General features: G+C 39.5%; 2 protein-coding genes and 1 long non-coding RNA gene across 3 annotated transcripts; 2 read left to right on the top strand and 1 right to left on the bottom strand.

The window, feature by feature from the left end:
• Nucleotides 1–31,537: 31,537 nt before the first annotated feature.
• On the top strand, nt 31,538–78,228 carry LOC145778886 (uncharacterized). Its single transcript, XM_082590477.1, has 20 exons — nt 31,538–31,659; nt 56,893–57,014; nt 64,227–64,360; nt 66,697–66,812; nt 66,948–67,079; nt 67,575–67,735; nt 69,660–69,758; nt 70,095–70,202; nt 70,893–71,004; nt 71,259–71,343; nt 71,933–71,994; nt 72,178–72,328; nt 72,426–72,534; nt 72,751–72,851; nt 73,142–73,295; nt 74,124–74,181; nt 75,909–76,006; nt 76,383–76,493; nt 76,850–77,001; nt 77,168–78,228. Exons 1-20 carry the CDS (start codon nt 31,590–31,592, stop codon nt 77,256–77,258), a joined length of 2,226 nt encoding a protein of 741 aa, XP_082446603.1. The 5' UTR covers nt 31,538–31,589; the 3' UTR covers nt 77,259–78,228.
• A 20,299-nt stretch (nt 78,229–98,527) lies between these two features.
• LOC145778887 (serine/threonine-protein phosphatase 2A 55 kDa regulatory subunit B delta isoform-like) lies at nt 98,528–120,285 on the bottom strand. Its single transcript, XM_082590478.1, has 11 exons — nt 120,157–120,285; nt 106,223–106,306; nt 105,582–105,679; nt 105,194–105,359; nt 104,553–104,843; nt 102,365–102,529; nt 101,693–101,862; nt 101,149–101,240; nt 100,789–100,912; nt 100,314–100,483; nt 98,528–98,915 (listed from the first exon to the last, which is right to left on the bottom strand). Exons 1-11 carry the CDS (start codon nt 120,161–120,163, stop codon nt 98,888–98,890), a joined length of 1,395 nt encoding a protein of 464 aa, XP_082446604.1. The 5' UTR covers nt 120,164–120,285; the 3' UTR covers nt 98,528–98,887.
• Nucleotides 120,286–121,875: 1,590 nt separating this feature from the next.
• On the top strand, nt 121,876–124,138 carry LOC145778888 (uncharacterized). Its single transcript, XR_014290486.1, has 3 exons — nt 121,876–122,044; nt 123,328–123,467; nt 124,114–124,138. It is a non-coding gene; the product is annotated as an uncharacterized LOC145778888 (long non-coding RNA).
• The last annotated feature ends 14,418 nt before the right edge of the window (nt 124,139–138,556 follow it).

Below are 138,556 nucleotides of genomic sequence, written 5' to 3'. Positions count from 1 at the left end.
AACTTTGGGAAAGAAACAATTCTTCTTTACCTAAGCCTTTAAGCTCAGGACTTCATTTTGTTCGGCAACCAAGCATAGCCTACGAGAGATTTTTCTTGGTGCCAAGTTGTTGCGCCCAGCAGTCAAAATAAAAAATCTGTTAAATATTTGTGTTTTAAAGAATCCGTTAATATCGTGTGTTTGCGTTCACTCAGGTGAGACTATGTACTGTAGACAAGGCCCTAAAAAATAATTGCAGTTGTGTTTAAATGCACTGCTTTCCAAGTAGGTGTTGAGTTAGTCTTCAAGTTTTTGTAGTTAGTCTTCAGACTTTTCTAGTCGGCGGGTGAGAGTGGTACACGACACTTGGGCAAACCCATCTGGGCGCAACCCTATTGGGCGAGACCATGCGGCAACAGTAGCAAAAGTTTAGCAGTTTGGAACGGTGGTGACCTATATAATTTACTAACTGCTTTGCTTAAAATCTAGTTGCGTTGGTAAAATCCAATGTCTCACAGAGACTTGCTACTAACTTATGTTTACAATGTTGTATGTGAAAGTACCAATAAAACTTTTAATCAGACTATGACAGAACAAACAACCATGCTGAAGCGGCTCATCGGAGACTACAGACAGAACTGGGGATTGATCCTCCTCATCATTAGTTCTGTCTGTAGAATCATCAGTTTTGTCTGTGGAAGTTCATCGACGCTCTTCATAAATCCAAAAGTTATGGGATTACAAACAAATGATCGCTAGATATGAACCGCCAGCAAAACGAAGAAAACACAAAGAAGCCGATAACCGCATTATGCGCCTCGTTGACCGTTTTGTTGGCTATGGATAGGTTCTACCCTGGTTCTACCACAAACTATGTACGGGACTTCTTAAGAGGCATAACTAAGTCATAATTTTAACGTGTGCACTTAAAATAAAATCATTTACTGCAGTAATAGCTACTGATTTGCATGTGGTTAGTACAACAAGCTGTGTCCTCTGTTACTGAACGTCAACTGATATTTTTTAATCCGAATGCTCTAGACGCCGCGTCAGCACTTTGCGCATCAGCACTACAGCAGTTTACAGAACACATTGTGACTGACAGTTATTACATTTTAAGACTTGAAGTCACACGAAATCAAAACTTTGCAGTGGTTGCCAGATGATTCTGCTGCCTGTCGCTTATACCAAAATTGTTTCAACAGAATGCACCATCAATGTCGGTATTTTGACTGACAAGTTTTGATAATGGTTAGGGAGCGTTCATAACTGATATCAAACACTTTTTGGCCATTCCTCTTGGGAGGTCTTGGTTTGTTTCTTCTCTGAGGGGTTTCTCTTATGCTTCACGATAAACCGCACGGCGCAAAGCAACTAGATAAATTATATAGATGATCATCGTTTCGAACGGCTAAACTTTCGCTACTGTCGCCCACGTGGTCTCACCCAAGAGGGTTTCGCCGAGATGTCGTGTACCGTGTGAGAGACATTGAATTGTTCTTGAAAAGAAGTTGCAAATGCAAGTAAAGAGAAAAAAGTTTCACATACAAACACAAGCAGAAAAAAATTAAAATACAAACACCAGTGGGGAAAAATGTTTTAATACTATGGGAGTGGGCGGTGGAGAAATGTTGGTTTGCGAAAGTAGGTGACCAAACATGGCGAGTGCCAACGCTGTAGTTTCGGAGACCATTTAATGATTCCTCGACAGCCATGGACGGCTGGACGCCAGGAGCTCAGACTTTGCAGGAGGTCTCAAACTCAAATTGTTCTGAGACCAAATGAATACTAGTAACTTATAAATAAAACACACAGAGAGAACGTAATAAAAGAGGTAAGACCACACCAAAATGTAAAATGGCAATAAGACATAGCAAAAATAATAATAACAATAAAGATAAAAAAAAACACTGTACACACACAAAAAACGCAAAAGCAACGGCTTGGACCTTGAGAAATTGTAGAGCGAATTTTGTCATTTTAAATTTACAGAAAAAATATGCGGCACTTGAACAGTTATTGAAAAGTCTGTTAATTATTTGAAAGTTCAAAAGTACATCGCAGGCCACATGCACTCATGCAGCCTGCGGAATGGCCTGTTTCGGCGAGTTTGATTTGCGAGTCCGATTTGGCGAGTCCGACTCGGCGACAGCCGACAGACATTAAAATGAAATTTAGCGAAATTAAATTAAAATGTTTGCTGGTACATAAAATTGACATGTATATATCCTACGTCATCCACCTTCTTTGCGTCATGTCATTCATTTTTTAAATAAGCTATTTGTTGATTTTATACCAACACAACCTTTTTCACAAAACGATGCTGTAACTCAAAACAGTCAAAGAATTTTTGATGTCAACAAAACTTTTGAATGTAATGTAAAGGCAATCACATCATTTTAACATCGCCAAACGTTGAAATCGTGTACAAAAGAGAACTTTTGCTGACCAGGTATAGGCTGATACAGTCTGAGAAATTGATTGAGTTTCGCTTTTAGCAGCATGATTGTAGCTTACTTCACTAGGTAGATTTAAACGATCTGTCTTAGCCTGATGCTGCGAGTTTGCTGTGGCAATAGTAAGTTGCGCAAGCTTTCGGAACACAGTTCCCTAGTCATGTGCTATGATGAATGGTGTTGAAGTCAGTGAGTGGTTCTTTCGTTTAGCTTGAGGCTGCTGGTTGTTGAGTTTCTGTGTTGTTAGGCGTTTTATGTTGCAAAATTTGTTTTCAGTTGATTAGTAGATTAGATGACGTAGTTCTTCCCTTTCGGCACAGTTGTTGATTTTAGGATTTTGTCTGCTGATGAATATGGCCTCTTTGAAACGTAATTTTACTGCGTCATTTTCTCGGGCAATTATTGTAAATTCAAAGTCAATTATTGTAAATTCAAAGTCGGTACATCACACCGACTTTGAATTTACAATCTTCACTTGGTTGATGTTCACTACTGCCGCTACTTTGTTTAGCAAAAAATGAAAGCATTGATGTTTGTTTGCGTCTATCTGCCATTGCATATCGTCAAGCTTTATAATGTAGGCTACTTCGAATTATAGGCTCGTCACTTTGAACTTTAGCTCTTAATACGCGTAGATACCAAACTGAGCAAACCGCACCTCGTTATTGACACTCCCAAGAAAAAACAAAGCAGAAGAAATCAAGAAAAACGTTTTTCAATCATTGTTACTATGCTTCAATGGCACCATGCTGGCATTTATTAGCTACCGTACTTCTGTTTCTTTTTTTATCTTAGGAGCAGCGCTCTTGTGGCAATGTTGCAACAAGTAGATCTTTTCATTGAGATCGATTCGCAATGAAGGTCAAACTAACGCAAATCTGAACTTGGAAACATTTAATTTAGGATTTTTTTTAAATAATTCGCGGGGGCAGCCACCCCAAGCTGAATTCATGGGGGGGCGCTGCCCCCCGGAGTCGGTGTCTATGCTCAAGGGTAAGAGTTCGACACTACCCAGAAGCGTTTCATTTTAAACTAAAATTGCCTGCTGAAAAACATTGCCTAAAAGTTAACTGAACAAAGTGAACATTGATGAAACCATTTTTTTATAGTATTGTCACTTTACAGCCGCCAAGCTAACTTGTTGAGAGCAAAAATGTAATGTGTCGTTCGGCAAACACGGTCACATCCTCTTATGACGAACGGAAACTTACCCAGAGAAATTCTCAAATTAAAAACACTCTAACTTTATTACTTATATTTGAAAATACATAAAAAAGCTACTCGAATTAAAAATTGACCACAAAAATGCAGCAGCCTAACGATTGAGTCACTTCGGGTCAATTTTAATTTAAAAAAAAAACATTTCCGGGTAATGTCGAACTTTTTCCCTCTGGAACACCAGTCCGAGAAATATCGTACGCGCCACTGACTCAGTTGAATAAAATTATAGGCACTTTTTTCCTCTCCTCTCGTCTTCTGCTTTGAAAGAGAAAAAGAAATACTGTACGTCATGACCGATCAAATAGTGTTTCAGATTAAAATAAAAGACCGGAGCCGGTCAAATAGCCACTGCCTTAATTAGTACCCGTCAACCGGGGTGACTTTGTTCAGCGGGGTGACTTTGTTCACTTTTATTTTTATGCAAGGTTTCGGGGAATAACTTTGTTTCGCTTTCGTTTTATCTGTGTCATCAACCCACTACAAGTAATTTAGTCCTTCCGATCTTTGCTATTATTGTATTACCCATAATGCAAATGTTATTTTACCCATAATTCCTGGGAAATTAAAAGTTGTTCATTCATTTTATTTTAGGTCATCCACCATCATGGAATCATTGTGGCCTCAATAAAAACACGGAAGGAGGTTCCCGACGGTGAGGAAAAAAGATCATTCCAGGGAAGGTTATCACCCCAGAATCTTTAGTTGCAAACCAACTGTCTTCCTCTAATCATTCTAATGTTTCCTCCACAGCATTTGCGAATCCGACTATGAATTGGGTGTGCTCCGAATGCCACAAACTATGGGAAGAGGATGGAGACGATCACTGGATTGTGTGCGACAAACAATATCACCTTCAATGTGCAGGAGTGACCCATTAACGCAAAGACTATTATCGTTTTTTATTGAAAATTTGTCGTTTCATTACACGCAGTGCACAGTGGATCAAGTGGCTTAAACGTGTTGGTTGTTCGTTAATGGCTCTGTTTTTATGTTTTTACTGTTTCATTACAAAATGGTAGTGTTGTTTGTGAAGGTTTTGATGTTACATTCAGTGCTGTTATTACACATACACAACTATTCAACATTCGAAATTGAATGCTTTCGATTTGCTTTTTGTCCATGCGTCAGAAGAGACTTTCTCAGGCCAAGACAAAGATTTCCATCTTTTTCGTGTGAACCTTCTTTCCGCCAGTTGAGGGGCTCTACCTTTTACCACCTTGGAGACAGTGACGGTGATCGGGGCTAGATGTTTGAGCAAACATCGAGCAGCCATTGTAATCTCTCGTCATTCAAATTGCGCAGACCGCAGATCCCATTTGGGCCATGGTAGACGGCGCAATTGATCATGTGGTCTGCCGTTTGTTCCTCCATGCCACACTCATGGAAGATACCATTCCCCGTTCGTCCATATTGGAGCGAAACAGTCCAGAAAAGATTTCCATGTTTAATCAATATCTTGTTTTGTCCCCTACAATTTTTTTAAAAATTTAAAAACTGAACAAAGTCATCTCATTTGCGTGCAAATTTGTTCAGAGATTGTTGTTCACATACTAACCAAAGGATAGCGCGTTTCGGTTAGCAGCTATGGAAATAAGCAATATGTGATTGGATAGGTGAGACCACAAGTGTTATAGTGAGGAAGGTTTGGAATTTCAATCAGTTGCAATTTTTAATTTATAGAACAAAAAGTGTCGATTTTGAACAAAGTCACCCCGGTTGACGTACCGTATTTCTCTAAAATAAAATAACCTACTGCTATGGCCTAGGGCAGTAGTTTTCAACCTTTTTGGTGGAACGGAACCCAATGAAACATTCCAAAAGCTCGAGGAACCCCTGTTCAATAATTTAATTGCCTTATGCAAAAAACATCGTTTGATTAATTAAAATTAAATCAAAATACTCATGTTCAGATTTATTTATGTACAATAAAAGTACGGTACAAACTGTAAAAAATTACATTTATTCTCATAAAAAATTCAATGAGAAACTTGAGCCTGGTGTTTGAAAACAATGAAAATTCAGGATCGCAGTGAACGTATTAAAGTGTACCAAATTTATTAATAGTGGCAAAGCTAATCAATATTTGATTATATTTAAACAATATGCATACGGTATAATACTAAAATAGACTCTCGGATTTGAATGTAAACTTGCGGAACCCCTAGACTTACTGGCGAAACCTTAGGGTTCCACGGAACCCTGGTTGAAAACCACTGGCCTAGGGGAATGAAATGGTAAAAATGTGGCTCGTAATTCTGTTCACTTCCGTTTAATTGTTTGTCTGAAAATACGTTAAATGGAAAATCATACCGTAATCGCAGAAATGAAGAGCAAATTCTTCTTTAAAGTTATTTTGCATTCATTATGTGTTAATCTTGACCTTGTTGAAATTCTGGCAACACTGCTTTCAAGGGACGATATCGGGGGGGGGGCATGTTCTGGGGACGACATCGGTGACATCCGCGCCGCTTGACCTTGAAGCTTCTTCATTCACGAAATCACACAGTGTCACGCTAACCAACTGAGCTATCGAGGCAGACTTATACAAATATTCCATGCACGTCTAGGTAGAATAGTCTATTTGTTAATCTTACTAATCGGATTAACACTTCCGTATCAGAGCATGCTTGTGGCTTGTTTGATTTGAACCTAGGACATCTGTATTAACCACGGTACGGTACCGTACCATTATCAAATACATACAGTAATATCATTTTCTTTGTATTTCTTTCAAACAGAAAAATGCATGATAATAGTTTAAATGGTAACATCAGCAGCTCAAATGCATAGATACATACAATACAAAAGATAAAATACAGTGGATGAATAACCACCTAAAATACAAATGATACCGGTACGGTACTTGGTCCCATAGTATAAAATCAAAATTAGAAAATTAAACATTTTTTTTTGCTTCTATAATTACAAAATATTATTGTAAAGTTAAATTGCACTGATTATAAACATTTGTTTACTCATCTGCAGCAGCTGCCACGCCAAGCAAACATTCTTCTCATAGAAAAACATAAAAAACTTCGTGATTAGAACAATGCTAACTGCAATTCTGACATTTTTGTTAGGAAGAAAAGACAAGGTGTTGCCAGATAAAAAAATCAATTCAGTGATTTCGATTTTAGAAAATAAAATATCTTCCGACGTTGTGCATCGTTGATAATTAATTACTCGGTTATTTAGTGTGCAATTTGAATTCAATTTTATTGTTAGAGCGAACATGTAGAAAATTGCGTTGAAAGTTATAAGTTAAAATGCAGTGACCAGTGGGCACTAGCAGTCACTTCCACAACAAAACATTAAGAGGTAACTTATCATGATACCAAAAGCTAAAGTGAGTGGTCCTGAGAATTGCAGAACATAAACAAAAAAAAGAAAATGAAAAGGAAAATTTACGCAAAACTTGGGGATAGATCCAAAGAATTTTTCACGGAAAGCAAGCAAAGGTTGGTTAGTTATTTTGAATTATTATCCTCGGACTGACCAGGTCTTTGATTGGTTATTTTGGCAGTTTTGTATACTTGGATAAATGTAGCGGAGCATCGAATTATCTGGAGCATCTGCCCATACCTAGCTGTAGGCCTAACTGCTACAGCAACATCCCGAGTACCAGCATGGTAATGGGGATGATCTGAGAATGATATCTTTGCTTTTCTGCGAGTAGGCCTATGAGTTTATTGCAAAGAAAAGACCAAGCTTCCAGATCGAAAACGTTGCAGCCAAATAATGCCTAACTTGAATGTAAAGCAAATGCACAACACCAGTTTATACAATTTTTGAAGCAATATCTTATCCAAGCTCATGAAAACACACAAATGCCATGTTAACATATATTACGGTACCTAACAAGAAAGCGAGGATATACACTTACCGGTACTTCAAAGCTGGAAGAGCAAATAAAAGCAGAACAGCAATACTGGTGGCATGTAGGCTAATGGAAAAAATCACTGCTCTAATTTGTAGCCTACCGGTACTCTTAAACATTTGTCAGATAGGCTACTAGGTGGGATGCAAAAACCACGGAAGCAATTTTGGAAAGTTACAGTGCCATCACCAATGCTCTCAGTCATTTGCACTCCAATGTAAGTGAGAAGGGTGATATAGGCCTACCAGACTTCATGCTAACAACCTTTTGCAAATAATGGGAAAATTGGAATTTGTGTTTATGTTGCATTTTTGGTCCAGAGTGCTAGGTCGTTTTCACAGGGTTAGCAAAGCCCTTCAGAAGTCTGAAATGTTTTTTCAGTACTTGTGCCAAATTGTACAGTTTACTTGTAGACTTTCTAAGCGAAATTAGAGGTGAGTTTGACGAGTTTGATCAGCAAGCAAAATCAACTTTGCCGAATATTAACTACAGAGTTGTCACTAGGAGACAAAGAAATGCACCTGACGCTTTAAGTGACCTCTCTTCAAAGTAAAAGGTTTAAAATAAATTCCTTTATCACTATGCTCGAAGCACTTGAAGCCAATTTAAGAAGAACAGCTAATGTGTACGTACACTGTACAGCAGTGGCGCGGGAACTATTTTTCTCTAGGGGGGGCCGAAGCTTCCGTAGTGTTGTCAGCTTCTGGAGGGCTTCGCCCCCCAGACCACCCTTGTGTAGGTGAACTTTAAGAGCGGGTTGTAAGAATTCGGTCCCCTCCTGTGCAAAAAACGACGCCAAATCACACACTTTGTTATTGTAACAAATGAAGAACGGTAACAACAAAGCAGCTGTTCAGGAAATCAATATGAAATAGGCTACGCTTCCGAAGAGTGCTTTTCGCTCAAGTGTTTTTTCTATAAACTGTGTCATGAGTTCTTTGACATCGACAGTGTTTTGGTGGACATAATCATGTTTTTATTTGCGCCCATTGCGATAACGTACAGTAGCCTACACTGCGATCACAGATGCGACACGACAGGAAGCAGCGAAGTGACATATAGTTTTCGAGTCAGCTGCTCCCCTTATTTTGGCTTGCCTTTAAGTGTCTTTCGCCGAGACACAGCCGCGTGCTCTAGAACGGTGTCGAACCCACGTCCTTTCGAACGTCGCGCAGACGTTCTCACCACTCGGCTACGCAGCCGACGAATGCCGACGACTACGCAGCCAGACATGCATCAACGCAAGATGAGTAAGTCTTTTTTGTGTCATTGAGCTTCTCAAGCATGTTTTCAGGCGTTTAGAGCAGAAAAAGAACGTTCTGATGATGCAACTGAAATCGGGAGGCAAAGACAGAGCTCCACGAATTTCCGCTTTTCTTTGAAAAGATCTAGTGCTTGGAGGTTTAGTTGCGATAGTATCTCAGCAACCTTTTTAACGGAGTTTGCGATTTTTCCACTTACAACATCGCTGAGCAAGGTAAGTTGCGTTTTTAGGAGATTATTCTGATGGCATCGGCCATCGGGTAAGCGGATCTCAGTATCAAACCTTTCGTCACCGTTTGCACAGCTCAGAAGCGTCTTCTCTCTGTTGGCTGCTGTAAGCAGATCCGCCTGGTTGAATCTTCAATCAAGCTCAGCTTGAACCAAATTAAGGGCTTTAGTGTATTGCCGTTTTCACGCTCCTTCTCCAGCAGACGACAAAGCATCCGATTCCTCTGTGTTTCGAAATCTTACTGGAGTTTTGCTCACTCCGGGATCTTTTGGCGTCTTTAGGTTATTAGCAGACGTAAAGACGTTCGCTGCTTCCATAGGCTTGTAAACGGATTCATATTTTCTGAGATTTTTGATCCGTTTGTGGAGAATGGTGATGGATTCTAAAGCTGTAGAAGCAGAGATCTTCTTGTTTTGGAGCTATTGCGAAAGCTTAGCGACGGCTTTGCGACGGCTTCTGCAGGCTGAAAAACTTTACCGCCGCAGGTAATCGCAAAATAAGGTCGCATCGTGCGTGCTTGTTTTACCAAGCCGAATATCTTTATACGTGCGTCTCCTCTCATTGCACTATCTTCTGTCATGTCTGTCAGACATTGCAACAGGGTAGGGTAGCACTTAACAACACGAGCGAGGGCAGAAGCACGAACGCACCAACGAGTAGAACGAACGCGAACGAACGCACCAACGCATTTCAGGACTGCTCTCCATTCAGCGGCACCTAGTGAATGGAATAATTTCTCGGCAACAAGACTTCAACAATCGGAAAACTTCACTCTGCCAATCTCGGTAACCTGCCCTGCGTCAAGTGCCTCTACAAGTATGCGAACAAGTACCAGGAATAACCTATCAAGGCTTTGTCAGTCCGAGGATAAAAATTCAAAACCAAACCAAACCAAACCCAGCAAATTGCAGGCAACTTCATCGGTACCAAAAAGCGACATGAATAAATATTTACGTTTAGAATAGACGATTCACGAATTACAACTGCAACTGTTTAAACGAAGTGGGCATCGGCAACAAGCCTCACCTTCTTTACAACGTTATGTACCTTAAATTGTCAGAATTTTCTAGGGGGGGGTGAAGAAATTATCGAAAATTCCAGGGGGGGTTGAATTAGCTCTAGGGGGAGCTGCAGCCCCTTGAGCACCCCTACTTCACGCGCCCTTGCTGTACAGTGAGCCCGCGAGATATTGAGATATTGCAATACTGTGGCACATTCTTTATTTTGACTTTAACCGCTATAGTGCGGAATTTATTTATTTATTTTAATTCTGATTCGCAGTAGGCCTCAGCCTTTGTTTTCTCGCACAGGAAAAACAGCATGAAAGAGATTTTGACTCGTTGCTGTTCTTTTCATAAAAACGTTTGAAACGCATCATTATTGTCAGGTTTCATGATTTTATTTTGTGTTTTACGGCGCACTAAGTCAAATTGTAGTGATGCATTACACTGGTCTACAAAAATAAAAATTTTTGTTGCTTGATAAACTTTAAAGACTGATTTAGAGTAATTTTGGGTTCCGAATCTGAACTCAGATTTATCCTATCACGTCAGATTTGTGAGATATGATAACAACAAATTGTTACTTTTGTCAAAAGTGGAAGATTTGGACTTTGTGCGTTTACCACCAGCATATGCAGTGCTATAACAAAAGGTTAGCGTTAGACAGGCCAAAACAACCTAAAGTAAATAAGGTCACTGGACAAGCATTACCATAAGCCTGCTTAAATCTTTGTAGTTTCATGCACAACATTGAAGGAGAGGGGTCAGTTATACTTTTGGCCTCCCTTTTAGCTTGTTATTAATGTTGTACACTGCCTTGTAATGCATTAACACTGTAACACTGTAATGTATTAACACTACCTTGTTAATAATGTTGCTTAGAAAACAAATTGGTATCAAAATTATAGTTGGTGAGTGTATTTCAGCTACCTATGCACCACATGGCCTGGATTTCTGGATATAGCAAAATGTGTATGTGCAATAAACGCAACGTCAAATCTTTCACTTTTGACAATTTGCTGTTATCATATCTCACAAACCTGACGTGATAGGATAAATTTGAGGTCAGATTCGGATTCAGCACCCCAAAAGTACTCTAAATCAGTTTTCAAAGTTCATGAAGCAAAAATCGTGTAGACCAGTGTTATCGGATTGTGTGACCCGGCACGATCATAAAGTTGCACGATTGTTTGGGAACCATTATAAAATTGGAAACTTTTGTTGGATAAAAATTTGACGAGTTCTGGATAAAAATTCAAAATGAATATCCTTGCGTTGGAAAGAAAGCTATTGTGCTTTTGCTGCAGTTTTCCACGTCATACCTATGCGAGAGTGGATTTTCCGTATTAACGAACATAAAAACTAAAAAAAAAAAAACGAGAATGACTGCTTATAGTCGAGAAAAAAATGCGGGTGGCTTTATCGAATGTGCCCCCAGATATTAAGGGACTTTGTGCAAGAAGTCAAGCCCAAATTTCACACTGATTTTTGAATAAATACATTTATTTACGAGCAGTATAGGCCTACTGTATAACTCATTTTGTGTTATTTCATACAGTTATTTGAAATACGTAAACCTCATAAAATTGATCTAGTTTTGCCAGAGTGCCGCAAACTATTTATCTCTTTGATAGGGTGCCGCAAGGTTAAAAAGATTGGGAATCACTGGGCTAGACCTAGGGACATGATTTTTTCGATTGAGGTTTTTTGATTATTCTTGTAGGGAATAGTATCATGAACAACCCCTATCAACAAAATTGGTTAAAACAAGTTGAAAGTGTGTGTTTTTATTTTTTGAAATCACGAATCCAACACATAAGGTTTTTGTAGCCCCTTTCCGAAAATGTCTTCGGGAAATTCCCTTTCTACGTCACATCGGTGAATTGATGAACGAAGAACGATTGTAGTTTTTCACTGTTCAGTTCAGTTGTTTTTATTTCTGACCTCCACAGCAAAGACAATACACGACAACATAAAAACATATAGGCCTACTGCACGACTTTGCACAGCGCAAGAGCAGAAAAATTGACTTTAGAAGTGACTCATGCACAATCTCACTTATGTTACAGAAACTGCTTTAAAATTTAAAACAATTACAGTTACAACATAGCCTACTATTTGACTCTATAAATAAGCTACTCCACAGTAGGCTAATAACTATTAACCAACGTTTGCGTTTACAAAATATTTTATCAGAAACATTGACCAAAGGATGTAGAATGAATTAATTTTGATATGAGAAAATAAATAAGGCGGCCGTGCATTTTCGTTACAGCTGTAGAGGGAAAACACTTGCAACAAAATGAGCCGAAGAGATATGTAGCTGTTGTTGAATGAATAGGCTAAGTGAATGAAGTTTACTGTACCGGTAATCGCACATTATGTTTATAAAGTTGTCTATTGGTAGCCTAGGCCTAATTGATAATGGAATGTTGCCAACAATTTAGATGAAATCGATTTACTCTAGTAGCCTAATTCAATAAAATATAAAGCTGATTTTGATTATAATCTTGATGTTGCCATTGGTAATTGGGTAGGCTATCACTACTATTAGCTGATAACAGTGGCGTAGCCAGAAAAAAATTGGGGGGGGGGGGCAAATATTTGATGAATTGAAGAGAACGACAAAATGTTTGATTTAAGACATCGCCACCTGATGTGCAGTGGCGTATCCTGGTGGGTTAAGCAAGGGAAGTACTAAAGCTGGTGGGGGTTAGAGCGTGCCGAAGGCACGCGTATTCTAGGGGGGTCCGGGGGCATGCTCCCCCGGAAAATTTTTGCAAAATTACACTTAAATAATGGATTATAACGCTTTCTGGAAACACTTTCAGGGTAATATTTGTATGAACCTTATTAGCAGATAAACAGCTATTAACTTATTAAAGGTAGCCTAGCTCTTATCTACACACAAACGGGAAAAAACTGCGGCTAAAATTAGAGAACACAAAAAACTCAGCTACACAAAAACCCTACAGAGTAAGCGATTCTGAAACTGCTTCCACAGATTAGTTAAAAGAAGCGTAAATCGCATAAACTTTGCGCGATTTACGATTTGCAAAATTTATTGGTGTCTTTCTGTGTGTCTAAAACAAGTGCTGGGGGGTGTTAATAATAGCCAGATGTCTTGGAAAACAATATAAATTTATACAAATTATATTATATTTTCAACAAAGGGTTCAACTTCGGAATCCAAACTTTGAAAATTTGGGGGGGCCATGGCCCCGTTCGCCCCCCCTGGCTACGCCTATGGCTGATAACATTTCTTGATTTTCAGTGAAATAGGGAGTTAGGCTACCTTGTTTTTACACGTCGTTGCTGAATACTGATTAGCCTAACCATAAAGTAATCTACTGCTGCTGCACTATACAATACAAATATTTCAATAAATAATTTTACCGCATAACGCTATAAGGCAGTGTCTATGCAGTCTACAGACGCTTCATGTTTGAAATCGATTTCACACGATCCACGCTTAACCCCCCACAAAAACAAGTCAGAAAATCTTTGAATTCTACTTACGCGAAACTATAATCCTATCGCTGTGTAAGTTAGACTGGTTTTGCAGAGCTCCGCAGTGCATTTTTTCAGATTTAGATTTTTTATTAATTGCTGTAACAACCTACTATAGCCTACTTGTTACTGATGCCATGCCGCACTGGATTTTACTTTTGGCCACATAAACCGGCTTTCGGGCCTTGTATCTTGAATTATATATTATTAATACAGGGAGAGGGGGAGCACAACACTATGTTTAGGCCTATTAACTGTTGTAATAAAAAACTTTGCTACCGTCACTAGAATGTGGCTGTTCGATTGCGAAAAGTGAAAACATTGCGCAGTAGTAGGGGAGACCGGGGCAAGTTGTGCAACGGGGCAAGGTGCAGTGGCTCCGAGAGGGGGGGAAAGTTGGGCCAGTTTCCCCCCTAGTAAAACATTGTAAAGGAAAAACGAGTAGTTTTTTTGTTTTTACACTTTTGAGGGGGGCCCATTTTTAGTACCAAAGTAAAAATGTACCAACTAAATAATCAACAAATTCTTAAAAAGTGCATAGTTTCAAGTATTTCTTAATCATTGTAAATGTCACTCTCGATGCTTCTCATCAAGAACAAATCATTTTCGTGTTAACGTAGGCGATGTTGAATAGCTTCAAGACGTAAAATCTGAAGCTGAAATGATTTCTGTATCACTGAACGGTTTCGATTGTATTGATAGTGTCAATAACTGGTGCTGTTTTAGCTAAGCGGGAACTATTTTTGCTTGACAATTGAACCTTAACTTCAAAATCTGCGTTGGCCAGGCATAGGATGTTGTATCCAACATAAGTTATCTGTGAATTTAACATCACGAGGTAACCTAGTAAATAGTCACCAGAAGAACGCAAATTAATTTTATTACCAAATGCCTGGTGAACAGTCTCTCTCTGTTTTTATCTGTGAAAGTTAAAGGTATCAGTCCAAGCACGATTAAAGAAAGTAAATCCTGTATGCTATATTTTTTGTTTATGGATCATCATCATCATCAGTCATCATCTCTGCCAGCAGCAATTGCGCATCAACATGAGTTATTTGCTTCCAAGAGTGGCGATTTTGAGCCAGCTCGCCCAGTGTCGCCAAGTTGAGTCCGGTCCATGATTGGATGTTGCCTTGCCATCGTTTTGGTTGTCTGCCACGTTTTCTTTTTCCTTCTCATTTTCCTTCTGCGCAAACTTTGCTGGTTCCGAATTGTGATCTTTTAGTGTGGCCGAACAGTTTTAAAACTTTTGATTTTATTAACTTATTGCTGCAATTAGATGTAATTTTGTCATAGTTAAAAGATCTTCTGTTTTCGTGTGGTCAAGTAGCCTCTGTTGGTCATGCTTCTCTTGATGTGATTTTGGAAGGTAGTGAGTTTTTTCTTTATTTGAGTTTTTTTGTTTATGGATGTTGTTGCTTAAATCTAGTTGGAATTCATAATGTTGCCTACAGACAGCGTTGTTCAAATGTCTTATCATTTTTGGAGTAATTGATTATCTGTAAGTTAGTGGCATCTTTAAAGTTATAGCCCAGTCAGAGGAAAAATTCTGAAAAATCTAAAGAAAGCTGTCCTATAATCTTGCAAAGAAAATTGACTTCGAGAGGGTAATCAAGGCGTGGTGCAGTCAAACCCAATGCTTTACATTACCCTTTTGCAATTGAAGCTCTAAAGACGTTTCTTAAATGCATCAAATTGGAACCAACAAGAGCTTGATCGGAAGCTGAGTCAATGCTAAAGTAGCCTACAACTAGCAGTTTTAAATTTGTGACTGCTTTGCATTATGTGGATTACGGTCCTAAACAAGATTTACTGATGAATTTAATGAAATTAAAGGAAGATGTAATCTAAGTAAGAGAAAGCTGAGAAGAGTAGGCTACTACTCGCAAGCTAAAGTTGCAGGGGCAATTATAAATTTAAAAGAAAATGATTTTCTTTTCCTGAGGACTGAACGCTTTTATAACTCCACTTAACTAGCTGAATCATTCGAAGGAAATGTATTCTACCGTACATTGCAAAGGATTCGATAGTTGTTGGAATTGACAAATGTATCAACAAACTCAAACATATCGTCGATGAGTTTGAAGTTCCATGAAAATTTCATCGTATGTCTGTTGTGCAGTTTGCGGGCATGTGGGACAAATTTAAACCATTTGTAGGCTACAACAATGACATTTTTCAAGACATTTTGGATGAGTTGGTACTTTTGACAGAAAGCCACACAGCAAATTTCAGCTGCAAACCAGAACGAGCCACCCCGTAATCTCTACACAAGGAATCATTGATTGCCCTGGTGAGAGCCTAGTGAGAGCCCTGGAACGGCAATCGAAAGAGCGCCGGTTCGACACCGCTCAAGAGCATGCGGCTGTGTCTTTGGCAGGACACTTAAAGGCATGCCTGAAGGTGGACACGAAGATTGGCTTCCTTGCCTTCCCGTCCACTTAATCTAAATCTTCAACTACCAGGTGTAAGCCTGGATACGACAAACAAACAAAAAACATTGATTGCAACTTTCGAAAGGTTTTTCCAAATAGTTTTGTTATGATTTTTTTTGTGTTCCGGTAGCTACCTCCAACGGTTGCGCTTTGAGAACGTGGTTTTAGCAATTACTGAAATTTGTAAAGAATTGTTTGCGCTCCAGAAGGCCTATGACTCAAAACCGATTGAAAAGCCTAACTATACACGCTGTGCATCAATTCAGACGTCTCAAAATTTTATCATTTGATGCTGTGATCCGTAACTTTGCATTGCAAAAAGCCAGAAAGAGTTGAATTAAATCAGGGATGTCCAAAGTCCGGCCCGCGGGCCAACTCCGGCCCACGAGACGTTTTTGTATGGCTCGCGCCTGTTGTTGTACAATGTGTTATTTTTGGCCTGCAGACACACAAAAATCATATAAATTCAACTTGCAGTTTTCAGAAAAATTGTTGTGGCTGTTGGCCTGCAAACATTTATTTTCAAATCTGGCTCGCGTGGGAAAAAGTTTCGACACTCCTGAATTAAATGCTTGGTTGAACTATTTTCATTGCCTGTAGGCCTATTGTTTAGGCCTATCGTGTGTTTACAAAGCTTTCTAGACAAAATAGTTAGCCTCAATGGCATTTTTGCTGCAAGTGTAATCCAGTGATTAATTATTATTGATGATTTTTACATTGAACGAAGTTCTTTTCATGCTGAGGAAAGTAACTTCAGCTTAACACGAACATGCAACGCAATAGCCTATTTGCTAAAAAATATTATGGGGCCCATTTTTCGTATTGTTTCCCGACCAGTGCTGATTTCTCTCGGAAGCCCTGGCAAGGTGTGCAAGTCCCCGATTGAAAGGAAATAAAGAGCGTAATGAATCTTTAACGCCATTATTATATTTTACCTATAATGCCTTTGAAGCACGTGAATTGCAGTTATCAGTTTTTTGGGCAGGTTAGGCTTGATCAACGATGTAAAGTGTGTAGGTCTTAGGATCTAAATTCGGATGCAAACGGAATTTTGATTTTTTGGATGCACAATAGAACTAGTCAAACTTTAGCAGTAGGGGTCAGTAGACATGTGATGTAGTTGTATTTTCGCCGGTAAGATTTTTTTGTACATTTGTTAGTATTCTTGAAATTAAATTTTTTGTTCTTTAAAAAAAGTGTGAATGGGGCAAGTTGTGCAATTGATGACGGGGCAAGTTGTGCAACTGTAATATGGTCGTAATATGTTGCTCAACTTGCCCCTGGCACTAGTGTTGCTCAACTTACCCCATGGTGCTACACAGCTTGCCCACCATGGTGTTGCACAACTTGCCCCGGAAAATAATCCGGGGCAAGTTGCGCAATCGTTACTTAAACTTGAATACAGGTGCAAAATAATAAATAAAACTAACCAGTTTTTGTCTTAAAACTTGGCTTATTAGCATGTTTTTGAAATGCAATACTTGAGTCTTCGAAAAAGTTAGTAAAATAAAAAAAAATTAGATTTAAAAAAAAACCTGCTCAACTTGCCCCGGTCTCCCTTATGGCTAAAGTCTACTTAAAGATGATTTTGCTGCATTTGCAACCTTGTAATTTGTGCGCTTGCTCATTTTGTATTCGTTTTACAGTTGATAGGAATAAGCTTCTATAAGATTCTAAGCTTATATCCATATTTTATTTAAAGTGTTGTAAGTAGGCTATATAAAAATTATTGGAAAAATGATAAAACTTAGGCTACGTTGCGAATAAGTAAAAAAAGTTCAATGAGCAAAAGAAGAAAATGTCTAGCCTATAAGTCACTCTATATCATTACATTGGTAAACAACTATTTGGTCACAGCGGTAAACCATAATCTCTTCGTGGGAAAATTGTAACATAAGATTCTCGGATCCGTTCGTCTGTATGTAATGACCGAAAAAGAAACACTCCTTTGAAACGTCTATTCAAATTTTTATTTCTGTAAAATTACCCTCAAAGCTGTCGAAAATGGGGTGCAACGCGATACACCACTAAAAACTTGTCACTACAATACAGATTACTTGGATAAAAGACGGAAATTTTGTCCAGCTAGCAGCACTAAGCGAAACAGTTAAATTTGCGACCAACTTTCAAGCAACAACCTTACGAATGACTAGAATAATTTGCGATATCTCAAACTCATGTAAACAGTAACTGTGACGCAATAATGAAAGACATTGTCACGCAATTCAAACAGGTGTTCAAAGGTGGTGATGCAATGTTTCATCAGGTCTTACGAACGATGGTGCAATATTTGGACATTTTCTAGCAATTTCCATGACGTAAGATGCCAGCTAGGTTAAGTAGACCATAACGGTTTTTATATTACGTTTGATTTGGTGAAAATTGTCTGTAACACTATTCATATTACACTATATTACACAGTCTAGTGGAAATGAACTAAATTAATTTCTTCTGCCGTTATGTTTTTAATACGTAAAAAATTCCTACTAGCCTTTATTAAGCAGAGGCGGAAACATGCTCTTCAAATTTGGGTAGCCTTGTAAAAAGTTGCAAATTGATTATTTTAATTTTGCAGCAGTTTTTGTGCTTTTGCATTTAGTATATTAATGAATTATAATGGTACGTTCGTCTGACTTTACACCGCAAATTGAAAAAGCATGCTACGTATTGCAGTGCTGATAAAAAAACGCATTTCATTTTCACATGCTTTTTCTTGAAGGGGCGGTAAAATCTGAATCCGCCCCGGGCGGCACTGTCACAATCAATGTGCAAAGCCTCGCGTCGGGCTGCTTTGCGTCTTGACAGAATGTGCTGTTTTCATTATGGAATTCTTGAGCGATGTGTTATTATCGGGTATTGACCTAAAGTAACCTCTGATGACGAAATCTGTATTATGTAACGTGTTTTCTACAACCTTCGGCCCTACGTGACATTCTATAGAGACTTCTGTTGTTTACATTTAAATGCTACGTGACCGACGATGAGTTCGTGTGATGCAACACTACGTTACCTTCTCGAAGTTACTGGACTGAACAACCAACTATATAAATAGTGGTGTAGTTTGTGTAATTATTATTATTATGATTATTATTATGATGATTATTATGAGTTGATTATGAGAGTTGTGCTATGAGTTGTGGATTGGTAGTTGATGCAGAAATTAGAGTTATTTGAGAAGCCGTTCGTTAAAGTTCTTCAAGAAGTCAGATTATCATTTCACTAGTAGAATTATTCGACATTTAATTGACTGCTTTTCGGTTTGACCCATTAAACTACGTCATTGAACCTTTCCAAGTCTTTTTCCTGGTAAGAGATAGAAAGAAAGCGTGACATTCTGGGGGCTCGTCCGGGAATAATCGAAAAAGAATAAACCGAAAAACCGAAGATTTATTGAAAGAATAATAAATTAACAACAAGCTGTCAAAATGGCGGATGCCGTCAAACATGAGATGATTGAAGACTTACGGAGCATGGCTGAACGAATGGGGCTGACTGGTAATAATAAGTCTCAGTTTGTGATGGAAGAGTATCACAAGATAATGGACCAAAAAGCTCAGCGAGAAGCTGACGAAAGAGAAGATGGAAGAGCTGCCCGTGAAATAAGGAAAGCAGAACTTGAAGCTGAAGAAAAACGAGCACAGCGTGAAGCTGAAGCTGAAAAAAAACAAGCACAACTTGAAGCTGAGGAGAAACGGGCGCAGCGCGAAGCAGAAGCTGAAGAAAGAAGAGCGCAATATGAATTGGAAAAGTTAAAACTTGAATTAGAAAGACAAAAGCTGGACATTGGTGAGCAATCTAATTCTACTAATGATAATGCTCGAGATGTTATTGTGGCGCAAGTTAGACGTCCAGATTTGCCATCATTTGTTGAAGAAAAAGATGAGTTGGATAGTTATTTGTTAAGATTTGAAAGATATGCTACAATAGCCAAATTGGAGAAGCCGACGTGGGCTACCCAGCTATAAGCATGTTATTATCGGGACAAGCTCTTGATGTATATTCAAGACTTTCGTAAGAAGAGGCCATGAACTACGACAGATTGAAGTTAGCTCTGTTAAAGCGATACAATTTTACCGAGCATGGATACCGTCAAAGATTCCGTGAGGCAAAGCCTGAAAAACACGAAAGTCCAGGTAAATTTATTGAACGTTTAAGCAACCTTTTGTTAAAATGGTTTGAACTTTTGGGGGCCGATCAATCATTGGACGGATTGGCAAACCTTATAGTTAAGGAACAATTCACAGATTCATGTTCAAAAGATCTGTCTGTTTATCTAATGGAGAGAAGTCCAAAGACTCTAGAAGACATAGCCAGTGTGGCGGAACAGTATTTAGTTGCTCATGATGAGAAGTTGTCGACCGAAGAGACGTTGTCATGCGATAATGACGAGGAGCAAACAAATAATTTTAAAGGAGGTGCGGTTCCAAGAGAAGTACGTTGTTTTCATTGTAATGGCTTAGGTCATAAATCTGTTAACTGCCGGAGAAAAACTAACAGAAATCATCAGGAATCGAGGAAGTGGTGCAATCGTTGCAATAGGCAAGGACACGAAGCGAAGGAATGCAAAGACAAGTCGTTTTCCCTATCCAATCAGTCTGGAAAAGATAAAGACACAGAGGACGTTTATCGATGCGGTTGTGCGTTAATGATTCCTGAACCCACGCTTGGGGAGGAGAAACCGGATGAAGATGTTTGCAAAAAAATAATACCTGAAGATTACCTGCCAGTAGTGGATGGAAAAGTTGGGAACAAAAAGGTAAAAGTTTTACGTGACTCTGGTTCTACGGGTATAATAGTGAGGAGAGATTTGGTTAAAGACAGTCAATTAACGGGAAAAACTGGAATTGTGATGTCGATAAATAACACTTCAATCCAAGGACAGTTAGCGAAGATATATATCGAAACTCCATATTGTAGTGGGACTGTGAAAGCGTTATGTTTACAAAACTCTTTAGTTGATCTTATAATCGGAAATGTTATTGAGAGAAATTCTGAAGTTAAGTTACTTGTTATTCTTGTGGCAAGAATGGTCACTTTGCTCGAGATTGTTCTGCAGATAATCAGCAACGATCTCACGATGACGGATATTACGAGCGCGATGAACCGAGGAGAAGAGGCAGGCGACGACCATTTGGAGTTTGCTATAGATGCGGTAGGCGCGGACATTTCGCCAGGGAGTGCGTTGCTGACGGCGGACATTCGGAAAACAGACGTTGCCGTGACAACCATTGCTATCGATGTGGAGAGAGTGGACACATAGCCAGGAGCTGCCCTTTTGATGAAAAGGCTTGCTACAACTGTCACAGAGAAGGTCATCTCGCCAAGGACTGTCCGGAGAGGAGGTGTTTCCGATGCCAGAAGATTGGTCAACTTGCTCGCCGGTGCACTGAAGATGTTGAGGACGTTGGAGACTTTCGCCGAAAACGTGACTATTGTTTTGAGAAAAGCTATCGTTGGTAGATCATGCAACGATGGACTTATGAGAATTGATTTATTGAGTAATTAATTGTTTTGTGGTGTGTTTTGTATTGATTGTGTTGTTATATTGTTTGCAACAATATTCTAAGGGGGGGCGTATGTCACAATCAATGTGCAAAGCCTCGCGTCGGGCTGCTTTGCGTCTTGACAGAATGTGCTGTTTTCATTATGGAATTCTTGAGCGATGTGTTATTATCGGGTATTGACCTAAAGTAACCTCTGATGACGAAATCTGTATTATGTACCCAGCCAGCAAGCCCATATGGGCCCCATATACTATTTTAATGGGCTTGTGGGCATGTGGGTTCTATGTGGGTTTTTGTGTTTTTGCCATATGTGCCCAATATGGGCTTTCTTGCAGAATGTGTTGCTAAATGACAAGGTGGAATATAAAACTTCCAATCTTCAAATGCGTGATCATATAAATGCATTTTAATGAATTTAGCCACATAAAGTTATTGATCATGGGCTAAGCATGAAATATTGATGGGCTTCCCACTTTGTTTATGGGCAGACCATGGGCTGCCCACTTTGTTTATGGGCAGAACATGGGCTGCCCACATTTTTTATGGGCAGAACATGGGCTGCCTACATTTTTTATGGGCAGACCATGGGCTGCCCACATTTTTCATGGGCAGACCATGGACTGCCCACATTTTTTATGGGCAGACCATGGACTGCCCACATTTTTTATGGGCAGACCATGGGCTGCCCACATTTTTTATGGGCAGACCATAGGCTACCCAAACAGTGATTCAAAGGTTTGTGGGCAACCCATACTAATATGATATACAATTATACATCTCGATCAGCATTTGTCTAGACTATGAGATTTTTTAGTTGTCTCAAACGACTTTTAAACAAACACAAAATGAAATTGAACAACCAAAATTACTCTGGGCACCTTGCTATGCATTGCGCAAAGCTCACTGCTTGCAGTTGAAGCACTTTGGCAAGGTTGGCAGTAGTACTATTTTTGCTGCTTACGTACCACAAATAGGAAAATGTCACATGGAGCTATATACCGTCATGGCCATTCCAGCCGGCGCGGGGTGTGGCAGGCCGGTTTCTGAAAGTCTTCAACCTGGCTATGTTTGTTTGTGCTCTCTCGCCGTGTCAATTATTTGTACCCGTGCGCTGTTGATGCAAATAAAACAGTTTAACACCATAAATAAAACAATGTGCACTGTCTAATTGACGCTCTTGGCTTACGCCGATTGAGCACTTTACTGGGGCACCTTGCTATGCATTGCGCAAAGTTCGCTGCTTGCAGTGACTTTGGCATCTGTCTGCAGTTATATATATACCTGATATACATATGGGCAGCCTGTATTAGATTTATGGGTTACATATGGGCAGCCCATATTAGATTTGTGGGTTGAGTGTGAGCAACCCACATGAAACCCATAAATAAATATGGGCAGCCTATATGGGGGCAATGTGATGCCCGCGGACACAATGTGTATGGGCCCCATATGGGCAGCTCACATGGGGCCCGTACATCAGCCCATATGGGTCCCCATGTGGGGCCCATATGGGCTTGCTGGCTGGGTAACGTGTTTTCTACAACCTTCGGCCCTACGTGACATTCTATAGAGACTTCTGTTGTTTACATTTAAATGCTACGTGACCGACGATGAGTTCGTGTGATGCAACACTACGTTACCTTTTCGAAGTTACTGGACTGAACAACCAACTATATAAATAGTAGTGTAGTTTGTGTAATTATTATTATTATGATTATTATTATGATGATTATTATGAGTTGATTATGAGAGTTGTGCTATGAGTTGTGGATTGGTAGTTGATGCAGAAATTAGAGTTATTTGAGAAGCCGTTCGTTAAAGTTCTTCAAGAAGTCAGATTATCATTTCACTAGTAGAATTATTCGACATTTAATTGACTGCTTTTCGGTTTGACCCATTAAACTACGTCATTGAACCTTTCCAAGTCTTTTTCCTGGTAAGAGATAGAAAGAAATCGTGACAGGCACATTCCCTAGCTACGCCACTGCTAGGCTACCACTTTTTTTTCCAGCTTTCGTCGAAGCAAAATCATGCAAAAGTTCATCAAAATTTATCTGTTTAAGTTTGTCACTCTCAATGCACAAAATGCTCAGTGCGGACAACCTTTCTTGAGACATTGTCGATCTCAGTTCATTTTTGATGCTTTTGAGCCTTGAGAAAGATCTCTCCGAAGCAGTTAGTGACCATTAAGCTTAGAAACAGTCTTAATATTGCTTCCACATTAGGAACATTTCTGCAATGTCACTGTCAGGCCCGGATTTAGGGGGGGGCAGAGGGGGCAGTTGCCCCGGGCCCCCCGATTTTGAAGGGCCCCCCTATGTGGTTAAAATGTGATTTTGTGTTATTTTTTTCCTTTTGGCCTTTAAAGTTTCTGCAAAATGCTGTGCAGTAATAGACTGATGCTACTGTAGACGTAGAGATGGTTTTTGTATGGGGGCTCCCCGATCTAAAAGTGCCCCGGGCCCCCCATCAGCTAAATCCGGCCCTGCTCGCGACACCCTTGAGCATTGCAATTGGCACCCCAGGGTGCCGCGGCACCCCGGTTGGGAACCACTGGTCTAGCCCTTTAAAGTGGAATAATTCTATGTTTTTGAACGTTGCCATTTTGTTTGCTTTTATTTTTCGCTTACTTTTGCATTATCAACAACAAAAAACGTCCTGTCTGAAAGTGCCGCCCCTAGACGTGCCGCCCGGGGCGGTCCACCCCCCGCCCCCTAGCTACGCCACTGTAGCTTAGTCTTACTCTATTTGATGGCTGTAACTATTTCTTATGTCCTCGTAAATAATACAATTTGGGTAGAGAGATAACTTTTTTAAAACATAAACAGACGTAACCCAGCAACAACACTACACTTAACATAATAAAAAAAACAACACGTCGTTTGTTTTTTGTTTTTATCATGTTAAATGTAGTGTTGTTTCTCGTAAATAAACTTTACAATAATTGTAACGGTGGTTTGATCAAAGAAATTAAAATTAAAAGGCAAAACTAAATTTTTATTCTTTTGCCTTAACTAAATTTTTATTCTTTTAATTAAAAATTTGCACTCATGGATGTGGAAAATGAAAGGAACGAAGAGTTTAATGCACTCATATTTTTAACATTAAGCAATTCATGTGATGTTGTTTAGAGAAAAATTCTGAGCTCAAAATAAGAAGGGCCTCACAAATGGAACAGCCTAGGGCCACTCATGGTCTAAATCCGGCCCTACGCTGGGGGTATTCCATGGGGAGCACAAGTTGTAAATGCGGACAGGAGAAAACGATACAACATCTACTCGAATGCCCTGACCTAAAAGCAAGGTGCTCTGCACACGATTTGGCCGAGTTCAACGATAGAGCAAGAGTTGCGTGATGCTCTGGGCTACGGCCGTGTGACACACGATGCCGAAGAAGAATGGCAATATGGCTGGAAATTTAAAAAATATCTGGCAACATTTCTCATCTTGGCAATGAATGTTTATTTGGTGAAATCGCTGGCGTTCAGTGCAGTTGTTTTTGTTTCTGACCATCACAGTGAGAACAGTACACGTCAGTGCAGTCAACCTAGCAAAGGTCTAGAAAAAGGTAGAAGTGACAAAATGCGAACGTTATAACCATTAACCAAAATAAATAATCAAGTTAAATGAAAATTGGCATGGTCGCAACACCTTCAGAATATGAACCATTCTTTATTACAAAATACATAGAAAATCAGCAGAGCCCTATTGGCATATGCATTTCGCTCTAACTGTAGAGCATCTTTAGTGCCTTATTCAAATAGCATCCTTAATGGAAATCAATATATGTACCTTCAGAATATGTGTTTTAAGGTCTTACAGATATTTAGGTGTGCTTTGATGTGAAGTTACGTGGATAGAGTGATAATTTTAAGATGTAGTGGCAGCATGTCACAGACTCACAGTTATATGGGTACCTCTAAATACCCATTGTCAGGCATTGTCGGGCATTGTCAGGCATTGTCAGGCATTGTCGGCTTTTCGGGGGGTTGTGAAGCATTTCTAGGGGTTGTCGAGCATATTCAGGGGTTGTCAGGCATTGTAGAATAGTTACCTTCAGGCATTGTTGGGAATTTCCAGGCATTGTCGAGGATTGCCAGGCATTGTCGATCATTATCAGTGGTTGACGGGTTTGTTGGGCATTATAGAACATTTTCAGGCATTGTCGAACATTTTCAGGGGTTGTCAGGCAATGTAGAGTAGGCTAGCTACTTTCAGGCATTGTTGATAATTTCCAGGCACTGTCTAGGATTTCCAGGCATTGTCGGTGGTTGACAGGTTTGGTAGTCATTATGGAACATTTTCAGGCATTTTCGAACATTTTCAGGGGTTGTCGAGCATTATCAGGGGTTGTCAGCCATTGTAGAGTAGCTACTTTCAGGCATTATCGGTAATTTCAAGGCATTGTCTTGGATTTCCAGGCATTGTCGATCATTATCAATGGTTGACAGGCTTATTATGCATTGTCGGAAATTTTCAAGCATTGTCGAACATATTCAAGGGTTGTCGAGCATTTTCAAGTGTCAGGGGTTCTCAGGGGGTACGTCTAAATTCCCATTGTCAGCTATTGTCGTGCATTGTCGGCTTTTTGGGAGGTTGTGGAGCATTTTCAGGGGTTGTCGAGCATTTCTAGGGGTTGTCAGGCATTGTAGAGTAGCTACTTTCAGGCATTGTCTAGGATTTCCAGGCATTGTCGATCATTATCAGTGGTTGACAGATTTTTTAGTCATTATCGAACATTTTCAGGCATTGTCGAACATTTTCAGGGGTTGTCAAGCATTTTTAGGGGTTGTCAGCCATTGTAGAGAATAGCTACTTTCAGGCATTTACACTACAATGCCTGAAAGTAACTACTCTAGAATGCCTGACAACCCCTGAAACTGCTCGACGACCCCTGAAAATGTTCGACAATGCCTGAAAATATTCTATAATGCCTAACAAACCCGTCAACCACTGATAATGATCGACAATGCCTGGAAATCCTAGACAATGCCTGGAAATTATGGACAATGCCTGGAAAGTAGCTAGGCCTACTCTACCAAGCCTAACAACCCCTGAAAATGCTCGACTACCCCTGAAAATGTTCGGCAATACCTGAAAATGTTTTATAATGACTAACAATCCTGTCAATCACTGATAATGATGGATAATGCCTGGAAATCCTAGACAATGCTTTTAAATTATAGACAATGCTTGAAAGTAGCTACTTTACAATGCCTGACAACACCTGAATATGTTCGACAGTTCCTGAAAATGTTCGACAATGCCTAACAAGCCTGTCAATCACTGATAATGATGGGCAATGCCTGGAAATCCTAGACAATCCTTGGAAATTATCGACAATGCCTGAAAGTAGCTACTCTATCGACAATGCCTGAAAGTAGCTACTCTACAATGGCTGACAACCCCTGAAAATGCTCGACAACCCCTGAAAATATTCGACAATGCCTGAAAACGGCTGACAAAGCTTAACAAGCCTGTCAATCACTGATAATGATCAACAATGCCTGGAAATCCTAGGCAATGCCTGGAAATTATCAACAATGCCTGAAAGTAGCTACTCTACAATGGCTGACAACCCCTGAAAATGCTCGACAACCCCTGAAAATGTTCGACAATGCCTGAAAATGTTCTATAATGCCCAACAAACCTGTCAACCACTGATAATGATCGACAATGCCTGGCAATACTTGACAATGCCTGGAAATTCCCAACAATGCCTGAAGGTAGCTACTCTACAATGCCTGACAGCCCCTGAAAATGCATGACAACCCCTAGAAATGCTCCACAACCCCCCAAAATGCTCCACAACCCCCGAAAAAGCCGACAATGCCTGACAATGCCCGACAATGCCTGACAATGGGTATTTAGAGGTACCGCAGTTATATTGGGTTATGTCTTATGCGTTAGACCAGGGGTGGGGAACCTGCGGCCCGCGGGCCAAATGCGGCCCGCGTGACTGTTCCATGTGGCCCGCGTCAAACTTTCTTTACCGTTGTTAATGTCAAAATTTCTTCAAGTTGCAGGGACCGAGTCAGCTTTTGAACTCCTTGTTTGCAAAAGTGAAATCATTTGAAGCTAAACTACATCTGTGGAAAGTACAACTTGAAAACAATAACACCGCACATTTCCCTACCTTGCAAGAGCAAAAGCCTTCTACAACAGCCAAATATGCCCATGAATGTGTCAATCTTATGGAGACATTTAATGCAAGATTTTTGGACATAAAGTGTAAAGAAATGGAGTTTGATATTTTTGTCTCTCCTTGCAATGTGGTTGCAACTGATGTTCCTAGTAACTTCCAACATGAAATAGTAGAGCTCCAGAGTGACGGTACGTTGAAAGCGATGTAGCCTACCAAAACGTTCCACTGCTCAACTTTTATCAACGCTACATAAATGTTGATGATTTTTCAGTCATGCGGAAACACGCTTTGAAATATGTGTCTGTTTGGAAGCACCTACCGTTGCGAGCAGTTTTTTTCCAAATTGAATCTAACAAAAAGTCGTCTTCGCTCCAGACTGACTGATAAAAACGTGGAGATGCAGTTAAGAGTTGCAACATCTTCTGTGTCAGCAGACATCACACGACTCACCAAAAATAAATACTTTCAGCCATCCCACTAACTGTGAAAGTGAAATAAATCATTGTCTACTTCGCTACATTTTTTATCTGTAAATAACATTTCGAAATTTTTAGTGGCCCGCCTGTGTTATTTCTCATTTTATGTGGCCCGCAATACTAAAAAGGTTCCCCACCCCTGCGTTAGACCAAAGCAAAAAGTAATTTGATTTGGCACATTATGTTGAAAACAAGCATTAATTAGACAAACAATAGTAGGATGATTCAATCCAAGACATTAATAAAAAGAACTGGTTGGGGCATATGGCCACAGCTATTGGCTTTGCAATGATGAGTGCACAAAATGAGTGCCTTGATATATTTGGCATTGTTGAAGAAGTCAAAAGTATTGTCTAACAAGCTTGGACTTGCATTTGCGTTGTTCAATTATTATTTGTATAGCTGCGATAAACTAAGATAAATATTAATCACATGTAGGCCCTAGGGTCTATGTGCTAATTTGCAACCATCCTCATATTTGCGTTCACTTCACAAATTCGCAAATATTTTTCAATTGAAGATAATTTAACAGAATATTTTTTAAATACAATAATGTTATAACAGCTTGTGTACAGGGTTGATCTCTAAGTGGCCACTAAGCGGTTTAAACCTGGTTTTAACCGGTCAAAACTAGGTTTAAACCGGTCAAAACTGGTCAAAATCCAGAAAAATATTTTTATGTAGTGAATGGTCGGCTACCTGGGCTATGTAGGAAATATAAAAGCAGTTGTGAGTTGTGACCATTTTTATATGCAGGTCTCGAAATAGCTGGCGGCCATGGCCGCCTGAACTTTCATTAATGGCCGCCAATACCGACCTGTCAGGCAAAATTTGATGGCAAATGTTTTTCATAAAAAAAAATTTGTTGGAATAAATTCTTGTACTTCAGTTGGCTGTGCAAATTGTTCATCGTTCTACCAAGCATTTTTTGGTTCATCAGAAACTTATTTTTAGAATTTGAACTTTCTCAATAATTAAAATACCCGTATTTTACGGACCATAAGGCGCAATTTAAATCCTTTTTTTCCTCATAAATTGATTGTGCGCCTTATAAGCCGGTGCGCCAAATGTATGGATCAACTAGTGCTTTATTGCCTCCACTCAAAACCAGTACCGATACTATTACTATATAAATAAACCACCGTCTTACACAATAAACGGCCGGAATGGCCCGTTTTGGTGAGTCCGATCCCTTAACGGGGGATTTTTTCAATTTTTTTTTTAAATTATTGGGTACCGTAGCCTAAGTATCATTGCCGTTTTAGGGTTAGGAACTCACCGAATCGGACTCAAAGAATCGAATTCACCGAATTGGACTCACCGAATCGGACTCACCGAATAGTAGCAGACCCATAAACGGCAGTAAAAGCAACTAGCAACTGTGATATTCACTAGGCCCATTTTTTCTTTTGCTCATTGTACTATTGTGACTGGCTTACATTTATTACGCATTTTTGTTTAATGAGCTTTATACGGTAACCCATACTCCTTAAAATAAGTTGCGTTATATAGCCCGGTGCGCCTTATGTCAGAACAAAAAACTAATCAAAGCAATTTATTGACAGTGCGCCTTATACGGATGTGCTTTATGGTCCGTAAAATACAGTAACCAACTGATTGAAATATCAAAAATAAACAGAAAAATTGAATATTTTTTGTTCCAAATCCAGCATTTAGGTTATTGTTGATCAAAACAAAATATAGTTGAACATCATTACTAAACATGGAAGGTAATGTTTTTATTTCAATTGAAAAGCAACTTGATTCATACACTAAAGGGGTTTTGACCAGTAATAGGTGGTCAAAACTGCCCGGTTTAAACCAGGTTTTAACCGGTTTTAACCGGGCGGTTTAAACCGCCCCGGTTAAAACCGATCAACCCTGCTTGTGTACTGGTAAGTTTTATCTTTTTACACCAAATACCGGTATGTGACTTGCTTTTTAGATATGCAATTACGTTTTTAGAAAAACTTTGTATTTCTATCAAGATTTGCATGTTGTTCCTGTTTTAAAGAATTAACTTATCTAAAATCTTATTTATGTGGCTGCCACAGCTTTTCTTGGTGCCAAAGTGGCTTACATATAAATATACATGTATACATATACATATAAATATACAAAACAATGAAAACTATTAATACTACAAAAAGTGCTCAATGCCAAGCAAAAAGGCAAAGCAGAGCGAATTAAATCAAATGTAGTTATTACTATCTGAAGCCTTTACAAATTGTTTCACCTAACGGATCATCAGAAGGTCTTATTCAAATTGAATCTACATATACATATATCGTCGTGAGAGTCGATAACGGCGACAAGGTAGCCTATATGCTGTGCTGTTACACTGGACAGCAAACTATTGGTGTTGGTTTTACTGAGCCTTCATTTTCTTTTTTATTTGCCTCCTTACGTCTGGTCTAAGCAGCTATCTCGGTGGACAAATTAAGTCTCATGACAGACACACCAGTTTTAATGTCGATCGTCATGCTTAATCACTTTATCTTAATAATTCTTCGCCATTTGAGAACTATTATATAGCTACGATTTAGAAGGCTTTTTAAATTTCAGCGAAGGCACTCTGAAAGGCTCTCATCAGACCAACGACGTGCGCTGGAAGAGTCAAGTGCCGTGTGGCGTGTAGCTGCTCAATACGCTGCATAACTGATTAACTTCCACCGAATGAGGCCATGTGGCTTCTTGTATCACAATGCTTTGGGAACGAGTCGGAAAACCTCTACACTAACGCTACTATTTTCTTCTGTACAAAGTTGCACCAGGCTTTTTTCTTAAGGTTTATTTTTGCGTGTCATGTGAGCGAAAGTGAATTTTCCCTGAGTGTTTTCTTTCTTACTGTAATAATAAAAGTTAACAAATTTTGCTGCATCTTGCAGTAATAGCCTTGTCGTATAATCTAATTTTGTAACCAACCTTGCTTTATCAATATTATTAGGCAACTAAAGCCAGACATTGTGACATAAGAGTAAGACTTGAACTAAGTTGCGCGTGTTTAGTGTAGAAGTACTGGTACTCCCATCGATTCTTAGCAAAGAATTCACCTTTGTTACGCTGATTCAATGTCATCAATCATTGAAGCAATGTAAAAATAGAAAGTTTTCCTGCTTGAATGGAAGCTAAGGGATACAGTAATCACATTTTCTAGATGCACGCTAGAATGCGCGGGAAATTATATTCTCTCAACAATTGTTCAATGTTCAATTTGTTCATGCTATGCAATGACGATTTATATCACTAGTTTCTGTGCTATTTCTCGACGGACAAATATGACCGATCTAGATGATCCTTCCCGCGGACATCACATGCTGTGACGGCGGACATTTTGCCGTGAATTTCGAGGCCTGTGTATATATTCCTATATACAATTATACGTATACTGTATATAATTATGTATTGCAGAATTTTAGAAACATGTTTATTGACTGTTAAATTTCAGTCTTGTTTTTTGACCTCATCAATTTTGGGCTATATTTGTATAATCCATGATAACATCTTATAGTCTACACAATACTATGGTCACTTTGAACATATACGAAAGTGCTCGATTTTTTGGTAAGTAATTCTGTCATTGGTGACCATACTGTATACTAGTGATGCAAGCCGCGCCGCGTACGTGGCCTCTTTTGACTTTTTCGCCGCGTGGAAGGTTGAAGTGACAAAGCCGCGCTGCTTGCCGCGTAAACTTTCAAGAAATTAAACTTTCGTAAACTTTCAACTTTTCAAGAAAATCAGGTATGAAACTTCAAATTTAAATTGGAAACACGGATCAGTTTTTTTTTTCGGAAACCCTAAGCTGGAAAGCTATGCAAATTGCAAATGGTTTGCTTTGCAGTTGACAGGGTTTTTGGGGCTGTCTTGTGAGGGAAGCTGTACGAATGTTTTTGGTTAATAGCCTAGCCATAGGCGTCGAAATAGGGTGGGCAGGGTGGGCGAAGCCCACCCTGCCGTGAAACGAGGGTGGGCAAAATATGTTTTGCCCACTCTGTTTTCATGACACTTATGAAGTGTTAGTTACCATTATTTCCGTTTTAGTTAAACGCTGAATTATCCAACCAACTGCAGCGCAACTTCTTGTTTTACGCTATGTCTCTCGCTAGGTATCCGACAGAACAAAGCAATGGCAATTCCTGGTGAGAGAAAACCACGTTTGATATTTTCTCCGAATGGTCTCACCTTCGTTACGTCACAATCAAACTTCAGTTCCCAGTCAGCGTAAGGGAATATGAGTATGACATCATAATGAACATGACAATAACATAACCGACACAAACTAAAGACGTACTGAAACAATCGCTTTTTACAAATCAAAATGCGGCAAATCCGAAGGCGCCACTTTAAAGATAACAGGTCACGCGCTTTTTAGGTCGCAAAGGAAAACATAAAAGAATTTGTTTGGTTTAGCAGCGCTCATAAGATCGCAAGAAAGCAAACATCAAACCTATTAAAGCTTAATTGCTGCAGCGACGCTAAACGCAGTCTTTGTGAGAAAGCAGCCCTCGAAATTAGCTTCTAATCAACAAACCTTGGATTGCGGCGGCAATTGCTGTATGCTTTAATCAAACGAAATTTTATGCGCTTCTTCTTCATCGTGTCACTCGGCAGTAGCCCAGAGCATTACGCAAGCTATTTTATGCGCTCACAATCCTCTTGTGAACTGTAAAAAGTTTGCAACCTTGTAAATACTGACTTAGGCTGATTGTTACGCAAAAGTTATTTTTTCGTTGAATGCTTATTGTTTACCGGTGTAGCATCCCGCTAGGTGGGTGGCTGGTTTTTATCGCTAACCTACCAGTCTAGCCTGACTCTCACCACAAGTAAAAACTACAGTCAACATGAAAATTGTAATTTGACCAGAAAGTAATCAACAAGTGATAAACAGCATAATTTTAACAGTAACTAACCAATAGGAAGCAATTTAAACTAAAGTTTTCTTACCGTCCACCTTGCGACCGAACACCACATGAAAAGAAAACACAAGAAATCAGCAACTTCGTTGTGCTACATTGTCACACAGGTTCAAGTAAGAATAAATTGTAAACAAAAAGGGGCAAACATGAAATGATAGGAATCGTCCTCAACATTCTCCCCACAAAAACGTAAGTTGCTAACGAACGTTTTTTAACTAAGGACGATGCCACACAAGAGATAAATTGACACTGGCACACGAGCAACTGAAACAGTACCGTAGGCGACAGGCAAGCGAAGACAACACAAATAGCAGACCGTGCATGAGTACGAAAGTCGAAATCAAATGCGATCAGACATCGAGTACGAATACAGACTATCCAACGACTAACTTTGAAACTACATAAAACTTGATGTAGCTAAACGTATCAATGAAAGGCTTAAACTCAAGTACGCCTCTACATTATGCTTAAACGTCGTTGTTGCTTCTAAACAACAAAAAAAACAATTCAAAATACACCAGTAAACTAAACAAAACATGCACACGAAATGAGAAACTTACTGTTCGTCAGCAAAACCCTCTAACAAACAAAGTTTACGAATATCTCTTACGAGGGTTGAGTGAGCCATTCGAACTCTCACTCTTCGAACCAAATTATTACTGTCAGGCATTACGGCCTCGACCACACCCTTCGGCCAACAACCACGCTTGACCGATTCGTTCACAACTAAAACAAGATCACCAGGGCGCAAATTACGAGACGTGCCAAACCATTTCTGGCGTGGCTGCAGCAGCGGTAAATAGTCCTGTAACCATCGATCCCAAAATACATCTGCTAAGTATTGTGTCTTTTTCCACGATCTGCGGTACGCATCAGCCTTCATGAACACACCTGGGGCAACTCCTTCGCATAACGATCCAGTAAGGATCATACTGGGGGTCAAGGCTGCTAAATCACCTGGGGTCGCGGCAAGCTTGGTAATTGGTCTGTTGTTTAAAATTCTTTCAACCTCTGTTGCCAAGGTCAGTAAGTCGAATTCTTCTAGTGTAGCTTCTCCGACAACCGAACGAAAGATTTTCCTGACAATACGGAAAAAGGCTTCAGTAAAACCGTTTTGATGTGAGGCCAGAGGAGGCCCGAAATGCCAGTGGATGCCTTCTTGCAACATGGCATCTTGAAAATTCTTGCTTTTCCAAAGCTTGATACATTGGTTCAATTCGCGATTAGCTGCAACGAAATTGCCACCATTATCACTGTAAACATCACGAACCTTGGTTGTTCTTCTGTTGCAAAATCTTCGAAAGGCTTGTATGAACGCAGTCATGTCCAATGATTGAACTATTTCGAGGTGAACAGCTCTGCTGGCTAAACAGTTAAAAAGGCAAACATATCGATTCACATAGCTTCTTCCGATTTTCACATGCAATGGACCCATTAAATCGGTCCCACAAGCGCTGAAGGGGGGGCTCGGCGTCACTCTGTGAGCAGGCAGATGACCCATTTGTTGCTGACCTGCTTTCGCCGCCCAAAACTTGCAATTTAGACACGAACGTAGCACTCTCTTCACGGTGGATCTTCCTTTCAGAATCCAATAGGTTTTGTTTAGCAAAGACAACACATGAGGGGTTCCCATGTGTCCTTCTCGTTGATGACACGTCAAAATTAGGAGAGCGGTAACTGGGTGATCACTTGGGAGCAAAATGGGATGTTTTTCTTCATCTGTCAGCGAAGATCTTTGTAAACGGCCGCCAACGCGAAGCACCCCATCGACAAGATACGGATTGAGCGACTGAACAGTTCTCAAATTGGCACATTTCTTTATTTGAGCTTCTTCTACTGGGACAAACGGGGCATCAAAACTTGGGTGATTGTAAAGCGTCTGCATCACGTCGGAAAAGGCTTCAACTTGAACAGCTTTGATGATCACGGACGTAGCTTTTGTTAATTCTTCCATGCTCAACAGACCACACTTGGGAGCATCACGAGCTGATTTAGCTTTCCACATCAGAAACTTCTTAAAACGTAATAACCAGGCACACGTGCGTCGAAGACGACTGAAGTCTGAATAGTACCGCAGCAATCGATGGATCGAGTCACTTGATGGATCAGACAGTTGAGTGGAACAAACCTTCACTTCAGCATCACATTGTTCGATATTGTTCACAAAATCTGGCTGTCCTGGCCATTCGTTTTCGCGCGCGCGTAGAAATTCGGGACCATAAAACCACATGTCTGCATTGGACACCTTAGAGGGCGCCATACCGCGCGAAGCTATATCAGCGGGATTTTGGTCGGTGGGCACGTAACGCCATTGCTGCACTGACGTAAGAGTATGTAATAATTCCAGTCTGTTAGCTACAAACGTTTGAAAGCGACTGGTAGAATTATGCAAATACCTTAAAACTACGGTGGCGTCAGTCCAAAACACAACACTACTCAAAGAATACTCTAATTCACTACAAATCATTTTACCAAGTTTAGCACCAAGAACAGCAGCAGTAAGCTCCAATCGGGGAACACTAACGGGTTTTAAGGGAGCTATCCTGGACTTCCCCATCACAAAAACACAATCAATGAAATTATCCACATATACTATACGTAAATAAGCACATGCACCATACCCAGTGGTGGAAGCATCAGTGAAAATGTGCAACTCAATGTAGTCAACCACACGATCTTGGAGCTTGAAGCTCCTTGCAAGAGACACCGCCTCTAAACTAGGGAGTGCCTGCACCCATTCTTCCCAACTATCTTTCCCACCCCCCACGACCGGTAAAGGTTCATCCCACGCCAATTTCAAGCGGCAGGCCTCTTGCAACAATTTCCTAGCAGGCAACATGAATGGTTGGAGAAACCCTAGAGGATCGTATGTCTGCGAAATCATTGATAGGAGCCCTCGTCGAGTACACGGTTTTTCTTTTATATTTACCTTCACCTTTAAACTATCGCTTTCAGCATCCCAGTAGACGCCCAAAGCCTTCTGGGTTGGAAGTTCACGTTGCTCCAAATCGAAAACGCCTGAAGCATGGTCCTTGGATGGAATTGAGCTTAAAACCTGCTTGTTATTGGAAAGAAATTTTGTTAATTTAAAACCACCACTACTCAAAAGCTCTTGCAGTTCTTTCACTAGTCTCACTGCCTCTTGCACAGTTGTACAAGATTTACACATATCGTCTACATAAAAATTGTTAAAAACAGTCTTAACTGTGTCTTGACCAGAGTTTGTGAAGTTCTCCTCAGCTGTCCTTCGTAATGGCGATGAAGTCGCTCCGAACAGATGCACCCTCATCCGGTATTCAGCTGGAGGTTGAGTCAGATCATGGCCTGGGAACCAAAGAAACCTCAAGGCATCACGGTCCTTTTCATCTACCAAAACCTGGAAGAACATGCCTTTGACATCTGCCACAACAGCAATGGGTTCCTGCCTGAAACGCATCAAAACACCTACAAGACTATTAGTTAAATCTGGGCCTTGAAGAAGCCCATCATTAAGAGAAGAACCATTCCACTTCGCACTGCAATCAAAAACTACACGAAACTTTGTTAACAATGATGTGCAGTGGTGTGGGACATACGAGATTTTTCCTTCTGGAGGCGAATCAGTCAATGGAACAAGTTCACAATACTCATTTTCTATCATTTCGTTCATTTTTTCACAATATTTTTGACACACTTCTGGATCAGCCTCTAACTTTCTTTTTAAACCAGCTAAACGTTTCTCTGCCAACTTTCTGTTATTTTTGAGATCTACCCTGTCCTTTCTCCATGGTAACGCTACCTGGTAGTGATCTCCCACTTTCTTCACAGACTCTTCCATAATCTTGACCGCACGTTTGTCTTCTCGTGAAAGACAAGCATTCTGGGGAAGGTCAAGGTCCTTGAAATCTTGGTCCATTATCTGCAAGACTTGCTGGCAAGACTCATCTGGCAGGCTTAACTCACTGATAAAACTAACACATACTTGGTCAGAGTAACAACCGGGCATCACTTTGTCAACTCCCCACAAAGCCCAACCTAGGGCCGTATGAAAGCCGAATGGCTGGTCAGTATCACCATAACGCAGTTCAGTGACACGAAATGCGTTTTGCACATCCTGACCAAGCAACAATTCAACTTCATTTACCTCCATCTTAGGGAATGACAAATCTTCTAAGTGTGGAAACATTTTCGCAACTTCATTGGTGGGGATACTAGACCTTACATTCACGATGGAATCCTGCACCAACACTCTGTTCGCTTGAAACACCTCTGACTCGTCAACTCCTCTTATATGCAGGTTATTCATCTGCCACGAAGCTTCTGACACAGCATTAGCCGTGCATATTTTCACCTTGGCCTTGGACAAAGGAGCGCAAAGCTTCTCAGCAAGTGCACGGGTGCACAAAGTTGCTTCCGACCCCTCATCCATATAGGCCCAAGTATGCACAGCCTTTGCTGGATCATGCAGCCACACTCTTACAGGAACCACCTTATGCAATTTCCTGCCCAGTCCATCAACAGAACTTGGACAAGAGTTACACGCCACTAACACATTGTCATTAGTTTCAGGGCTACTGTCACCAACACTCCTCACCTCTCTTTGATGTCTCTGAAAGTGCAGTAAGCTATGGTGTCGCTTGCCACACTCTTGACATCTCTGTTTGGAATAACAATCACCCACACGATGACCTGGTAACAAACAGTTGAAACACAACTTGAGACTTTTGACAATATCATTCCTTTCATTTACCGACTTCTGTTTAAAAACAGCACAGCTTAACAGTTTATGTCCACCATCACATATGTAGCATTTTCCTTCTGCCCTCGGTAAACCTGAGTGGACTTCTTTCACAGCACTTACTGTTACACGTTTATTAAAATGACTACTGGAATGCTGGTCTCTGGAAGTTTTTGCTCTTCCAGCTGGTTTGAGGTCCAGCTGATACAGCTTCTTTCCAAGAGCACACTCAGCGTCCGCAGCAGCACTATCTACCAACTCTCTTAACTGACGAAAACTACCTTGTCCCTTTCTGTACAAGGGAACAAAATCCCTTTGAAGTTGTTCAGGCAAGCGACTGAACAATTTATGGATTACCTCATGACTGTCTAAACTATCTAAACAACCAAGACTGAGATAACTCTGTTCGCACTCAAACATTTTGTCTCTTAGACTATTCAGTGCTGACGAATCATATGCCTTGATGACAGGTCCGTTAAGCATCTCATTACGCACCTGTGCCATCAAAAGGTCATGACTGCCAAACCTTTGGTCTAAGCGATTCCACGCTGTCTGGTAAGCCATACTTCTATTCACATGACCACCAAGGCCACGAATTGCCCTACCTGCCTCTCCAACACACAGAGATTGCAGGTATGACATGCGTACATCATCATCCTGGTAAACATTCTCTACAAATTTTGTAAATTTACGTTTAAACTCTAAGTAGTCCATCACATTACCACTAAACTTATCTAATGTCACTGGAGGAGCAACACCAAGATGTGGAGGCCGCATGTATGGGGCGGCGACACCTGGAAATATGGGGATTTGCTCACTCTCAACTCTCACTGGGGATTGCACTGGTGGAATACTGTATGAAGTACTAGCACTAGGATCTGGCAAATGCACTGTTGCCCTAGGCTCCTCATGATTATTTACGACCGGTTGAGGACTAGTGACAACTTGAACATGGGACTGATTCTCATCTCTCATGTTATTTGAAATTCTAGAATCACTTAACTCCTTCACTTGACTTAAAGTCACATTCAAGCTATTCCAGTATCTCTGGGCTCTAGATTTGGCCGAATCAGAAAAACTAGTACCAGCATTGATTTTCTCATACAAGAACTTGGCATCTATCATTGCCAACTCACATCTTTCGATTAGCTCATTGACCAACTCATCGGCATCTGGTTGACCAATGGCAGTCCACATCTCATGTTTGAACTCACATAATTTTCTCTCGACGCTTAGAAATCCTTTCATCAGCAAGGACAATTCCTTGGATGAAGACACTTGTTTATTCACCACAGTTGTCACTTCAGCACCACTTGGCTCACTGACACTTGAATGACTGGCCACAGAACTCACACCGAGTACGGCCCCATTGTCACTTTCTACAGCTACACTGTTACTTGTATCAGACTGCTCAGACATTTTCTTACAACTGGTAACACGAGATCTAAGATAATAATTATGCTGACTTTGGTGCATTCAACCAAATTCACTTAATGAGGCTACACCACCAGCAAACACAAGTTCAACACTTACTTTATCCTTAACATTAAACAATGTCTCACAACTTCTACACAAGTTTAACAGCACAACACAATTTCTCAACACAGCACAAGAGTTAATCAACACTAAGCAAGTTAAAATGACTAGCTTTTCAACTGATTACACAAAGAAACAAATTCACTAAAGACCAAGTGCAAACAGCACTATGACGACACAATTAGCATTGAAATTTACAATGCATAAACACTAGTGGTTACACAAGACACCATAAATCATTTACTAGGAATAATCCAATTTAACACAACACAAATTAAGAGGTCTTTAGTTTAAATCCAATGTAGCATCCCGCTAGGTGGGTGGCTGGTTTTTATCGCTAACCTACCAGTCTAGCCTGACTCTCACCACAAGTAAAAACTACAGTCAACATGAAAATTGTAATTTGACCAGAAAGTAATCAACAAGTGATAAACAGCATAATTTTAACAGTAACTAACCAATAGGAAGCAATTTAAACTAAAGTTTTCTTACCGTCCACCTTGCGACCGAACACCACATGAAAAGAAAACACAAGAAATCAGCAACTTCGTTGTGCTACATTGTCACACAGGTTCAAGTAAGAATAAATTGTAAACAAAAAGGGGCAAACATGAAATGATAGGAATCGTCCTCAACAACCGGTGTCGTTGCGAATATAAATCATGGTGAAGGGAGATACAGTTAAAAAGTGGAATTTACCTGCTATAGGTTATCAAACAGAAGGAAAAGGTAGGGTGGTATTTTGCAAAATTTGTAAAGAATTTTATGACGGAAACAAATCGGAACTAGAAAAGCTACGGGGTCAAGTTAAAAAAGTAGTACAAAATTGGATAAACGGTTTTTCGGCAGAAAAGAAAAATATTGCTTCTGATCATATGGCATCGCGTTCATGAACGGGCAGTTTTGCGTCTGCAAGTATTCCAGTGACGACGCGACAACCTCATCCTCCGACACAGCATCTGATGATTCCGATTTTGACTAGTTCTTTATCAAACAGACTTTGCGTTGCTCACAGTATCCCAATTGTGCCGAAATTATGTTAGTGTATACGTAAATCGAGGCAATCTTCTCGCAATTCAACGTCGCTAGATGTCGAATTAATGTAAAACAAACGTAAATTTCTAATTAGGCATTGTTGTTACGCATTATAACCCGCCGGAAAAATTAAATCGATTTGTGCTGACTCAAACGTTGAATCAACCCAAAATGAACTTACTTTTTCGCCATGAGTTATTTAACGTAAATTACCGTAACAGCATGTGTATCGCGTTGCTTGCTTTATCGCTACTTTTGTTATTATTACATCACACACAACAAATCAAACAGTGTGGTTGTGATAGACTACTCTAGTATATTTTTCGCTTCTCGTTTTGCATGTTTTGGTACAATTTTTTCATAATAAACGTTCACAACAATTGCCGAGGCAATTTCAACTTTTGCCGTTTAGCCTCGGCAACGTTTTTGACGAAGCAAAAATATGCTAATTTCGAAGACTGCGCGAGTGTTCACAGCAAGTAAAATGGTCCGAGGTGAGGTCTTGGTGCGATGTTTCTGCTGATTAAACCTTCGCTGCGAGTTAATAACACAGGAAGAAATTTTGGACAATTTTTGTCCTAATTAAGTGCTCATTTTGCGGCGGCATTTTTACTGCCGTAGCGGAATGGCCATTATGACGTTTGCGGCGGCATTTACCAGTTACCACGGCAATTGCGGTGTGCCGCCGCTAATTTCGAGGCTGGCAAAGACTAACTTGCGAACATACAAAATACACATTCAATGAAATCTGTTTGAAAACTCTGCCCACCCAGAATTCCTCTTTTCTAAGAAAAAATCGACGTCTATGAGCCTAGCTGATAAGCTCAGCTCCCAGTTACCAGGCTATAGGCCTAGCGCAACTACCACATTAGTTACTATAACAGTTAGCCCAGTGAGTTCAGGTTCAGGCTATAAGTTTTACTCTTGTATGTGTATTCATATAGCCACTAACATTAAAATTGCATTATTGCTTACAAAAAGTGTTCAGAAGTCCTGATACTGGATCCAGGAACATTCTATTTGTCTTAGTTTGGATTATGTCTGAGAACTTAGATGCATTGCTGATAAGAGAATATGATCTGGTTAGCCTAGTCAATTAGTGCACAACTGTACTGGTAGGTTACTAGTTATACAACATGGGTGCTTTTTGTCACAATTGACTTTCTAAAAAATACCTAACGCGTTAAAATTTTTTTTGAAAATTTTGTAATTTGCGGTGTGCGGTGTCAAAGTTCCAGATAAATTGCGGTGTGCGGTGCACGGATAGATGAGTCAGTTGCGGTGCGGTGTGCGGATAAAAATTTTGGGTTTGCTGCATCTCTACTGTATACATACATATGCTATCATATTTATTCATATACTGGATCATTTATCCTTTGAGCATGAGATTCCCCTTTTAGGGTGAAACAGGCTGTAGAGATTTTAAAAAGTATATACAGTCGAAATCGGCTAGTCGCATATCGGTTAAGAGCATAAATCGCTTTAGAGCATAGCATTGCATAATCCCAAACCATTCCCATTCACTTGTGAAGAAAATTCAACGGTTAGTCCAGGGATATCTATAACTACGGGATTGGAAACTCTGTGGAACTGAAAACCATTTTATACACCAGTAGGGTCATTTTTCTTTGTGCGCTGCTGTGATAAATAATCACATAAATTGACCTCAAAGGGTAGCAAGTAGTAGGCTAAACGAACAACCAAAAGTGTAATCATCAACTCACCTGCTGTAAATTGTAAGGTCTATGCTTGCCTGGTTTGTTTATATTCCATTAGTGCAATCATGTTGTATTTTGTTTGCTGCTTAAAGAATTTCCAGAATGACTATTGGTTTTAGTTCTGATGACATTGTAAACGTATTGGTTTCGTACTGGATTGGTCTGTGAACAAGTTGATGATACAACAGCATATTTCACTGATTGCTGAACACTCCTCATTTACTTCTGATCCGATTTGCCGTACGCAAAATGCTAAAGAACAACAGTAGGCGGTTTTTGGACTCGTTGCATTCATTCATTTTTTGGATTCATCGTTTTTTTTTCTAGCAGCTTAAATGTAAGTACATTTAGTAGAGTAGCAATACATCAATTAAATTTCATATGAGTGTACATTTTGTATTATTATTGCAAAATCTAACTTTGTATATCTTTTAGTCGGTATTCTATTTTGTTAATCTTTCTGTAGTCCTAGTAATGTGATGACCCTACTGATGTATAGCACTGGATAGAGTTTCCAATCCCGTAGTTATAGATATCCCTGGGTTAGTCGCATAATGATTAATCGCATAAATCGGCTAAGCGACTAGGAATTCTTGATAGATTTGTAGACATTTATCACTTAACCGCATATTTCCTTTGGCAAAGCAAAGTTGCTCAAGATAACACCTCAAGACAGACAGTTAGCGCCTACATGATTTAAACAATAAAGTAAAACCGTACGAAAAAAGGCCTTCTCTTCTATGATTTGAGTACAGTGCTGTATGAATCACAAGACCACATTTCATTTATGGATTGTTACATCATAAACAAGTATCATTACGTCGCAGTACGAACTGTAGAACCACAAGAGTAGACTAAGGAAAATCTAAATCGCATGATTAGTGAATTTTCTTTCTTGCTCACTGAAGCGAATTCGTTACGGTTGGGTGATCACGGCAGCTACCCGAAAGCCACGAGGAACGCGCGTGAACAGTTGTTGCTGCGTCACACTTCGCTGACCAACAGCCAAACAAAGTAGTACCGTTATTTGGAATTCGGTTGTACAGTACTATTCTAGAATATTCTGTAAATCTCCTAACACTCCAGGTTACGTATTAAGGCTCAATGCCTTCGTTCATCGAAAAAGTCCAGTAAAAGTCTGTTTTCATCAAAAAAGTCTGTTTTCACGCTTTTGCGTTAGATAAACGTTCGGTATTGACGTATAGGATTAGGGTGTGTCATACTTTTGCAAAAATTTATTTTTTATCGGCTATGCTAAAAAAGGTGATATTTTAATGACAATAGCAAGTCCTGATAATTTGAAAGAATTTGAAGAAGGTCTACGTACATCGATTTTCACTTGAAAATCTTCATTTTTGGCCAAAATTTGCATTTTTTAAAAATTTTCTTGATTTTATAATTTGATACCCAACAATTTTTTTCAGCTTTTTTGACTCCAGTATGGCTCAAAATAGTTACACTCTCCCTCCTAAATGTGGTTAAATGGCTTTACCCTCCAAAAACATTCTTGTAAATAATGTCAAAAAACCAGTGAATTTTGAAAAAAAAAGCCAAGAATAGTCTCCATTATTGACTTTCTGATTTGAGGGCAATGAGGATCCTGACATGCTTGTGTTTTGCAGAATATCAAAGGGTATGATTACATTCTAAAACAACATTAACAATAAAGTGATAAACAAAAGTTTACAAGATAAATATGTGATAAAGTGATTAAAACACCTTTTCCAAGTGTATCAAATCATTTGTGATGCAATAATGAACTCTGGTTGCTTGATAATGGTAGCTTGAAGGTTGCTGGTTTTCCAGTTTGTTTGGGAATGAAAAACCAAGGAAATAGTAGGCTTTCAAAGATAATTTAGCAATATCCAACACCAATGTATAGAATCAATGTGAAGATTGCTGATTTAACAAAAGCCAGCTTTAGTTCAGATTGGTTTAACCCAGTGGTTCTTAACCGGGGGGGTGCGCCCCCCCAGGGGGCGTGAAGCATTTCTCAGGGGGGCGCGAGTTCTACATCAATTTTAATTTTTTTTAAATTACTTTAATGTTCTAGGACGTATGCTGTTCGTCATATTTTGTATTTTGTCTTATTTTATATTGTTGCCTATTCAGTAATTCTTGCTTTATTAGTTAGACCAGAACTTCACAAAACTATTTTGCGCTGAACTCCTTCAGATTTATATAATTTTCAACGCCGCTTCATTGTTACTTTTTTGTTCAAATTGCTTTTTTACAGCTTTATTTACTACTTAATGCTTAAACTTCAAGGGAAAAAAATCAACATCATTAAGCATTATGACATCATTCGAACTTTTGGAAGAGTCGAAGTGAACAAGGAAATCCGGCGAGCTTCAGTAACTTGGATTCTGCTCTCAAAGATGGTAACTTTGAGTCTGAGTTATAAAAACAAATATAAACCCACCTTAATGAATTGAAAGCGGAGTTCATTAAATACTTTCCAGATCTGGATGAGAAGCGTGAAACCTGGAAGTTCATCAGAAACCCGTTTCAATGCGAAGTAGTTGATATTTTCGAAGAAGGACAAAAGGAGTTTCTTGAGATGAAGTTCAACTCCACAGCTAAAGAAGATTTCAAACAACTGGAACTTGAGACGTTCTGGGCCAATTACCTTCCTGTTTACCCTCTTATCGCAACTCGGGCTCTTCGAATTCTAACAATGTTTGGATCCACGTATCTTTGTGAAGCTGCATTTTCTGCTCTTGTTGCTATCAAGACCAAGTACAGAAACAGGCTGAGAGTTGAAGGAGACTTACGTTGTTCACTCTCTGGAGTTAAACCTCGCATTAAAAATCTAGTCGCGAAGAAGCAGTGTCAAGTATCTCACTGATGTGTACAATAAACAGACAAAAATGCAATCTTTTTGGTATGATACTTATTTAAAATCTAGGGGGGGCGCGAGGCACATGACTATTGTTGAAGGGGGGCTTGATAGAAAAAGGTTAAGAACCACTGGTTTAACCTGTTCACTGGGTTCAGTGGTCAGTTAGTAGCCTAAGATTGTTAAATTTTGCAGTAGCCTATGTCTGCAATGTCATTCAAAGCTTATCCAGATCGCTTTTTGATTAGATTCATCAGGCATTGTTTTAACCAGATATCCAGTGCTCGTACAATATAAGTTATAACTTAAGCTAAGCATTCAGCTAAGGTTTACCATGCAAAGTAACATACTAAGCACAAGCTATTACAGGTAGGCTACTGCAAAAAGTATAGTCATTGTTTTGTTTTTGTTGTTTCCAGATCATTTTTACTGTTAGTAAAATTTGACTGCAGTTTTAATGAAACAGTCATTATGGCTACTAACACAAGAAGTGCTTCCAGCTGTCATTTAAGTAATATGATAGGATGTGGCAGCAAGATGCTGCCATCAGAACTTCCAACTGTCAGAGATGTGCTGAAGCTGGGTCTCTTTTTGCGAGAAACAAGTGAGACTAATCGCAGAAAATAAAACAGAATGAGCTCATTACAGATATCTACAACCAGGTGTATGCTCAGTGGCTAAAAGCTAATGCCCTATTCAAATTCCCTGTCATTATTGCAGAAAAAAGCATTATGAACCGGTTAAAAAAACTGTGGAAAAGAGCAAATGAGATTGGAAGTGGTAAGGGAAAAACCGAAGCACGCCAAAAGTTTCTAGGAAGCATAGACTCATTGTTTGACATCCTTCATTGTAACTGTGTTATAAAAAAATGTGATGAATGCCAATGTGGTTCGGGTTGTGAAAAAGTGGTTCATATTTTCTGTACCTGCACCCGTGAACACAAGATTCCAGTTATGGATTTAGAGTACATCAAGGGACAAAGGGAAAAAAATAGCAGCAAGGGGCCCCATCAAATGTCTCATAAGGATGTTCCTGAAACAAGAAAACAAATTGCAAGTGCTTTAAATCAAAAAAGAAAGATGGAAGCCAGCGAGAAAAGAAAATTTACACTAGAAGAGAAGGATGAAATGTTTGAACCTCAAGAAGAAGAACAAGATGACTATCAAGCAAACAAAAGTCCACAACATAATGAATTTGTTACAGAAGCTTCTGCTTGGCCTTCTACTATAAAGCGACGTAAGCGTAACACAGAAAAAATACCAAACATTGCATTAGCTAGTTTACGACACAACACAGGCTTACGAGAGGCAGCTGAAATAGCCAGTGCAGCTTGGATGGATGCTGGGATTATATCAAAGGATGACCTATCTAAGGTGATTAACCATAACAAGCTCAGAAGAGCACAAACAGAAGTGATGAAAAGCATCGAATCCAAGCTTGAAGAGCAGATCAAAACGGAAGGAATTTCCTGTGTGTTTTTTGATGGAAGGATAGACAATACTAATTCTTATTTCTATGTTGAAGGATCTAGCCAAAAGTACCCAGGAATGGTAAAAGAGAAACATTACTCGGTGTGTAGTGAGCCAGGAGGAAAATTTTTATTTCATTTTACACCAGATACTGCAACTAAAGAAAAGAAACATGCTGAAATCATTGCTGAGAAGATATTCGAGTGGTTGGTCGAAAGAGGATTGGACAAAACTATCCTTGCGGTCGGCGGTGACTCAACTAACGTAAACACAGGTTGGAAAGGAGGAGTAATGCACTGTTTGGAAACTAAATTGAACAGAAAACTGGTTTGGATAGTTTGCGACTTGCACACTGGAGAGCTGCCTTTGAGGCATCTTATAATTGCTCTTGATGGAAAGACCGTATCTGATAGTAAGTGGTCTGGACCCCTAGGCAAGATGTTAGACGATGCGACGGAGATGGAGATAAATCCAAGTTTTCCCACGATTAGTGGTGGTCCAGCACTTCTTAATCTTCAACCAGAAATTATAAAAGATCTGTCTACAGATCAGTGCTATGCATACAAAATCCATGAAGCTATAAAAACTGGTAACCTCTCACCATCTCTCGCTCGCATGGAAATTGGCCCTGTAAATCATGCTCGCTGGCTCACTACCGTTCTTCGATTCTGCCGAATTTGGATTTCCAAGCATAATTTAAAGGGAAAAAAGCTACAAAATCTTCAAAGCATTGTTCAATTTATCATGGGGGTCTATCTTCCTAACTGGTTTAATATTAAAGTGAAACATAAATGGACAGAAGGTCCCGCCAATTTGTTGTTCATGCTAGAACAGATAAGAAAGCAAAAGACCGAAGTGCAGCAGCTGGTCATTCCTGCAGTGCAAAGATCAGCTTGGAACGCCTTCAGGGAGACAATTTTGCAGGCAATGCTTTGTTCCCAGGATGAAAGTGAAAGGGTTTGGGCTGTTAACAAGATCATTGAACTGAGAGGAGAAGGAGAAAGCAAAGTCGGAAATGAAGCAGTGCGAGTGAGACGGGTGGAAGAGATTAATATCGATGCAACTAAGATTTCAGACATGTTAAAGTGGGAAGCATCGGCTTATGAGCCACCTCTTACATGTTCTCTTACAAGCAGTGAACTGAGAAAGTTTTATGCTATTCCTATGGACGTGCCCATGTGGTCTAGCCACACACAAAGTGTTGAGTGGTGTGTAAAGATGGTGTCTGAAGCAGCAGCAACTGTTTTTACACAAGAACGAAGGGAAGGGTACATCAAATCCCAGCAGGTTAGCCGTATGCTGATGTCCAGAAATCATTCCAAACAAGACATAGCAAAGTTGATCCAGTTTGGCAGTTTCGGAACAATTTAAATATCCATTTTGCCAACTCTTGTTGTGTTTCTGTAGTTGTGCAACAATTATCTACGTGTTTTACGATGTGTTGCTGTGTTTTAAATGTTTTTTCAATTTTTTTTAATTTTTAAAAAAATTGAAAAAACTTCAAATTTTCTCGAAATTTCAAATGCAAAATGATGTAGGTAAACAAACTTCAATATTGCTAAAACTTTTTTCCCCAGTACTAGGCATATATTTGCACCATTTGTTGGGGTAGCCGAGAGAATATTTATACAGATTCTAAAAATCAAAAAATATGACACACCCTAGTATAGGATACTGTCAAACAATGTAAACGGTTAAGCGCATATACCGTTTAAGCGCATAAAAAAGCTTGACAAATTGACTATGCGCTTAAACGATTTGGACTGTACTATCTTTGATCTTACCTTTTACTGATGTTTTTGTTTACCAATGATTATTTCCTATCACCATTTTTTCACGGAATGGCCCATTTCGACGAGTTCCCTATTCAGCAACAGCCTTTTTCGGCAAGTTTCCTATTTAGAGATTTTTTGAAAATCCAACCACGCCTTCTGTTTATTTAGAGAATTTTGTATTTTATTCCTCAATATCGTTTCTTTTGCTCCAATAAAGAAAAATATATTAAAATTAATTTTAGCGAAAAATGTTTGAACTATTAAATTAAAATGTTTGCTCACATAAAATTGACATGTATATATCCTACGTCATCCACTTTCTTTGCGTCATGTTTATGTCATTTGTCATGTCATTCATTTATGGAGCTGGTATACAAGTCTCCCCCCCCCCCCCCCCCCCCTTGGCAACTCGACAGAGAGGAATTGACCAAAACATGTGGATTGGAGTGTGTGAACAGTAAAGCAAAGGTAAAGTAGTTTCACCCTATATGTTTGGTTGAGTTCTGTCTTTGTCATGAGTTACCAAGGGGGGGGGGGACTTGTATACCACCTCCCATTTGGAGCTGTTTTAAATAAGCTATTTTTTGATTTTATATGATATTTCAAATATATTTTACATCAAAACAACTTTTTTCACAAAACGGTGGTGTAACTCAAAACAGTCAAAGATTTTTTGATGTCAACAAAACTTTTGAATGTAATGTAAAGGTAATTACATGGTTTTAGTGTCGTCAGGCTTTGAAATTGTGCACAAAAGGGAACTTTTGCTGACCAGGTATAGGTTGTAGCTGAGAAACATTTGCAAAAGCCATTCGATTTGTTCAAAGAACCCAATTAGCCTAACAGTTTACATTCATTCAATGTCTAAATATTGAATAATATTCAATCGTAATATTTACAGAAAGCGTTGTTGGATTTTCAAAAAATTGCCGAATAGGGAACTCACCGAAAAAGGCTGTTGCCGATTAGGGAACTCGCCGAATCGGATTCGCCGGATAGTAGCAGACCCGTTTTTTCTCTACGCACTTACTGTAATCCAAAAGTTATCCATTACACGGGTCAACACAACTTTTCTTGCATGGAGTTTTTCAATGGATTTAGGGTAATTTGGGGGCGCTGAATTCGAATCTGGTGTTAGTTTTTGCTCATCACATCACGTTTTTGAGATATGAAAACTTTTTTAAATTGATATTTTTACCGATTTAAGTTATAAAGTTTATGTTGCGTTTAAGCACCCGTAGCTGAAATGGAATAATGTTTGCAATGGGAGGCAGCTGTTCCCTTAAGAATGCTTTTCCAAAACTATTTTTGTGATTGCACCCTCTTCGATCATTATTGACTGCAGTATACAAACACTAAATAAATGAAATATATTTGAAAAAGTACAATTTGAAGCATTGTGCTCATCACAGGTAAGGCACCACCGAAAAGCTGATTTTTTCTTAGTTATTTGTCTTTCTCACGTAATTGAATTTGCAGATTTAAACTAAACATATGCAAGAAAAGGTAATGCTGTCACCTAAAAACCATTTGCATAGTGCTGTAAAAATCCAAAGCATATCTTGGTACAAACAAACGCAGTCACGTTAAGACATCAAAATTTTTCTTTTTGTAGCTGATCTCTTATGAACTGCATCAGGGACATCTCTCATCAAACCCCAGCAGTAATCTGCCATTATGTTGCAGTTCCATCGACCTTGGTAACGTTCTTCCATCACTTTGATGTCCTGATGGAAACGCTCGCCCTGGTTAGGGTGTGACAGCCGCCCCATGATTTTTAAAACTTGGTTTCACAGAGCCTACCTTTTTTTTGGTGGTGAGGTTTTACCTGTATAACATTCCTGTAAAGTTTCAAAAAAATTGGTCAAGGTTTAGAGGTGGCCCGTGGCCACTAAAGTTTTTGGGGGGTGTGTGATACATTTTTAGGGGTGTTTTTGCTATATCTCAGCTCGTAGACATGATAGAAGGTCATGCTATAGCTCAATCGATGCAAAATAAGCAAGTTTATATCAGACTTGTGAACAAATGTTCAGTCTAAAATGTGTAGTTTTTGAGTTATTTGAGAAAAACCCGTTTTTTGCATATTTGTGAGAAAAATGTTTAAGCACCTTTTCTTCTTGGGTTAAAACATATATGGAAAATCAATGAAATGATGTATTCACATGTTTACTTAATGTTAAACGAAATTACAAAATACATTTGAAAGCGAGGAACAGCGATAATAAAAATCACAATGTAAGAAACCAACACCGAGATGGATGTAACTTTTGTTTACGCTGATTGGGCATAGAATTTCTGCTGTTCTCAAATACTTGAAGAATATTTTGAAATGAAACTTCTGTCTTAGTACAGTAGTGTCAATAAAGTCTTGGCACAGTTTGACACCCCTTTCTGCTGCATCATTAACAACACAAAGATTTAAAACCCGTTTCCTTGCTTCACAGTTGCTGCCGTTCTGGCACCAATCGACAACACCAACACTTAAAAAGGTCGTATCAATCCTCAAGATTCTGAAGAAGCTCCAAGAATCTTCTCCAACAAAGAAGCTCAAGTCATCTGTTTGTTTTGTAGGAACGGAAAGAAAGGAGGGTTTGCCAAAATCACTTCCTCTTTTCAAAGAATGTCCAGGATCTTCGAAGCTTGTCAGTTTTTGAACAATTTTTGCTTTGTCTTGTCAGACACGCTGCTATCGAAAAGGGGAAGCAAAGGGGTATAGGTTTTTCACTAAGATACCACATGTGCCCCTTTAGAGCTTTAAGAGCTGCTTTGGCCATACTGCTTTCGATTTCTTCATACTCAAGAAGGTTGTTGATAAGTTCTAGGTCGTTGCAAGGAGCAGAAGTTGACACAGAAGCGGTTAGCCACCATGGCACATAGGAATATACAACAAGCTGAATGAGGAGACCACGATTCTTTTATCTTTGAAGCTATCGTAACCACTGACTGCAACTTGTACCTTTGAAGCAAGATAACAGATGTAGTGGATGAAGTCATTTATTAACAAACACTACAATTAAATGCAATGTTAACTTTCCTACCTGTGAGCTGTTCTGTAGCTGAGATTAACTTTGGAAACATCACCTTCTGTAGCGGTAATGTAAGTGCTGCTAAAGATGTAGGGCTGATGCGGTTACGTACAGCTGCTTCCACTACTGTGGAAGAATTGAGGATATCATGTGGCCAGAATGCTGATGTACCAGTCTTCACAGTCCTTTTGTGTGGCCTGTTGGAGCAGTGAGCTATCTCTTCAGAATCATCTTGATCCTCAATGTCTACATCATCCTCAACAATATGAAATGACTTTTCAGCTGCTTCTCGTCTTAAACATTCCTTTCTTCTCCGTTTTTTCTCCGACTCCTTCCTTCTATTGACCTTCCTTTCTGTGGTAGTGAGAACCATATCAACACTGCTCGTGCTCATACTTGCAACCCTGTCTGTCATCATACTCAGTAAACATGCTTTATCTTCTTCATTACTCATGTTCTTTAACACATTCCTTGGCCATAACTTTATTGTGGAGTTTAGTTACTCTTTGTAATCCTCAATTCTATGTTGCTGTAAATCGTCCATTCTGTACCAGGTTTCTCTTTTTAGGATAGCCTTCATTTCACTAAACAGCTTAATCACTTCCTCTGCCATCTTATGAGATTGCAAGTGAGGTATTCTTGCATCATTTGCATGTTCGTAAAAGGGTAGTACTGCTTTAACAGCTTCGTTAGCAGCATTTCTCAAGGTATTTGTTGTAGTGGAATGATGAGCAAGAAAGCACAGCAGGACCTGACGACAAGTAGGGAGTCGTGAACCAGTAATGACTTTATTTTCTTCACCAGGAATTGTGTCAAGCAAATAATACCTTGGATCTTTAAACTTTGACATAGCATGTAATATAAATTAGCACTTACCACCATAAAAATTGCCTATACAGTAAACACCATGTTAGTGTTCAGTTTCTATGCTTCTAACAAAGCAAAACATGAGGTAACTTAGGTTTAAACTTTGAAGAGGTACAGCTTTTGTACTTCTCCAGGTGTTCCTAAGAAGAAAAAAAGTGAAAATGGTAAAACATTCAATTCATATGTAACAATTTTTCACAAATTTTTTACAAAAAACGCGTTTTTCTCAAATAACTCGCAAACTACACCTTTTAGGCAAATAGTTTCTTCACAAGTCTAATACAAATTTGCTTATTCTGCATCGATTGAGCTATAGCACGACCTTCTATCATGTCCAGGAGCCGAGATATAGCAATGGCACCCCTAAAAATGCATCGCGCACCCCCCAAAAACTTTAGTGGCCACGGGCCACCTCTAAACCTTGACCAATTTTTTTAAAACTTTACAGGAATGTTATACAGGTAAAACCTCACCACCAAAAAAAGGTAGGCAAATTCTGAAAAGGTCGGGGCGGCTGTCACACCCTAGCCCTGGTCCTCACTTACGTCGCCAAGGTTCTCTGGAAACTCGCTCAGGTGGCTGTGCAAGTAGTGAACTTTAATGCTCACCCTACTCCCAAGTTCGTGCAGGCTGGTGAGAAGCTCCTTGCACCATTTCTCTGTAATTGTCATCTTTCTGATTTCCCAAGGAAGTTATGAACCACATTAGCAAATGCATTTCAAGCTCGAGCCTCGATGGTGGCCATGGTAGTCACGAAGTGCTGGTCTTTGAGCAATGTTCTAATCTGAGGCCCATCAAATATCCCTGCTTTTTTCTTATAGCTAAAGCCAGGAATTTTTCAGCCTATGTAGCCAAAACAGTCCCCAGAACGATCAAGTGCTTTGACAAACTGCTTCATTAGTCCAAGTTTGATGTGCAATGGTGGTAGAGTGATCTTTTTCCGATCAACCAGCGGGTTGTTTATGATATTCTTATCTCCAGGTGTCATCGTATTTCTTGGTGGCCATTCTTTTCTTACCCAATGTTCTTTGTTGGCTCTACTATCCCAACAGTATAAAAAGGAAGGATACTTTGTGTGACTTCCTTGTTGTCCCAATAAGAAATTCACCATTTTAAGATCCACGCAAATCAACCACTGGTGATTGCAGTATTTTAATCTTTCTAGCACAACCTTGATGTTTGCGTAGTTCTCCTTCAGGGAGACAAAAGGTCCTATAGGTATGGATCCATACTTGTTCCCATTATGGAGCAAGACACATTTTAGGCTTCTTTTCGAGCTATCAATAAAAAGTCTCCAGTCATTTGAATGATATGCACGTAAAGTCGTAAACCCATGAAAAGAAGAAGCCCCTCAACATCTGTGCAGTGAACAAGTTGACCGTCCGAGTGGAAGTACTTTCTCAATTTGGCCTCTCTGTCCCGATAAAATGAAACGCTTGTACCGGTTTTGAGAAGACGTTTCTCCTGTAGCCTGGAAGCCAGCAGTTCAGCAGATTGCTTTGGCAAATTTAAATCTCAGATAAGATCGTTTAATTCTGGCTGGCTATACAGAGAAATTCGATCAGCATCCCATGCCTCATGTGCTTTATCCTCTTCTCCATAAGAACTGGATGAAGGCGTGGAAGAAGTCAACTCAGAGTATGGGAGATTGGTGAAAATGGGTACGGATATTTCATCACTGTGGAGAACCGTCGTATAGCAGATGGTATGCTGGGGCATTGCAAGTGATGCTTGTTTTTCGTATGAAATCCCTTGACGTTTACAAGGCAGAAGTAGCAGTCATCTACGTGATTTTGCGGTTCTCTCTAAACCATTGCCACACCAAATTTGAGTTTAGCATTTTTTCCTTGAGACCAGGTGTCAAACTCGTGAGTGAATGAGCAAATTTTACGTGTTCATCAGTATAGGCCTACAACATGTAGATTGCAAAAAAACTTGATGTGATGGAGGAAATCTAAGCTCAGTTTCGGATTCAGCACCTCAAAATTACCCTAAATCAGTTCTCAAAGCCCATGCAAGAAAACCATTTTTTTTGACCAGTGTTATCAGAGGTGGGTATTTGCTAATGAAAGGTTACAATACTGGGAATAATTATTTTTTTTGTCAATGTGCCACCCTTCACTGGGATAATTCTCTCAGTTCTTTGTCAGAAGTTTTCAACCAAGGCACTTAGTTCCTCCTGGGGTATTTTGGCCCATTTCCACAGGAGTGATTGCTTCAGAGCACCAACACTTGGGCGAGCAACAGAAAATGGGCTTTGTCCTCAGTAGCAACCACACACAAAAGTCCAAAAGTTTCCTTGCTCTGGAATCTTGGAAGTTGACATGAGCACCAGTCCTGAGTCTTTTTTTAGAGTAGGATAATGCACCATCTTGTTAGAATTTAAAGGGCTGATCTTAGTAATGTAATCTCTTCAAGGGCTAGAACCAAAATATTGTTGACGTAGCGATCTGAATTGATTTTAACTCCTTGTTCCACAAAAATCATATGAGACTTCCAAGTTTTGGAGATGGTGGCTCACACCATGACAGAAGACGGTTTCTGATGGCAGTAAAGTGTTCTCACAGAATCTTTAATATCTGCTGAAGACTTTGCATAAATTTTATCATTCTGATTATGGAACTGAACTACAATTGTAAAGAGTTTTTTTGTCTTTTGCTCTTGGAGTAAGGAACTGCCGTTTTCTCATCTTATAAGAAGACAATTGAAGATCCTTTTCCACAATGGTTTTCATTGAAGTGTTGCTCACATTCATGTCTTTGGCCATTTGATGGATGGATCTGTTAGGGTTTCTCCTCACCCTTTCTCAGACAGCCTTAACCACTTTCTTTGTTCGAGCAGTGCAAGGTGTTCCAGTCTTAGGACGATCTTCAGATGTACCAAGTTTCTTAAATGTATTCACAACATGTTAAACGGTGGATTTGGCAACTTTTAAAAGCTTAATGATCTCAGCGGTGGTTTTCTCGCACGATGGAGCTGGATGATGGCTTCTTTTTGGCTCTTTTAGACCTTACAATTAATGCTTAGAATTAAACCTGAATTTTAGAGAGTTTAGCAAGATATTTAGCATATTAATGGCCATACAAGTGACTTTCAGTATGTTTAATCATAAAATGAAAAAAATTCCTAAGTCTTTTTGTTCAAAAACAAAACTTCGTTGCTAAACTTTTCATCAAACTTTCTTATGGCTCAATTGGTGATCCAATAGGATGCGCATTGCACAGTGTGAAAAAGCATTTGAAATAAAGTAAACAATATCACACCAAATTTGGTGTGATATTGTTTACTTTACTTTCTGTTCACCCTGTAGGCTAAATCAACGCTTGTTTGTTCAACCAAGTCAAAAATTTTCAAACACCAGATTCCAAAAATATATTGGAACTTTGATAGTGTTGAAATTTTAGGCAATTAGGTTAGAATCTGAAAAAATACAAAGCTTCTGGGATAACTTGGGAAATGTAAGCGAGGAGCATGGTGAACGGTTTCATCAAGACATTTTAGTTACGGAAAAGTGCTGCCAAAGGAGATGGGATGAAGTAGGAGATAATGTTTCGAGTTTGGTACGGGAAGTTGATACAACATACAAACACTTTCCAATGTGCATTTTTGATTAGGTGTTCAACTGTTCATGCTGATTGTCTTACTATGTTTTTTGTGTTTTTTTAGATGTGATTCCGAATTTTTACGCCATATAAGAGCTATTTTTAATACATATAATAGTAACTTGAAATCATGATTTTATAAAATTATAATTTGTGACAGAATCATTGACATCACAAAAGTTTTGCTGCCATTTTTGTAATCAGCGACCCAAAAAACATACAAAAACACTCTGAAATTATTTTGATGAACAAAATTTTTCAAAAAATTTGTCGTCCAGTGTAATTGACTACAGAGGTTGCCTGTAACGTTGGTCAACCCCATTGCGTCCAATAAAAAAATTTCAAATTGTTTTTGTTTTTTTCAAAAAGGTGTAGTACGACCAACACAGAATATTTAGCAGCACAGTACAACGTTTTACAAATTTGCAACATTGTTCTTCTTTAACATATTAATCAAAATGTTTAATCAGCTGTGGCTTTCCATATGAATTCCTTCTGTTTTTTGTTTTTGCTAGTACTTCTGGCATAATTTTTATTCCCATAATATGCTTGATATTGTCAAAATATTTTATTTTTTGTCATCTTTTTGTTCATTTGCCTTGCACCATCCCAGCCAACATTAAATTTTTCAACAAGATGTTTCTTGCTCTATGTTCGAAATATCTTAATTTTCTTAGGTTGAATGGTTGATGTTGTTAATCAGACCCCAGTTATTGTCTATTTGTTGGGTGCTAAATGAATTTGTTTTTCTTTCCATCCAGCTGGTACGTAACAGCCTGAATTTGTATGAAAAATGGTAAAAGGAAACAATTACAAAAAATGGCGACTGAAAAAATTTTTTTAACCATCCACCGGGTAAGGTTGCGCTCCCATGGCGGGCAGTCGGGCACGCCTCTTCGTGTCTGAGGCAGAGAGAGCCATTTTGTTAATTCCGTTAAAAAGCATTTTAAAAGGGCTTTTCAGAAAACTGCCGGTTTTGCGTTGTTTACATAATGCCCAAGCTACCTTTGTTCAAATTCCAAAAAGTCAACTTATCAAATTTATTACCGTTTCAAGTATTACTGATTTATTGTTTTTGCATGTTTTTCTGAACTTTTAGGTGATCTCAACTAAGGTAAAACATCCTGTAAACGTTTTTAAAGACAAGGGACTGCATTTGATGGAATTCGCTCTGCTTGGTATTGAACAATTTTTATAGTAGGCTACTGGTACATTAACATTATTTATCATATATACTGTTTCTATGTATGCTAACAGTTTTTCTCTATAAATTGACATTGCTGTTTTATTTTAGGTATTTTGTTGTTCACATTTATGCTGGGCTGTTTCACAACACTCTTTTTCTTCATACATTTATTTCAAAAGTATTTGAATTTTTCATCGGCAACCCATAAGTCAAAGGATCATTTCAAATCAGTGAGTAACGGCTTTTATTATTAATATTATGTAGGCTATCATATATGCAAATGAGTACCGGTATATGTTACTTAAAAGCAGAGATTGGTTGTAGCGCCACAACCTTTTTGATAGTTGAAGCGGCCCTACATTTTTGTTAGAACAGCGACACTGCTTTTTTCCAATGTATATAGCTGTAGTTAGTGGCTATACAATTTAGGGTGGAGTGAAAAAAATTTTTTTTTTCAAATCAAAAAATCAGATTAACTAAAATTGGCGTATGGACCTAAAACCAACTTCTGAGAAGGTTTTGGGTTTGTGCCACCTACACCGAGGTGGCCCATAATTTTTAAAGGTCATCCGAGGGTCAAATTTCATGAAAATCCCATAACTTGGAAACCGGTTAAGCTAGAATGTTGGTTTTTGGCTTAAAAGTTCCAGGAGGTCCATGTTTATATATGCTCTAATGCAACTTTTGTCTCTATTTTAACTATATAAGCTGATAATAATAAAAAATGACGTTTTAGTTTGAAAGCTATGTAACGTGGAGAATTGAAAATGCTATATTTGAACTATTTGCACCCATAGTTATGTGTTAAAGCATAATAGGTACAAACTGACTAAGTGCTGCTTAAAATACTTTCTAAGTAGTTAGTACAAAGGATATGCAAGCAACAATCATGGATATGTGACAAACAAACTCAATGACAAAAATAATGTAGCAAAGACTCATACGCAATAATGTTACTATGCTATTTGACATTAAGTTTCAAAATTTACATCTTTGGTTTCCATGAAATTTATTAGAAACTACTTACAATCAGGGTCACATTATAAAAAATATCATGTGGTGAAAAAATATTGAAAACCTTCAACCTGAAAACATTAGGACTATCAAAGTCAGAAAAAATATATTTCTACTCTAATCCATTGCAAATTTGGGCAAGGCTGACTCTGCTTTGGTAAAGACCCTTGCCAACTTTAATCCACCACTGTTTGCAATGAGTGTTACAGAAACAATGACATCAACTCATTTATAATTACACATATCCAATGGCAATACACAGCCAGGAGCTACGAGAGGGGGAAAGTCGGGCAACTTTCCCCCCTAGCATAATATTGTGAAGGAAAAACGAGTAGTTTTTCGTTTTTGCACGTTTGAGGGGGGCCCATTTTTGCCACTAAAATGATAGTGTAACAACTTAAAAAAAACAAATTTTTGAATAAAATAGGCAGTTCCAAGTATTTTTCGATCATAGCATATGCAACTTCAAATGTATCGCATCAAGAACGAATCATTCTTGTATTAAGGTAGGCATTGTTAAACTGTTTCAAGACGTAAAATTTGATGCCTGTTAAGCCTACTGATTTCTGCATCATCAATTTTCTATTGTTTTAACTTAAAAACTGGTGCTGCTGCGATTGGCTAAGCGTGTAGCCTACTATTTTTGCTTGACCAACGGAACCTTGACTTCAAAAACTGCATTGGCCAGGCGTACCGTAAGTCCACCGGTGTTAGCTCAGTGGTTATGCGCCCGGCTCGAGATCATGCAGCGCTGGTTTGACTCTAGGCCAGATAGGAAATTCAAAATAAAGCTGCCTCATTCAAGAAGCCTACTTGAGCAGTTTCAAATCCATCCTTCTCTGCATTTGTTTTTCCTTTACAATATTATGCTAGGGGGGAAAGTTGCCCGACTCCCCCCCCTTCTCGGAGCCCCTGGCTGTGTATCGTTATTGGATATGTGTAATTATAAATGAGTTGATGTCATGGTTTCTGTAACACTCATTGCAAACAGTGGTGGATTAAGGTTGGTCTTTACCAAGGGTCTTTACCAAAGCAGAGTCAGCCTTGCCCAAATTTGCAATGGATTAGAGTCGAAATATATTTTTTCTGACTTTGATAGTGCTGATGCGTTCAGGTTGAAGGTTTTCAATATTTTTTCACCGCATGATAATTTTTATAATGCGACCCTGATTGTAAGTAGTTTCTTATAAATTTCATGGAAACCAAAGATGTAAATTTTGAAACTTGATGTCAAATAACATTGTAACATTATTGCGTATGAGTCTTTGCTACATTATTTTTGTCATTGAGTTTGTTTGTCATATATCCATGATTGCTGCTTGCATATCCTTTGTACCAACTACTTAGAAAGTATTTTAAGCAGTATATACTTAGTCAGTTTGTACCTATTATGCCTTAACACACAACTATGGGTGCAAATAGTTCAAATATAGCATTTTCACTTCTTTGTTGCATAGCTTTCAAACTAAAACGTCATTTTTTATTATTATCAGCTTATATAGTTAAAATAGAGACAAAAGTTGCATTAGAGCATATATAAACATGGACCTCCTGGAACTTTTAAGCCAAAAACCAACATTCTAGCTTAACCGGTTTCCAAGTTATGGGATTTTCATGAAATTTGACCCTCGGATGACCTTTAAAAATTATGGGCCACCTCGGTGTAGGTGGCACAAACCCAAAACCTTCTCAGAAGTTGGTTTTAGGTCCATACGCCACTTTTGGTTAATCTGATTTTTTGATTTGAAAAAAAAAATTTTTTTCACTCCACCTTACTATACATTTGCTCGGCAGTTGTACTTCTACTTTCTAATTTGAAGTGAAAAAAATAAATCGTTTTTATTTTTGATGGAAACACTGGTGCGCTAGAAGATAACTTCACCTAGGTCCATACAAACAATGTTGATATGACAGTGTAAACGACTGGGGTACTGATATGATATGTGATATCATTTGTTTTCAAGGTCAATTTGACTTCACAAGGTACATGAATAGAGCTTTGCAGTGTCAGCTCAAGACAAAAGTAGCGCGTCGCAGGAGCGCACACTACTCTTGATTAGAGTAGCGAGAGCTGTAACACTTTACTTTTTGTTTCTCGGCAGCCGATTTGTAGCAAGAATTGACAGCGATAGACACCGTGTTTCGCCCATGAGGCTGGGCTCGTCAGTATCGCACCACTAATTCTGCCACAATGGTAGTGGGAGTGCCGCTCTTTTGGCTTATTGCAGCGATAGTGCTCGTCTTACTTTTGAAGTTGCAAAATGCAAATGCCCACCTCTACTTGAAAAAATTGTTTTAGCATATTCAATTGTTCATGGTCGACAATTTGTTTTGATACTGCATTTGGTATTCATAGTTTACTGAAATTACCAGGCCTCAGCCTCTCATGCATGCAAGTTGCCAAAGCAACCAGTCCTGGTTGCAGCGTACCGGTATCCACACTCGGTCACTCTCACTCACTTAGCAAACCAGTGTTAAAAGTCGTAATCTGTTGTCATGGAACGTTGGAGTCCCACTTTATACTCCAAGATGGTCCATTCAGTGTGCTGCATCATTGTCGTGTCTGCTGAGAGTCTGTTGAAGTGGCAGTCAATAGGAGAGCTCTTAAGGTGGCACAAAAGATATGTTTGGGATTCTTGCTATGAGCACAGCGGTTTAATGCTTTTCAGAATAGTGTCTCAATCAATATGCGCAGCTCGGACGGCAGGCTACATTCATGTTCTTAAATAGGTGGATTATTTTATTGCATAATTCTGTTGTGGTGTTTCGACGATTATTGACCTGAACATTTTACGTAGTTTGTAATTATAGTGGAAACTAAAAACAATTTCTTTTCTGAAAACGGTTTGATCATTTTCCTATTTTTTTTATCTCCACATAGGTAATCGCTTATTGATTGCAAGGGGATATTTTTTCATTGAAAAGGGGTGAAAGCATCATTTTGAACATAAATTAATAGTCAACAGTGTCAGCATTCAACTATTTATGATCACTAAGCATAGTATGTACCACTTATTTTCAAGATAAATCATTGTTGAATTTTCGCTGACCTACATTACGGACTAGAAATTATTTGCCAAAAATGACCAAAATGTTACATTTTAAAGACATAAAATTTACAGTGAAGGAGTTTGATAGTCAAAGATTTTATTTTATAAAATGAAAGAATAAATGTATATTGTGTTTATCTTGTATGAATTCCAGCATGACAGTAAAATTTCTGGTTATTTTGGTTTCTAAAATAGAGGTAAAAAGGGCCATTTTTTTCCTGATAGGGTTTTCAGACCCCCATTAGATCTCCGTTAATCAATTCGATCTCTCAATTTCAAGTTGGCAGAAGAAAAGTTTCCAAATATTAAAAATAATTATGTTTTAGAGAAATATTTTGATTGGTTTGGGACTTTGGGTGTTGGAAGCATTGAAAAATTGTGAAAACCACTTGTACGGGCAAAAAAAGGATTTTAATGACCCACCTAAAAACCTATGCATCGAGACTTCAGAGATATTGTTTTTTACTATTGATTTGTGTGGTATAGTTTATAATGAACCAGCACAGCAATTTTTAGTCTTTTATTACAATAGAGGTTATGGAGCTCTGAAATTGCTATTCGCTACCCCCGCAAGTCAAAAAGGAAGGTAACACCCCAAACTCAAATGGGTGGCTGAGTTGGTATGGATTGGAATGACTCAGCTCGGTTTATGACACACAAGGCCTGGGTACCTGCATTATACTTGATGCTGACGTGACTGTGGTGAGATATCTACCAAGTGTGAACCCACAGTGTTTGAGTTAGAAGCATGGCGAGTCTTGCCCAGGCCTCGAAATTTTTACTTTTTTTCGGCGGTCAAGCATGTCCTACCGGACTGGCCCTTTCAGCGGACATTTAATATCTCAACCGGACATATTTTTTACATGTAGATTTTGCACAAAATCACACTACAGTACTGTGTAGTCGTGTTTGTAGAAGAAGATTTTCTACAACAGAATAACTCTGCAATGGTTGATGGCTTAATTAACCGACCCTGAAGTATACTGGAGCAGATTGCTTGCAAATAAATCAGTGCGTTAATGACAGTCGTGTAATGACGCAATAAACACAATTGAAAACAACTATTCAAATTTCCTTATTACAAAAGCAACTACGATAACTTATTCCGTGGTTTTCGCGTTATAGAATCGTTGTGCCAAGCGATTACTGCCGGCGCGGGGTTGTAAATCTCCATGTCAGGACCGTCCAGACAAATGTGCATTAGTGACTCAATAGTGTTAGCCCTCAATAGTGTTAGTTTTAACTAACTAACACGCTGTCATTTCTTGCTACAAATCGGCTGCCGAGAAACACAATAGTGTTAGTGTTAACTAACTAACACAATAGTGTTAGTCTAACAACCTCCCTTCTGTGCAGAAATTCTATTTCTATCAGTATCAGCGTGAACAGGGTTGTCAGATTAGTTGCAGTCTTCCCTTCCAGATTGCATGTCAGTTTGATTCTAATTATTCTAAAATTTATTCTAGACATTTCATTTTAAGTCTAAAACAAAATACCATTAAATACGCAGTGTACGTTGTAAATATATACGGTATACAAGTAGTGGCAAGAATCTTCCTGTTGAAATGAAAATATCCCTGAGATAAGATGGTGCCAGCACATTTTTTTTATGAAGTTTGTCGCCTTTGTTTGCCCCATTTTTATATCTGTGCCTGCGTACTTGTTGAAAAAGTTTGTCAAATGATTAGCAGTGTTAAACGATGTATCCTAACAAATGAACACAGCAAGTTAAAGAGCAACTGTTTTTTCTTTGTATCATTAGAATTCTTGAAAAATGTACGTAGGGTTGCCTCCTGCTGAGAAACCTTGCCCAGTTTTTGCCCGTTCGTGTAAGAGCTACCTGCAAGTTACCGATAGCTGTTTATCTGCTAATAAATTTCATACGAATATTACCCTAAAAGTGTTTCCAGAAAGCACTATAATCCATTATTTGAGTGTAATTTTGCAAAAATTTTCCGGGGGGCATGACCTCGGACCCCCCTAGAATACGCGTACCTTCGGCACGTTATTACCCTCCACGAGTTTTATTGTTTCCCTTCAATGCCTTGCTCAACCCACCAGGATACGCCACTGCGTAGAGCTATATTCTTCCTACAATAAACTTCATGTAGTAGGCTACTCTTGGATTTTTGAACTTCTTATCTAACTTCTTCGATGCAACAAAATATGAAAATCAATAAATACCGTACTTAACAATGACTACGGTGTAACAACCTAAAAACATAACAGATTAAAACTAGTAAACTTAACATACATGGACATATAACCCAGTGTTAGTGTGCGGAAAGTCCTGTCAGCTAACTTGGGTTGCGTCACATTTCTCACAGACAGGCGTTCGCGCCAGAGAGCGTGCAATTTAGCAACAAAGTTTCAAACAAAGAGACGGAACTAGTGCAGAAAGTTACGCGCACGCGTTGCAGCTACTAAATGCAATGAAAAAAAAGACAATTACCGAAACAATCTAGACTTGTCTAAACAATCCCAATTTGCTTCTAAAAATTATTCCAGATTCCAGACATTTTTTTTCCCTACTAGACAGTTCGTTTTGATTCCAGATCTGGAATCAATTATTCCAAACTGACAACCCTGAGCGTGAATAAGGTCGCCACATTCGCCTAAGCACGTGCGGAACCCAGCTGAGACTTGCTTCTCTGTGACGTTTCTTTTTAACAAACGATCAATGTAACGCAATAATCCTCATTGTTAAAATTAGAATACATATCCTGCCGAAAAGTTCAGACAACTTTATTTCAAGGCAACATTGCAAGGCGTTGAAATGATGTAAAAATTACTGTAATTACTACTTTTGCCATCAGCTCGTTAACCACGCCACTCAAATGTGATCTTTAAAGCAATTGCCTGTACTATTATTGTTTCAGCTCTGTATTTGTTCGCGCTAAACAAACAATTGTAACAATTCAAATTTAAAATATATTTTTGCTGAATTAGCTCTATTTTTGTCAGGAATTTTGCGGCGGTCATTTATGACCGACCAATGAGTCGGCTTCGGCAGACATTCAAGGTCAACGCCCAATATTCAATTTCGGGGCCTGATTGCCATATTATTTTTGACTTTAAATCGCTAGATTACCATTGTGTTGAACTGAGTAGTTGTACTCCCTGTGCCTACCCAGTACCCATGCCCAGCTTAGTCAATCTAACGCCCAATATTTCTTAGTATATTTTTATTTTGGTTGTAGGTCTATTCTTCAAATTATCGTGAACTTTTTCATTTTTTCCGCCGGCATAAAAGACTAGCCTACTCTGCCCGAAAGCACATCATGTGCTGTCGACGCAATGCCTCTGTAATGATCTGCCACTTATCAAAGGAATAGTGAACGTAGTGGCACATTGGCATCTGAAAAGCTCTGTGTTTAGGTCGAGGTCGGTGGATTGTTGCGTAATAATTTGAACTTCTCGTCCATCAACCAAACGGTGGAGTCTTGCCGCTTCATCAACACCTTGTTTGCTTTTGTCTTCAAGGAATGGAGGGACACCGCACAATTACACAAGTCAGTTGGTTGCTATTTATTGACAGCATGATCAAACTATCCGCTAAAACAGCTTGTTTTCTTCTATTGATGAAGTCAGCCGTCGATTGTGATTTGTGGTTTTCGTCATCTTTTCACTGCAATTCCTTGCTCGTATCAGCGTTTAATATTTGAAATCCATCAGTTGCTTTCTATTGGTATCAACACGTCATAGCGGTGACGTGACCTGAAAAGGTTTAATGTAGCCCCACCTGGCGGCTCAGTGACAACACGTCAAGATGGCATCGCATCTGTTGATGCGATTTTGATGATCAACTCTGCTCAGTGCTCATTCCATAGCTTTCATTAGGAATTAGGATAGACGTCGCAGGGGTCATAATAGAAGTGGTTGTTGGATGTCTATGGTCTGTAGGATGTTCAAGTAAATTTTTATTGTAAAATATTTTAATACCATTTGTCATAGAGCTGCTGTAACTCTGTGTTGGTCTCTCATGCACATATGTCACCAAAACATACGCAGGTGCTGTTTTTCATTGAAAGGTTTTGCTATAATAGCGTCGATAAACTTCGGTGAAAAAGCAGAACGAATTTGTCTCACCACATCCAGCTTGCCACGTTGACAAATCCCGTTATTAATCCCCCCACCACACTTTATCATAGTTAGTGTGTGACGTGTTGAGCTGAGCTCATGTTTTCTACAGCAGATATTCGATGTGCTGTGTTTGCGGCAGATAATGAAGGCATGAGAAAGATTTGGTAGTTTGGTTTAAGCTAAATCGTGTTATGAGGTTGCACCGTCGAAGTCATTTGAAGGGTTTTCATGTCGTCACGTCCCTCGTTGGTTCAGATAACTTAACCAACTTAACGTTCACATGTGAATGAGAACGAATTGATTTATATTTTTAACTTTTAGTCTAGTCTGTTTGATATTCCCGGGTGTTGGAAAGGGGCTTTACTTGGCTTGTGAAAGTTATCATGAATTGCTGTTATTGTTAAAATCAGCAATAGATTGTATAAAACTAGTTTTGTATTCATTGGTAGTACTGAAAGATTAACATGAGCTGAATCCGCCCAGTCATGTTCATGATGAGGTAATGGTGGTCCCGCGAGGTTAACGTTAAGATTGATTTGGTAGTTTGCTGTAGACTCTGTAGTTGCAAAGCGACTCTGATTGTAATTCACTTTGCCACTGCAGGATTGATGGTCTACCACTCACGTCATATTCTAGCGTTGGTTACTTTGGAGTTGTCTCACCTTATTGGTTCAATGCCGGGAGTAACCTAGCCTTGTGTAGTGTTCTATTGTCACGTAGCAAGGGCCGCTTGAAATTAGGAATTTCAAAAAGTTGAAATCGCTTTTCAGATTAGAATGTCAGGGCAACGATACCTTTGCTGTGAAACTTGCATGACCAAGGATTCTTTCTGCTGTATGCAATATGTTTAGTTTTGCTGATCGATGCCACACATAACTATTCTTACCAGTGTTTACGTTGTTTCTGATTTCAGAAGTTGGAAAATCGCTGATTATATTATCTCTATATCTCTATCGATACGATTTAACGTTTTTTGCTTTCCTTATTATACATTGGTTGTATTCTTGTAGAATAACTAATTAAATTATAACCATCCTCTTTGCTTTGTCGTGTAAAGTATTTTTGCAACACATTTCTCCTGCGTTTATCCATCATCATATATCCATAGTTTTTTTTCTTCCGAAAGTGGTTTCCATCTCGTTGCTGCCACTCGAAATAAAACGGTTTAATTAAGCATTCCTGTGCTGTTGATGTTATGATACCAGATTAAAGGTGGACTAATTTTCACATTAAAAATTGTTGCGTACAAATTAGATTTGCACTCATGAAACAGTTATGAGCATCGGAAATATGCTCGCCTGTTTCCTGATTGGGGCGTTGCCTGTTCTTTAAACGGTTGTCAATCACACAATAGTTTTTCACCAATCGCGCACGGATGCCCCGCCCACTTACACCGCTCTAAATTTTTGTATCTTTGTATTCTGCTTGGGATTTGAGGCAATGTCCCAATGGTGTGTCACAGTATTGATGATGTTAAACGTTTACCCACATCATTATCCAAGCATGACATTTACGTGACGATGATGGTTACACGTGTAGGGTTTTGGGTTGCTTGAATTTTCTTAAAAGCTATGAGACAAGTAAACTAAAGCCACCTAAACTGCATGCGTCATCATTCCAACCATCCTTTTGCATTGCAACGACGTTGAATGTCATGGAAATTGAAAGCGAATTTAGTAGCTGCCTTGTAGTCGCTACGCATCGCCAAGGCAGAACCACACAAAACGATAGTTTGAAAAGCTTTTTACTGTGTTATGTCGTGCAGGTGGGTGTTGAAGAAAGTCAACATTGAAATAGACGAGTTGCTGGAAACAAAAGCCGCTCGCCGACTTGTGCAAAGGATTAAAGTTAATGACTTTAAGCTCGGCACTAGTGTACCTGGTGAGTGATTTGCTCCTCCTGTGCTGATTTTATCTTTCCAGCCTCGATGTTTTCTTTACCGGATTGGCTTCCTCATCAGTTAGGCTCCGATGATCTTGCCGACAAGTTTACGTTTATTTCTTAATTCTTTTCTAGTCATCCATGGAGCAGTTCTCAAGGAACCGTTCGCATCAACCGGAAATGCTGTTCCTGATCTTGTAGTAGTTGATGCCGATGTTGAGTATGATGGAGGATTTTGGATTTCTGTTGATGTGGATCTTGTGTTTGGTAACCAGTCTGTCGATTGCCAATCACTAGCAATTTCAAATATCTTGACTTGACTTGACTGGACTACTACACACACACACTACTACATGATACATAACTTTTACACGTCAATTTGCTAACAATGATGTAACTCTCGAGCACATTGTAACAACGTTTACATGTTGGCACCAGTGGTTTGTTGGACCTCAACTAGCCCATAAAAGGCTGCACTGTCAATATAACGTAATTATGTAATTGCATAAGTATAGGGTAACTTTCCATCACATTTCAACTAATAGAACTCCATCTTTCCCAACGACACCGGAAATGATTTCATGCTGGCATATATTGGGAAACGTCCGCTCAAAACATCAAACAATGTTGATTGAAACTTTTCGCAATTGCCTTTGCATATTGTTTCATTTATCGAAGGAACTTGGCAGCCCCCTTTTACCAACTACATGTAAGAATTTTTGTTTTGAGGCGGTTTATCGCACAGATCCACCATTGTTGCAGGCAAATCTGCGTTTGTTTCTGTTTGCGTTAAGCATTTGAAAGGGAAGGTACGATTGCAACTCAACCGACAGCCTTGCACTCATTGGTCGATATCGTTCGCTGAAGAGCCAACCATAAACATCAAAATCGACACCAGCTTCCAATCAACCCCTCTGCCGCAGGTACTTGCGTGAGTGCGGCTGATGATCTGGGTTTTTTTTTTTCGCTGACACTTTTCGGTCATTTGTCCGAAATGACTTGAAAAAATTCGGTCATTTTTTATTTATTTCGGTCATTTTTTCTGAGGAAAATATTTCCTTTCAAGTAGCTGATACAAACCAAAATTTGCACTTCCTGACTAGCTACAACATAAGCGCCAACTTTTTATGCTGTATTGATACATAAAACAATAGATGAACTAGCGATCGGCAGCAGAACAACATTTTTTGAATGCAAACCGCAACAGCTTCGCGATAAATGATCACTAGAACGAGTAGGATGCTACAATTCCACACCAGACAAAATCTGTCACTTTTACATTGATTTAACGTCTGCAGACGTTGGATCAATGTAAAAATGACTCATTTTGCTGCCTGCGACATAGCAAAAATCTACCATTTTGTGTCGATTCAATGTCATCAGATGTTGAATGCACCCAAAAACAACATAATTTGCTACGTAGACGGAGCGTGCGTTTAGCTTTATGCGCTTGCAAACAGACTCGATGTTGCTTTCGAAAGTCGAAACCTCTGCAGTGAATTGTCGCGGCAGTGAACCGCTCGCTGTGAAAACGAACTTGAAGTCTCGGCCTGAGGTAACCACTAACCAACGCAACAAGGGCTGGTACAAACCGCATTGCGCACATGCGGAATAATCAACGCAACAACGGACTCGCGCAAAATGCATGGCGCACACACGACCGTTGCCATAGAAACCTGATCAACGGCGGGAATATACGCATCTTTTGTTTCATCTGCAACACGAAAACAGGTCAGTTGTGAAAAGTTGTTGTGAAAAAGGAGCTATAGTCAAACGTCTCTCCGTAACTATTTTTCAAGAGCTGTTTACGGATGTCAGCAACTTCTAAATTTATTCAAGGTGACGTGCTGTTGAATTGATGTAAACGTGAATGATTTTACTTTCAACAGGTACATTTTCAAGCGTATAATCAAGTTAGTATTTGCATTCCATTTTCAAGACATTGTCATTCCATTTACAGTATACCTTTTACTTTTTAGTAAACCTTTTCGTCTCTTGTTTCATGGTAATAAATCTAATTCGTTGCTAAACTTTATGTTGTGCTTAGCTTAAAGAGTCGCAGTCCATCAACCGCTAGTTTACGCAGACGCATGGCATGTGTTTGCTTAACCGAAGTGGTCGAGTTTTGTTTATAATAATTAACGGTAGGTCGAACGTAGCGATAACTCCGAGTGTGGCAATAAAAGCAATCCTAGTGTGACGACATAATTGTGTCATCCATCTGCGTGACATTTTGCTGAATTTACGTTACTGCTGATGAAACACGCTTTCGCCCCCACGGCCAAAAAAATAGTTAGGCGCCTATGAGCTACAACATTAAGTTTCGCTGAGAAACGTTGTCGTGTTTTATCTGAGAAAACTTTCTTCAACGTTCATCAGCGAAACTCAACCTTGCAACACCCGAATTGACTATATATTTTTCGGACATTTTGACCGAATTGACTATATATTTTTCGGACATTTTGACCGAATTGACTATATTTTTTTCGGACATTTTGCTAAAAAATCGGTCAATGACCGATAAATGACCGAAAAAAAAAACCAGCTGATGATACGGTAGTCATGCTGTGTAAGACTTCTCCCTGCACATATCGGTGTATGACGAACCGGCATGAGTTAAGCTGATCAGCTTTTAACCATCACAACACTGGCGTTTAGAAGATGCAATGGTGACGTCACATTGTTGGTCACTTCTTGCACTTTTTTTTAATCTTTTTACGTTGATTTTCCATTGAAGCTTCTACTTCTGCCAATAAGCTGTAGCCACATATAATGTGTCCGAACCTTCTCCAACCACCTCATGATGTCATAGTTGCTTACTCGTTAGTAATCGATATAATGTTGCAGCTTGGTGGGCTGATACTGAACCAAATCCACCGAACCATCAGGAGAAAACACACCTTTCCTCACCATAAGCCGCGGTATACTCCCATCAACGCCTACTGGGTGAGTTTCTCTCATGCCAGCTACAATGCAAGCACTAGGTCTTCAGCTCTGGTGTTGCCATGTAGTGTTGTTTCCGTTCAAATACTTGCTCTTACGGTTCGGCAAGGTGCACAAAGATTTCTGAATGAAGATCAAGCGACTTGGTTTTAAGCTTTGATGTGTGCAATTAGATAAAGCTAGTATTCACTATTACCAAGACAATGGTGTATTTCTTTTACGAGTTTTCTTCAATGACAAGATTTGTGCGCGTATTTTTTAAGCGAAGTTAACTTTAAACAGACTTTTCAAACCCGAGAATAAATATTTCAATGAGCTCTTCTTTTTTCGATGTCACAGGGCAACCCTGGGAATCCACCGTTTGGGAAAGAACATTCAATCGGGTTGAGCAGGATTGACGTCACAATTGAGTCGTGCACCAGATTGTTTCTGCCGTGTCATGACAAAGTAAGTCGTGTGAGATGTAACAAAGCACGGAGTTGAAACAGTAAATCCTTTCAGATTACTTTTTAACAAACGGGTTCAACAGATCTTTGTAAAAAGATTGTGCCCTTTTTGTCGCTTAGTGGCGCCAAGAAAGAAATGATTCCCGCATAGTTTTGCAATGTTGCAAATGTTAGTGACACTTATGGCGGGCGGGAAACTGACTTTATTGAACGTATTGTTGGGAACAATATGGCAGCATTTGCTGCAAAAATACGCGAAATGCTCTTTTACACATCCTTCCTGTATTAACCGCGTTGCTTCTCTGTAATTGGAGTTATGTGTTTTTTTCGTCGAAGTACTAGACGTGATTTCGGCCACTTACTTTAATGATGGTTTAAATAGTTTTGCTTGCGCATCTTCAAAGTTACTGACACCTGAGAACACTTTTCATGGAACCACATACCATCAGCATTTCAGCGTCTTCGAGGCTTTGTTAAAATGTATGTGCTGTGGTGGTGAGATCTCTAGTAAAAGTGTGGTAGCTAACGTGTGTGTGCTTATCACACTATGTTCTTGCCATGCTTTTCGGAGTTCGAGATACGTAGGTAAATAATCTGGACCAGCAAATGCCATAATCAGCTACGTACTTTGTATCAGTGAATGTTTTCTGAGCATTGCTGTTTCCTATGACCATCTTATGCTTGTGCCCAGACCCAGCTGCCCAAAGGAGCTGTGTTTGCGACGCTTTCCCTTGATTCTGCTTCCTGCCAAAAACTTGTGCCAGCAAAAACTGAGGATGAAGCTCTCCCACTTTTGGAACCTGGTAGGTGTTCGGTCACATCTTATTGTTAGAGCAATAATGTGATTGATGGACTGCTAGTAGCTGAGTACGGCTTCACATGTTCCTCATTATCATGAGAGCGAGTGTGTCCCAAGCTCGTTTCGAGCTTACACTGATGCTGGCGTCATTCGTTGTTGCTTTTTAAGTTTTAATGTTGTTGTCTCAATTGAGTTGAAGCGTTTGGTCGTCGCCATCCAAGCACGGTGACGTCATAATGTGTAAATGTTCTCCTGCAGATCCGAAAGCCACGGTCAACGGTGAGAAGGTTGGTACTGTCCAGGGTCGTGGCAAAACGAAGTTGGTTCAAGATCAAATGGGCAGGTACAAGTTGTTATTAGAGTGAAGGCGAGTGGCTGTGCGAACTCTACCAACATTGCTCTTGCCTCGAGTTATCAACGCCTTGTTTCTACGAACCTGTTGATAAGTGTCAGCTGCATTACCAAGGTTATCCCCTGCTGGTATTGCAACCAGCAAATAAACCAACCTCGGTCTTCTATCGGAGGTGTGAATGTGAAAACTTTAAATCTAAATTGAACCTGCAAATGCAACGCGCTGCTACTTCGCCAGCGCAGTCGGTTAAGTCCCAGATTATGTGAACTAAGAAACGACGAAATCCACAAAGGGGCTTCTCCTGGAGAGTGCCTCCTTCTGGGGAGTGCGCAACACATTTCAAGAACGGCTCTATTCAGCGGCACCTAGTGGATGGAATAATTTACAGACATCACGTCAACATCTATGGAAACTTCACTTATGACTTTGTCAATCTCGGTGACCGGCCCTGCGTCAGTGCATCAAAGGTTTTGTCAGTTTGATGATAAAGATTTCCACAATCAGCTATTCCATCCACTAGATGTCGATGCCGTCAGTCCGAACCCCATATGACGTCATAACGCGCAGATTGTTGTTGCAGTGATGGTGTGAACTCGAGGGAGGTCAACGCTGCCAGTAAAGAACAGCCTCCGACTCCCAAAGGTGAGTGGTCACTTGTGGCAATGTGCTTGCCAGTCACGAGATTGTGGCCATGCACGAATAAACGGCTTTTCTCGCCATGTTTTCTCTTGGAGTTTAAGCGAAAGCAGAGCGACTTTATGAGATTGCGTGGTTTGTTTCGCAACTGGTTGTTATAAGTCGCCACTTGATGTCATTGTTGACCAGGACCGGGCACAGCATACATGATGGTGACTCGGAGCTTCACTGCCCTCCTTAGCGAAAAGCATGGCTGCAGTTTGAACAAAAAGAACCAAGTGTTTGTGGAAGTTGGATCGATCACCTGGAACAAATCAACCAATGATCGACCGAGCATCACGTAAGCCCGCCCCTTTTTCTCTAATTAGTGAACATCACTGTTATTTACGCGATCACTAACCCGCATCAAGTCACCAATAATATGCAATTCCCTGCAGCGAAGGCGATCGCATCGTTAGCATCAATGGTCACAGCATTCGCTCTCTAAGCCAGGCCATCACTGTAATCAAGAAAATACGAACCGAAAAAGTCAGGTTCTATTTCAAGGTGAGATTTGCCGCTTTCATTGTCTAGCCAGCGGTTACCTTTCAATTGGCTGTGGTGGAAGCTTAGGCAGTACTTTGTATTATCGTGTAATCAGATCTTCTGCCTACCACCACGGCAAATGCCAACTGCAATTCACTCAGTTATGCTTTACTGCATCTCTTGTAGTTCGTATATACTGTAATTTCCACTGAACTTCAAGCTATTATATCCGACCAGGTCCAACGCACTCGCCACTCCACCACTCCTCCCACCAAGAGGAAGGTGACCAAGCTGACCCATAAGCGTGCCAAACGCGGTCCAGACTTCACCTTATCACGGTAAATATCTTGTGTTTCATGTTCCCATGTGTTGTCTTCACATCTGCCTTCCAGCCACACTAGGATTAGGCCTGAACCTTTCCTGGGAATCTATATCGCCAACTCTCACTTCGGTTGCTCATTGCATATGGAAAACGATTATTTTAATAATTTGTTCTCAATCAACGTTTTCTCTTCCTCCACTCACCAAACCAAGCATAATATCTTTGACATCAGATTATATCTCAAGCACTAAGGTGCTCATGACACTGAGGTGCTGCCTCGTATCAATAAATTGTCTCTTCTGCTAGATCTCCTCCTCCTCTGCCGGACTTGGCAGCATCGGACGAGGATGCATACGCTGTAAGCAGTGGAACTGAGCAGGAAACGGAATCGGACTTTTCAGACATTGATAGCAACGACGATCTATTGTTCAGCAGCGAGAGCACACACTCCTTGGCACAGGCAAGCTTGCGCATCCACAAATTTTTCATTTTGCATCATTTTGGTCAGCTTGGTCAGTTTTCACAGTTTTATTCAATTTTTTTAAACGTCTCGTGGCCCGATAGGTGGAGAGCTTCTAATTGAAATGTTCGATGCTTTATCTTCATATACTGTATATAATATAAGCCTTGTTACTCAACGCCACAGACAGTTTACCAGCCTCATATTTTAATCTTAATCGATTTCGCTATCACAGCATCCTCAGTATGTTCACGTCGAGCAAAAACATTAGACAGCTATTAATGTTGGATTTTATTGATTAGATGATTATTTTATTGTTGTTTGCATGCGTAATTGTTTTAAAGCAATCATTAATTTTGGTTATTGCAGACTCAATTTCTTGAATGTCGAATCTACAGTGAAGAAACTTATTAGTTATAATTTTCTTCATTTGATAAAAGTTATAGACTCTTTTGTTTTTTATTTTTATTCTATTTAGTTTTACATGTTGCGTTTCTTCATTAGTAATTACGTAGCAATCGATTATATAATTTGTTAATTGTTTCCATGGTGGCGCAACATGCATTGTTACGCCACAATACCTAAACTTGAATCTTTGAAGAATTTTATTATCATTTTTGCTTTTGACATGATCATACTGAGGATGCTGTGATAGCGAAATCGATTAAGATTAAAAGATGAGGCTGGTAAATTGTTTGTTGCATTGAGTGACAAGAATTATAGTGATGATACGAGACAGTCAACCGCTTCAAGTGGACAGTTTGCTGGGTTGGTTCACAAAAACAGAAAAGTTTTATGAGTCATTAGCTTCATATTATTATCTCGCAGTTGGAATCCGTAGACGACCAATCACTTGTCCTTCCTCAAGCATCATCATCATCTTTAGGTGAGGGTTGCCATGTCGTCACCACAAGCAGCACTCAAATGATCCTTTTCTATGGAGACTTAAGTATTTCTTGTGGTGAAAGCATCATCGGTGTCTTTAAGCCGCCGCCCTGTCGTATGACGGAGGACTGTGTGGCATCACCTTAACTGAAGCAGAAACCTTTATCCGAAGCTTCATTGACATGATTTCAATGTCTAACATTGAAATCATACGCGCCGACTTCCGGGGGGGCCGGGGGGCGGCGCCCCCCGTAAATTTATGGCTGAGGGGCAACAAAAATGGTTTATTACAAGTGGTGTTTCAAAGATAAAACACTTCGCGAAAGAGATTTTGATCATTTAAAGTTAAACGGACTTAAAGAATGCCGAAAGCGTAAAATAGCCTACGTTGCTCTTGCCCGCAAAACAGCAGTTGATCGCATGGCTTTCTCATACGGTATGGAAATTTCAAAGTAGATGGTAGAGTAACTTACGCTGCTGGAATAGGCACGCAACTATTCACGGCAATATTAAGTAAACCAGCTAAATTAGACGCGCTATTTTCAACAAGGTCTTCCCCGCTGTGAGATCAATTATGATTCAACAGAACGCATTGTTTTCTTCGCAATGTGTGAGAATTAAATCGAAAACCGATAAAAGAAAAGGTGTTTAATGGTCTTGGTCGCAGATATTGCTTGCATTAACGACGTCTCTTACCGCTATTATCACCTAGCTAACCTGACATCATTGTTTTATGTGGCCGTTCAGGTTTTACATCAACTTCAACGATCATGGAATGTTACGTAATAAGAACGATTATATCCTACACGCAAAAATTAAAAAAAATGATCTCTTAAAACAGCTCCTTCCGCTGTTTTGTGTCGTGAGCTTTGCATATTGTTCAACAAGTGCATAAAGTTTAGAATTGACAAGATATCATTAAATTTGAAAATTAAGTTTGAATCACTACAAATAAACGTATTCAAAACTTTTAGTTCGGCCGACGCCATTACACACTCCGTACTTTGTGTATAAGTTGAATCACTTGCGAACAGCAACCTATACTTGAATCTTAGCTCTTGTTTGATAAGCTTCGTTTCGCATACGTATTTTGTATAATTTCGTATGTTACTGACGGGGGAACCACGTGAAGGTGCTTGTCTTTCTCCCCTATACTTGAATATATACGGTATTCGATAAAAGACTATAAAGACTTTCGATAAAAAACAGAAGAGAAAACACTTCGCCGTTGTTAACGCTTTGAAGGTAAGTAATTAACAAAACGAGCGAAACGAAGCTAATAAAACTGATAGCGGGTTTCCACTCTGCTTGAGATCATGATTTTTTGCGTTTCATTTCGGTAACTTCACTGTCTTGATCGTTGGTATTCACTCGCATGAAAAGGAAATGAATCGGCTTGTTTTCCAACTGTTCCAATTATGAGCTAACAATATCAAAATTTTTACGACCAGGCGTACTGCATGCGTAAAACTAATCGTTTCAAGCAGCGGTTCTAATAAATTCGGTTTGCTACCTAGATGTCAATATAAACAAGACACTAAGCTTAATCAAAGACTATTTTAATTGAGTAAAATAGCGTTATGGTTATGACGTCATCACCTTTCTCGCCCCCCAAGGTTTTTTGAAAAGTCGGCGCCTATGATTGAAATGACACCTCAGCCTTCAAGCCGAATTACACGATACACTGTGACAATCGCAAACAATTAACAAAGTCCTTGTCCTTTACAGCGGCCACATTTGACCCTACAAATAGCACTGTGATGGACGGTGATGATAAGTTGTCCTTTGCAATGCTGGATGCTTCCCGTCCTACCGCCATCGTACGGGTATGTGATGTGTTCGTAATGGGTTGTAGGTTAAAAACACAAACCAATGTTTGAGGTCTATTTTGTCAAAGTTGATTTATGTGATACATGAGTCGGCGAGCCGCTAGAAAGATGTCAGCGCTTCGGCGCTTCGAAGAGGTCGTCGCTGTAACAGCTAAGTTAAGGTCGTCGCGATTCTAAAGCTTTCAACATGAAGTTTGCGGCAAGCTTGCATCTGTTATTGGCTTCTGTCATAATTACCGGATATTGAGTTGTATAGCGTCCGTCACGGCTGGCCAATGTTGATATCATCCGTTTGTCCGTACTTCAGTAGTTCTGTTAAAAAAATGTTTCGCTGCTGTTTTCTTTCAGCTAAAGTGCAAGTTTTGATTTTCAGACAAGTCTCTCTTCGTCTCTCCTCTCCGATCATTGTTGGTCAGACGAAACTCTCTCGCTAGATGTCAGACCGGAGCACAAGTTTCTCAACGTCAGATTTTGGTTTCAAGAGGTGACGTCACGAACCTGTTAGTTGCCTGGTGACGACATTTCGGTTGTGATTTCATAATGTCTTTGAAGGTCTCTAGTTTTAAACTGAGGGAGGAGATCTGCCTGACTACCTGAGCTGCTGCTATGCTGCGACGATCCTTTGTCCATTACTAGTTGATCTATCTGCACTGTCTAAGTATCAAAGGATCGGTCAACAGTCTCAATATTTTAATAGAAATCGATTTCATGAGAGGCCGCAGCCCTCACATCGTCAGTCTAGATTTCTATTAAAATATTGAGACTGTTGACCGATCCTTTGATACTTAGACAGTGATTTCATAATTGCGAATTTCTTGAGTCATTGATGGTGCTTTGTAGGTTGTATCATCCCGGAGCAAGAGAGGCGCGTTCTCTTCGGTCGCATCCCTGTCGATCCCTTTATTCGTCGTGGAGGAGCGTTGCTCAGAGACGGGATCGCAGAAGTTTGTACAGCGCCACCAGTTGTCCAACCCCCAGCATCATCCTTTCAGGTGAGGACTTGGCATCCCACCGTGCGAATGTAGATCCCAAGTTGGCGTGGTCGCTTTAAAGGAACTTCCACCCCACTAGTGTCCTATCATGGGTGACTCAACTTGTCGCGCGTCACAGTTCTCCAACATGGCACCAACTATTTTATTCTGTTTGTTTTTTGCGTAGATCCAACTTTGCGGGTGCGCTAAAGCAACCAAACGGATTGAAAGCCTACTTTGGCGACGCCACTCTCACTGTGAAGGTTCATACCAGATGAAGAGAAGTGGTCTCAGGGGGAGACTACCAGCTTGAGTTGCTAATCTCGCCCAACTTTTCTTGCAGTTATTTCGCCGAAGTTGCTTGCATTGACATTAGGTTTGATCGCTCCGTTTGTGTTGTATATTTTTGAAAGATTTATTTTGATGCATTTTTCTTCATCGAATATTGCAATCATTGGTGGGTGCTTTGACGGGCATTCTTATGCACATGTTTATTTCTGCGTTGATTATGTGTTCCCCATTTGGTGAAAGTGCAATTTTTACATGATGACATTCCTTTTATTTTGTGTCCATTGTGACTACACGCAGCATCCTACTCTGTAGAGGACAAGGTATTCATAGCAGTAAAACTACACATTACACAGCCAAGTAGCTAGCTGCTCCCATTTTAGTTTGCCATTAATAGCCTTGAGACACAGTCGCGTGCTCTGCTGCGGTGTTGAACCGGCGTTCGTGCAATTCTCTTCAACTCACCGTATCAATGCTTCATTTTTGTTCCGCTTCACTTTGAACATTCACTGTTGCAATCGTTTAACAGCCTGCCATATGACGTCGTGTTGCAACCTGTGTATGACGTAGACGTACCTACTCTTTCTGTTTCCATGGCATTGCACCTGGGTCGGTGTTGCCATGTTGTGTTGTGTTGCGCTTGTGTTATTTATTGTGAATTCCTCGTTGCTGCCTACGTTTTTCTGCGATTTCTGTTCCTTCTTGTTTGTGACGCAACAATACAAGTGTTGAAACATCATGAAACCCAAGTGACGTCTGCTTTAAAGGTTTCTCAAATATTGCCAACAAATTAACCAGAAAGGCCCTTCCTGATTGCAGGTTGCAGTTTGACCTGTCACGGTGTTTCAACAAAACATACCTCTATTTTCTTTAAAGTGGCTCTCTGTGACCTTTGTGTATTATTTCGTTGTTTTGTTTTGGATATGGACAGCTTTGTCTGACGCAAATAAATAATGAGTTAACCTACATGAGTTAACTTAGTTACGGTAATAAGTTAGGCTGTATGAGTTATCTGCTTTCCATGAGAAATTAACACATCTAGAAAATTTTTAAACAGACCTGTGTTAATGTGAAGAATGCACTTCACGTATTGATTTCCATACTCAGGTCGTCTGGTTGGAGGTTAGTGGTAAAATATCACGCAAGCCGGAGTCGTTCAGCTTTGATCTCAAATGGTTCTTGTGTTCATAACCGAGAAGGTTAGATCACACAAATACGTTGAACCGAACAAGCTCAACATATTCTTTGCAAGCTATTGTATTTCTGGAAATTTGTTTATATCCAGCTGTTGCTAGAAAGCCACGAGAGAAAGATGTTGCTGTCAGTTTCGGGAAGAAGCTCAATTAGTTGCGAGTGAACTGGAGCCTCATCAGGATCCAAGGAGAAGTGAACAGCAATAAGTTCTTTTTAATTTCGAAAGCGATTGTTGAATTCGCCATAGCAAGGAATACCTGGACTGCTGAATATTTTGTTTTATCACACCCACAGTGACATCCCACAAGCTGGAAAATGCGTTGCGCAAGGTTCGTTTGTGATAAGTTTCTCTGCTGTCACTTGTTTTAAAAACAATGCAGGTTGAATTGGTATAATTTCTGTATGTCTGCGCCCTAAACGTTTGTGACCCACTTTAAAATGTTTCCATAGCCCAATGGTTGAGAACCGCTGCTTTAGCCGGAGGGAGTCTTGTGAGATGCATTTTCACAAGGTTAACCACAGCCAAAATGACGAGGGATTGAAAAGTATGGGTTTTGTTCTAAGCATTGTCATATTGCTTTCTTATCAACTTTTTGCAAATCAGTAACCACATTCTATCAGCGTGAAAAAATATAAAAATTCAACATAGGCTACAACAACAAACTATAAGAACGAACAATTTTAACAAAGAAGTCTCTATTACACAAAAATGCAAAGCCAAGGACGTTGCCAAAGGAAGCACATGTACAGAATTATTGTAGTGCAGCTGCAATTTTCGCAGCACGTGGCGGGTCGGATGGAATCAGTTCGCGGGCCGGTTCCGGCACGCGGGCCGTAGTTTGGTGACCCCTGATCTAAATAGACAGATTTTATCAATCACAGGCATTTTTTGATAAAGTTTATAGTAACCAGGTAACTTGAGATCCGCGTAGTTGCGTTGGGAACTGGGCAGCATTGCAACAGAGTTCGATGTCGAGTTAAGGGCAGTGGGTAATATTTTCAGTGTGTCCGGTTACGTCATCACATCGTGCTTTTATAATGCTTTGTGGAATAGTTTTCCAGTAGGCTATTCCATACACATTTTATAACCTCGCAGAAAGGAAATATATTCGTGTAGGCCTACTTTTATGGGGGGTTTTCCATGCAGTAACTTTTTCATTCAAAAATAATCTTTTCATGACAGGATAGGGAAAATACATGATATACAGTAGAATTCGTCTATATCGACACCTTATCTTCGTCTGCAAGAGCAGTTTGTTCGTTTATAGCAGGCATGTGCAACTTTTTTTCACTGAAGAGCCAAATACAAAATTTTGAATGATAACGCGGTCGCGGGCCACATGATTTTTCAGAAAAATTTAGTTATAAAACTACTTTCTTTTGAACATAGTTAATGTAGTTAAGAAATAGATTCAATGCAGTCCACGACACACTTGTGCGAAGTTTATTGAAAAACTGTGAATAATATTGTCGATGGAAGATGAGGAAACTAAATTCAGTCAAGCGTATTTAATCACAGATTAATGTGATTTTTGCTGTTGCAGATCTTTGCAAACTTTTGAAATATTTTCTTTCACAAAACTACAAGCAACTTTCTTCTCAAATGCTTTAATGTGCCCAAACATGGATAATACAATATTTCCACAGCCTTGCAATTTAGTATTTAACTTATTGTAATGCGTTGTGAAATCAGCGAAAAAATGTAAATCATTCAACCACGTACTTTCGCTTAACTTTGGATATTTTTGATTTTTTTCAGCTAAAAAAAGTTGTACTTTGTCCAACAATTCAACAAATCGCTGTAAAACATTACCACAACTTAACCACCTTACACTGTTGTAGAGTAAGCCATTAAATTTACTGTCACACGCGTTCAATAAATTTGCAAACTGGCATTTATTAAGAGCATGAGATGCAATATAGTTGACTATTTTTGTTACCACACTTACAACTTTTTGAAGAGATTTGATTGATTTGGCGCAAAGGGCTTCCTGCTGATGTATTGTGCAGTGAAATTCAACAAAGCTAGATTAAACTAGGGTGGGGCCTTATTACAAATATTTAGTGAAACATTTATTCTTTGCTGAAATATTTGTTTAAATTTCATTATTTTAAAAAAGACAAGTGGGTCACTGAAAACCTGTGATGGGTCACTTCGTGACCCGCGGGTCAGTGGTTCGCCATCCCTGCGTTAGGCTGTATGAGTTATCTGCTTTCCATGAGAAATTAACACATCTAGAAAAATTTTAAACAGACCTGCGTTAATGTGAAGAATGCACTTCACGTATTGATTTCCATACTCAGGTCGTCTGGTTGGAGGTTAGTGGTAAAATATCACGCAAGCCGGAGTCGTTCAGCTTTGATCTCAAATGGTTCTTGTGTTCATAACCGAGAAGGTTAGATCACACAAATACGTTGAACCGAACAAGCTCAACATATTCTTTGCAAACTATTGTATTTCTGGAAATTTGTTTATATCCAGCTGTTGGTAAAAAGCCACGAGAGAAAGATGTTGCTGTCAGTTTCGGGAAGAAGCTCAATTAGTTGCGAGTGAACTGGAGCCTCATCAGGATCCAAGGAGAAGTGAACAGCAATAAGTTATTTTTAATTTCGAAAGCGATTGTTGAATTCGCCATAGCAAGGAATACCTGGACTGCTGAATATTTTGTTTCATCACACCCACAGTGACATCCCACAAGCTGGAAAATGCGTTGCGCAAGGTTCGTTTGTGATAAGTTTCTCTGCTGTCACTTGTTTTAAAAACAATGCAGGTTGAATTGGTATAATTTCTGTATGTCTGCGCCCTAAACGTTTGTGACCCACTTTAAAATGTTTCCATAGCCCACTGGTTGAGAACCGCTGCTTTAGCCGGAGGGAGTCTTGTGAGATGCATTTTCACAAGGTTAACCACAGCCAAAATGACGAGGGATTGAAAAGTATGGGTTTTGTTCTAGGCATTGTCATATTGCTTTCTTATCAACTTTTTGCAAATCAGTAACCACATTCTATCAGCGGTGTTTGTGAAGCATTGTACGTACAAGCTATTCATAAGCAAGAATGCATTGTTGAATTTTTGTAATTTGCTGGCTGCAAACGTGGTTGAGTAACCCCACGTGCTTGCTTCACTATTGGGCAAAAGACCAGAACACGCTTGGCATAAATTCTGCGAAATGCTAAGGCAGGAACCGGTCGATCACGCTGATGGCTGATCTGTTAATAAGAAACAAAACAATTGATGGCTTCACCCACTGAACGTGGGATTAGTCAATAGGCTACTTCACTCTAAAAATTCTTAAAAGGTCTTTAAAAGGTTACGAGAGTTTTGAAGTCTATTGATGCATGATATCTTTCTTCAAGAACTAACTCGCCTAAATCAGAAATGTACAGGAGCCGGACAAGGTTGCATTCCTACGGGGGTGGGCTCGGCGTCCCGATATAAAAGAAATCTTGATGAAGGAGAGGCTCTGGGGTCTCATCTAAGCTTTCCTTTTTAGCTCTTTCGACTAAACAGCGACTTCTCGATTGAACGGTAAACAGTTTTCTCACAACAGAATTATAAAACCTACTGACAGTGGTGCGGGAACTATTTTTCTTTAAGGGGGGCTGAAGCTGTCGTAGTGTTGTCAGTTTCTGGGGGGCGAAGCCCCCCAGACCCCCTTACATGGGGGAACATTTAAAAGTGGTACTGGGCATTCGGTCTCCTCCTGTGTAAAAAAAAACGACGCTAAGACACACACATTGCAAATTGTAACAAATGAAGAACAGCAAAGCAGCTGTTCAGGAAATTAAAATGAAAACGAACAAATTAGAAAGTTATATGAAAACGACAGTTAGTGGAAATGAGCTCTCACACGCTTCCGAAGATTGATTTTCGCTCAGGTGTTTTCTCTATAAACTGTGTCATGAGTTCTTTGACATCCACAGTGTCCAAAATGTTTTGGTGGACAAGCATCAACGCAACATGAGTACCGTAAGTCGTTTCTGTGTCATTGAGCTTCTCAACCACGTTTTCAGGCGTCTTAGAGCAGAAAAAGAACGTTGTGATGATGCAACCGAAACCGAGAGGCAAAAGCAGAGCTCCACGAATTTTCGCTTTTCTTTGAAAAGATTTAGTGTTTGAGGGTTTAGTTGCAATAGTATCTCAGCAACCTTTTGAACAGAGTTTGCGGTTTTTCCACTTACAACATCGCTGAGCAAAGTAAGTTCCGTTTTTAGGCGATCTTTTCTGATGGCATTGGGTAAGCTGATCTCAGTATCAGATCTTTCCTCAGCGTTTGCACAGATCAAAAGGGCCTTCTCTCTGTTGGCTGCTGTAAGCAGATCCGCCGGGTCGAATCTTCGATCAAGCTCAGCTTGAACCAAATCAAGAGCTTTGATGCATTGTCGTTTCTACGCTCCTCCCGCAAACGACAAAGCCAGGGATATCTAGAGAAAGGGATATGAAGGCTCGGAGCGATTGCCTTATTCTCGTGACACTACCAGGGCGGTAGTTTGTAGTGCTTTAAACATGTGGTTCTTTTTAAAATCGTAGAAAGTTTTGTAGTGCAGCTGGTACAATGAGCTACAGTAATCAGTTAGCAAATGTTACGTAGAGCATATTTAAAGAATATTTGTTTACAAAGACAGTTAAAAAGTTTCCAGTAAGCTGTTTTTTTTAACAAAGCGTTTGCAGTAGGCTAGATGTAAAGCAAGTATATGGGTAGTTGAATTAACAAGCAACCATGAGCATGTTGTGAATATCCAGGCCTGATGCTAATAGCGCAATGCAAGTTATCATAACAAGATTTATTAAACTACTATCGGTGCCAATTGTCATTTTACGATAAACACAGATTATTTACGATAAACAAAAGCCCTTCTATTGTCAGACGTAATAAAAGCCTTCGTATCCCCTTCTTTAGATATCCCTGGACAAAGCATCCGATTCCTCTGTGTTTCGAAATCTTGCTGGAGTTTTTCTCACTCGAGGATCCTTTGGCGTCTTTAGGTTATTGGCAGACGCAAAGACGTTCGCTGCTTTCATAAGCTTGGAAACGGATTCATCTTTTCTGAGATTTTTGATCCGTTCGCGGAGAATGGTGATTGATTTCAAAGCTGAGTAAGCAAAGATCTTTGGAGCTGTCTTGCGACGGCTTCTGCAGGCTGAAAAATTTCCCCGTTGCAGGTAATCGCAAAATAAAGCCGCGTCGTGCGTGCTTGTTTTACCAAGCCGAATATGCTTGCACGTGTGTCTCCTCTCATTGCACTACGGTATCTTCTGTCATGTCGGTCAGACATGACAAAGCAATATCATGTATTATTGTAATGTTCAGAAGTACGCATGAAATGTAAATATTGCAGAATATGTCCAATAAACGATAGACCGCCGTGTTAGTAGGGAAGGTGGCTAGCACCGCTACTGCGAGGTATAGCTCCTTGTGATTGACGACTCTTTATTGCAAATGATGAGTGCGACACGTAACAGGAACTCGATTCCTCGTAGCAATTATTGTTCGAAAAAATTTCTGAAATTATGTTATGTAGGCCTACCTTAAATTGTCAGAATTTTCTAGGGGGGGCTGAAGTAATAATTATTAAAAATTCCAGGGGGGGGCTGAATTTTCTCTAGGGGGGCTGCAGCCCCTTGAGCACCCCTACTTCCCGCGCCCCTGCTACTGAGATAGATTGGTGACAACAAGCGCTATTTTCCATGGTTAGCTCAATTATATCTAGCAGTCTACATGACTTTATAAAGGATAGGACGAAAATTTAAGCTTTTTACAAATAGGAGAAAAAACAATATTAGGCTTACACAGTGGCGTAGCCAGGGGGGGTTTAGGGGTTACAACCCCCCTCTTTCGCATGCATGTGACGTCACGGTATTGAGAATGATGCTTTCAGTCTCTTTATGCTTGAGAATGATGCTTTCAGTAAAAAACAAACTTTGCCTAATTTTAAACGAAACTGCATTAAAAGAGCAAGTTTTGCCAATACCAAACATCTCAGCCAGAAATTAGCAACAAGAAAACATAGAGACTTAGCTTTATTTCCGAAAAATGCTGAAGAAAACATGATCTTATCCTTTTGCTATGCCACCTGACAGCACCATTTTACAGGAATATTCATACCCACATTTTTGTTGAAAATGCTCTCAGAATGCAACAAATTCAAAGTAATTTTTCAAAATTTTTTGCGGGAGGCCCCCCAGACCCCCCCGCCGCTGGGTGTCGTCTTAGGCAAACACGCCATCGGGCTTCGCCCCGCCCCTTTCAAAATTCTCGGCTACGCTACTGGGCCTACATATTTTGTTTCCTTTGTCATTGCAGATGTCCGCAGTGCGCATATGACGTGGCTGTTCCGTTGAATAACTTTGTCCTCTCACCTAGGCTATATGGTTTTATAGCATTCTTTATTTGTGTAGGCTACTGCAAAAACTAGCAGACCACAGAAGAATTAACTTAATCTTTGAATTAACTGGGATCTTTATGAACTTAATGGTAGGCCTACCATATTTTCATTGCCTAAAAAGAGGACACGTTTCGCCAGCGAGTAAAATACAAGTAGAATGTTACGTATGAAGAACTTTTTACATTTTTTTGGATAATTATATAGACATATGCAGCAAAAGTTAAGCTACAGCAAAAAAACAGACAAATTTGTTTTTCGTAAGCCGATTTGTTAGATTTGTGTAACAAAATAAAAATGTGATGTGATAAAGTAATAAAAATGTGAGGCAGACAGTAGGCTATCTGTAAGTAGCCATGCCTTAACTTTTTTCAGAAAAAAAGGGTCAGTTTTAACGAAATCATAAAATTACTTGCACTAAATATAATAATTGAAGTTGTATACAGCTGTTAATGAGATGCTAAGGACAGACTCAACTAAAAGGCTAATTCATTCCTTGCACTATTGTAACTGCATCACAGATAAAATTTATTCTACATTTGCACCCACATAAGTTGTAGCCTAAGTATCCAACTATCCATGCCACGATTTATTTTGAAATAGGTTATGTTATGCATAGTGCAGATTGGATTATTGTTTCGATTTGCTTCACTTGACAAATTAGCCAAACTATTAAGTTGGTAATCAGCAACGTCTACAAGCGCTGAATCAATATAAAATAGATCTGGATAAAACAATAATTTATTGTAAAAGTATGAGAACCTTAAAATGTAAACATGTCAAACTCTTTTGCAAGTTTTTGCGTTTTTTAATTTTTTATTTCTTTGTGATTTACTCATTTTTTTGATTTTTTCAATTTTTTTTTTAGTTTGTCCCAATTTTTCTTTTTCATAAATTTGTTAATCAGATCTCCTCAAATGAAGCAATTCCCTCACATGTGGATTTGCAGTTTGCTCGCACTCATCACTAACCGCCATTTGGCTACCTACGACAATCGCAAAGCAATGTAGTTTGTTTCAATGACCGTCTAAGATTGTTTAGATTTTAGAACAACAGATCAAATAACTTAGTACCCCAATGTTTTTTCGAAAATTCTACAAATCAACATGTTGCATTCGTAGCCTACTGAAATGGTTGGAAATTGCAAAAAAGTCACATAACAATGAAATCCTGTTGAAAATATGAGCAAGAAAACTGAAAATGTAAAAAAGAGGACATTTGAGCATTTTTGGGTGTCCTCGGAGGACAAATCATTTTTCTTCAAAAAAGAGGACAAATCCTCTTAAAAGAGGACATGTGGTAGCCCTACTTAATGGCCAAGATTCGATTTCTGTTTGTGAAGCAATTATGGAAGTATTGGGAAAAAATGGTTTCATTGAAGTTTGTTTGAAACAACATTTTGTTTTGAGTCAGTAATCCTGGGCACCAAGACTGGGGAATAGGGCCCAGAATAAAAGAAGTATTTCCAAATATAATTTTGTGGCACTGTTTGAACCACAGGTTGGAATTAACCGTATCTGATGCAATAAACTCTATAATCTATATCAGGGGTCACCAAACTTTTTTCTTTGAGGGCCGATTGCTGCGAGATTAACAGCTGTGGGCTGGATGCAAATTGCGAAAAGGTATACAACTATTTAGAATCTCCATTGACTTGAATTGAACACAATAAATAACAAAGTCAGCGGTGGAATAGCAAAGTTGTGATAAAAATCGAAAGGTTGCTGGAAAAGTTATCCCCTGCTGTGATACGCTACAAGGCATCGTGCTTTTGATAATACATTACATCTTTCCAAATTTGGCCTAGACTGTCCCCATTTGTGGTGACTTAATGATAAAAACAAAACACCAACATATAGGCTGCCTGGTGAAAAAATATAAAAATTCAACATAGGCTACAACAACAAACTATTAGAACGAACAATTTTAACAAAGAAGTCTCTATTACACAAAAATGCAAAGCCAAGGACGTTGCCAAAGGAAGCACATGTACAGAATTGTAGTGCAGCTGCAATTTTCGCAGCACGTGGCGGGTCGGATGGAATCAGTTCGCGGGCCGGTTCCGGCACGCGGGCCGTAGTTTGGTGACCCCTGATCTAAATAGACAGATTTTATCAATCACAGGCATTTTTTGATAAAGTTTATAGTAACCAGGTAACTTGAGATCCGCGTAGTTGCGTTTGGAACTGGGCAGCATTGCAACAGAGTTCGATGTCGAGTTAAGGGCAGTGGGTAATATTTTCAGTGTGTCCGGTTACGTCATCACATCGTGCTTTTATAATGCTTTGTGGAATAGTTTTCCAGTAGGCTATTCCATACACATTTTATAACCTCGCAGAAAGGAAATATATTCGTGTAGGCCTACTTTTATGGGGGGTTTTCCATGCAGTAACTTTTTCATTCAAAAATAATCTTTTCATAACAGGATAGGGAAAATACAAGTTATACAGTAGAATTCGTCTATATCGACACCTTATCTTCGTCTGCAAGAGCAGTTTGTTCGTTTATAGCAGGCATGTGCAACTTTTTTTCACTGAAGAGCCAAATACAAAATTTTGAATGATAACGCGGTCGCGGGCCACATGATTTTTCAGAAAAATTTAGTTATAAAACTACTTTCTTTTGAACATAGTTAATGTAGTTAAGAAATAGATTCAATGCAGTCCACGACACACTTGTGCGAAGTTTATTGAAAAACTGTGAATAATATTGTCGATGGAAGATGAGGAAACTAAATTCAGTCAAGCGTATTTAATCACAGATTAATGTGATTTTTGCTGTTGCAGATCTTTGCAAACTTTTGAAATATTTTCTTTCACAAAACTACAAGCAACTCGAAGTTGACTTTTCAAATGTTGGTCCGGTAGTTGGCCTCTTTGCTTTTCTTTGCAACATTTCATCTTAGAGAAAAATTGCTCGCAGCAATATGTGCTTCCAAAAAGCGAAATGGTTAAGACATGGTCGACAAGATTCTGATGTTTCCCCCTAACATAGTTTTTGTAAAAGTTTACCAAATCGTTTTTAACAGTAGACTATCTATGTAGACCAGTGGTTCTTAACCTATGGGTAATTACCCACATGTGGGTAATTTCAGGATAGCAGGTGGGTAATCAGCTGAACCAGAATATTTAGAGTTATAGATGTAACAAACAATGTCACAGCTGTAAGTGCTAAAGTTGCTTTATTACTTATGTTTTTTTTATGTTTTGAGTCCTTTCAAAACAACCAAACAAGCATAGTGATATTTTATCATTTTTAGAATTGTTTTGTCATAGTGATTTATTTTTCGCATCATTTTTATTGCCGGTTTTATGCATTTCATTTTTGTGACATATTAGTAAGATTTTTCTTGTATAATCAGTTCATTTACAGTTGTTTTATGAGCAAGCTTGATGGCTGCGTTGTTGTTTAGCTGTTGTTTGAAGTAGTTTATATATCTAAGTGTATATTTAGCGTTAGTGTTGAGACGAGCGAGCTATATTCTTTTGAAGATGAAAGCTTGGGAAAATGATGGGGAAAGCATATCCAAAAGCTGTGCAAAACCACTAGCATTGTTGACTATGTTCCCTTCCACTTATCTCTGTGAATCAGCATTTTCAAGTGTTGTTGCTTTGAAGTCAAAATTTCGAAACAAGCTGTTAGATCTGAAGTCAGATTTGCTTTGTGCAGTATCCAAAATCGCACCCAATATTGCATCGATTGTACACAAAAAAGCGCAAATGTCTCACTGAAACTATTGATGCCGTTCTTTACGTTAAATGTTGTTTTTGTTGAATAACGCTGTTTTATATTTTTAATATGGTAAAATAGATAAAATTAGATTTTGGGTAATGGGACTTGATCTGGACAGAAGTGGGTAATAAGGGAAAAAAGGTTAAGAACCCCTGATGTAGACAGTCTATTGTTGATACTGTCAAAACCAATAGCACCAACAACTCCATCAAATATCAACTACGGTAGGCCTACTGTACAATGCCACACAGCTTTTTCTATGTGCTGATCAGGGTTGCCAGATTGATAAAACAAAAAAGGCCAAATGCATCCCCAAAAAAGGCCAAATTATAGAAAAAAAGGCCAAACCTGAGGTTTTGTTCTCTTTGTTGAAATCAGTGGTGTTTTTGCACTTACTTTCAACAATAAATTAGATAATATTTACCCAGTTTCTATTGTTCTACATGTTATCTGTTAAAGAAGAATTGCTTAGTAAAATTCCTGAAAAAATGCAATCCATAAAACCATAAAATACAAACAGATAGGTATGGAAACAATTACAATACAACTGAAATATGTATATAACATTAGGCTAAGCATCATCCTGTAGACTAAAAAGCCAATAACGTCCACCAGTGAGACCCTGGTGACTAGTGAGCAGAGGAAAAGGAGTTAATATTGGCATATCACTTAATGCAATATGAAATAGTATATATACCGGTATATAATATTTAGACACATTACAATTACTTGTAGGCTACATTAAACACCCAATACTGCAAAATCAGAGAAGTCAATTGCATTTATGTCCAACATCCTTCCACAATGAACACTCTTTATTCTAGGAATGTTAGCGCCTCTGCCATTTCGTTACTGCTAGTTTCACTATAAACAACATCAGATGTGAAACGCCTTGTCATTATGGCACTAGCATCAAAGTTTGTGCAACATTTTCCATTCAGCAGCATGTCCGTTCGTATTCGCAAAATCACTTCCAAAAGCTCAGTCTGCATTTTGTTTCGTGGTTTTGTTTTCACTGCAGTAAGTAATGAAAAAATCCTCTCTACTACTGCATTACTGACAGGGATGCAGAGACATGTTAAAGCATAGCTAGCAAGGTCTTTGAAATGGGCATGATGTAAAAAGTTACACCAAAACTTTTCACTGTTGCTAAGGAAAACCAAAAGAACTATGAAAACCAAGTAAAAAAAGGCCAAACAAATGCCAATCAGGAAACTACAAAAGGCCAAAAAAAGGCCAAGCGGCCAAACAAAAATTGTCCGGCCAAACACTTTTCAAAAAGGCCAAATTTCTGAAATTTGGCCGTAAAAAAGCCAATCTGGCGACCCTGGTGCTGATCTCGCATAACGCAGCATTCTTGCATCACAAAGCGCAATATTTCTGTACACAGCGTGCGATAATTTCAATTGCTTTAATGTAAACTGCATCAAATAGTGATGAACTTTTAACATTTTGCTAAGCACCACGCGGGCCGCACGGAACAACCTGGCGGCCCGCAGTGCGGCCCGCGGGCCACTGGTTGCACAATGCAGAATGCACATGTCTGGTTTACAGTGACTGTTGCAGTCATAGACTCCTTATGGTTGCAGTTCTTCTTTTTACTTCAGGACGTAATCCACATACGTAATAGTGACGTCAGTTTGCAGCTGGGAGAAAGATTTTGCAGAAATAGAACGCGCCTGCAGTAGAAACAAATCAAACTGATGCGTTGTCAGATGATTGATCAACTAGCTTTACACTAAAATGGGTTTTAAAACTCGACATTGTTGCGACGTTGACATTGGTACATTTGCATCATTCACTAACTAATAAAATCAAGTTACACCTGTTGAACAAAGCTGTAACAAAAACAAAACATAAAAACTCAAGAAATGCTTTTGCAAAAGGAGTGAATACAAGGGCGTCCGCACATAGGGGCAAATGGGGTCAGCTGACTCCCCCTGGAAAATGGTTGGATGAAAAATGAAAAAGCGAGAACATGCAAAAATAGGCAATTTTCTGAAAGGGGGAGGAGGGGTGAAGGTGATACGAGTGATGACTGGCTGGTCAAGCTCTCCGATTGTGATCATCACCCTTCTTCTGGAGTATCTCACTTCCTCTATTAATTTACGAAGATACCTACGAGCTACCCGTAATCGTAAAATTCGACAACTTGAGCTCCTGTACTCTCAGAACCACATTACTAGTGCGGGCACTGGCTTTATCTCACATAAATCTGAAGAAGGATAATTCACAGTTTCAGATAAAATCATCTCGTATTTCGGGCACTGGCTTTATCTCACATAAATCTGAAGAAGGATAATTCACAGTTTCAGATAAAATCATCTCGTATTTCGTGAATTCAATGCTGTTCGTAACATTGAATCATACAGAAAAGAACAATCAGCCACCAGTTTAGTTAATCAGCTCTTGAATACAAAGTGTAGTCGACGTGGGTCTTTGCCGAATTTTTCGATGACTTTTTGGATGAACGAATTTTTGTCCGAGTTTATTCGGCTTCTGTGGACACTCATCATCACAGCCCAGATAGCCTGTCGTCAGACATGGTTGATCTGAGTCATGTTTTGACCCGCCTCATTGTGCTGAATGATCCTGCTACGATTCTACCGTACAAGTAGTGGCGGAGAGGGTCAGTAATGTTATCATCGCTTGACGTACAGCTGGAAAAAGTTCCATATTTTTCACCAAGTCCACAAATTCCAATTCTTCCTGGTCTTCGGACTGAGGAAATTTTCCTTTTATGGTTATGTCATACCACGACATGGAGTCCTGCTGAAAATTGTCAAAGTTGTAGAATTGGTGTATGGTTTTGACCAGGGCTTTGTAGTCTGAACGGTCAATTTTCTCCATCTGCGCTGGATGCAGTCGGTATAACATGAATGCCGGCATGTTCGTCTCTGAGAAGCGGCTTTTCAGAGACTGGATTAAAGAGTCCATGTAAGAAACGTAAATGGAGCGGCGATAGTACCTCACTGGTGCCACCAGTATACTTGATGGACACAGATTGAAACTAAGCCTAAGGTATTTCAAAAATCGCTAATTTTCAAATTTGCTGTTGATATAATCACAACTCATAACTTTTTTCTGTGTATGGTTTTAAAGATTATAGACTCCCAAATACGAAATACCATCGCGTAATTGAAATGCTTCTTTTTCTCTGTTCTTACCTTCCTTTCCTATCTCTTCTTGGAACTACTAGCTACTAGCAGTCGCTCGCTGCGGAAACCACACAGTTATGACAAAACAAAGTGCATTATTAGTTTTATTACCCCAAATGTATAGCCTATATTTTACCTTACGCAAGGTTCACTTGAGCACGATAATAGTATGCAATAAAACGATTATATAACTCTGATAATTTTTTCTCTGGCCAATTTTGATAAAAATCCGTAGAAATGTAAACACTAAAAATGATAAATTGTCTGGATGGAGTGAATAGTAATATGAGTGAATAGTGATAGGAGTGAATAGACGCCCTTGAGTGAATACCGTACTGCATTGTATCTTGCACTGTCAGTCAGGTAGGGAGGGAGACAAGCACCTTCACGTGGTCCCCCCCGTCAGTAACATACGAAATTATACAAAATACGTAAGCGAAACGAAGCTTGTCAAACAAGAGCTAATGAGACTGTTCAGCGCAGGGTGGGTAGGAAAATGCTCTTTTTAGGGCACGGCAGTGCTCGCACTGTCGAAAAGTACCGACGACCCACCGTACTGCAGCTGAACACCGAGGGCATCACGGCCAGCAAGCTCAACATCATCGAGCACCTGGCCACCAAGCATCAAGCCCTCATCATCTTCCTCCAGGAGACTCACTGTACATCTGTGGATAAGTTGGTAATAACCAACTTCACACTCGCAGGCGCAACCTGCAGCAGGAAACACGGCCTCGCCACGTTTGTCCATGACCGGCTGAGCTGGTCCTTGGTTGACCAATCCCAAGCTCAATCGGAGATCGAGTGGCTTTGTGTAGATGTAGCAGGCTACAACATCGTCAATGTCTACAAGCCCCCACCTTCGCGGATAACATCAACAGCCATCCCAGTGTACCCCCACCCCAGCCTCTACGCTGGCGATTTTAACTGCCACCACACTGACTGGGGGTACAACTCCATCAACAACGACGGAGATAGTCTGGCCGCTTGGGCAACCAACAACAACCTCGCCCTCTTATACGATCCTAAGGGCGCACCGAGCTTCCACTCCGGTCGTTGGAACACTGGCACGAACCCAGACCTGGCTTTCGCAAGTGATGACCCCGATGATCGCCAGCCGGACAGACGTGTGTTAGAGAAGTTCCCAAGGTCTCAACACCGACCCTCGCTAATCACGGCCCCCTTGCTTGCCACACCTATTCCGAGCAAGCCTGTCAAGCGATGGAACTTCAGAAAGGCCGATTGGGAATACTACAGCTTCCTCACAAACGAAGCTACGCAGTACCTCCCACCCCCACACACCATCAAAGTGGATGAAGCCTACCAGGACTTCTGTGATGTAATCATATCTGCGGCAAAAGACTCCATCCCGCGAGGTCGACGGAAAAACTACATACCTTGCTGGGATGTGGAGTGCGACAGGCTTTACCGCGACTTCCTCCGTTCCCCCCAGGGTACCGCCACCACCAACTCAGCAACAGCCCTGCTGGCAAGATTGGATTCAAAGAGGAAGAAGCGCTGGACAGAAGCCATAGACTCAATCGACTTCACGCACTCCAGCCGCACAGCTTGGAGTACACTCAACAACCTCACTGGCAGATCACGTGCCTCTCGTCGCCAATGCCCCATTTCAGCAAATGCCATCGCCTCACAACTTGTGAAAAATGGAGTGCACAGAACGAGAGACCGTGAATCAGACAAGTCCGTCCTCAAGGAAATGACAAACCTCTGGAAGGTCCCAACACCTGTCGAGGGCAACATCTCTGGTGAGTTTACCCCAGAAGAATTTGCCTCCGCCCTCCAGCACCTAAAGCCAGGCAAATCCCCGGGCCTTGACCACCTATGCCCGGAACTAATACTTCAAGCTGCCCCCTCTATGAGGTCTTGGTTAAAAGAATTCCTTTCCTGCTGCTTGCGTCACCTGCGCATCCCAAGAATCTGGAGAAGAGCCCTAGTGGTTGCAGTCCCAAAGCCGAAAAAGCCCCCAGGGGATCCGAAGAGCTATCGCCCCATCTCTCTGCTCTGTATCCCCTTCAAGATACTCGAAAGACTTATCTACGCCCGTGTCGAACCGATAATAGACCCTCAGCTCCCTCGGGAACAAGCCGGCTTTCGCCACGGAAGATCAACTGTAGACTAGGTCACTCTGATGACCCAAGACATCGAGAACAGCTTCTCGGCAAAAAAGAAGGCTGGCGCCGTGTTTGTCGATCTCACGGCTGCCTTACGACACTGTATGGCACAGCGGCCTTACCTGCAAACTACTCCGTCTCCTTCCTGACAGGCACATGGTCCATATGATTATCGAACTTGTGCAAAACCGCAGCTTTACCCTTTCCACCGGTAGCGGCCGACGAAGTAGACTACGTCGACTCAGGAACGGCGTCCCACAGGGCTCTGTCCTGGCTCCCCTCCTCTTTAACACTTACATCTATGACCTGCCTGACACCATCTCCAGGAAGTATGCTTATGCAGACGATCTGGCTCTCCTGCATCCAGCCGGAGATTGGCAGTCAATGGAGAGGAACCTAAGCCAGGACATGTCAACTATATCAACATATCTCCAGAAATGGAAGCTACAGCTCAGCAAGGCAAAGACAGTGTCGGCGGCCTTCCACCTAAACAACAAGGAAGCAAAACGTGAGATCAACATCACCACCGATGACGAACACCTCCCCTACTGCGCCGAACCCACCTACCTCGGCGTAACCCTGGACAGGTCACTCACGTACCGACGACACCTGGAGTCACTGCGCAAAAAACTATCTGCGCGCGTTGCACTTTTGAGGCGGCTGGCGGGTTCCGGCTGGGGAGCTGATGCGAAAACCCTTCGCACAGCTACCTTGGCCCTTGTCCATTCTACCGCTGAGTACTGCGCACCAGTGTGGTGCCGCAGCTCTCACACTCGCCACATTGACACCGCCATCAATGACGCACTACGCACTGTGACTGGATGCCTGCGTCCCACTCCAACGGATTGCCTTCCCATCCTTGCAGGCATCCAACCTGCTGAGCTTCGCCGTAAAGGAGCCATGATTTCCCTTGCTCGTCGCGCACTGGACCCCGACCACCTCCTCCACAGTACATTCCAGCGCCTACCTGGAGGACAGCAGCGACTGAAATCAAGACGCCCATTTGTGCCCGCCGCACGACAGCTTCTGAACAACGTTGAAGATCTTGGAATAAGTGCGGCACACTGGACGAACTACACATGGAACATGGAGTGGCAAAACAACACTTCCCGACTCCGTGATTTCCTACCCGACGTCGATCCCCATCCTCCGGGAATGTCCCTCGCAAGACTTGCGTGGGTCCGGCTTAACCGCCTACGAGCCGGCGTCGGTCGCTTTCGTTCAGACATGTGCAAATGGGGCCTGGCTCCCTCACCGGGATGCGAGTGTGGCGCCACAGACCAGACAGTAGATCATGTCGTCCATGACTGCCCAATCCATCAACCACCACATGGAGCGCCTGGACTGAAGGCCCTGGATGACGAGACTGTCGAGTGGCTGATGACATCATGCCCAAATATATAGTCCAGAAGAACAGCTCATACGACGAAGAAGAAGAAGTCAGGTAACGCCGTATTGCTCCTCATCAGTGCCGTCTGCGTACATGTTAAGTTCAAATATAACTAATCTATTTTATTTTTCGCTATTTTTTTAGAGTTGTTCTTGCCGAAGTGTAGCTCACGCGAAAACATAATATTTAGCGACAGTTGATTGAAGTAGGTTACACACTTAACCCGAACCAGGCTCTTAGTTACATTGAACTAAAACCACAATTTAAGAACAACTTACATAATTATGTTGATTCGTTTCTGTCGGCACGTTTTCTTCACCTCCATGAGGTGTCGGTATTGGTGAATTCTACTGCAGCTACAGTGGTATAAAAAAACAAACTTAGATTGTGGTTTGCGCTGGGAGTGGAGTTTAGAGTCAATACTCTCAAAATATTTGGAGCAAGAGGTCAGAAAGTCTTGGCTTCATTTGTTTAGTTTGCTCGATGAATCATTTTCGCTTCGCTGTTTCGGCATTTTCCTTATATAACTTAGGCATAATTTTATGTCATTTCTAATGATTTCCTGTGAGGCAAAGTTAATTCGAAAAACATGTAGTTTTCTCTGTATTCACACAATTTTCTCGCTTCGTTGGCTCAATCAGAATTCATTGACCTAACTAGCGGCATAGAAATCGCGTGCTTTCAGTACCGTAGTAGCTTAGATATAAAGGTGTTAATTTTTGTGCCTCTGAAAAACTAATACAAAATTCCGAAGTAAAACATTGCTCACCCAACAAATTTAGTTAACCTATTTCAGTGTTGATAGAAGTAAGTGTGCCATGTGTATTGTGTAGGCCTACCTGCTATGTGGTAATGTGAGGAGGCACGAACGGATATTTGATTTTTCCTGAAAGAATACATGACTATTGACTAGGCCAGTGCTACTCAAACGCCGGTACGCGAGCACTTGGCTGCTGGTACGCGGTCAGTTAGGAAGTGCAGTTAATTTAAGACTATTTGCCCTTTTATGCGACGATATGCAAGCAGATCACAGGCAACTATTATTTCATTCTAGTGTGCGTTGGCTGTCGAGGGGAAAAGTTTTATCACGCGTATATGAGCTCCGAAACAAACTGGCAGTATTTTTGCGTGACAGAAAGCCAGATTGGGCGAAGATATTTCTAGATGAACAATGGCTTGGTTTGCTAGCTTACATAACTGACATTTTCGCTATTATGAATAGCCTTAACACTTCAATGCAAGGAAAAAAATGCTTCACTTTTTGCAACAGCAGATAAAATTGACGGCATGCAACGAAAGCTGAAAGCATGGAAGATTCGAGTCTCGAACAATAAATTGTTACGACATGTTTCCTAAGTTAGCTACTGTTATTGACGATGCTGGAGACAATTTGGACGTAAAATGTGTTCAAGATACTGCCACAGAACATTTGTCAAATTTAGTGGAACGTATTCAACATTATTTTCCGGAACATTAAGATCCACGATAAGAAAATAAATGGATTCGAAACCCATTTGCACCAACTGTAAACGAAGAAAAGTTAAATATAAATGTCGATTTAAAAGATAATTTATTGGATCTATCTGCTGATGAAGGTTTGCGAAAATCTTTTGAATCAAACTCCCTTGCAAGCTTCTGGGTCAAAATAAAAGCAAAATATCCGAGACTGTGTACCATGGCTATTAAAACACTGCTTCCATTCCCTTCTACATATCTATGTGAAGCCGGATTTTCTATCATGAGCTGTTTAAAGGAAAAACACATAAACGCGTTGGATATCTATGCTCCTCTTCGAGTAGCATTGTCTTCCATTGAACCGCAATTGGATAAGCTGGTTGCAAATAAGCAAGCGCACACTTTGCATCAAAATTCGAAAGACCATTAATAACAATGTTTTTTATTTGTTTTTTTTTGGTGTATTTGTTACAAAAGTAATAATGACTTTGCTCTTGTCTTTTTTTCGCAAAGTGACCGGGACGCCAAGTGATGGCAGGTGCTCAGCCGGTACACGGCATAAAAAAGTTTGAGTAGCACTGGACTAGGCAAACCATCGTCAAAAATGCACCAGTAAAATCATGTGGCCAAGAAAAAAAGTATTTGAAACGTACTTTCAAGTTGAAACCAAACGCTCCAGCTTTTACAGCAATCTAGATTATAATTGGACGAATTTAGTCCAATAAAAAGTGTGAGTCATATAGCGACCAAAACAAAGATTTAGATCGTTTGGATCTCGAAATTTACGTTGTTCATTTTGCCAAGAATTTTGAATCATTTAAATTCTGGTGCTGTTCCAAATTTTTTTGCTGGATTTGCCATCGCGTAAAAAGAAGCACTTCGAATTTTATTGTTAAAAGTAATATATACAAGTAACTTTAAAATAAATTTGGCCCCAGCACACAACTAAAATAGTTGCCTAGGCTACACCGAGTGTTTGAGCACAGTTTTTTCAATCCACTTCAAAATAATCCTGCCTACTCTCTGGTTACCGGTCCGCAAAAGGATTTTATATTTTTACCGGTGCATCAATGTTGCCGCCGTCTTACACAAAAGTTCAATAACCTCATATGGTATTTCAAAAATACGTGCTGCCAGTGGCGTAGCCAAGGAGGGGGGTTTGGGGGTTACAACCCCCCCCCTTTGGCACGCGTGTGACGTCACGATATTGAGAATGATGCTTTCAGTCTAAAAAAATTGCCTAATTTTAAACAAAATTGCATTAAAAGAGCAAGTTTTGCCAATACCAAACATCTCAGCCAGGAATTAGCAACAAGAAAACATAGAAACTTAGCTTTATTTCCGAAAAATGCCCAAGAAAACATGATCTTATCCTTTTGCTATGCCACCGGACAGCACCATTTTACAGGAATATTCGTAACCACATTTTTGTTAAAAATGCTCTCAGAATGCACCAAATTCAAAGTAATTTTTCAAATTTTATGGGGGAGGCCCCCCCAGACCCCCCGCCGCTGGGTCGTCAAAACCCCCCCCCCCCCCCCCCCCTTTCAAAATTCCTGGCTACGCTACTGCGTGCTGCATCAACCTCTTCACTGCCACCATGCGTATGAAGCTTTCTTAGTTCTCAGTAACTTGACAACCAAACCTCTGCACTGGATAGCTTTGCATTTGACATCCCAAAACTGGTCGTGGGAGGTTTCATTTCTCATCGAAGTTGTTGAGGATAATCAGCACTGACGAATATTTTCAAACTTCGCCGAGGAAAAACAAACTCCACATGTTAGAATATGAGAATTTGAACAATTATCACACAAGACTGTCACTGTAACAATTTATTTGTAATAGAATTCTAGCGAATTTATTAAAATTATGTTTCCGTTCTGCCGCAGATATTGCGTCACATAGCTGATTAAAATAATACAATAACAGCAGGGTGGCAGTCACACGTTCCAATTAATAAGTGACAGGATGCGTTTTCACTACCTGGCAGGTGCAGAGATATTTGCAGCAGATTCAATGCTTCATGGCATCGCTTGATGCAAATATTTATGGAAGTGGCAGCAGTGTGGTTTGTAGTAGATGGAAGAGTCACAATCTGTCAAACATTACGATCAGTTCGGCGAAACGTATCCTTCACTTTAGCGCTCCTCTCGTCATCAAATCCTGCGTCACTTGTGTCAACTTCTACAAGGGAACGTGGTCGTTCTGCAAGGGCAGAGCATCTAAGACTTCGATCATTGCGACTAAATGCTTTGCTCGAAAGTAGAAAATCTCATAACGAGATTAACGGATGTTAATTCACTTTAAACATTAATCACGCGGGGTAGTTCAGGAAGAAAAATCGCCGCTTTCCGCAACGCGATTATGCGCCGTGCCAGGCTAACACGACATCCAACTAGTACACTACATCAGTGCCGGTCTTGGGGTATTTCGGGCCCTGTGTGGAATATGCTTTGCGGGCCCCAATGACAGTGATCCAATTCAATAGCGTAGCTACTAGCTAGGTATTTTAAAAGGGGAGGAGGTAGTTTGACGGTCGGCGGGCGTTGCCTGATGGTGTGTTAGCCAAAGGCGACACCCAGCGGCGGGAGGTCTGGGGGACCTCCCCCAGAAAATTTTGAACAATTACTTTGAATTTGGGGCATTCTGAGAGCATGTTCAACAAAAATTTGGGTATGAATATTACTGTAAAATGGTGCTGTCCGCTGTCAACAAAATCGAATTTCAACCTATTTCGTCCCCTGAAAAGATCGATTGAATTGTTTGCGGCAACTGCAATCAGCGACTTCGGCTCTGTTGTTTTTTTCTCTCGATCTTTTCAGGGTACGAAACAGGTTGTGTCTCTGTTTTCTTGTTGCTAATTTTTTTGTTGAATTTTTCCATTTGAAATGACAAAAATTACTGCATTTTCTGAGTAAATTGCGGGCCCCATAATTTGCGGGCCTTGTGCGATCGCACGGTTTGCATACCCCAAAGACCGGCACTGACTACATAGACATCAATATTGCGTAAAACTGACTAATGATGTAGGTTGCTTCGGCAGGTGGTTTTGTGACACGTCATTAGCAAAGAAGCAGAAACAATAGATGAAGCTTATCACTTTGTTCAGAGAGTTGTTTAGATTTAGCCATAACAAGCAACCCAATCATAGATCGCTATAATTATGAAATAGAGTAACGGCGAGATACAACAAAACAATAATACGGCGCATTCAGTGCGAAGCCGAAAGCTTCAAACTGTAGAAACTGAAAACTTAGATCAACCACACAATGAACGGTGGCAGAGGAGGTGAACTGGACGCGTCAACACTGAAGCACAATGGCAGGGTTGGCTCCAAAGTGGCCGCGCCCGACCGCAACAATCGGATGCTGAAGTGATATTTTCTAGCTGAAAGCAAAAGCAACCCGGCATATTTTTCCTATTAATATGAAATAAACAAAATCATCACTGAGCAGCCAATCAATTCCACGACATCGTTTAATCTCAATGTCCACTGTGAGGGGCGGAGACGACGCACATAGGCGTCACAAAGCCTGGTCTACGAGTGGTAAGCTTACAGTTTATATAGAAGGAGGAGGTCCGATCTCATTTCAATCATCTCACCGGGGGTGCACCGCCGCATTGCTGTTACCCTCGAAGATGTAAAGGTTATTTGTGGCGGCAACAGCAATGACCCGGTCCTTGGGGTGCCAGGCAGTGTGCAAGATCTTTCTATTAAAGTCCAAGCTATCGACGCTCACTTCGTCTTTCTTTTTCTTCCCTCCTTGGCTAACCTGGTGGCACAATGGACGTGCATTAATCATTTGTATTGTGAAAGAAAGGCGGGCATGCAAACACCGCCATGACGTCACTTCGCAATGTGGCGTCATAACTCTAACGGATGGCGTCACAATATGGTTCCGCTGATGCGTGTCAACAGCTTTCACACCACTAGAACCTTGAGGTGAATTAAAATTGTGTTTAAAAAGTATAAAACGGGGCGATAAGCCATTCCGGCAAAGCAATATGTGTTTGTCTAAAAGCGAGACGACGAGCACCGCCAACCAGCGAACAATCGCAATTATTGTTAAATTATCACCTTCTTTGGCTTCAACAGAGCCCTTGGTCGGCTGTTCTCCCGCGATGCCTCCAGTGTGACGTCTCTCTTCGAGTTACAATCGAACACACGGAAGAAGTTATTGTAAGAGCCGGTCATTATGGCGCTGGAAGACATGTACGAGGTGTTGCTTGGAGCTTATTTTACTCAATAAATGGCTAAACCAAAATCTAAGACGTATAAGATTTTTGTTGCTGAAAAAATGAAACAAAAACTCTAAGAAAAAATAATCAGAAAAATAAGCAAGGTGAAGTACACAAGACAAGAGCCACATCGTTGGTCATGACACTGCTTTTTCATTCATTTTCAACTTAAAAAATATAATAAGTCGAATTGATCAACCTGTCAGTGCCATTCCAGCAGCATTCGAACTTGTCAAATATACAATCGTTCTCGTAAAGGGAACACAACTTGCTTCTGAGGTATTCATGAACCTGTAGGAAATAATGGAAAGAAGTGCAGGAAAGTATACGAACAACTTTTGACATTGAAACTAAGAATATTTATTATAAACATTCTTTCCATGCACATCGACAACCAACAAATGCGAAACGGTCACAAGGCATATTCCCTCAACCTTGCCATGTAGATCTGCGTTAGAGGTTCAGAACTCTCGAAGGGAGTTACGCTTTCTTACTTTGCACACTGCACAGAATGCAGAGCTAACTGAATTCGACACAGTTGTTTTTATTTTATTCAAAAACAAATATGCTCAGCTTAGTAATATTACTTGGCTTCATATGTTTGTGGTATAACAAGACGAACTATCAAAGCTCAAGTAAACTGAAATCTTTAGTAACAGACCAACATACTGAAGCCATAAAAAGACAGGATACCTGGCGACGAATCGTACAGCAAACACTGCATTGTATGATGCCCGCCTCACCTGAAAAGTCTCCACGGGGCGGTTTTCCATGTTGAGATCCCAGACCTTGACCGAGAGGTAGTCCCGAGTGACCATGTAACGACCACTGTGACTGAACTTCACGTCGCTTATGGAAGAAATAATTTCCGAGAAAAAGGAACGGCTGTTAGGGTCCTCCGGCTCTTCAAACGCTGGAAATGTACGCGACAAAAGTTAGTGCTACGCCAAACGACGCCGCAAACACGATTGACATATTTCAGATGATCACAATTCTTCTTTTTTTCAATTTGCTTTTACTAAATTCTTCATTAGGGTAAAATTAAAAACATGCAGAAGGTAATGTCACCGTCATGAATTTAGAAATACTGGACACCGCATTGATTGCAGAAGCATCGCGTAAGTGTCATCCAAAAACAACAAAATGCTGAAAGTAAAAACACTACCAGCCTCACATAAATGCCTTTACAGAGTGTTTGTTTGAGATACTTGCGCTCCATTTTGGTAGCTTTACGGTAGAAGAACAACAAAACAACGCAAATACATAGATCGTTCACTTCATGCAGCACTCGATGATCTCCGAAACTATTTCAGGGGCTATCGATGTGATGCTGATGCTATTTGTTGTGGTGAGAGAAGGATTAGGTTACGTTCTAGCAATGTAGTAAAGAATTTCAAATGTCAGCTGCTGCTTACTTTTAGCATGTTTATCGCATAGAGCGGCTTCTCTCATGTCGCAAAGTCGGATCGTCCCTTTGCTGCTGCTGTAGACGAAGGTGTGGCAGTTCTGCGGGTGGTACTCGGCGGCGGTGATAACCTCAGTTAAATTTTCCATGTTTTCGGGTTTTATATCAACGATATCTGCAACAATAAGGCAAGTCAATGTAATCGCTCTTATGGAAGATATCTGTTAAAGAGGACAGAGGAGGAACTATCTTTTTCCTGTGCATTCCAACACTCTTAGAAAAAGGCTGTTGGTTATTGACTGACTAAAAGATACGCGGCAAAACCTTTCAGGTGTTTAACAAAAAAGCGCATGCGTGTACAAATATCTAACTTACCAGTCTAATTAGCGGTTGTTTATATACGTTTTAAATAGCACAAGCTTTAAACTCCTTCACTGGCTCATAAGAGTGCCGTTATATCACGTATACCAGTTGGTAATTCTTTGCGTCCTGGAACATCCTTTGAACCAAGAATAATCACAGCTAAATTGATCTTTACTGGTTGTCTAACGTAAAAGTCCCGATCTGGGCACTAGAATCTTCTCAAAAGCTAACAATATGGGCTTTCAAAAGTCCATCACATACAAAACAAAGGGTGAACTGAAGTTGTGTATTCTTTAGCTTAAATTTACTTGCCAAGTGCTTATAATAATACTAACAGCCTTCAAAATCAAGAATAGGGATAAAACATCTTCTGACAGATGTCAAACCAACAACAACGCTTGATATCAACGACTCGGTTGCCTATCTTTTCACAAAACAAAATTATTTTCACGCGGATCAGTTCGATTACAAACAGATAAAAAATCGATTTCGATCTGCCGGATCATCTTCAGTTAAGATCATTTAAATAGAATAAACTAAATGAACATTCTATTTGAATAAGATTCACTGAAGATGAACTAGCTGATCGAAATCGATTTTTAGCTGTTTAAGATTGATCTGACTCGGGGGAAAATAAAATCATTTGCAGTCTTGAAAATGCAATACCCATGTCTAACGGAGTTTGAAGGCACAGTGAAAAATATTCTTTTTTACGCGACTAGCGCGGCTTTCTGCCAAATAGTCAGAAAATAATAAAACTACCTGGTTACAAGACATGGCGAGACAGCAATTGGAGGATATTGTTGACATAAGATGTCACCAAATATCAAACTATTTCATTGAAATAAAAAAAAAAGATTTGACAAACAATAGGTTGCAAATCAGGCTTCGAACAGACGTATGGAAACGACCAAACAAATATTGTTCATTGGAATTATCGCCGCGACTTTAACAGCATTCAAATCGACTTGCGAATTTCAAAGGTGATTGATTGATTGAATCTTTATCCTCGGACTGGGAAAGCTTCTTGCAGAGCTTAATCCTGGCAGTTTCGCATACTTGTAGAGGCTTTGAATCAATGACGCCGGTCACCGAGATTGACAGAGTGAAGTTTCAGATTGTTGAAGTCTTGTTGCTGGGGAACTATTCCATCCATTTAAATGCCGCTGAATGGAGAGCAGTCCTTAACGTACGTTGCCCAAGCGCACACCCCGAGAGTCGAATCAGCGCAGCTTGATCTTGAGGCTTTTTCGTTCCAGAAGTCACGCGCTAACCAATTGAGCTATCGGGGCGGACTTTAACAGTTTGGATGTGTAGAAATCAAAAGCCACTGTGACGGGCAGTGAGCACGGCCTCTCGATTGAAATCGCTACAACATTTAAACTTGTACCACGTCCACAAATATAATGCCCATGCGACTTAGGTGTGTAACCATGAAGATTTATAAATGGGATGTGAAACCAACATGGTCATTTCTGTGAGAAACCAAAGGTTTGACCTTTACCAATAGTTCTCAAAGAATGTGAGGGTGGACCACGTTCAAACTTACCCAATAAGCACTATTGTCTCTCTTAAACTAATGAGATTAAAATAACGAGATTTCTAAAACATGTTAATTTGCGTTTGAAGAAAAATCATAGTCAATGACTAAAAAACATTGGAAACCACCGCAGTTATCACAATGCTTTGTATTGCTTCAATATTTTCATTTTAATTTAGCCTAACTTTAAATATATAGAGATGGAAGGAATCGGTTCCCTATGACTCCATGCAACCACAATAGTTCCATAACTTATGTCCACTTATTCACAATCACAACAACAAAAAAGGCTTACTAAAACTTCTATCGGTGATTTCAAGATGCCAAAGATTAATGCGGAGATCATCAGCAGATAAATATGTTTCATCATCACTGTTCACAGATATCGAGTTTATGTGGTACATGTGGGCGTTGGCGAACACTTTCTTCGGGGATGCCTCAATCATCAACTCCATTGGTTCATAATGAGGAACTATGAGATTATTTGGTCGAAGAATCCCTCGTTGTCTCCCCTCCTCATCCCGAAGGTTGAATCCAACCGCCTGCTTCTCTCGCTCTGACACCTTCCACAGTTTCACCGTCTTATCTGCAAGGTGAAGTCGGAGACAGTTGTAAGTAGTACCAACTAAAAACCACAATGACTGTCCTTTTGACAGCAACCACCATTGAAGTTAAATATCTAAAAAGTGGTTTAGGAGTTTTAGGCTGACATTGAATCACCTGCCAGACATTCCACACAGTTAGCTAGCTACTACATATTTCGGCGTCACAGTGTGGGACTGTGGGTGTCTGAACCTAACGGACGTGCTCAGTAAAAAAGTAAGATTGCACAACAATTCCAGAAACGTTCATCCACTGATTAGGCTAAACTTGGTCACATCGTGTAAGGCTGTAAGCCATTGTACGGCTGCCAAGAAAGCCCAAACTATCGGTTACCATTTGTTGATAGCAAGAAGTGAGCTTGGTTTCTTCTCGACAACCAGCGAATTTTGTTTATTTTTTCCTCAATTTCCAAACTCTTTAAGTAATCAAATTCTGGTTCGTGACTTTGAAATGTGCTGTAGACATTATATTCACTGCTCCGCACTTCATTGATTTTTGCCTGCAACAACAATGTGATTATTGTGTTATGAAAAAAATGACAGCATGTCATGAACATTCGTTCTATTCATTGATGAATCTTGTAATTCTCCGTTTAGAGCAGGCTGAACAACTGAGTTGTGATTATGATCTCAGGAGTCTGCTAAACTCCTGAAAAATCCATTAAACCAATCTATTGTGAGGTGGTGGATATAAGTTAGTGGATGGCAAAAAATATTCTTACCGGTGGCTCCCGTTGAAATATAACCACACGACCGCCTTTGTCGCCTGTTGCTAGCAGTTCACCATCGTGATTGAACTCCACAGTGGAAATTATGTCAGCTGAAAAACGTATCAGCATACTTTAAATATTGCGAGTACAAGGTTGCAATCTAAATACTTTGTGCGATAACAACTATAAAACATAATTTTTTTAAGTACACATCATTGTTAAACACCTTTCACCTTTATAAAATTAGAATATGTCTATGGGAAACAGTGAAATGCAACAATATAACTTTTGATTTTGTCCAGTGCACTAGATTAAGTATCGAGTCCACCCCTTGAATAATAAAGCCATTTTTTTTATCCTATCTGGTTACAATAACATTTCTTAACCTAAGGTACAATTACCCTTGACATTTACCGATGAAGTTCACCAATCACCATATGGCAAATAAAAAAGGTTACAAACTATCTGGCTACACCAAATATAATTATTTAAGTTGGATTTTGTTCGACAAATTGCTTAATGCATGTCAGGAGAAATGTCTGGTGATAGCGATCTGGGCTGCACCTCTCCCGTCACACTGCTTGTTACAACAACGTGTTGCCTCCTAAGAAATTATGCTACGCCTAAACAGCTCTGGAACATTAATAACTTACGTTCTGAAACTTCATCATCCATCGTCCCCTTAACCTGGGAAAAATACCAGTGCAACTCATCACCACCTGGTGCGACTGATCCACCTGCAACATATCGTGATTAGTTGATGCAGCAAGATTGGAGCCACATCAAGTTATTCCAACAGCAACGCCTTACTTTCAACTTGGATACATTCTTTTTAACATTATGTTGATATAACTGCAGCACATTGCGTACTTTGTCAAATCCTTTACATGTACATCAGAGTTTACATAGAATTACAAAACCTCACGACCAATGAGTGACAGCAAAGTCATTACCGTAAAATGACGTTTGCCCTATTTATGGGTTGATTTGTTCAGAAATCTGGAATGAAAGTGACCATAAATGGCTCTTCCAAATGGCATCTTAACCATCATACCAGGTTAATTAACTACAACACATTAATGCGAGTTAAATGTCAATAATTTCAGATTCAGACAATTAAAAAGCAAATAGCCTATATACAGAGTGAACAGAAAGTCTTGACTTTTTTTTTCATTTAAAGATTAAACATGTTGGATGTCACTTAGATGCCTTTTTATATGCTAAATATCTTGCTAAACTCTCTAAAATTTAGGTCTAATTGTAAGCAATGATTGTACGTCCAAAACGACCTAAAAAGAACCAATCATTCAGCTCCATCGTGCGGGAAAACCAACGCTGAGATCATTAAGCTCTTAAAAGTTGCCAAATTTACTGTTTACCATGTTGTGAATAGATGTAAGAAACTTGGTACATCTGAAGATTGTCCTAGGAGTGGAAGACCTTGCACTGCTCGAACAAAGAAAGTGATTAAGGCTGTCTGAGAAAGGGCGAAGAGAAACCCTAAAAAATCCATCCATCAAATCGCCAAAGACATGAATGTGAGCAACACTTCAGTGAGAACCATTGTGGAAAAGGATCTTCAGTTGTCTCCTAACAAGATGAGAAAGCGGCACTTCCTTACACCACTTAAAAAGCAAAAGATTTGATAGAGCACAGATTCTTCTCAGAGAACTAAAGGAAGGCATGGCAATTGGCAGGTCAAGAGATCATTTTTTCAAACAAAAAACTCTTTACGATTGAAGCTCAGTAGTCAGTTCCATAATCAGAATGATGGAATGGATGCAAAGTCTGTGAGAACAGTTTATGCCATAAAAAACCGTCTTCTGTCATGGTGTGGACCACCACCTCCAGAACTTGGAAGTCTCCTCTGATTGGGTCTGCTACTATTCGGCGAGTCCGATTCGACTAGTCCGATTCGGCGAGTTCCCTATTCGGCGAGAGCCCTTTTCGGCGAGTTTTTGAAATTTTTAAAAGGAAATTATCGGGTACCGTAGCCTAATTGCAATTGCCGTTTTTACATCGTTTTAACGTCGCTAAACGTTGAAATCGAGCAGAAAGGAATAAAAATAAAATGTTTGAACTATTAAATTAAAATTCGTCATGTCAGTTCAGTTGTTTTTATTTCTGACCATCATATGAAAAACAATACACGTCAACATAGCAAAGGTAGAAGCGACAATACACGTCAACATAGCAAAGGTGTAGAAAAAGGTAGAAGCGACAAAACGCGAACGTTAAAACGTGCTTGTGACCGAAGTAAGTTATTGAGTTGAAAGAAATGTGGCAAGGTTGCATCACCTTCAAAAAAATTTAAGATATAAGATATGAAGGAAAAATAAAACAAAGAAAATGTTACAAAAAAAATAATGTTTATGTCTATAAGTTAGTACTTTTGAATAGTTAAAATCATAGGCGCCTAACTATTTTTTTGGCCGTGGGGGCGAAAGCGCGTTTCATCAGCAGCAACGTAAATTCAGCAAAATGTCACGCAGATGGATGACGTAATTATGTCGTCACACTAGGATTGCTTTTATTGCCACACTCGGAGTTATCGCTACGTTCGACCTACCGTTAATTATTATAAACAAAGCTCGACCAAAACACATGCTATGCGTCTGCGTTGGCTAGCTGTTGATGGACTGCGACTCTTTAAGCTAAGCGCAACATAAAGTTTAGCAACGAACTAGATTTATTAGCATGAAACAAGAGACGAAAAGGTTTACTAAAAGGTATACTGTAAATGGAATGAAAATACTAACTTGATCATATGCTTGAAAATATACCTGTTGAAAGCAAAATCATTCATGTTTACATCAATTCAACAGCACGTCACCTTTAATAAATTTAAAAGTTGCTGACATCCGTAAACAGCCCTTGAAAAATAGTTACAGAGAGACGTTTGATTAAGTTTTCGACTTGACATTGCTCCCTTTTCACTACAATATCGCAACTTATGGCTGACCAGCTTTCAAGTTTCAATTCGCTGTAATACGCCCGTTTTTGTGTTGCAGATGAAACAAAAGATGCGCATATTCCCCGCCTTTGATCGGGTTTCTATGGCAACGGACGTGTGTGCGCCATGCAGTTTGCGCAAGTCCGTTGTTGTGTTGATTATGCCGCTTGTGCGACTGTGGGAAGTGCGGTTTGTACCAGCCCTTGTTACGTTGGTTAGTGGTAACCTAGGGCCGAGACTTCAAGTTCATTTTCACAGCAACCGATTCACTGCCGCGACAATTCTCTGCAGAGGTTTCGACTTTTGAAAGCGACAGGAGGCTGTTTGCAAGCGCATTAAGTTAAACGCACGCTGCGTCAACGTAGCAAATTATGTTGTTTTTGGGTGCATTCAACATCTGATGAGATTGAATAAACGCAAAATGGTAGATTTTTGCTATGTCACAGGCAGCAAAATTAGTCATTTTTACATTGATTCAACGTCTGCAGACGTTAAATCAACGTAAAAATGACAGATTTTTTTGTCTGGACTGGGATTGTAGCATCGCTACTCGTTCTAGTGATTATTTACTGCGAAGCTGTTGCGGTTTGTATTTAAAAATGTTTTCCTGCTGCCGATCGCTAGTTCATCTATTGTTTTATGTATCAATGCCGCATAAAAAGTTGCTCCCACGCGGAAATATGCGTAGGGGCCTGGCCCCCACGGTTTAGGCGCTATGGCTCACCAGTGAGCCATGGCCCACTGGTTGAGAACCGCTGGCTTAGATTGAAAGGAAATTATCGGGTAGGCTACCGTAGCCTAGTTATACCGACCAGCAAAAATTTGTTCCAAGAACCCAGTCAGCCTAACAGTTCATTTTTACATTGTAGTAACAGAATGAAAAGGCTAACCAAATGTGTGGCCTATCGTTTTAACGTCGCTAAACGTTGAAATCGTGTAGAAAAGGGTGCTTTTGCTGACTAGGATACTTTGAAACTGAGAAACATTCACAGAAGCCCTACGATACGTTGCATTTTTAAGATAATGTATTCAGACGTTGAATCAATGTACAAATGAAATGTTATGCTAAATGGGTTCTTGCAACAAATCGTAGGGCTTCTGTGAATGTTTCTCAGTTTCAAAGTATCCTAGTCAGCAAAAGCTCCCTTTTCTACACGATTTCAACGTTTAGCGACGTTAACACGATAGGCCACACATTTGTTTAGCCTTTTCATTCTGTTACTACAATGTAAAAATGAACTGTGTTCTTGGAACAATTTTTTGCTGGTCGGGATAACTAGGCTACGGTACCCGATAATTTCCTTTCAATCCAAGCTGTAGGCCACACATTTGTTGGTCCAAACTAATCATTTTAACTATTCAAAAGTACTAACTTATAGACATAAACATGATCTGTTTTTTTTTTGTAACATTTTCTTTGTTTTATTTTTCCTTCATATCTTAAATTTTTCTGAAAGTGTTGCGACCGACGACCGTGCCAAATTTCTTTCAACTCAATAACTTACTTCGGTCACAAGCACGTTTTAACGTTCGCGTTTTGTCGCTTCTACCTTTTTCTACACCTTTGCTATGTTGACGTATTGTTTTTGATATCATGATCAGAAAGAAAAACAACTGAACTGACATGACGAATTCAAGCACGTTTTAACGTTCGCGTTTTGTCGCTTCTACCTTTGCTATGTTGACGTGTATTGTTTTTCATATGATGGTCAGAAATAAAAACAACTGAACTGACATGACAAATTTTAATTTAATAGTTCAAATATTTTCTTTTTATTCCCTTCTGCACGATTTCAACGTTTAGCGACGTTAAAACGATGTAAAAACGGCAATTATAATTAGGCTACGGTACCCGATAATTTCCTTTTAAAAATTTCAAAAACTCCCCGAATAGGGCACTCGCCGAAAAGGGCTCTCGCCGAATAGGGAACTCGCCGAATAGGGAACTCGCCGAATCGGACTAGTCGAATCGGACTCGCCGAATCGGACTCGCCGAAACGGGCCATTCCGCCTCTGATTATTGTGGAACAAGGGATTAAAATCAATTCAGATCGCTACGTCAACGATATTTTGGTTCCAGCCCTCGAAGAGATCAAGAAACATTACAAAGATCAGCCCTTCACATTCTAACAAGATGGTGCATTATCCCACACATCAAAAAAGACTCAGTACTGGTGCTCACATCAACTTCCAAGATTCTGGGGCAAGGAAATGCAGCCTCCCTCGCCTGTTTTGAATTCCATGGACTTTTGTGTGTGGTCGTTATTGGAAGCAAAGGCATGTTTTCCATTGCTCACCCAACTGTTGATGAGCTCTGAAGCAATCACTCCTGCGAAAATGGGCCAAAATACCCCAGGATGAGTTACATACATCGGTTGAAAACTTCCGACAAAGAATTGAAAGAGTTATCCAATTAAAGGGCAACCACATCAAAAATAAATTCATTCCTAGTATTGTAACTTGTAAGCTTGCATTGTGATATCTTTTTGATGAAATTTTATTTATTTTCTATTAGACTATTAATAAATCGTTTATAAGTAGGTTCAAGGACTTTCTGTTCACCCTGTAGATGCCCAATGTGCAAAATCTTAGTCTCGATTTTCCAGTCATCAAATAGTATACAAGACATTTGTCAAATCCTAGGTAGTTAAAATCATATATACAGTATATATATATACTTAAATTCTATGCGGGTTAAAATATTGAAACATGTTAAAGATTAGTATAATCATATACAACTATTTAAGTAAAATTCACCAGAGAAGCCATTATGCATGTATCATTGTATCCCTCAATTTAATCCACAAAGTGCTGCATTTGCAAACAATGTAAGTGCCCAACGCATCAAAACAAATCTACTGATGATATAAAGCTGAATAGTTTCCCATAAGTTTAGGCCTGATGATTGCTTCAGCAACATGTCTAGGCCCTAGGGTGATGCTCAATTTCATATGTCAGTTGCTAACTATTTACTATCCTTCAGTAACAACAGTACTCATATAATATAATACGAAATGGCCCAATAAGGTGGACTGAAAAACACTTTTATTGAATTTCAAAAAAAGGTTCTTAAAAGCTGGCAAATGGACATAGAAATCATTTCCCAAAATAGTGGGGTGTGCCTCATCCCCAACAGTCGTGCCAGGCAGCCCAAAAGTCAAATCACCATATCTCAAAAACTACTTAAGCCGGAAGGGTCATTATTATAGAAACTTGGGTGCTTTACAACCCTGGTCCTAACAGATCTTTTTATCCTAGTTGCACTACAAAATAAGTTATTTAAAAAAAAACGCTTTATATGTTAAATCGAGAGGTCAGAATCACATAAATTGTAAATTATATCAGTTCTGTTGAACAGTGTATTGCATTAATTTATGCTTCTCAGCCAAATGTGACTGTTGCAGGTCAAGGGTTATTAATTCTATATTATAAGCAAAATGGCAAAACAAGGGGTCTAACACATGACTAGGTCAGGCATCGTAATTGAAATGTTTCACTTTTGTCCTGTTCTCAATAGTTCACCATTTTGTTGAATGTGTTTGCTTTCACATTGATTTTTGGAATTGAAAACTTTCAAATTCAACTTGTTGCCCTGTGGATCTGCGCGGAGTATCGGAATGGCCCGTTTCGGTGAGTCCGGTCCCTATTAGGTGATTTTTTTAATTTTTTTTTTTAAATTATCAGGTACCGTAGCCTAATCATCATTGCCGTTTTAGGGTTAAAGGTTAGGAACTCACCGAATCGGACTCACTGAATAGTAGCAGATAAATAAGTAAGTTACAGACTTCCAAACATGGCATAAAATTTGTCTTTGTTTGGTGAAGAAAAGGCCTACTTTGAGGCTTGATTACTTCACTATGCTGCAAATTAATTGCACTTTGACAATGCAATCATGTAATATAGTTAAAAGTGAACCATTTTACCAAACATAAACTTTATAAAAGCTTTATAGCAAAAGATATGTTTAATTGAAAATGGTCCAAAAAACAAATGCGGAAAAGTTTAGGGGGGACCTACAGCTTTAAAGCATCATATTTCCAAAACTATAATAGATATTGAGCTAAAATTTGTAATGCATGGCTATATCATTCCAAATAACATATCGACCTAGTCTGAGCAAAATCGAAGTGGATCAAACTGGGAACTTTATGATTTTTAGGACGTTTGGCATGGAATGACCCAAATACCCTAAACAATGCATTTTTTAAATTATCACAAAAACTAATGCATTTAGAGAAAAACTTTTATTTACGACACATAGAAACATAGGTATTTAGTAGTATTTAGTACACAGTAGAAACATAAGTTAGAGGATTTTTTTTACTAAATTTGACCTTTAGTGACCTTTATTGGGGGGTAGGTGGCTGGGTTATAGGGCCTACAAAAAAAATTAAATAAATATTATTTTTTAAAGGTTTGCCAGGTTTTCAGAACTACCCCAGATTGAAATTGCAAAAAAAATATTTTTCAAACCACCCTAGACTGGTATCAGAGTCACTTTCTTAAGTTTTTAATCGCACGCTGGTTGAGTGATTGCAAAGGAGTATCAAGCGCTAAGTTATGTACCTACCGGACATGTATATTATTTGTTTTGCTCCATAAAGAGAACTGTTGTAAACGCAATTCTGAGAATCGCAAAAGAAAAAAATCCCTTAGGCTATACCCCTAGCGTAACCTACTGCGAGAATTTTTCCTTTGGCATCTCTTTAGTCTCGCTTAGTACGTAAATGGTTAGGCACGTACCCGCACGCAAACACAGTTAGGAGCAAAATATGCAAGTTACCAAGAAACACAATGAAAAATGAACTGCAGATAGCAGATAAAAGAAAACGGAACAATACTACAATAATACAAAACAACGGAGTAATGCTAGTACAGCGTTTAAGGTGTGCCGAGATGGCAAACAAGCCCCTTCGTACAACATTGCAACTTCAGACCCAGAACTTTCGATTGTTGGTGGACTGGTGGTACTTCAACATGAGAGGTCGTTTCAACTTCCTGATGAGCTTGTACATCTAGTGAAGCCGTGTTATCGCCAGGGCCTGACCATATATTTGCAGATGGTAGCTCACCGACCGACCTGCTTGTGCAAACTCAGAAACGTTATCACTGTCTCGTCGAGAAAAGAATCTATTGATGCGTTGGGTTCCTTATGCACTTGAACGGGTTTATCTATAAAATTTTATTGTTGAAAAGTGAAAACGTTGTAGGCGCATTTTATCAAGCATACTTTTGCTTACCACTATTAAATTAAACATGTTCAAAATTGAGAATGCTTTGCGACGTTAGGCTGCGAAACGCTAGGAGCCTGAAGTTTACCTGAATGATGTGCCGAAGTGAATTGGCAATTCTTCTCTCGATAGCTTCTTCAAACAGATCTCGCTTCACTCGCTGTCTATACTTCACTTGCTGCTGTTTGCTGAACCTTAACCGCTTCTCGGTAAGACGGACCGAAGCGTTTGCCATCCGTGTTGTCGGAGGATTCTTTCGTTTTTTAGTCATTATAGGATACTGACTAACTGAAGACTATCCTATCTGTAGTTGGGCAGAGCTATGCTGTTCTTACAACTTGCCTATTACCTTGCCTTGTCCACGCCCAGTGACTACCTACTGTTCTTCTAGAAGCAAACTCTTACATATAGCAGCCTTTCTCATCTGTGTTTCTGATTCTGAACATCTGGTCGGAAACTAGGCTATTTTCTTGATGTAAAAAATTTGCGTAATAAGTATCCCACTGTAGTAGAGATCAATTTATTGTGTGCTTCTGCGATTCTTTTCTCCTGTATCAATCACCTGCTCTAAGTTATATAACGGAAAGGAAATCTTAATTTGTTTTCTTCACCATGCACTGGCTACATAAATCCATCATTGTTAAAACTTTCAAAGGATGGCATCTTGCCTGGTGTGAGACAAATTTTCTGCAGATGTCCAGACTTCCCAGCCAGCAAACTTGTTTATACATGTCATACATTGTGATTCAACGTCTGCAGACATTGAGTCAATGTAAAAACGACGGGTTTTGCTAGCTGGGTTGTGTGCTTCTGTGAATGCAAGTGCAAAATCGCCCATTACGTAATCAGGGAAACCCTTTTAGTAGAAGGAAGTCGAGTTGCAACCGTGTTTATCTGTCTACTATTCTTTATTCACATTGCAAAACATTTCTCCAATCTCGGAACAACAAGTGCAATAGTCAGACATAAATACAAACTTGCATAGACGTTGACAACTAAAAGTAGGCTAGCCTACTTCCACTGGCGCCAACTTACGGGGTTACGGGGTGGCCACGCCACCCCGTAACCGCTATGGAGGGGTGGCAGCCACCCCGTTTAGGTTACATTACTTACTGCAAATAAATGTAATTTGAACGGAAGTTTAAATCTTTTTTTGATCATTGGTTTTCGCTTCAAGTCAACGTGAAGCAAGAGGTGAACCAATACAGTATTGCGAACAAAATGATCGTTTTGTCACAAGCATGATACTAGCGAAACATCAAGCAAGCCACGTGAAGATTACGCAACACGTGGCACGTGGCTACAAGTTTTTTCCTTGTTGTTGCGATCGTTTTATTTGTTACTTGTCATAAGTCATTGTTACGTTAGGTTTACAATGGGATTTATTAATCAATAAAATACGATCTTTCCATTGCCTCTCCCAAAAATCTTTTTTGAAAAATTTTAAACTGCTCAATATCGCTATAAATTATGACAGCTATAAAATACTCGGAAATAAACTTATCTGGATAATTGATAGCTCCACTCCCTAAATGAATATCTATTTTCAAATTTCATTAAAAAAATGCAATTTTCGAAAGTTTTTGAGTTTTATTTAAATAGTGCACTTAGTAAAGTAGCAGTTTTAACGTTCTGCAAATTTACACGTTTACATGATTCTATTCGAGGAAAGCTACACCCCCTGCCAATTCCCAATAATGAAAGCAACCTTTTTCAATTACTCAAGATTTTGCATTTTAAATTATTTTCCGATTTCAATTGGAGTGTACTGTCATCTACTTCATGCTTTAATTTCTACTTTGTTATCTACTTCATGCAATAATATTGCGTGTCAATGCGTGACAAACTGTGAGGCGGGAATTTATTGGTCTGACATACTGTAGGAGTTGCTTGTTACATCATAGAAAAAATTACGAAAAGTCGTCCTGTAAAAGTCTGAGGCGAGAATTTATTGGTCTGACATAGGAGTTGCTTATTACATCATCGAAAATAAAGAAGACATAAACCCAACGCTTCTGCGTCTGGAATTGCAACAGCTGGAAAGTTTTTAACAGCAAACAGATTTTTGTTTCAACTATGTCGCAACTGCTTGATCTATTTGCAAGCAATGAAACAATTTCATTAATGCTTCCAAACGTGCTCTGCGTTGTGAAAATATACTTATCGTTGCCTTCCACCACCTGCGAGGCGGAGTGATCATTTAGTGCACTCAGGCACATAAAAACCTACTTGCGATCTACCATGACGCAACAGCAATTGAACAACGTCCTAATTTTAAATGTTTATCAAGCTAAAGCTTCTCGGTTACAACTTGACCAGTTGATTAGCAGTTGGATTGACAGAGCTGCTGTTCGCAAAAATACTTTTGCCAAATGTTAAGTGTCAGACCAGCAACGTAACAATAAAATTCACGACATACCTCCTGTGCTTTGTTTTAAAGTTGCTTTGTAAATTGTCGAGCTACAAATCAGGTGTGAAAAGACAATGGAATCTACGAAACACGCTTAGTAAAAATCAAACAAAAACATGCAGTTTGATAGTTTTTAGGTTGCCATATTGTGCTACCGCCACCCCGTGCAAAAATAAAAGTCGGCGCGTATGCCTACTTCGGTTATTTTATCTATAAAAGAAACCCGTTGTGTCGAATAGCACGAAACGTGTGTGGCAAACTCTTTGATGCCAGGCGTTAGAACTTTGATCAAAGCATTTTCTTGCAGCGTTCAAAATGATCTGGAAGAGAACTCCTTTCCATAGAAATAGCGTTTTTTTTCATCTGTATTTCTAAACGTCTGGTCAGAAACTAGGCTGTTTTTCTACATGTGAAAAACTTTTGTAACAAGTATCCAAGAGTCATTTTAACAGAGCAATATTGTTAATTGGCTCAAACGGCGAAAGACAAACTGGCATAGACGTTGACAACTAAAAATGGCCTAGGTTATTTCATCTATAAACGAAACCAGTTGTGTCGAATGGCATAAAACGTGTGTGGCGAAATGTTTGATGCCAGGCGTTAGAACTTTGATCAAAGCATTCTCCCACAGTATTCAAAATGGTGGAGCGAATGCCTTGAGAGTTTCTCGTGTGAAACGTCGCTTTCAGGCCTTGCCTTGAAGTACCTGACGCAAGAAAATTTACGTAAGTCGGCACTCTTATGATTGCATCACGTGATGATCCCCTCCGGATTGTTCCTCGACCTGACGACGTTTAGCCCTCTCTCATTTTTTTTCTTGTGAGGCACGGCGTTTGTCGAATAGTGACGGCATGGCGTCAACGCCAAAAAAGGCAAAAATCTCAGCTCTGGACATAGTCAGCAGTTTGTTCCTCTTTGCCACACTCGCAGGCCGATGAGGAAGCCAAACCACACTTGTACTTGTTGGAATGGGAGCGGCCGACTCCTGTTTGGATTCTATTAACCTTGACCCAAGTCGCCAGGGCAGGTGCATATCAGGGGGGGGGGGGCGTGCCAGTATTAAGTGATTTACTTTGTCTATCAAGGCAAAACAACATCAATTTTTATCATCAAACAAGAGTAATTGTAAAGAAGCGAGCAAAGTAAGTTTTTTTGACTGAGTTAAATCTTGTTTTCTCACCGCTCTAAGCACTTTTATTTAAAGAGGAATAAAACCAACAGATCATGAGACTATGTTTTTATCACTATCAGCCCAAGTGATTGACTGAGTTTATAAGGCAGATTTTTGTATTTTTACACAGTATATACACGAAAAACTTTTTTCCAGGCCAAGCCAAATTAGGCTTATTGACAATAGATTTAACAGTAATTCAAACAAAATAATGAATTGCATGAGCAAACAGTGCTACAAATCTCTTAACACATGTGACGTGTTGATTACAGAAACCAGTCAGCAAAGCAACCTTTTTTGCATTGAATTAACGTCTGCAGACATTAAAAAATTGTGTCCAGTGACATAATGTGAAAAATAGGCCAAATTTATGATGTGAGTGTTCAATACCATCAAAACTGCTGGAAAAATGCTGCCTTGCAAGATCAAAACCATTGATTTCAAACCAAACTAGGTCAGTAAAATGTGCGATAAAGACTATTTATATATGACATTTTTGTCACGATAACAAAATATGTAAAAGTTACTTGCTGATATATGAGAATTAAATTGAAAACTGATAAAAGAAAAGATGTTTAAAAGGTTGTGGCCGCAAATATAACTATTGGCGCTGTCAACATTTACGTTCAGTATTCAATTTTTGTGCTGAAAGTGTGACACAATTTGAAATTAGTTTAGCAGGTTGCTGTTGAACATCATGCTGCTTACGTTGCAGTTTACAAGTCATAATTGATGGGGAAAAACCACATTTGTGAATTACGTATTTTATTTGTCTGGTTTACTTGTTGTTGTGATAAATAGTGGTTGGCGACTATTTCAGTTCACATTTACCAACTGGTCCAGTAGCCAACAATGATGTTCCTGTTTTGTGCTTACGTTTCATGGGCTGTTTTCGTATGTCATACTGTCGTAGTAAGTGAAACAATGTTTGGTAACTCCACATTGGTTGGAGGGCTGGAGCAGCTTAAGTTGCTCCAGTTTGGAATTTTCTCCCCATGTCAATGCCCATACTTAGTCGAACTACAGAATGGCAGTGATGGGAATAAACCAGTCAACTTACACACAAGAGAATAAAAGCGATACCAATTTTTAGAGAAAAAATAGGGGCCGACCTATACATGAATAATATATATTCATTGAATATATATTATATACACTATACAGTAGGCTAATTATAATATCATGTAAAAACTTGCAAAAGATAAAAACATTACTGATACCGGTACATGCATATGCACAGTTGCACACCACTCAACATTTTAAGCTTTTCATACATTTTGGTTTTTGCAACATTACAATTTAACGAAATTTTATACCGATTACCCTTGTATGAAAGAGTCTTGGTTACCACATTCACAGATTGAATTGATCCAAATTTAACAACCATTCTCAGTAAAAGCACAAGACAAAAGAATCATTCAATAAAACTTGCACAAATCAATCAAAATTATATTCCATCAAGGATGAGGTTAATTTCAACAAAAGAAAATTATATTGTGGTAAGTTTAATAGGTGCTAAGTCAAATTCAGTAAATTAACCAACATTCAGAAATTAAAGCATTCGTGTTTCAATTTACTTACTGCGTTGAAAACTAGATCCAGGTATATGTAGCTTGACCATACTACAGTAATAGGACTTCAATAGCTCTCAATACAGTACAATAGTATTCAACAAGAAATGTTACCGAGATACAAAGTGAAGTTATCCGCAATGTGCCAGTACTTTGCCATAACAGCAAACTTGGATAAATGCTGACAAAAATGCAAAATACATAAAACTAAAAGTCAAAATGGTTACAAAGTACTGTAGGCCTACCGTATTTGTGACAATCATTACACTGGGATTGCCATAGGTTTGATAGTATATGGATCTAGTAACCACCCTTGGTAGCTTCACTCATACAACTACCTTGGTGAATTTGAAAACCTTAACTACAATCATTCCCATTCTGAGCAAGCCATCAATTGATGAAAACAGCAATGAAATGTGACAAGCAAAAATGAACACAGCAGTTATCAGCCAACTCAGAGCACCTTAACCAACAGACTCAAATTCCAGTTTTATTCCCCACAAAACATTGCTGATAGGCCATGTGAGGTGACGCAGTTAGAAAAAGGGTTAAGGGGCTATTAAAGATGGCGTTCCTTGTTGCTAAGGACTCAACAAAGAAAAAAAACTTTATGATCAAGTGACTGGATAATCCTAGCTTTAAAGTTATGATTATCATGTACGGTAAAAATAACCACTGCACATGATCATGTTCTTCAAATTATTGCTTCAATTAGTTTTATTAAGTTCCTGTGGAAACTTAACTGGTTCGAACTATGTTCACTTTAACTGTGTTTTATGTTTAAAATGAAGTAACAAAAAAGGAATCATATAGCCTACCATACTTTACTATTTTGAATTCCAATTTCTAATCAAACCTGCTAACAGATTTGAGGTTAGTTAAACATTAGTTTCCGAATAAACAAAGAGATTTACTGAATACCCATACAAATAGTGATGCAACTTATCTAATACGCAGTTTCATTAAAGCTGAGTATGATAGATATGCAACCACTTTTCAAGACAGTTATACCGGCCTATTCCCATACAAACCATCAGTCCAGTCATACATATTGGCTAACAGTTAATATTGCACATCAACTACAAATCTAACATGTGTTTAAAGTCAAATACAATAAAATTCATAGCGAAATGTGAGATATACCTTTCTTCAATGACTCATCTGCAAATAAAAGCTTATTATTGGCACCCGCCCAACTCAATAAAGGAGTGAAAAATTTAGAAGAATAATTATGAACTAGTGATTGCATACCAGCCATGGTGTTTTAAAAATCCAAATACGATCCACAGTTACTTTACATCAACAAAGACTCTGCCGATTTACGTTGATCAATATAGCGGCGTTGACAAATCTTCATTCTGTTGAGAGGCAAACATTTTCACAGAATACACCTTAGGCAAATTTTACGCCTAAAATTGTCTTACATTTGCGTGTTGCCAAGCCAAAATTAAAAATTAAAAAGCCGAAAGTCACTGAATGGGTGAAACCTCTGCTGGAACTGTTGGCTATTATAAATTGCAAACAAATAGAATAAAACCTGTTACCAGTTATAAAGTTTAACATTATAAAAACATAGGCTTGAAAAGTGCTGTATGACTAGCCAAAAACTTAGCTTATTGCTTTAGTTTTTTGTTATTATAATGTTAAATGTACGGTAGTGTTATTGCTGGGTTATGTCTGTTTATGGTTTTAAAAAAGTTTCCTCTCTACCCAAATTGTAGTTATAAAGTTGTACCATGGTTGTACTGAGGAGAATTCGATAATCGAAATTGCGATATGCAACACGATAACTTGCTGTAATTTGGACTCGTAGACCGTATGGTCGTTTCGTTGTTTTCGTGTCATTTCTTAATTGAATCTTTATTTTCGGACTGGAAAAGCTTCTTTGATAGCTTAATTCTGGCAGTTTCGCATACTTGTATAAGCTTTAAGCCACTGATGCAGGCCGGTCGCGAATTTTTTCCCACGAACTTTCTGTCTCTTTTGCATATTTCTGTATAGCCTAATGCGGGGTTCACACTGACAAGCATAAGCGCAAATCATAAAGCGTGTCAAAAAAACGATGGTTCACACTGAAAAAAAAGTGTTCACACTGAGAGCGTGAAGCGTGACCGAATCGCGCCACCGGTTTGGAGATCTCGATTTCAAGCGTGAAAACAGAAGTTGAATTATTTCAACTTTTCCCTTTCGCGCTTGACATGAGAACTCGATCTGTTCGACTTTCGAGTCGAGGTTTGGAAGAGGTCGGCTGATTGTACTCGCTTAGGCTATAGTTTGTCAGCAGTTTTGGCTCTGTAGATATTTTGTAACACATTATTATCAGCAGTCAGTTCAAATTCTAGCCAGCAGCAAGATGTAATTGATTTAACATACTGGCATTTAAAGATCAAAGCCTAGGAAAAAATACTAGGCCTATAATATTGCTGTAACATAAACCAGGGTCAAATCATCAGATCTCACTAGAATACTTAAGTGAGACTAAATAGTTGACAAATAATTCCAAATTTACAGAAAAACCAGATTGTTTTTGTTTTAAAACTAATCAAAGATACCGTAAGTTAACCTTTTTTTTCCAAACAACCTCATTGCAAAAAGATCAATAAGGCTAATACAGTTTACAACTTTATACGGTATATAACTGGCAAATAAATGAAAGCGTAGTTCAGGTTTAGATGCATTATACTGAATTAGAATATGTAGGCTACAGTATTGTACGTAGGCTATGCTGTTTTATTAGCCCTAAATCTATGAAGGCCGAGTGGCTATATTTGACTTGGCCTGCTACAATACAGGGCAGTACCGTACCGGTATAACACAATGTACCGGTATTCGATATAGGCTAGGTCTATGATTTAAAAGTAAAATTTAGTATGGTACCTACTTTAACAAACAAACCTAAGTCATGACATAGACTAGGCTATGTCAATGGTACATGATCAAGTGGTATTAATTTTTTTATATTGCAGTTAATATTGCTTCAATTAAAAAATAAAACATATTATACAATTAAATAAAAAACTGGTAGAACTTAAAATGTTGCTGCTCTGTACGATGAAAAGCATAATAGATACAAAGATAGGAACTAGGAAGTTAAAGAAAAAGCTATGGAAAGAAATGAAAAAAGATATAGGCCATCCGGGTAATTATTAATTTATATTCTGACTTAAAAAATATTAAATAATGATTGATAACAAAACAACTTACGGTAGTTGGAAAACGTTGCTGAAATGGTAAAAAAACGTTTCTGCTGTTGCTGATGTCAGTGAGCTGAAGAGAAATCTAGTTCTAGTGTGAAAACATGTGTTGTTCATATTTTTGTAAACTGTCAATGTTTTGGTTTTTCACTGTGTGTTTTACTGCTTTTGTGTCATAATACTAATCTCAGGTGTACGACTGTACGTAATGCTTAGTTACAGGGTAGCAACTGAGCTATCTAAACAAACTTTGTGTTGCTTTATTTACGTATTTGATGATCAGGGATGTTGATGATGAATAAACACATGGATTGAAATTAGCAATACGAAGTAAAGGCGTGTCTATATTTACAGCACTAGTGTTACCAGATAAGAAATTTTTCCATAATTTAGTAAAGTTTAAAGTAGTTGAAGACAAAAACTAGTGATTTATGAGATTTTGAAATCTTGGGCAAAACTCTTAGCTTAAACCTATCCTTGGCAACACTTTTTACAAAACAATGCTTTTTGATTGCAACCATGGTAATCCATGCTTACATATAACCACTTCGAATAAGTAAGTACTGTTACTGTAAGCTCACAGATACTACAACTATGTTGTGAGTGAGGATTTTAGTTTCAAAAATGATGATATGGGAGAAAATAATTAATACCATACCTAAAATTACAGAAATTGAAAAGTTGTTTGTGTAAGTCCTGTGCAGATAAGTCTTTTAAATGGATATTTTTCACAAAACTTGCACAAGAAATATCACAACAGCTTTGTTGGAAATGCTTTCAATTTCTTGCTTTTAATGGAAGAATCTTCACAAAGTATGAAGTAGAGAGTGTGGTTATACTTAGTGAGTGACTTTATAGTATTGTTTCAACAATGTCACTGTGAAGCTGAATATATGTATTGCAATGACAATTGCTCTTAAGTGCAAGGGCATGAGCTATATGAATGCAAAATCTGATTGTGGTCGAGCTGTGGGTTACCTTCCAAACAAAACTTTTCCTTTATATATACATGTTATGTTACCAAATATAAATCAAATATAGTTATTACTATCTAAACCCTTGACAGCCTGTTTCACCTAAAGGAGGATCACCAGAATGTCCTTATTCAAATAGAATCTCTTCTTGTTACTAAATATATTAATTATTGTGGAGATTCATCTGCTAAAATTAAGAAATTTCATGCTTAAAATTAGTAAAAGTTAATTACAAATGCTTATTTTATGTGCAGCTGTAGAACTGAAAGACCCGGATGACAAGTTCAGTGAGACTGTGAGAGCATAAATTTGTAATGACTTTCTGTCTTAAAGCATAAATTCCTTTGAAGACTTCACTGAGGGGTAATTATTACCTAGAATCAGAAAATGCAAGGTGATGATGTGAGAGTCCTGCTGTTGCATAAATATCGTCTTTTTTGTTTTAATCGTTTACGAGTAGCTTATAATGATTAGTTTAGAACGCTACATAATCTGTCACGATATGTGAGCGCACGTGAAAATCAAATTAATTGTGTTTTTCTTCTAATCTTGATCAAATGATCACCCTGCTTGCCATCAGTTTGTTGCAAATTGCAATGTGACTGGTTTGAAAAGTGATAAAAGATTGGAGGGGAGTTTGGCACTAAAATTGTACTGTATGTATTGTAGTATTTTGAAGTAAGCCTTGGCTTAGACAATATGGTTTGCACTGACGTTATTCATTTCATTTGAGATTATTTGAACACCGTAAAGAAGCTATTATATGCAACCCAGACAGCCACTCTATTTGGCCAAAATCGTACCCAATCTGGTAAAGATTCGGACCAGATAAAGTGGCTGTCTGGGAGGGCTTTGGAGTCTTGCGAAAAATATGCGACTCCTCGTTTTATAACTAGCCAACTCCGGCTTCACAGTTTCCATTTTTTTTTATAATTTTTATCGTTTTCTATTTTTGTAAAATTTAATTTCATCAAAGTTATGATCGAAATTGATACAGCGACTTTTACAAATTTAACAAAAACAAGCACTTCTATTTTCAGGTGAAGTTTTAGACCCAAATACGGCGAACAAGAAATTTTATTCTTTTAAAAAGAGTCTAAACAAAAATTTTGTTTTTCGTTATTTTGTATCAAGTCGGAGTGAGCCTTTTAAATTACTCCATTCCGGACACGCCAAAATTCCTCCGATTCCACAGCCCTGGTTACATTACATATGTTGTTCTGTATATTGTTTGCAATTATTTGAATTTGTATATCTAGTTTACTTTGATATGTGTGGCTGATAAAGTGCTTATTGTCTGCAAATGTGTGGACTGTGCATTCACAATGATCTGTGGACTTACATATATGTACTGTACCGTCATTTTCATGCTTATACCAGATTAGCTTATTTCTTGCTATAGTAATCGTTCGTTGTGTTACTTGGTTCAATCGGTGTTTAGACTTAGAACGTTTACTGCCACTGGTATGATTGATATCACTTATCATTATTATGAATATTTCTAGTCGTTAGAGTAGAGTAGGCTAAGTTTAAGATGATTGGTGTAGGTTCTTTTTCAAAGGATTCAATATTGCAGTGTATTTTCAGATCTTGGTTTCATCATATGCCTAAGCCTTATGCTAGGCCTATTTGCCCATTGTAGATACGAATGTAGCTATACTATCTGCGGCTTGATTTTTCGTTTTTTTACGTTGTAGTTATCGTCAATTTTCGTTTTCCTCAACTTCGAAGCCTTATTACAATAATACAATATACTGGTACATCGTAGTTGCTTTGGTACATCCGTGCTTGGTTTGGTAGTTTTTAGAGCAAAGAATTAAGAGCCCGACGCGTGTAGCTGTAGGCTATATTGCCAGTCTTATATGACTGTTGATGTTTGCAAAGCATCTGATATCAGCCACAGCCTGTACTTTTTGGACAGTTGTGATGCGGAGATATGTTAAGGCAAGACCGTCTTGGTTAAGGGCAAACCATAAAAGTTGTAAGAGAAGCGGGGAAGTTAACACAAGATTCCAAATGAAATTTCACAAATGGGCCACTTGAATTACAACCAATTGTATTTTCCAACATCGCTGAAATAAAAGTAACCTGCGCTTGCAATTTGTTTTCATTCTGACCATATAAGTTAATATATGGCAAACATAGCAGAGGTCCAAAAAAGGGTAGAAGCGACAAAGCGGAGCTGACACGTTTTGTCAAGAAAGCAGATCATCTAAGGTACCTACTACTACTCATTCTTAACTACGGTAACAATGGAAGCATTCCTCCATTATGTCACAAGATTTTGTTCTCCCAGGACCCAGGTCATCCCTTCTTTGAAATATGGGTGCACCAACCATCTAAATGTTTTGTGAAAAATTTATTAAAAATACCGTAGGCTACCGTCTTCAGTTTGTTTTGTTGGTTAATCAGCCAGGAAGTGAAGTAGGCCTACTTGTAAAGAACAATAAACAAACTTTTTTTTAAAGTAGCCTAGGTTTATGCCAGAAGAAAAACTTCATTGTTGTTTGCAAGTAGTCTTGCATAGGCTACTTTTCCCAAAAAAAATACCAAGTTTTCTTGTTGACGAAGCATCCGAGCGGATTTAAATGCAATGTCGGGCTTTGTTATAACTTTGAAAGTTTGTCAACGGATATATGAACAAGCTTACTCACTCAATGGCTTCCACACGCTTAACGTCTTATTTCTATGGAAACCAATGTGAACATGTCAGCGCAAATCATAAAGCCGAAACACGCCAGACATGAAAACACGCCCACCCGCTATATGCTAAATGCTAGACAAGCTCAGTGTGAACCCCGCATAAGTGTAGCCATTTTACTTGTTACGGTACCGATTCATTTTTTCGCGCGGTTTTCAAAGTCAGCAGCCAATTTTCGCCCTCCAAGTCTAAATCTAAACATAAAACTTAAAAAAAAAACGTAACTTGGAGACACACCTATAGTCATTAGTCAAGTTTAAAATAGTTGAGAAGAACAATTGATTCTGGTCACTCTAAAGCAGTGGTCAGTGGTTCCCAACCTGGAGGTAAATTACTCCCGGGGGGGGGGGGGGGGGTAATTTGCCTGTTTTGGGGGGTAATGAGACCCGATTTAGAAACAGTGAAGGTGGTGAACTTTATAAAGCGAAGGTATTGAACAGCCGTCTTTTCAAGGAACTGCGCAAGAAGATAGGAGAAATATAGCCTACGTAGCATTAGGCCTACTGTAGGCTACCACACAGAAATAGGCTACGATGGCTGTCTGGTGGCAAAGTGATAACCCGCCTGGTCGAACTTCGTGAGGCTGTTCATGTTTTTCTGATAAAAAAAGAAGTCCGACTTGGCTGATCACTTCTCTAACCAACAGTGGATTTCCTAGCTGTGCTACCTGGCTGATATCTTTGGTAAATTGAACAAGGGCAATCTTTTAATTCAAGGCAAGAATGTAACTGTGATCGACACCAAAGTAGCCGTAGCAGCATTTATCGCAAAGTGTAAATTGTGGAACAAGCGAGTTGGAAGAGGCGCAGTTTCAGACGATTGACATGTATTTCGAAGGCAATGGACTTGAGTTGACAGCGGCGTTGAAGGAAGACATACCTGACCACTTAGGCCAGCTAGCCAAGAAGATGGACAACTACTTTCCGAATTTGGACACGGCTAGTCTTCAATGGTGCACTGATCCCTTCACCTGTGATGACAGTCAGGTGGATGATGACGAATTTCCGGCCAAAGAAGAATTTATTACTCTCCAAATGAACGAAGCGTTAAAACTTGATTTCAAGGTGAAAGGCTTAGAACCCTTCTGGTTTAGCAGACTCCAGGACGCACCAACATTAGCAACACGGGCATTAAATATCCTGACGTCTTTTTCAACAACGTAGGCTATCGCTGTGAACAAGGATTTTCAACTGTCTTGGGAATGAAGACAAAGAAGCGCAATCGCCTGGATGTCGAAAGCGACGCAAGAATCGCCCTCAGTAGCCTACCACAAAGCTGGTGGCTAAAGTCCAGGCCCAACCTTCGCATTAAATGTTTACCACGCATTGTTAGAGAATTAACCCTAGAATTAACCCTAACCCTACTTTTTTGAAAAGCTTTTGTGCACCGCAAAGATTAATTTAAAGAAAAAAAATTTGAATTCGATAGGCGTCGAACAGTTGTCCTCACGATTCACGAACAAAAGGTGTAAGATGAAACCACTGAACTAATGTTCAAATATGTTCAAAGGCAGTCACGCGAGATTGTTTCGTCATGCAAGTTGTTTTTTTCGTGAATAGAGCGCTGTGTGGTTGATGCAACCAGCGGTGACCGACCTATAGATTCGATACGGGTATTTTTGTAGAATAACTATGGATAAAAATAAAACGACTTAAGTCCGGCAGACTTTTTTAAAACTAACATTAATTATTTCAACTTGTTGCCGACATTGATTGGAATGTCGGCGGGTTTCGTGATCGTTGGGTGGTGTACTAACTAGAGATTGAAGAAACTGATAGCGAATCATTCCCGATTTCAATGATGTGTTTTAGGCTTCTACGAATTGCGTTCATTTTATTCGTTTATAACTTGAGGAAGTCAGGTAAAAGTAGGCTACTGTAGCGGAAATTCATAAAGCACAGCTTGTGAAGTTGTGAATGAACCTCAAAACATCAGACTGCTAAGCGCTAGGCAGCGCCAGCACAGCACGTAAAAGTAAATCATATTTTTGGTCTCAAAATTTCATATAATCATGTTTATAGGCTCAATCTCGACTATGCGTCATAGCCGGCTGCATAGCCGAGTGGTGAGAACACTGGAACGGCAATCGAAAGGGCGCCGGTTCGACACCACTCAAGAGCGTGCGGCTGTGGCAGGACACTTAAAGGGGACCTAAAATTAAAGTTTTATTTTATTATATTTTTCAAAAATTTTTTTTGATATGTCTTTTTGTTTGGGAGATATACCCAAATGAAAATCGGCCACCCGAGGGCGCTATGTGTCTTGTGACGTCATCGGCTGGCAACCAAGTAAACAGCTTGATGCATTTGCCTTAAAAATGTCGCATATAGGTCATTGTATATTGAGTAATAGAAGATCAGCATAAACAAGATGTCTGAAACAAGACAAGGATTTTTCTTTGAATCAAAAAGACGGCGACTTTACAGCGAAGAACATCATTCTGATTCGTGCTCTGACAACATCAGTTCGGACAGCAGTCGGATGGAAAATTTGCATTGAAAAAGACGCAGGAAAATAATTTGCTTGAACCAAGTGGTTTATATCAACTAAAAGTAGCCGATGTATTCAGAGTTGCCTAATATGCCTACCCTGCCAATGTTTTACTGTCCTAAAAGTTTCAAAGTCTTGTTGTTTTCTCGCTTTTCTATTCGATCCAAACGTCCGATCGTAGGCTACTCACAGACCTGTGTACCTAGGTCGATCGAGTTTTGTGGGTACTGCATTGACAGTGGCTTTCACATATCTTGAAAAATCAAAGACAGAAGAAACAGCTTCAGGGATGAGCAGGTGTCTGGACTTGGTGCCTTGTAGCTCTGCCTGTAGATCACGTTGGTAATCGCTTGCCTGAAAATGATTGCTGCACACACGACAGTGCTTGTTTACAGGTGGGTTTTTGAGTTTTGGCGCTGAAATCCATTTCTTCAGCTTGTCGTCATTATTCAGAGGTAAACGATGAGGATACCCCTTTGACGATTCCCCGATTAGTACAACCGGGAGCCATACAAGAAGCCACTATTTTAAGGGCGTAAAAACTCCCTTAGCACAAAATTGTTCGCTGTTTCGGTAGCCTACGCGATTTGTTCCTTGTGTTTGCACGCAAAACAGTAGACCTTGGATGCGGCTTTGCCAGCTAATGACGTCATCAAAATTTTTGACCAATCAGAATCATTCAATTCAAAAAAGGTTATTTTAGGTTTTTTAATTAATGGTAACACAAAAAATAAAAAAATTGTTGAAAAATGTTTTATTTCAAAAAGATCTACAAATACAAAAGCCATGTATTTTCGTTGCAGTGCACCTTTAAAGGCATGCCTGAAGGTGGACACGAAGATTGGCTTCCTTGCCCAGAATAAATAGGCTAGTTGCGTTTCTTAAGAAAACTCACTTGTTGTGCACTGGGATAATTTTGATGGATCATTTTTTACTCAAATAACCTACCACCCGCAGCTTTCTCAAGTGAGTCTGTTAAAATGGCCATTTATTGCTTATTCAGTATATCCGCGATTCACCTCTGCAATGGAATCTCACTAGCAGGAGTTCAACCTAGTTTGTAAACATTGTTGGAATTTGCCAATTTTAAATTACGAAACTGTTTCTTTTTCCTTTTTCTGAAAGTGCTTTATATACCTCTGCACAAAACAATTTTGACTCATAATATAAGATTTACTCATAAAATTCAATTTTTAACAGAGACTCATAATATTATTGAAAGTAGACTCAGACTCATAAGATAACTTTTCAAATTCAAAATCTAAATTCAATTCGAACTCACGAATAAAAGAACTTGAGACTCATTGTGTTACCTTATTGTACCATCGAAGCTTTGTTACGCCAGCAGCGTATCTGCTGTTATCAGGGGTAAATAAACTATATAAATCAACAATAAAAATCGAGAACCCCTGCATTGGTGCCCCGAGTGTTGCCTTGGCAAGAAAGAAGTAAGAAGAGAACAAGAAAATTCAACCAAAAAGGAGTATTAGTTTAAAGTCAACTTCAAGCGGAAGATCGAAAAGTCAAGACTTTCCGCTATACGAAACATTCCATCGAAGAAATCAACTGACGGCGAGTGCTATTATACTTTTCATTTATTTTATTGTAAAATATGTGGACAACATTGATGATGCAGATGCAAACTATGTTATGGGTATTTTTACGAGCCATATGCTCAATTAAAATGTTGTTTGTGTATATCCCTATTGTGGCGGTCATTATTTTAATTAAGCTGTATCAAAGAAGGCGCACTCACCACACAATGACTATTGGGGATGGAAATTTAAATGATTTTTCTCAAAATGGAGATAATTCGGAACTACTGTCTAATCTCACTAAGTGTTATCAGGCAACTTTAAATAATTCTGTCAAACTGCCGGAGTTGTGGTTGGACAATCGAGCTTTGGTTCGGTTGCGTCGAATCACAGTTTCGGGCCGCAGACATCACGTCTCAACACGCTCAATATGACGCCATTGTACGAACGCTTAAAGTAAATCAGTTGAGAGAGGTCGAAGACGTCATAGCTGCGCGTCCAATAGTTGACCCTTACTTCAAACTAAAAAGCGCAATCTGTAAAGTCTACGCTACGCCGGTGGAAGACAAATTATCGGTTTTACTAGATCAAAGTATTTCTAACGAAAGACCAACAGCTCTTTTAAACAAAATAAAACGTTTAGCCGGAAATAATTTGACCCGGGATGCAACTTTTCAGCCGTTGATCAAACAATTGTTTCTCAAAAAGCTGCCACTAAGGGTAAGAGAAATTTTATCAGGGGATTTGGACGTTCCCTTAGAAATCCTTGCTAAACGCGCGGACAACATTTTGACGGTAAAAAACTTAAATTGCAGCGCAGGCGAGCCGGCCCCTCCGCAGTTGCGAATAAACAGCTTACTAGAAAATAAAATTTCAAATTTAGCGGAAAACGTTGATCGACTACAAAATAAAGTTTCTACTTTCAGACCAAACGCATCGACTCCAGTAAGACATCCTCGCCATGAATCGGAATTTCGCGGCCCACGCTTTCGCCCCCGAAATCTAGGTCATGACCAGTTCAACAATCCACGGTACAGTAGGCCTACTTCTTTTGTAACCAACGATGGCCTATGCTATTACCACAATCGATTCGGCAACAAATCAACTAAGTGTGAAAAACCATGCACGTGGAACCTTCCAAAAAATGGGAACGGCCAATCCGCTTAGTGGGGACGGTTGGTGCAATAGAGGAAAGCCCGCAAACATTTTACGTTAAAGACTCAATAACCAACATTAGTTTCTTAATTGACACCGGCAGCACGGTGAGCATACTTCCCGCTAACATTTGCAACGTCTCCCAAATGCCTTCTAGTAAAACAGACGCTTGTCTCCGCGCTGTGAACGGCACTTCCGTACCGATATTGGGTTATTCTGACAAACGTGTCTCATTATGCACAACTAAAGAATATTCTTGGCGCTTTGCCATTGCAGACGTTCAAAGTGCTATAATCGGCATCGATTTCTTACATCATTTTGGTTTCATGTTAGATATCCGCAATAGAAAATTAATATCACCAAACCAACACCATCCTTGTGCCCAACTATCTACAAACAAAAAGTCAAAACCTTCATGTGAGAACAGTGAAGCAAACACCTGCAACTCCCAGTACTCGTTTTTACGCAGGGAATTTCCTCAAGTATTTGAGCTTGCTAATTATCACAAGCCATGTAAACATACAACCCGTCATCATATTGTAACAAATGGGCCGCCAGTGCATGCACGCGTAAGGCGACTTTCTCCCGAACGTATAGACATCTTGCGGCGGGAAATGCAACACTAATTAGAACTTGGCGTCATTGAACCATCTAACTCTCCATGGGCCTCACCAGTTCATATGGTCCCAAAAGGAGATTCTGGTCGTTTCAGAATAACGGGCGATTATCGTTCACTTAATAATCAAACACAACCAGATCGATACCCGTTACCGTTTCTTCACGATTTTGCCGGAAACCTACACGGTGCTACTATATTCTCTAATTTAGACTTGTTTAAGAGTTATCACCAAATTCGAATCGCCGAAGAAGACGTTGCTAAAACGGCCATCATCACTCCGATTGGATCTTTTCAATTCAGAAAAATGCCAATGGGCTTGTCATCAGCAGCACAGACATTCCAACGTTTCTTAGACGAAGTATTACGTGGCCTGCCGTTCGTTTTCTGCTATGTTGATGACATCTTAATATTTTCGAAAAACGCCGCCGAACACCAAAACCACTTACGTGCAGTATTTCAACGATTACAACAGTACGGATTGATACTGAACAAAGAAAAATGCCAATTTGGTTTGCCCGAAATCAGGTTTCTTGGCCACATGATAAACAGACACGGTTTAAGCCCTGTAGCATCCAAAATTGAAGCTATAAAAAACTTCTCTTTGCCAAAAACGATGAAGCAACTGCGTGGTTTCTTGGGTATGATTAATTTCTATAGAAAGTTCTTGCCACACGTCGCCGCTCTCTTGCAGCCATTAACATCCATGCTGTCTAACAAAACAAAAAATTATAAAATTTTGGAATGGTCCGATGCATCAAGACAAGCATTCGAAAATGTGAAGGATAAATTAGAAGAATCTATGTTGTTGGCATTTCCGGTAACCGACGCCCCAACTAATCTCGTCGTGGATGCCAGTGCGACCGCGGTCGGGGCTGTCTTAGAACAAACTGTCGAAGGAGAACAAAGACCGATTGCCTTTTTTTCGAAATGCTTGAGCCCCACACAAAAAAGGTATTCCACTTTCGATAGAGAACTGCTGGCTGTTTACTTAGCCGTACGCCATTTTCGGTACTTCATAGAAGGCCGCAGCTTCACTGTCTTGACTGATCATAAACCTCTTGTCACAGCATTTAAATCGACGCTAAAACATGCCACAGCCAGGCAGACCAGACACTTTGCCTACATATCGGAGTTCACTAGTGAATTACGCTATGTAAGAGGCACTGAAAATGTCGTCGCTGACTATTTGAGTAGGTCAGAAATCAACGCGGTATTTGAAGAAAATAGCGGTTTGGATTTTTTAAAAATGGCCGGTGAACAATTGACAGACGAAACTCTCGAACCCTTACGTTTGGGCAACTCTTCCTTAAATATTACAGAACAACGCATGCCTGAGTATGGCGTGTCATTGCTTGGAGACATAAGCACTGGTCTGTTTAGGCCTTTGGTTCCTTTATCGTCAAGACGAAAAGTGTTCGATTATTTGCATCAGCTTTCACATCCAGGAATTAAAGGGTCGCAAAACTTAATCTCCCAACGTTTCGTGTGGCCAAAGATGAAGGTGGACATACGCGAGTGGTGCCAGACATGCATGGCATGTCAACAGACTAAAATACACAGGCACAATTCAACGCCATTGCAGCATTTCGCCTTGCCCGACCAACGCTTTGCCCATGTACATGTAGACATAGTTGGACCTTTGCCATCTTCACAGGGATATTCTTATTTGTTGACAATCATTGATAGATACACACGCTGGCCGGAAGCTATACCTCTTGTTGACATCACAGCAAAAAGTTGCGCCGACGCCTTTTTACTCGGCTGGGTCGCTAGGTTTGGGGCCCCCATACAAATTACATCTGACCGTGGACGACAGTTTACGTCCGTTTTGTGGAGAGATATGGCAAATTTCTTGGGGAGCAAATTGACCCATACTACAGCTTATCACCCTCAATGCAATGGGATGAATGAACGATTCAATAAAAGCTTAAAAATCGCTGTAAAAGCGCAAAGCCAAAAAGAAAACTGGTATTCCAATTTAGGTTTGATCCTTTTAGGCTTAAGGGCAGCTCTAAAAAAGGATTTGAATTGTTCCGCTTCAGAGTTGGTGTATGGCACCACGTTGCGCCTACCTGGTCAATTCTTTGTTGACTATGAAGGAGAGGAACCTCCCATCTCTTCGTATGTGAACAATCTGTCTGCATATATGCGAACACAAAAACCCACTCGCCCACGTCATCCCACAAACCAACACACTTTCATTGAAGACGAATTGAAACAGTGTTCACACGCTTTCGTACGATGCGACGGAGTAAACGCCCCTTTACAACGACCTTACCATGGACCTTATTTCATTTTAGAAAGAACAGACAAATACTTCACGCTTGATATCAAAGGAAAACCAGATACGGTGTCAATAGACCGCCTCAAGCCAGCTAGGCTACCAACACTTGAAGAGGAGGCTGCGTCAGCCTCTAATCACGAGCCTGTTACGTCATCAACCACAACGCCCAGCTCTGAACGGCCATTTTGTCACGTCTACGCAAACTTCCACCTCAATGAGGAAATTGACGAAGCACCTTCGCATCAATACTTCAATCGGCGTGGTCGTTTAATCAAGCGACCAAGGCGTTATTTGGACTAACACATGTCATAGCCTACCTCTCATTTCCCCTATTTTCTCTCATTTATCTTTATTCTCTGTTCTACATAATTTCGGCATAGTTCTTACTATAAATAAATCTCTATTTTTTCTAAATATAGCCTATACAAATTTGCGCTGGCGCATTTTGTTGACGTGGGACAAAGTTTCTGACGTAATAACGCTTTTTTGATAGCACTGATTTTTACAAGCTATTATATGCTTGAACATTTTTTTGTTTATTGTCTGAGCAGCGTGGCTAATGGAGCAATCAAGCCCCCACGCAATCTTGTCTGAGCAACGTGGCTAATGGAGTTCAAACTTGGCCCCCACGTACCCTTTCAAAGCATGTGGCTAATGGTACCTAAATACAGTCCCCACATTGCATTATTTTTTTACTTTTTATCGAGGTCAACCTGGTATGTTGTAGGGCATGTTTTGACATTGCCTGAGAAATAGCACAGCCTATTCTCATTTTTAAAACAACATTGCTTAGGCCCTCAATCGCATCGCGATACACTAAATTACGAAACTGTTTCTTTTCCCTTTTTCTGAAAGTGCTTTATATACCTCTGCACAAAACAATTTTGACTTATAATATAAGATTTACTCATAAGATTCAATTTTAACAGAGACTCTTAATATTACTGAAAATTAACAGAGAACTCGAACTCACGAATAAAAGAACTTGAGACTCATCGTGCTACCTTTGTGCCATCGAAGCTTTGTTACGCCAGCAGCGGTTCTGCTGTTAACAGGGGTTATAAACATTTAATATAAATAAAACCTAAAACCCCTGCAATTTCAACAAATATTTTTCATCATTATAGCTTTTAATCTGTTTAACAATATACCACCAACACAAGCAAAATTTTCAGACTAGGGTAGCCTACCTTTCTAAAGTCAATTTCTCAGTCAATTGTTTAACGGTTTTATTCGCATCAACAACGCACGGGTAGGCTACAAAAGATTGATAGGGGAGACTGGGGTAAAGTGTGCAATGGGATAAGATGAGCAACCCCTGTTTTTGGAAAAACGAGTCGGCGGATTTTTTTTTATTTATTCTGGATATATTACTCATAATGCCACTTCATTCAATGTATTTGTTATGTCTACTGCGAATTGCATTTTACAATGATACGCAATTAGGCTATATTGTTTATGTGGAAAATTCGAAATTTTTATTTTTTTGCCAAAAACTGAATAACTTTATTGTTACACTATGTAAATCAAATCTGTTTTTTTTGTATTGGTAAGTATAAAGTGTGAGGAAATTTAATAAAACGTTCAGGTTGGTTAGTCTTGTAGTTTTTTAAATATTTGTAATTTTGTCACAAAAATCAGGATGGGGTAAAGTGTGCAATGCTAGTTGAAGTAGGCTACTGCATCTTGGAGCAGTTGCTCAACTTACCCCAAAAGAAACAGCATTAGCTTACTTAATGTTTGAACTGTTGAATTTGTGTCTTTTTAAGTTCGTATTGAATAAAAAAAACAGTGTTGTGTTGTAAAGCATATTGCCTCGTAATTATACAAACAAACTGACAGGGGAATGCTTCAACTTAATCGAATTGGTCAACTTACCCCAGGCCATTGCTCAATTTACCCCATACAATTTATGCCGGGATAGGTTGAGCAACACGCGAATAAGCATCAATATAAAAGAATATAAAATCGCAAGGTGATAAAACTCAATCTAAAATGTAGCTGATTCACTAGTGCTTTAAGTTCACCTTACTAAAATTTTCCAAAACAAACCGTTCTTTTGTAAAAGCGACTTAAGCAAAAAGATGCTCATCTTACCCCACCCTCCCCTACGGAGAGAAGAGCACAATAAACATAGCCAGGTCGAGGACTTTAAGAAATCGGCCTGCCACCCCCCTTGGCGGCGGGGAGCGGCGTGATTTAGGGGTGACGATGCACCCGGAGAGTAAGTCCACCAGTTTAAGCCGGGGGGGGGGGGGGCAGGCTGGGGAGTCGAGGTACCTGTGGAGGGAGAGTGTGGATCGAAAACACTACATGATCATATTTTTGTGAGAAATACATTATGTTAAACCCGCTAAGGTTACTTTGTTTTGCTTGTCAATTGTTAAAAAGGGTGCAAATTTAAACTTTGCCATGAGCGCCATTTTGCATAGGTACGCCACTGATGGAAACATGGCCACTTAACCAGTGGTGGATTTCCAGAAGATTAGCTTCCGGAACGTTATAGTTTTTTACTTTCCAAATGTGCTAGGTGCCGTAGAAAAGATTCAGAAATATGCTCTTATGAGACTTTGAAACAACACACTTGATGTACGTAAAACGTTGCTAAAGTAATTAGTATCATGGTCTATAGATGATATAGCATTGTTCAATACAAATATTCGTATTTTAGTGAAACAATAATACAAAAATATACAATTTATAGCCTACAACTTTTAAGATATTTGTCGTATTCAAAACCATAAAACCTCTGGCGACTTCCGGTCTCAATTGCAACCAGGATCCAACACACTTCGATGGTTAAAACTTTCTCATTGGAGGACCGACCTTTCGTATAAAGAGTAAACTTGAAACAGTTACATAGTGTGTCATACAAGTACATAGTGTTACAGTACAATACAATAGCTACAATAGTGTTACAGTACATAGTGAAACAGTACATAGTGTTACATAGAAGCACGGTCAGATGTCAGTATGAGGTTCATTTGTGAAAATCTGCGTTCACACTCCCTCGATGAAATTGGAAGGGATTTTAGTGACGTTATCAAATTTTGAAGACTCTGGGATCTTCTTTTCATAGTTATATATTGACGAAGTCCTCTCACAGCTTCACGTTCCTTTGAGCGCAATCTCTTTGCCACTTCAATGATTTCGTTTTCCCCGTGTGTCATTACTGTGTCCTCTTGCCAAGAAGTTGAATCAAGTATTTTGCAGCTGTTAATAAATGACAAGTCTGTTGAATTCAACAAGCGATCTTGGATGGAATTTCCTAAGTGATGATAGAAGATGCGGGGATTGATTAGCGGGCTATTTCTGCAATTGTTTACATGCAATTCCATACCTTTGAACTCTAAGTTTTCTTCAGCATCCTTGGCAATGTGATAATGTCGTCCGGGTTCGTTCCTACGTATTTCAAATAATTTTGCAAGATTATTAATTTTGTTATCTGCATCCCAAATAGTAAATGCTCTGTTTTGCAGTTTAAGGCTAGGCTACTTCGGATAATTCTTGCGAGGATTTGTACATCAAAGCTAAGTCCAAAATAAATCCGTGGATGTTATCTTCGACAAGAGTCCTTGATATTTCGCACGTTCCCGAGAATCTCTTGTGTCGCTGTCACGCTTTCTTTCTATCTCTTACTAGGAAAAAGACTTGGAAAGATTCAATGACGTAGTTTAATGGGTTATAACCGAAAAGCAGTCAATTAAATGCCGAATAATTCTACTAGCGAAATGATAATCTAACTTCTTGAAGGACTTTAACGACCGGCTTCTCAAATAACTCTAATTTCTGCATCAACTACCAATCCACAACTCATAGCACAACTCTCATAACCAACTCCATAATAATCATCATAATAATAATTACACAAACTACACCACTATTTATATAGTTGGTTGTTCAGTCCAGTAACTTCGAAAAGGTTACGTAGTATTGCATCACACGAACTCATCGTCGGTCACGTAGCATTGAGCGGCATAAACAAGCAAGTTTAAAGAAATTTAAAGAATGTCACGTAGGGGTAGAGGACTGTTACATAATACAGATTTCGTAATCAGAGGTCCATTCGTAAACAACCTTGTGACATCATGACAAACGATATTGGCAATTGTGAAAACAACAGAACGTTCCAGATACAGAATGATTTAGAATTACGTTGCAGAACAACGACTTCACAATTAGAGGTTACTACTGGTCATTGACCGATAATAACATATCGCTCAAGAATTTTATAATGAAAACAGCACATTCTGTCAAAAGGCAAAGCAGCCCGACGCGAGGCCTTGCACATTGATTGTGACAGTCGCTATTAGCTCCCTTTTTGAAATGTTTGACAAGTGCTGGAAAATCATTTCAGAAGGCATTAACTGTGCAGAAACTCGAGGCTATCCAACGTGTGACCACTGTCCAGTAGGCTACCCTTCCGATTTTCAACAACTGCATTTCAACAGCCGCTGCACATTCACCAAATTCTCTGCTATTGTTAGGAAAAGCGTGGTAAAGGCTTGTCCATAAAACATCGAAATCGATTCACATTACTGATTGATTTTACAACATCACGAACCGATAGTTCCAATCTATGGTTTGCACAATACCACACCACAATGTCTGGAAATTCATCACAAAGCAATTTTGAAACAACATTTTTGCGACCTAACATCACAGCCGCGCCATCACATAGGCTACAACACCAATCAAA

The sequence above is a fragment of the Aplidium turbinatum genome, chromosome 10, assembly GCF_918807975.1.
Source record: "Aplidium turbinatum chromosome 10, kaAplTurb1.1, whole genome shotgun sequence".
In the NCBI taxonomy this organism is placed as follows: domain Eukaryota; kingdom Metazoa; phylum Chordata; class Ascidiacea; order Aplousobranchia; family Polyclinidae; genus Aplidium; species Aplidium turbinatum.
This window is presented reverse-complemented; position numbering and strand designations above follow the sequence as displayed.

Excerpts from the sequence above, each read along its gene's own strand:
- LOC145778887 (XM_082590478.1), bottom strand. Across the intron at positions 104,844-105,193 it reads CTTCTTGCTATCAACAAATG|ATAAGACGGTGAAACTGTGG; the intron begins GTAACCGATAGT and ends TTCACCTTGCAG. Across the intron at positions 101,863-102,364 it reads ATGCGATAAACATGCTAAAA|CGTTTGAAGAGCCGGAGGAC; the intron begins GTAAGCAGCAGC and ends GTACATTTCCAG.
- LOC145778886 (XM_082590477.1), top strand. The coding sequence starts at position 31,590 with ATGATAACATCTTATAGTCTACACAATACTATGGTCACTTTGAACATA. Across the intron at positions 71,995-72,177 it reads ACAGCCTCCGACTCCCAAAG|GACCGGGCACAGCATACATG; the intron begins GTGAGTGGTCAC and ends ATTGTTGACCAG. Across the intron at positions 72,329-72,425 it reads AATGATCGACCGAGCATCAC|CGAAGGCGATCGCATCGTTA; the intron begins GTAAGCCCGCCC and ends AATTCCCTGCAG.